This window comes from Mytilus trossulus, chromosome 10 (assembly GCF_036588685.1).
Source record: "Mytilus trossulus isolate FHL-02 chromosome 10, PNRI_Mtr1.1.1.hap1, whole genome shotgun sequence".
In the NCBI taxonomy this organism is placed as follows: domain Eukaryota; kingdom Metazoa; phylum Mollusca; class Bivalvia; order Mytilida; family Mytilidae; genus Mytilus; species Mytilus trossulus.
The window spans coordinates 73,620,333-73,743,222 of NC_086382.1; the positions used below are offsets into that span (position 1 = coordinate 73,620,333).

General features: G+C 31.6%; 9 protein-coding genes and 1 long non-coding RNA gene across 11 annotated transcripts in view; 4 read left to right on the top strand and 6 right to left on the bottom strand.

The window, feature by feature from the left end:
• LOC134688530 (uncharacterized) overlaps positions 1 to 6,866 on the bottom strand; it is an 8,780-nt gene extending 1,914 nt beyond the window's left edge. Inside the window, exons 1-2 of the mRNA XM_063549315.1 lie at positions 6,166 to 6,866; positions 258 to 419 (exon numbers count right to left, since the gene is read on the bottom strand). Of these exons, the coding sequence (XP_063405385.1) occupies positions 258 to 419; positions 6,166 to 6,346 (343 nt within the window). The 5' untranslated portion in view covers positions 6,347 to 6,866. The remainder of the gene's footprint in view (positions 1 to 257; positions 420 to 6,165) is intronic.
• A 15,009-nt stretch (positions 6,867 to 21,875) lies between these two features.
• LOC134688150 (zinc finger protein 26-like) lies at positions 21,876 to 23,216 on the bottom strand. The gene has a single exon (XM_063548623.1). It carries the CDS (start codon positions 23,214 to 23,216, stop codon positions 21,876 to 21,878), a length of 1,341 nt encoding a protein of 446 aa, XP_063404693.1.
• Positions 23,217 to 23,230: 14 nt separating this feature from the next.
• On the bottom strand, positions 23,231 to 54,439 carry LOC134688533 (zinc finger protein 23-like). Of its 2 annotated transcripts, none has more exons than XM_063549317.1 (3): positions 54,298 to 54,439; positions 26,233 to 26,292; positions 23,231 to 25,503 (listed from the first exon to the last, which is right to left on the bottom strand). In XM_063549317.1, the coding sequence occupies exon 3, from the start codon at positions 25,472 to 25,474 to the stop codon at positions 23,231 to 23,233; it is 2,244 nt and encodes a 747-aa protein (XP_063405387.1). In that variant the 5' UTR covers positions 25,475 to 25,503; positions 26,233 to 26,292; positions 54,298 to 54,439. The 2 variants fall into 2 exon arrangements, with proteins under 2 accessions (XP_063405387.1, XP_063405388.1); XM_063549318.1 differs by lacking the exon at positions 54,298 to 54,439 and adding an exon at positions 52,029 to 52,141.
• Positions 29,264 to 34,554, bottom strand: LOC134688532 (uncharacterized). Its single transcript, XR_010101824.1, has 3 exons — positions 34,437 to 34,554; positions 32,905 to 32,996; positions 29,264 to 29,649 (listed from the first exon to the last, which is right to left on the bottom strand). It is a non-coding gene; the product is annotated as an uncharacterized LOC134688532 (long non-coding RNA).
• LOC134688531 (uncharacterized) lies at positions 34,594 to 47,763 on the top strand. The gene is made up of 9 exons (XM_063549316.1): positions 34,594 to 34,776; positions 39,554 to 39,860; positions 40,349 to 40,506; positions 40,683 to 40,807; positions 41,254 to 41,356; positions 42,627 to 42,719; positions 43,532 to 43,663; positions 44,438 to 44,654; positions 46,269 to 47,763. The coding sequence occupies exons 1-9, from the start codon at positions 34,594 to 34,596 to the stop codon at positions 46,739 to 46,741; spliced, it is 1,791 nt and encodes a 596-aa protein (XP_063405386.1). The 3' UTR covers positions 46,742 to 47,763.
• Positions 54,440 to 58,561: 4,122 nt separating the features above from the next.
• On the bottom strand, positions 58,562 to 63,664 carry LOC134688151 (serine protease inhibitor dipetalogastin-like). Its single transcript, XM_063548624.1, has 6 exons — positions 63,651 to 63,664; positions 62,727 to 62,858; positions 62,032 to 62,163; positions 60,415 to 60,540; positions 58,992 to 59,123; positions 58,562 to 58,634 (listed from the first exon to the last, which is right to left on the bottom strand). Exons 1-6 carry the CDS (start codon positions 63,662 to 63,664, stop codon positions 58,580 to 58,582), a joined length of 591 nt encoding a protein of 196 aa, XP_063404694.1. The 3' UTR covers positions 58,562 to 58,579.
• Positions 63,665 to 63,832: 168 nt separating this feature from the next.
• Positions 63,833 to 80,082, bottom strand: LOC134688152 (serine protease inhibitor dipetalogastin-like). The gene is made up of 11 exons (XM_063548625.1): positions 80,011 to 80,082; positions 78,294 to 78,399; positions 77,326 to 77,448; positions 76,338 to 76,463; positions 75,805 to 75,930; positions 73,726 to 73,851; positions 73,017 to 73,142; positions 69,217 to 69,342; positions 67,549 to 67,674; positions 66,301 to 66,426; positions 63,833 to 63,962 (listed from the first exon to the last, which is right to left on the bottom strand). The coding sequence occupies exons 1-11, from the start codon at positions 80,066 to 80,068 to the stop codon at positions 63,833 to 63,835; spliced, it is 1,299 nt and encodes a 432-aa protein (XP_063404695.1). The 5' UTR covers positions 80,069 to 80,082.
• A 13,077-nt stretch (positions 80,083 to 93,159) lies between these two features.
• LOC134688153 (toll-like receptor 4) lies at positions 93,160 to 94,467 on the top strand. Its single transcript, XM_063548626.1, has one exon. It carries the CDS (start codon positions 93,160 to 93,162, stop codon positions 94,465 to 94,467), a length of 1,308 nt encoding a protein of 435 aa, XP_063404696.1.
• Positions 94,468 to 107,740: 13,273 nt separating this feature from the next.
• LOC134688154 (toll-like receptor 3) lies at positions 107,741 to 115,004 on the top strand. Its single transcript, XM_063548627.1, has 2 exons — positions 107,741 to 107,860; positions 113,779 to 115,004. Exons 1-2 carry the CDS (start codon positions 107,818 to 107,820, stop codon positions 115,002 to 115,004), a joined length of 1,269 nt encoding a protein of 422 aa, XP_063404697.1. The 5' UTR covers positions 107,741 to 107,817.
• LOC134688534 (toll-like receptor 4) lies at positions 114,995 to 117,719 on the top strand. Its single transcript, XM_063549319.1, has one exon. It carries the CDS (start codon positions 115,078 to 115,080, stop codon positions 116,686 to 116,688), a length of 1,611 nt encoding a protein of 536 aa, XP_063405389.1. The 5' UTR covers positions 114,995 to 115,077; the 3' UTR covers positions 116,689 to 117,719.
• The last annotated feature ends 5,171 nt before the right edge of the window (positions 117,720 to 122,890 follow it).

The window sequence follows — 122,890 nt, forward strand, 5'->3', positions numbered from 1 at the left end:
TGGGTAAGAAAATGAATCCTTGGTTGTAGTAAACTTAAAGTAACAAACGGAAATTAATTCAATTAACCATACATATGCCTTATTAATCAACTATTTAAAACCAGAATATCAAGAAATAAGAATCTACCAATTTGAAGTAGGGACATTTTTTATATTAAAGAAATTTTAAACACTTCATTATAGTACTAGTAATTCGATGCATTAATACAATTACAGGGTTTAAAGAAAAACTGACATGGGGAGGTAACTCTGCATACCTTCTTCCATGAGTCTTCGTGGTTCGATATCTGCAGAATACTGATGATTTTGGATTCTAAGTATGTTATTAATGCTATGCTTCTGTAAGGGTTCCCACGAGATTTGTCGAAGGTCTCTCATTCCACCATAAAACACGGAATAATCTACATACAGAAGGGTTCCTGTAAAGCAAAGTCAATAAATACAATATTCAATTTAGTTCCAGTAATAATGGTTTGGGGAATTCTAGGTATATACTGTTAATGGGAATCTTTTACATAAAGCGTGATAATAATAGTAAGACAAATCTATGGAGAACTATCAAGTAAAAATTCAAAAGTCAATTTACCAGTGATATTTTTGTTTATTATTGTATTTATTTGAGTGTTTTGTATTTTTTATAGTTGCATTTAGTGTGCCAAAAAATATGCAAACTTGATGTTCGTGACGTCACATACAATATGAAAACTTGACGTTCGTGACGGAAAGGGTCGGGTAACATACAATATGAAAACTTGAAAAGGTGATACAGACTGGAAAAACAACCTTTATTAGATATACAAAATACAAATGTAGCTGTATTTTGTACTAAATATATGATAAATACATGTAACTTTCCACATATGGTCAATATAAGTAATATGTCTACACGATGTTCCTACGATTGATTCTATGCAGAGGAAGTTATTGATATTTTAATACTACAATTTTTATGACAATAAAACGCAATCCTATATGTACACAACTTGGTCATTATTTTCAATATCATTTGATTATTTTTCCAATTTTACAAACTGTACCTTTGAGTTATTTGAACTTCAATATTTAAAATCGAATCATACTGTAATTTGGAATATTGACAACTTAAACCGGATCAATCATTTTATAATGAATCTATAAATTTCTTTCGAGGAAAAATTAAGACTGTTTCAATATGACTGCTTCTGGGGTTTTAAAATGACATTTGAAATTCGATTTTAAATAGTTAGTGTCAATTTCACCGCGTGTTTGTTTCGCATGAAAGTTATTAAAAATCAGAAAAGTGATAAACTCAAAATATTATTCAACGTTATTGGCTTCGGTTGAAGGCGTCAAATGCTAACTTTATATGTTTTAAATCGAAAGAAAATTTTAACCAATGCACATTTTATTTTATCTGATTGATAATTATATTTCAATTGATTTGATATATAATATAACAGAATTTGGGTTTCGGAAAATAATGGCCTTCTTATACAAAAATTTTGGTTTACACAATACAAAATCTATCAAAGTTCAATTTTGAGCTATTTCCAGGTATTAGTAATAATGGGTAATGATTATGATAAGAAATTAGCAAAACAGATAATAGACCATCGTATTACATACATGCAGCTGTTGTACTTAACAGATTTAGTATATTTCAAAATTATTTGAACATGTTCCTGGGCTTAAAGTAATTCTTGATCCATATAATATCCGAGGACAGTTAAGGACCTATTTTATATGCTTTTGTTTCATTAGGCAAATTTTGTTGTAATAATCTTATTACAAAAAAAGTAATTCTTGATTGCAAATGGTAAATATCGAACCATGATGTCCAACAAGTATTTCTGAATCAATATAACATAACTAAATACTTCGGTATACAACATTAGTTTATCATCCATCTATACATCAAATGTTCCTGACTATCTGAATAAAACAAAATGGAGATAAATGTCCATCATATATCGAAGGTCAATGACGGATACATCGATAGGGCACTACACGGCCTTCAATCATGGGAAACCCGATTGTGTTAAGAAGGCTGAACAGGGTCGTCCCATTATCAGGACTTTATCAAAACATGCCATGCTGAATAGAACAGAATAGAACAGAGCTGCTAAACACAAAAAAACAAAAAATTATATGGATGGCAGCAACCAACAACAAGAGTGCACACACTGAAATGTCTCGCCTTCTTGACAAATCATTGATATTATGTTGATAGTCCTAAGTATAAAGCTTTATTACAACTGTCACTTAAACTTAACATTAACCAAGATAGCTTAACAAAGACCATTAGACCATCAAATGAGGTCAAGGTCAGATGAACCATGCCAGGCAGACATGTACAGCTAACAATGCTTCCATACAACAAATATAGTTGACATATTACTTAAAGTTTAAGAAAAATAGACCAAAACACAAAAAATTAACACTGTTCAATGAACCGTGAAATTGAGGTCATATATCAAACAAAACCTGCGGGACTGATATTTAGATCATAACATATTTCAGTACACCAAATATAGTTGACCTTTGGCATATAATATTAGATAAAAAGACCAAAACTTAAAAAAATAACTTTGACCACTGAACCATGAAAATGAGGTCAAGGTCAGATGATATCTGACCGCTAGAAATGTACACCTAACAATCATTCCATACAACAAATATAGTAGACCTATTGCATAAAATATGAGAAAAACAGACCAAAACACAAAAAATTAACTATAGCCACTCAACCATGAAAATGAGGTCAAGGTCAGGTGATATCTGCCAGTTGGACATGTACACCTTACAGTCCTTCCATACACCAAATCTGCCAGTTGGACATGTACACCTTACAGTCCTTCCATACACCAAATATACTAGCCCTATTGCTTATAGTATCTGAGATATGGACTTGACCACCAAAACTTAACCTTGTTCACTGATCCATGAAATGAGGTCGAGGTCAAGTGAAAACTGTCTGACGGTCATGAGGACCTTGCAAGGTACGCACATACCAAATATAGTTATCCTATTACTTATAATAAGAGAGAATTCAACATTACAAAATTTCTGAACTTGTTTTTCAAGTGGTCACTGAACCATGAAAATGAGGTCAAGGACATTGGACATGTGACTGACAGAAACTTCGTAACATGAGGCATCTATATACAAAGTATGAAGCATCCAGGTCTTTCACCTTCTAATATATTAACCTTTTAAGAAGTGAGCTAACATCGCCGCCGCCACCGTATCACTATCCTTATGTCGAGCTTTCTGCAACAAAAGCATTATATGCTCCATACCGTGACAGGCACATCAATAATACGGTCACTACGTTTAAATATAGTTTATAAGCACTCAAGCCACCATTAAATATGCACAGCGGCCAGTGTACTACCTTATTATAAGTTTAGAAAGTTCATATGTTATAGAGATTCTGTGTGCAAAACTAGAAGCTCAATTGGATCAAATTTTGTATAAAGGATTATATTTGCCCAGAACCAGCATTGACCAGAAGAGAGGCGAAATATACCCACAGAAGGTTAAATGTCGTGTGCTTGGTGAATGGCAGTAATATCAATTTTTATTAAAAAAAAAAAGTGGTTATTAATACGCAATGATTGCACCATTGTGCAATTTTTTTTTTTTTATACCATCACAATTTCAATTAAGAAATAATTCATGGGGGCTTGAATATATCGTGATTTTACCACGGGTTGGCCCTTTATGACAAATATTTTACCCTGAGCGATAGCGATAGCTGACAGAGAAATATTTTTTTAGATGGACTGCCAACAACAAAGGGGGGAAATTCGATGATCCGTTAAAAGTGGATGGAAACTGAAGATCAAATAGCAAATAACAGATACTACACGGATTCCATGTATCTTAATATGCATAGGATGCATAGGATGTTATTGTATCGTAATTAAAAAATAATGCGAAATTTACGTTCACTTTTATTATCAATAAACTGAGTAATAAACACTCTGCCTCTCCTTCGTTCTCCGTTGTTGGTATGAATAATTCAGATTATATTCTCTGTTCGATAGAATACAATTGATATAGTACACTATTGATATTCTGTCCAAAATTATTAAGCTCGTGCATCTGTTGTCTGATTTATGATGTCATTATTGAAGGTCGTATATATTACAGTATTACAGTGCCTTACCAGTTGTTTACATGTTCGGCATTTTGTCTCTGATGGATTGGACAGTTGTCTTAATTGCAACCATACAACATCTCCTTAGTTTTATATAAGTAGTATACAACATAAGAATTTCTTCCACGGGTTCAATAAATATTCTCTCCATTTTTATTTTGTTTTTCATGTTTTTTTCTATACCATGTATACTATTCACTGTTTTTTTTTTTTTGGGGGGGGGGCATTATTTTCTATTCTGTAAACCCCATTCAGCCATCGTATATTGACCTACATATATCTAGAATTACTTATCTACTCTTCATGTTCTTGTTAGCGTTGTTATTTGTAGATATTATATTTTTTTGTTGAAAACATAAGCAGTATTTGATTATTAGCTCTGTGATATCTATTAGGTTAACTATAATTGTTTATCAGATTGTATATTAAATATAGACTGCACGTGCTGACACGTGCATCAAGGCAGCATAATACGAGTTAATGTCGTACGCTTATCATTTATTCGTATTTTTGTAAAGTAATTTGGCAGGTTAAGTTTGATGAGATTGTGATAAATCATTTACGTTTGGTCAAACCTCTTTAAGGTGACTTGGGAATAGAAATATGGTCACTAAGATCTTATTTCGACCTGCAATAAAACCCTTGTCAAAGTGGAGCATCATTTGGCTGTTAGGCAAGATAACAACCCCTTTACATTGAGAAAGAGGACGTTGAATCCGATGTCTCGTGTAAAGAGAGAACCACCTCTTTGCATGCTAAGTCCTAGGCAAAAAATCTTTGGAATCCGTGTGTAGACTGTTTAGAGGCAAGATTTTTTTTTTGTCCCTCAGTATCCAAAATACCCTCATGTATCATGTATATTGTTGTTAATGTGTTCTCGTCATGAGCATGTAAAGTAATCAACAATCAATCTTTTAATCTTTTGGTCAATAGAAATCTCTAATAGCAAAGAGTCCCAGATAAAGTGTGTATATGATATTCTGTAATTTTTTTTATTTCGTAACTAATACAAGGTCACACATCGTGTTATAACATCATATGAGTAGTGTGTCGACGTTTTCTTATCAGAACCATTTTAAAAATAATAAACATAATTGAGATTCCAAAACAACAGACTTTTTATAACGGTATACATAAAACCTTACGTAACCTGTTTTTGTGTACTTCTAATTCTAAGAAATCGAGCATAAATCTTTAATAAGACAATGACTCGTGAAATATGGTTATCTGACCCTGCAGCGGAGAAATATAACTGTTTTTAGATTAAGGTGAATTTCAATAGTTGCATTCTATTACCATTCTGATTGAATATGTGGATTGTGACTTGAGTTGAGGTGAACCACAAATGCATCAATGAGTGATGCCAAACACGATTTGTCCATTCAAAAAGTATTCCAAAAAGCTCAATGTGTGCTAAAAAAAATTTGAAGGGTTTTGGAACCGCTGAAGGCCCAAGAAGCTATAGACCTGCTGAGTTATTTATTTTCAATACATTGCAAGTCAGGTAATTTTTTTTCAAACTACCAAAGAACAATCCATATATTTTTGTGATTATCAAGGCTGAGTTATTTATTTTCAAAATCCTCCTGCACCCCCCCTACCCCCACCCCCCCACCCCCCAGAATATCAAATGGTCGTCCCCTTATGAGAGAAGATGATTTTGTAGACCTTGATTTTTTTGTGTCGTTTGTCTGCTGTTTCTAAAGCATACCAAACATCTCCTTACCGGCCTATTATATCACTCGTCCTGTCAAGTTCCAAAAAATAAAGTCATCAAAACTAGTATAGAAACAGAGAAAAGTTCTTTTGGTTGCATTTTAGAGAATAAAACTGTTTGTTTTCTAAGCAAAAACTCTGATACATACATACACTATTAAGAGGAATACATATGTATGCGAATAATAAGTTTGTTGTCGTTGATTAAGAATAATTATAAGACGTGTATACACACATAAATATACACACATAAATATACACACATAAATATATAACACATAAATATATGACAGATGTAAGTAACTAACCTCCAGGGTCGACATTCTTAAGTAACATTCCTTCTAAGAACGTGGCTTGTGAGGCGTTATATTTGGCTGCTTGTTTCCAATCTTTTACCATACTTTCTTCGTCTCTATAAAACTTAAACTTAGCTTGAACATTGAAACTCAAAGGCAGTGACATTGTGTGCATTTTGGTTAAAACACACATTCAATCTAACACTTTTCGCATCACAACTGTCGCATTAAAACCACTGATATCCACAGATTGGATTACTATTCGTGACGAATATATCATTCCTATAATTTCCAACTACGAAAGATGTTTCTCTCCAGGGACGTCGTCAGTAATGACACAGAATTTTGATTACATGATCCCTAGGACAGCTCGTGTTTATTTCATCGTTAGTATTCTACCAGATCAATCGAAAAATTGCCAGAAATACACTGTAATCAAAAATCAATGGTCGGACATAAACCTCGACATAAACCTTTCCATTTTCATCTAGTAAATGGTCTTTGTTAGTATGCCTTTGTTCATTTTCAATGCACTTTAATGTAGAGTAGAGAAAGCCTTCTTCTAAACACAAGATAACGATTACCTATACACAGCCAACAAAATCAGTATCTACTGCAACTAGTATATGATTAATCCTAATAGCTACCAGTACTTACTTTTTCCCTTAGTACATGTAGTAGTTTGTTTAATTGAATATTGATTCGTATAAAGTAATCTATGGACCATTATAGAACAATTAAACAAATATTACCCTATGAATACAAATACGATCAGAAAGATCGACTAAACATTTTCATATATTCGATATTTATCTTCACTGTGATTTTATTAATTAATTAATAACTCATATTACGTTGATATCGCTGCGAGGAAGTTTTTTTTTGAAGTATTTGTTTATAAACCGCGACTGGTTAGTTTTACAGCGTGTTTACCAATAGCGTCCTATAAAGTTAATGATTGAATTCTAAACAAGAAATAACAGCAGGAACGAAAACAAATCCACTTTTCTATTGAAAGGATATACAATAATTGCCATCTCAGAGAAACACTACATTAAAGATTTTGTGTCTGGTGTTTGCATGTAATGGGTCGGGTTGGGGGTAGTTTGTAATAATAAAAAAAAGTTAAATCTTGAGTTTTAGAATATTGTTTAATTTACTTTTAGCATATACACAGATATCAAGATTGTACAGTTTGTTTTCATTTTGACGTTAATCTCAATCGCCTAACTACTTTTATTACTCCTAACAAGAAGGATGTTTGTATCTTAAAATTTAAATTGGTTTAGATATCTGGTGTTTTCCAATGATTCAAATTGGACATTCAAGTAAAAGGGGACCATGGCGAAATTGAAACAGCCGTTATTTATCAGCTATATGTTTTCGTTTATATATAGGTTATAGTACTCGTTTAACGCAAGGTGAAATCATATGAGGTACTACATGTATGTTAAATGAAATTTTAAGTCACCCGTGATACTCGGTTAAATCTTAGGTTAAGTCACGTGTGGCATTCGTTTAAACACAATATTGAATTATCTGTGATACTCGGTTAAATATATGGTTAAGTTACTTGGAGCAAGCGCTATCACATGAGCGACACTCCAATCACTGACAAATGTATAAAAAATATAACTGAGAATGGAAATGGGGAATGTGTCAAAAGACAACAACCCGACAAAAAGAGCAGAAGACAGCCGAAGACAACCAATGGGTCTTCAATGCAGCAAGAAAATCCCACACCAGAAGGCGTACTTCAGCTTGCACCAAAACAAAAATGAGCACTGGTTCAGTGATAATGGACGTCATACTGAACTCCGAAATACACAAATGTAGTAAAATTTAAAATCATACAAGAATAAGTTGAAAGACAAGGGACTCCTGACTTGGGACAGGCACAAAATGCATTCGGTGGGATTAAAAGAAGTCCAAGTCCAATGTCAGAATAGGTAACAAAAGAAACTTAACGAAACGACAATGATACATAAACAAAGGACTTCTAGCAGATACTGACCAGCCCCAGACCTGAATTAAATTGAAATAGACACAACTGCAGACTGCTACAAAATTCAACTTTTTTGCACTTATTTTTGTGTTCATAAAAATACTGTGTTAACTAGATTATATTTTGAATACAGTTGGTCCTCTCATAGATGTAATACCCTGGGTATTACACAGGGTATTACATCTATGGTCCTCTCTTGGAAGCACAGTGGTTTTTTTTTTACACTATAAATGAATACCGATCGCGCAATAAGTTATGAAAAGTTCATCAGTGGCTTTGCGATTTTATCTTTCAAAATTTTGAGATGATATCAACAATGACTTTTTGGAAGATTTTATACCGAGATTTACCGTCAACGAGCGCAATTCTTGTATAAAGCTTGGCTTCATAACAATTGCAAAGCACTAAATGCACCGAGTTATGTAATGCTTTAACCATCATTAACATGATTAATAGAATGGTCAATGGTAGCACATCTGGTTTTTATAAGTGACTGGGTAAAACAATGGATACGTGTTTTAGCATTCCAATTTAAAACAGTACAAAGAAATATATATAAACTGCAATAGATTCCAATATACGATTTACACTTTATACATGTAGTTTTAAATCAAATACTCAAATTATGAAAATGTTAAATCTTGTTTCATGAATATAGATTCGAATCATAACTATTATATGGAAACATACACGCACCGCATAGCGACTTTCGTGAAACAGTTTGAATAGACAATGCTGTTGTATTAAAGTACTTTGAGAAGATAAAATCTTTCAAACTTTTCTTTAATCTATAATCTGATTTTGCATTATAAACATATAAATGATTGCATTTATTTACAGAAGATACTTTTTAAATCTTTTTTTAAACTGAGAGTGAAGGCAGAAATGCTACCTGTTTCTTGACATAGATGTAGCTGTTATTAACTGAGTTTAATACCTTGATAATCATCTGTAACAATATAGATATCATAACATATACACAGTATGTATAAATATCGTGAGAAAACGTCAATTTGTTGGCAAAGAATACAGCAAAACATGCAAATATAACGAGCTCATGTTATATTTTATAATGTGCAGCATAATACTGCAACACATGCAAACATAACGAGCTTATGTTTTTTTTTGTAATAAGGTGCATCAGAAAACAGCAAAATATGCAAACATAAGGAGCTCATGTTTTTTCAATCTAATTAAAATATTGATCTCCGATTACGTTATACTGCATATGAGCAGTATAACGTAATCGGAGATCAATATTTTAATTAGATTGATGTTTTTTTTTAAATGCGAGTTATTTCTCAGTCTGAATCTCTCGCACAAAACAACTCTCTAATAATTGAATATTCAAGAATAACAAGATCAATTTAAAAGTATCACTTTCTATCAATTTAGTTCCATTTACCCGTTAACCAGTTATTCTTCATGATTTTATTTCGCACTAATTTAATGTTAGCTTTAAAAAAAAACATATTTGGCTGAACTAAAACAAACATGAATTTAGTTCCACTCTTTAGTGATTAATTTTAATTTCGACTCTTATGATGTCGAAAAACGGCTCTTGTTTTTACACCCCCGTATTATGTCTGACTATACAACGACTTATCTACGCATAGTGAAGGAGTGAAAAATGCAAAGTTCATCAATTACGTTATTTTATTTATTACATAAAATCCATTGACAATTTAACCAACAGCAAAGAAACGGCTTCTATTTTCGATTAGTTAATCAAATTGAATGCGTTTCATCTCGTAAGTTTATTATTTATTTAACAGATATTCCACATTTGGTTCTGTTATGTCACAAAACTGACTGAATACATATAAATATCACTGGAGAGGGATGCTAACGCTGGTAAGAACTTAAGACATCTTGATTCGTGTTTTGGATTACTACGCATGAGTCACATTCAGTGCGAATATTGAATGAACTAGGGGGTACTTAAAAAAAAAGATTTAAAAAGAACGATTGCTAACACATAATGACGACTATAAATGTCCGTTCGTCAATGGATTGTGTTATATAAATAAAATCACGCAATTGATAAACAATGCATTTTTTACTCCTACACTATGCGTAGATAATTTGTAATATATATGTAGCATGCTTCAACCAGATGCTCCGCAGGGCGCAGCTTTATACGACCGCAGAGGTTGAACCCTGAACGGTTGGGGCAAGTATGGACACAACATTCAAGCTGGATACAGCTCTAAATTTGGATTGTGATTAAATAGTTGACACAGCATAGGTTTCTTACACAGAATGAATGTGGTCTAATGAACTTAAGATTTTTGTTTTGCCTTTGAGCAATTCACTATGCTGTTGAATATTAATCCTCTCAAAAAAATGGTTGAAGAAATTCCTTTTTGTTTATGAAATTTCAAATGAGAAAAATTGAATTCCCCCCCCCCCCCCCCCCCCCCCCCCCATTTCTTTTTCACATCCACCTATCATTTATTCCAAAACTAATTACAATTCAAATTTCTAATAGAGTTTGCAACAATAATTACTCATTTAAATACATCATAAAATATTAAAATGTAAAAATGTGCTTGTTATCACTGAATGGTAAAGATTGTCTTAATTTATCAGTTGGTAGTAAAAGTGAATATACATTGTATATTGTATAAAACAATGATTTTAGTTGATTCAACTACCTATTCTTAACAAAGAAAGATAACTCCAATTGAAATTCTTGCTATTGCACAATATTGTGCAATTAGATATTTCTTGCTATTGCGCAATACTGTGCAATTGAAAATACTTGCTATTGCATAATACTACATGCAATTGAAGATTATTTGCTATTGCGCAATACTGTGCAATTGGAAATTTCTTGTTATTGCTGAGTACTGTGCAATTGAAAATTTCTTGCTATTGCACAATACTTAATATAATAATTTTAGATCCTGATTTGGACCAACTTGAAAACTGGGCCCATAATCAAAAATCTAAGTACATGTTTGGATTCAGCATATCAAAGAACCCCAAGAATTCAATTTTTGTTAAAATCAAACTAAGTTTAATTTTGGACCCTTTGGACTTTAATGTAGACCAATTTGAAAACAGGACCAAAAATCAAGAATCTACATACACAGTTAGATTTGGCATGTCAAAGAACCCCATGTATTCAATTTTTGATAAAATCAAACAAAGTTTGATTTTGGACACTTATTTGGACCAACTTGAAAACTGGGCCAATAATCAAAAATCTCAGTTCATTTTTAGATTCAGGATATCAAAAAACCCCAAGGATTCAATTTTTGTCAAAATCAAACTAACTTTAATTTTGGGCCCTTTGGACCTTAATGTAGACCAATTTGAAAACAAGACCAAAAAATCTACATACACAGTTAGATTCAGCATATCAAAGAACTCCAATTATTAAATTTTTGATGAAATCAAACAAAGTTTAATTTTGGACCTTTTGGGCCTCTTATTCCTAAACTGTTAGGACCAAAACTCTAAAAATCAATACCAACCTTCCTTTTATGGTCATAAACCTTGTGTTTAAATTTCATAGATTTCTATTTACTTATACTAAAGTTATGGTACGAAAACCAAAAAAAATGCTTATTTGGACCCCTTTGTGGCCCCTAATTCCTAAACTGTAAGGACCAAAACCCCCAAAAATCAATACCAATCTTCCTTTTGTTGTCATACACCTTCTGATTAAATTTCATAGATTTCCATTCACTAATACTAAAGTTATGGTGCAAAAAAGTTGATTCAACTACTATTCCATACAAAGAAAGATAACTCCAATTGATTTCTATTTACTTAAAAACCAAGAAAAATGCTTATTTGGACCCCTTTTTAGCCTCTAATTTCTAAACTGTTAGAACCAAAACTCCCAAAATCTATCCCAACCTTCCTTTTGTGGTTATAAACCTTGTGTCAGAATTTTATAGATTTCTTTTTACTTAAACTAAAGTTACTGTGTGAAAAAAAGGAATATGCTTATTTGGGCCCTTTTTGGCCCCTAATTCCTAAAATATTGGGATCAAAACTCCCAAAATCAATCCCAACCTTCCTTTTGAGGTCATAAACCTTGTGTTAAAATTTCATAGATTTCTATTCCCTTTTACTAAAGTTAGATTGCGAAAACTATAAGTGTTCGGACGACGACGACGACGACGACGACGCAGACGACGACGCCAACGTGATAGCAATATACGACGAAAATTTTTCAAATTTTGCGGTCGTATAAAAACTTTTATATGGGCATGCTTCGAAAACTAAAAGCGCATGCGAAGGAGATACATTTTCTTTGCAATACTGTATGTATACGGCAACACACAATGTGACATCTATCCATAACAGAAAAATGTATAAAGGGAAAATACATCTTAACACCAGTGGTGGATCTAGAAATTTTCATAAGTGGGGCCAAGTTGGATAGAAAAATAAACAGTTTTAGAACACTTGACTGGGAGGATATTCTTAATCATACAAAGTTGATGACAATATGACAACGCCATGGCGATATTCAAAAAACGATAAAAAAAAAAAAAAGAAAAAGAAAAGACAACAGTATACAAAACACAACACAATTGTTGGTTTATGATTATCATGAAATAACTTCGTAAATTGGTTTGTCATGAGATAGGCCGTTTGTTGTCTCGTTTGAATATATTTACATTTTTATGTCACGCGAGGCCTCTTTGGCTTACTATCTGGTATGGGTTTATCTCATTGTTGAAGGCCGTACATTGACCTATAATTACTTAAAATTTATAACGTTTTTTAACCCTGGTTAATAGCGTTCATTACACATCTACTTATTTGAATATAGAAAACTAAAGACTGCGGAACACGAAGACATCACCATGATAACACTGGCACTGAAAGATATATATACAGGAATATCGACCGTACATCTTTGTAGAACTAAATGAGTAGTTCATTCTGAATTCAGCGTAAAAAAACATATTGAGTGAAAATATTGATATTTGAACCTGATGAATTAAGTTGACTTCATCATCGGAGCAAATATAGTTAACCCATTACTCATAGTAACGTGAGAAACTGACCTGAACATCCATAATTAACTTAAACCATGAAAGAGGCAAGGTTATGTGGTCACTACAAGCTAAATACCTTATGGGGCCCGCAAATATATAATAATAAATGACCAATTAAACATACATGTAGTACTTGAGAAAATGATCTGATTCTTGACAAAATATGATGGTATGGTGGCGAACATTGTGACTTTATATATATCTTCCAATATTTTCTTCTCCAATTAACTAGATACTGGTACAGACAAATCATGATACGAAATGAAATTGCTAAGTGTCGGTTGGTTTGAAATATATATGTAAATATACTGGCTAAGGCTCCGTTTTGAAGGCAGTCCTTTGACCAATAATGGTTTACCTTTTACACATTGTGGTTTGGATGGAGAGTTGTCTCATTGGCACTCATACCACATCTTCTTACTTATACATAGTACACTCTTAAAATTGCATTTGAATACTTTTGTAAAAACAGCGATTTGGTACTTTTAAAATCCATACCTAGAAAGAGTGCTATGTTTTAATAATATTTATTTACTTTTTTTATTCCAAATATTAATTCTAGATGTGGTTTTGAGATTGGAGTCGTTGAGCTGCTTAAGCCCTTAACTACTTCTTTTTTTAATATCTGAAATGAAAGTCAATGTCAATGACACCAACTGTCAGATGCACATGCACTACTTCACAAAAGTTCAATCGGAAAGTTCCTAATCACATGGCAAAATCAAATGACAAAACACATAATCAAAGAGCAGAATGCTCTGAGGGATACGATTGCCATAGTTTTCATTGACACATGTTACTTTCACCCAATACCTCTTAAGTCTGTAAAATGTATATAATTTGAAAGTACAATGACCAATTTGTAGCTTATGTTCCTTGTATATTGTATATTGGATAGAAAATACTGTGGCAGATGTAGATAATTAAGGTATATACAGTTTCACCCGAAAAAAAAAATTCATGAATAATTAAATCTAATTAGCAGTTAGTCAAAATGATTGCCAAAATTATTTTTACTGTCTATAAATAAATGTAACAATGAAATTTAACTGATTCCTGTTAAGGGGGTCCGCATTTTCCCCGCAAAAAAAGCACATGGCTTTCAACAATTGTAAACATAGCATTCAATTTGTGATCATGGATTACAGCTTTAATTAACTTAAATTGGATATATACATATTCAAAATGTTCAATTTTAATAAGGTACAGTTAAAGCAATGTTTTAACTTTCCTCTGGATTAAGTTCTATAGTGGCGGATCCAGAACTTTTCCTAAGGGGGAGCCCGCTGACTGACCTAAGAGGGGGCCCGCTCCAGTCATGCTTCAATGATTCCCTTTATTATCAACCAATTTTTTTCCACAAAAAAAAGGGGGGGGGCTGGATCCGCCTATGTTCTAGTTTGAAAGATCAGTTAAAACATTTATTTCTATTAAGTTTACAAACAGAAACCCATAAAACATCATATTTTTTATATATTTTTCTGAATGTTACGACTTCCCAGTAGTACAAGTTAACTTTTTTGGTTCCAATGCCGTGGTACGAGCTAACTTGCTTCCGTATCTTATCACCGTAATTCTAGGAGGAACCCTAAACTGGACCCCTATTGTGTTCACTTATCGCTACACTGACCTTCGGTGCGAAGCTATATATAGAACGGCGGACCAGTTTAGGAGGAACTCCATTTCTTACTCTTTAATTATTGAAGTTCCTTTGGGTCAGAGGGCATGACTCCTTTCCGTACACACTCCTCTGTTTACATTGAGATCGTTCTTAATATAATACGACGTTTACCGGCATTATAAACTGGTCCGCCATTCCATCTATAGCCTTGCACCGTCAGTGTAGCGATAAGTGAACACAACAGGAGTCCAGTTTACCGGCATTAACGAGTTAATTCTTCTTGACGAATACTTCGAAAAGGGAGACAACTCGAAACGATAACATGGAAGATTCCATTTCTGCTGAAGGGGTGTTATAGGTAATTTTTACGATGAAACATTTATTTTAATTTAAATTATGCATGTGATTTAAAATTATGCAACAACAATAGCCCTCCATGTGCAGACAGACATAGAAAGAATCCCATGAGTTTCAAATTAATCAATGAAGCGGGGAATCACTCAATCTGATACCCCTTGAAATCAGGAAAACTACACGCATGTGGGGTCTCACTAATTAGCGACAAGAAAAAAAATAATAAGTGACAATTTTTCCTGATAGGACCAACATTAGCTGTGGCTTCACTCTAAGGTAATACACAATTAAGAGCAACAAATGAGATTAACTAGGTGCATGTCCTTTGTTTTATTGCAACAATAACATCCATTAACACCTTCATCAATTACACGCACCAGAATATAAAATTATTGTACCGAATAGTGAACACCTGTTGAAAACTCAAGATTGTCATCAGTTTCCTTTAATCTTCAATCTATATGCATAAACATGATAAATATAGTTAAATGAGACAATACACTAAATAAAATGATGAAAAAATATTCACATTTTAATTATGTTTTCCTCTTGTTTGATTTCAGACAGTTCTTAATTTGTATTTCATAATTTGTGTATGTATTTTCTGGACAATTATGCACAAATAATGCATTTTGCAAGTTAATTATATATTGTACAAAAATGGTTTTAAAAACAAATAAAAAGACAAAATATACTTCCTGTGATACCTTATAAAATATCATGTAAATAAATGTAGCAACTGATTTAGATTTACAAGTTTCATTTCCCCCCTATCAAAATTAACTTTCATGTCGTTGAAATTGTTTTCTTTTGCATATTTTTTTAATATTTATTTCGAATAAGTAATATAAATAAAAAAATGTTTTCTTGTCGCTAAATAGTTTCTTGTTGCTAATATTATTCTTCTTGTCGCTTCTTGACGCTTTTTGTCTCTACAATTCTTTTTGTCTCTAATTAGTGAGACCACGCATGGACATTAATACATAAACAAACCGCGACTTGCGATTTGGAACAAGAACGTTTATTAAATGATATGATGAATGGTTCTCCATTTCTTTATGAGAGTACAGTATCAAATATCAGTTTCATAACGGTAAAATATAGAAATACTCCACTTCAGTTCTTGTGACAGAAATAGAATTATCGATCGGCTTTCAGAGAACTCTCGCAAGTTATCAAAATTTGGGAATTCCCTCTGACGTGTTTCTAAATTTATAAAAACACTAAATATAAATACTGTTTAATTTTCCGTATTGTTAAAAACACGCATATAAGTCAAGGAAAATATCACACATAAAAATTATGAGTAAAACATTACAGGAAAGTTGTTTATGTTCAATTGTTTTGCTTGTTTTTACCTTTTAAAGCAAGACAATCATAAGAATCTGAGATGTTGCCGAATGTTTAGAATAAAACGAATGACGTGAGGGAGTGTGTCATAGGGTCAATGGTAAAAGTCTACAGATTGCTTGACAGCAATCGTATCCCAAAAAACCAATGGACAACAACTGTCATATTCCTGACTTGGTACAGGCATTTTCAAATTTTTAAATGTGGAAAATGGTGGATTGAACCTGGTTTTATAGCGCTAAACCTCTCACTTGTATGACAGTCTCATCAAGTTCCGTTATATTTACAATGATGCTTTAAAACAAAATACACAATTCACATACTGGAGATCTACTGTTTATTTTCTGAAATATATATAGACCTTATCTCAAACTTAACAAAGTATAAATTAGATCATGGTCATATCACATATATAATGACATAACCGAGTTTTTATAATATATTAACACACTAATCATTGTTGATATATTATGCATATTTACTGAAGAAAATGCTAAATTATAGAACATAAGTTTAAGGCCATAACAACTAAGCTCATTACAAGTATCCACATACCAATTATCATAGATGTCATACATAGGCCCTAGAAATCTATACTAATCTCACCCAAAAAAACTTCTGAATTACAGAAACAAATGTATGCAGATATTTTATCTTTGAATGCAAGTAGTATAGATTGTTCCTGTGATATATATTCACCCAAAAGAGAAGATTACAAACCACTGTATACTGGTAACAAATCAAACCTGTCAATTCTGACAACAGAAGACATGGAGATTGATAATGGATGATTTGTATTGCATTCAAAAGATTGTAAATTGGTCTAAAGTCTGTGACCTTAACTGTAACACTATAAAGTAATCTGTTACAACTGATCAATACCACTTCTATACAGTACAATGGTGGATAATTAGCTAGGTATATAACATCAATGTGAACCCATTAACAATGCTTTCTTGAAGTAATGCACAGCTGGGTCCCATGGAAAACCTATGATCACTAGCTTTATAGGATGACAAATTAAAGCTCCCATTTCAATATATTTACTTTTGTTCATTCTAAATTTTTTGAATATGTTTGTATTCTCACAACCTTCTTTCTTGATATTAAAATTAATAAGTATAGAATTTTCCAAAAATCTAATGGTTTTTGGGACTATTAAATGTCATCTGGATATTAAGCTTTTAGTAAAATCTTAAAGTCTTCTGGGATACATTGTAATAAATAAATTTGGTGTATTAACTGTCTTCTGATTGGTTAAAATAATTGGCTTTATTTTCAATGTTATCAATTTTTATGGCGACACGCCCACTCTAACGTTGTGTATTCATACGCAAACATCTGTGTACGTTGTTATTCGTATTAATATATATCTTTGAGCCCTTATTTTTGATAGAAATTTATTTATAATGAATGGCAATAATTTATTTTGAATTTATTGAACCATAAAATTAATTTTTGACTCTTCACATTAAACATAATCCGCTTCGCGGATTATTCAATGTGAAGAATCAAAAATTAATTTTATGGTTCAATAAATTCAAAATAAATAACAGCCATTCATTAAATAATAAATATAAAACCATGCAATTCAGACAGTACACAACATTGTATTGAAATAAATATACCATATATTAATTATCACTATCTTAATAAGTAAAGTCATGTTATAATTTATCCAATTAACAACCAGATGCTCCGCAGGGCGTAGCTTTATACGACCGCAGAGGTTGAACCCTGAACGGTTGGGGCAAGTATGGACACAACATTCAAGCTGGATTCCGCTCTAAATTTGGATTGTGATTAAATAGTTGACACAGCATAGGTTTCTGACACAAAATGAATGTATTCAAATGAACTTAAAATTTTTGTTTTCTCTTAGAGCAATTCACTATGCTGTTGAATATTAATCCTCTCAAAAAAATGTTTGAAGAAATTTTCTTTTTATTTATGAAATTTCAAATGAGAAAAATTGAACCCAATTTTTTAATCACATCCCCCTTTCCCTTATTCCAAAACTAATTTCAATTAAAATATTCTAATGGAGTTTGCAACAATTACTACTCATTTAAATACATCATAAAATATTAAGATGTAAAAAAACTGCTTGTTATCACTGAATGGTAAAGATTATTTAAATTTATCAGTTGGTAGTAAAAAGTGAATATACATTGTATATTGTATATAACAAAGATTTAAGTTGATTCTGGACAAAGAAAGATAACTCCAATTAAAAAAAATTCTTGCAGATATTTCTTGCTTACTATACTGGACAAAGAAAGATAACTCTTAATTAAAAAAAAAATTGCAATTTCACAATATTGTGAAATTAGATATTTCTTACCATTGCACAATACTGTGCAATTGAAAAGACTTGCTATTGCACAATACTTAATATAATAATTTTAGATCCTGATTTGGACCAACTTGAAAACTGGGCCCATAATCAAAAATCTAAGTACATGTTTAGATTCAGCATATCAAAGAGGCCCAAGAATATAATTTTTGTTAAAATCAAACTTAGTTTAATTTTGGACCCTTTGCACTTTAATTTAGACCAATTTTAAAACTGGACCAAAAATTAAGAATCTACATACACAGTTAGATTTGGCATATCAAAGAACCCCAATTATTCAATTTTTGATGAAATCAAACAATGTTTAATTTTGGACCTCGATTTGGGCCAACTTGAAAACTGGGCCAATAATCAAAAATCTAAGTACATTTTTAGATTCAGCATATCAAAGAACCCCAAGGTTTCAATTTTTGTTAAAATCAAACTAAGTTTAATTTTGGACCCTTTGGACCTTAATGTAGACCAATTTGAAAACGGGACCAAAAATTAAGAACCTACATACACAGTTAGATTCGGCATATTAAAGAACCCCAATTATTAAATTTTGATGAAATCAAACAAAGTTTAATTTTGGACCCTTTGGGCCTCTTTTTCCTTAACTGTTGGGACCAAAACTCCCAAAATCAATACCAACCTTCCTTTTGTGGTCATAAACATTGTGTTTAAATTTCATTGATTTCTATTTACTTTAACTAAAGTTATTGTGCAAAAACCAAGAATAATGCTTATTTGGGCCCTTTTTTGGCCCCTAATTCCTAAACTGTTGAAACCAAAACTCCCAAAATCAATCCCAACCTTTCTTTTGTGGTCATAAACCTTGTGTCAAAATTTCATAGATTTCTATTAACTTAAACTAAAGTTATAGTGCGAAAACCAAGAAAATGCTTATTTGGGCCCTTTTTGGCCCCTAATTCCTAAAATGTTGGGACCAAAACTCCCAAAATCAATACCAGCCTTCCTTTTATGGTCATAAACCTTGTGTTAAAATTTCATAGATTTCTATTCACTTTTACTAAAGTTAGAGTGCGAAAACTAAAAGTATTCGGACGACGACGACGACGACGACGACGACGACGCCAACGTGATAGCAATATACGACGAAATTTTTTTCAAAATTTGCGGTCGTATAAAAATAAACATATCTACAAACTGAGAATCAAAAGCTAAGTTCAATTTAAGGGAGTAAATCATGAATAAAAACATTAATAACAGCACGTTCACTTGACACAATTTTGTCTATGAGCTGATATACAGAAACTTTCAGCCAATCAGAAGCCTTGTAACATCAAAAATTAAATTATAAAGCAATAGATATGTCATCAGATGTTTGATTAGCCTACACAGTTAGGTACTACATGTATATATAATATATATATACAGAAATCATAAAGAATATAAATACACATGAAATGTAGAACTTTTGATACTAATAATAAATATTATAAATATAACAAAATCTATATTTTTGAACAGAAATTAAAACAAACATATATACAAGGTCTTAGGTACAACCTGGAGTGAACATAAAGGATTTCCATGACTTAATGCAATCAGAAGAAAATCCAAATTTGATATTTACTTAAGTAACAATACACTGTAATGACACAGAGATAGGGAATCACTGATGCATGACTTGAGTGGGCCCCCTCTTACAGCAGTCATTTGACCATCATTTGAATATCATTGACCTACCACTATTTGTTTTTCTTACACTGACCTTAAATTAATTACAAACTAAGAAGTGTAAAAAGAAAAAAAAATAACAAAAATTTTGCAAATGGATATCAACTGGCATATTCCTGACTTAATATGTATTAATTAAAGCAAAAGTTTCAAAGTCAATAGACCATGACTAAGGGGGCAAGGCCAAACATTTTCCATGGAAGTGAGATGTGCCAATGCTAGTAGATCCTCATAAATCAGCAATCAGTAAATATTCCCCAAAAAAGACAAGTACTATTCTGGTATACTGGTTGTATCTACTTTCTTAATGACACAAATATGCATAATATTGTGTTCTTGTCACTTAATAACCCTTCTTGTGACACTTAATTCAAATAAATAATGATTCTATGGCAAGCCCTTTTACTATTAATTTGAATTTCAAAATATCTAATATTTATATGAGATATATCTTATTTAATATAAAAAAAAATATCTTAATATAATTTTATTTTTTTAAGATAACTCAGCTAATATATAGTAGATACATGTATCTCATTTAATGCATAAGATATCTTAATATAATTTCATTCTTATAAGATATCTTTTATATTATATAAGATATCTCATATAGTTTGTAAGATATCTTATAAATATTTCATATAATATATCTCATAAATATTATATATAAGATATCTTACAAATTAAACGAGATATCTTATAAACTATATAAGATATGGAATATAATCTGTTTTATATAGTAAGATATCTTATACAAAATAGAAGATATCTTATATAATTTATAAGATATATATTATGAGATACCACTTGTCATATGATTCATCTACATGATTTTATCATTGGCTATACATCAGCACAAATTTTATAACAAGGTATTGTTAAAATATATATACAATCAAATACAATTCATTCATACATTCAATTTCCATAAAGCTATTATGAATTGTGGGTATTTTATCTGACACAAGTAACCGTTGAAACTGACCAAACATGCATGCATGTAATTTAATGCTTGTGCTTTGGTTCCGGCAGTAAAACAAAATTTTCAATGATTACAATACTGTAAATTCAGAAATTATTGCGTGCATTTATTATTGCGATTTTGTCATTTTACACTTGAATGCGATTTTAATTTTTACGATTTTGAGAAAAGTCATGCTTAATTCAGTTAAAATATTAGAAAATGCGAGTTTTAATTATTGCGTTTACAACTCAGTCGCACTTTTCGCAATGATAAAAACCTCGCAATAATTTCTGCATTTACAGTATATATTTTTGATTCTTACAATTATATTTCACACAATGCACTTGCACATCATCCAATTATTTTTAATGCATAGATTTTTTATGTCTGGCAAGAGAAGCATATTGACCAAATCTTTTTTCACATATCTGACATTTAAATGGCCTCTCTTTAGTATGTACAACAATATGGACTTTCAATCTATCTTTTGTGTAAAACTTTTTACTACAATATTCACATTCAAACTTTTTAACACCAGTATGAGTGAGCTCATGACGCCTCAAAGTGTTCGGCATAGCCATAATTTTATTGCAATATCTACACTGCAACTTCCTATCAGAGTGTTTGTACACAATGTGTACATTAAGACCACTTTTATGTGTATAGGTTTTACCACATATATCACATTTAAATAAATTCTTCCTAATACCAGGAACGAGGTCATGTGTTGCTGCATGAATGAGTAGATTTTGTAAAAGGGAGAATTGTTTTCCACATGCATGACATAAAAATTGTTTTCCTTGTTCATGATCACGTATATGATAAGAATATGTATCTTTCCTCTTAAAAGTAGCTTTACAAATTTTACATTCAAATGGTCCTATACCAAATTTAGAATGCAAGCTTATATGTCGTTTAAGATTTATTTCATACAAAAATTTCTTTTGACAAAGATGGCATTGTAAGTCTTTGTGATTGCGATGCCCATTATGATGTGTACGGAAAAGTACAACTTTACAAAACCTTTCTGGACACAGTTTACACTGGTATTGGTTATCGATATGATTCTGTAACTGTTTATCGTAGTAAAACTTTCTATCACAACCCTCACATTTGAAGTTTTTGTTGTGGGTCTTCATGTGGACATCAATAGTTTTCTTAGTTACATACTTTTTCTTACATATTGGGCATGAGAAAGATTTTGCACCGTTCTCAACATATATAGTTTGTAATGGTTCAGGTAAGATATTGTCACCAGGATTTCTAACTATATTCTGTGTTAGTGCTGATGAGGATGCTGCAGAATTTGAAGTTTCTTCAGATAAACTATTTAGGTTTGTTTCTTTCATAACAATATCTGAAGAATTCAATGACGATGATGATGATGACGGAAATCTACCATCCATCGAGCTAGCCTCAAAAGGACATTCAATATTATCAGCCTTTGACTTTCTACTTGATTTCTTATGTTTTCTTGTGATATGAACTTTAAGACTAGTTTTTGTACGGAACTGTCTTAAACAAATTCCACATTTCACTGCTTCATTAGAATATAAAAAGCTGTTGTTTCTTGTATGCAGTCCGTCACCAGAGGATTCTACAAAATGAACTTTTAGTTCTCTTTGACTATTACATTCAAATTTGCAAACTTGGCACTTGAATGTTTCAAATATGTTTTTCTGATTTTTCTGATTTTTATGATGCATACAAATATGTTTTCTCAGTTTATATAATAATCAAATTCTTTATAACAGTCTTTGCATGAAAATATACCTATTTTTTCATGAATACTTTTATGACCTACTAAATCGTCCTTGCTCTCAAATATTGCTTTACAAACAGTACACGGGAAACACACTGATGTTAATTCTGGTCTGGAATGAACATTATCGTTACCGCTGTCCAGTATATGACACTGTAAAGCTTGTTTGGTCAGAAATTGTGTAGGACACTTCTTACATACATATTTAATTCCATTGTCATTGCCAATTGATGATACGTCAGTGTGTTCAGTTATATCAATCTTCAGATGGAAACACATGTGACCTCTATACTTTTCTATTGTTCTAAACTCTGAATCACAAATACCACAAAAATATGGCCTTCCATCAGTATGAGTGAGCTGATGAGTATACCAATCGTAATTTGACCTTGGACTATTCACACATATTTCACATGCAGTATCTTTTGGTTTAGAATGAACTAAATCATAAGCTGTTTCTTTCAAATGATCTATAAATTCTTGTTGTGTTTTAAATTCACTACGACATTTTTCACAGGTTATAATTTTCGGTACGAGGATTTCGGTTGTTTTTCTCCTTTCTTCTTCCCGATCATGTATTCCCATGTGACCTTTTAGATGGGATCCCTGTTTGAATTTCTGTCCACAAACTTTACATTCATAGTTTCTCTCATCAGTATGGGAAATCGTGTGTCGCTTTAAATTTTTCCTTGATAGAAAATTCTTACCACAGATTTGACATTCATAGCATTCTATGATTTGAGTATGAATCTCATCTCCAAATTTTTCTATCATATGATGTTTAAGCTGACCTCTAGATTTAAAACCTTCACCACAGAATTGACACTCGTTTGAATTTTCATTAACATGTTGTTTTAGGTGATCTGCTAAAGTATGGAAATACTTGTACTCTTTACCACACTGTTTACACGCAAAGTTTCTGGCATCGCTATGGGAAACTTGATGCATGTCATACTTCCATTTTGACGGGAACGATAAAGAACATATTGCACAGGTATGTTTTGCAGTATCACAATGTTTGATTTTCATGTGATCCTTTAAATTGCTTTTAGATTTGTATGTTATATTACATATTTCACATTCGTGTAATCTGTCATCTGTATGGGTGTCATGGTGTCTTTCCAAATCACTTTTGTATTTAAAACCTTTCTTGCATATATCACAAAACAAGGTGAACTTTTCATTTGTTTTATCAAAGTCTGGACTTACATCAATATTATGGACCTTAAACATATGCTGTATAAAGGGATAAGATAATTTATAAAGTTTTCCACAGATTTTACATAGAAGGTGTTTATCCACATCTGATGACACCTGACCTTCTACAATTTTATTGACTGCATTACTAACAACAGCAAATGTTTTTGATTGCTGAGAATTTTTTGACTGGTTAACTTTTGCATTTTTGTTTTTCCATTTAGAATCAGTAGTGGGAGTTAATACCACAGAGTTTTCAAGTTGCTGAGTATTTTGCAACTGGTTTTCTATTACATTTGTGTTCACCTCCTGGGACTCCTGGGAACCAGTGGTTGGACTTATCATAGAGGAACTTTGAGATTGCTGTGAATTTTGTAACTGATTTTCAATAATATTTGTATCCATCTGCTGCGGATAAGAAATGGGAGGTAACAATACAGAATTTGCCATTGGATGGATTGGGAATGATGAACCTCTTGAAATATACAGTCCAGGATAGTTTGTAATAGGACTTATGATTGGTGGGTAGTTTGAATCTTGTGGAGCCTCTTTGTGTTGATCCTGCATAATCTGTATATCATCTGCCTGTTCCTTCTTAGAAAATACATTGACAGTCTCTGGTGATATGTTAGCCTCACTACTTTCAAGAGTGCTAAGAACAATTGACAAATTTTCAGATTGCTGGTGATTATTTTGACTATTTTTACCACTGTCAATGTCATTCTCTGTATTGTCTTCCTCTTGCATGTAAACTGTACAAATACTACCAACCTCATCCTTTACTTTACATACAACCGTCTCCCCAAGGGGCTGGTGTGAGACAGGCTGGTGCTGTACATTGCAGTTATAGTCACTTTCCTCTGGATTGTGTGAGACAGGCTGGTGCTGTACATTGCAGTTGTAGTCACTTTCCTCTGGATTGTGTGAGAGAGGCTGGTGCTGTACATTGCAGTTATAGTCACTTTCTACCATTTCCTGTTTTATTTTCTCAACTTGCATGTCCATTGTGCTTTTCTTTGATTGGTGCCTTTGTACTGAAATATATCACAATGCAATTACAACATATTGATATCATTTGTTTATTTCATATAAATGTTATATTTAAAACTGTTTTTTTAAATGATATCTGATTACTTTTTAAATACATGTATTCCATGAATGTATAACCAATGTAAAAACAAAATGCCCTAACACTAGGCTAGTCCTCAACCTCAAGTTTATTAAAGTCATCAAATCAATAAAGCTCATGGCAGCTCAATCTTAGTTTATTATCTAATAGGTTTGTAAGGGTCAAACATTATTGAAATTTGGTTTGTAAAATTCTTATGTTTTTGAGTAACTTTAATTGATTGAATGTTGAATGTTCACTAAACATGATCATGATTATACCTTGTAAAATGTCTTCAAATCTTTCACAAATAAAAGGAAAAACAAATATAATAATTGTGTAATTAACATACGTGTGTGTTTTTATATAATGTTTCAATTATTTTTTTAATATCCCATTAAACATTGCTATACAGAAATAATTTTTTATGTAGAAGATTAGTATTGGTGATATACACTGTCACATGACTGTACAATTCAGTATAAAATATTTTCAATATTTAAAGAGGGGCAAAAGAGACAATCAGACTCATAAATTGAAGGCCATAGCTAAAACCAAAAAAGACAAACAGACAAATAATACATGTAGTACACAGTTGCACGAAACAACATATTTAAAAGGTGCAAACTTTAACATGTTTAAAGTACTAGAATACCTGTTGATAACAGAATTTACTACGAAGGATGGCTTTTCCAACTGATGTTAACTCATCTCTCTGTAAAATAAAGATTATAAATCTGTTACAAATCTTGGTCATGTTGGTTTTATGCTTGTTTAACTCTATTTACATAAATCTTGTCATCAATACATTTTGTACATCTTCATGTTAATACATAAATGATGCATAAACATCATGAACATGTACATTGTATTTAGTCTCATACAACTTAGATCATCATCCAGCTAATAATAATATATAGAGTCTCAGTGAGTTATAAAAATAAAAAAAAAAACACCAAAAAACAAGGAGTATCATGTTAAAGTTCAAATTCCTAAATTGTGCTTGAGCCTGTAATTCAGCAGTTGCCCCTTTCATCTTAGATATTTTTCTTATTGTCTCACACACTTAATATTATAGTTTGAATTTTGAATTGTTTTACATATAGTCATGTCTGAATCTTTTATTTTTTCTATGTGTTGTGAATTTTGCTCATTGTTGAAGGTGGTGCCACAACATATAGATGCTTATTAAATATATACATTTCTTTTTGTACCATCTTCATCATTTGTGGAAGTAGTCTCATTTGGAAAACATTCAACAACTTCTTATTGTAATGTAAGAAATAAAGTGTGCATTTACCTTAATCATATTTATACACATGATACAGGTGAACATCTAAGGAGCCAAACTAGTTTACATCGTGACAGTTCCAACAAATGTTTAAATTTTTGTGGCAAATATCAATTTTAATAATGTTTAATGCAACTACAATGGTATTAAGCATTGAACTTGTACATACATTATTTTACATGTCATGCATGTCCAGCTGTAATTACTGGTCTATATTATCATCATGGTCATCATGGTCATATGTATTTTTCTGTGACACCTGTCCAAATGATTTTTGAGCTTAGTTCTTAGATCATGTAGATGGCACATTTTTTATTTAATGTTTCAATATTCAATTTTTTTATCTGATTTTTATTAAAATTATATATGATCATGATGATTGCCTCTTAATTTCAAGTGGGGGTAAGCACCAAGGAACACATTGTGAGTGCACCATCATGACCATTGAAAGTTTCTGTTGTTGCTTTTTCTGTAATATCAGACATGTCAGCTTGTTTCAATCTTTAATGGTTTGACAAAAGAATGAAAATTTGCAGCTGCATGAATTGCAGTATATTTTTTAAGATATATATATGTTCTATTATCATGATTATTCTTTCTGGGATTATATTGTTGTAGACTGACTATGATCTGAATGATGTAGTCAAGTTTGTGATGCAATGGTAATATTTTCATTTAACATGTTTAACAGTTTGTAAATCACTTATAATCTTCTTCTTCTTCCAAACATGCATATATGCAAAATACTGCCCACATTCAACATGATGAATATTCTGGCAAGTTGTGCATGATTTAAAAAGGGGGGGGGGGGTGTTGACTACACATATGAATTTTATTTTTACAGGACATTCGGTCTGGTAGGCATCCTAGCTCTATCAGACCGAATGAAATTTTACCAGAAACAGAGAATTATATAGATTAAGAGTTTATTAAGAATTCTAGAAAATGGAAACTTTATACCATGGAATGTTACTCCAGTGTTGTCATTAGTTTTCTTCTGAAAAAAGGCATTCCGTTGGACATACATTATTTATTGTGACCATGATGTATACAAATGAGAACGGAAATGGGAAATGTGAGAGACAACAATGGGACCATAGAACAGACAACATTACACCCCTGCATGTATGGTCATACCACTGTGATCATGTATGTATGGTCATACCACTGTGATCATGTATGTATGGTCACACCACTGTGATCATGTATGTATGGTCACACAACTGTGATCATGTATGTATGGTCACACCACTGTGATCATGTATGTATGGTCACACAACTGTGATCATGTATGTATGGTCACACCACTGTGATTATGTATGTATGGTCACACCTTTGTGATCATGCATGTATGGTCACACCACTGTATGATTACAACACTCCGGCTCTGTGGATTTATAATACTATGATCATGCGCATATACTATTATCTTTATAATACATTTTGTAACCCATCAGCTATGATTTACTTTTACATCAGTTCTGCTCTTGATATGAGATATTTATATTCCATTTCATTACAAGGTAAGTATCAGTAATGCCTGTTACACATGTTACAGGTCACCAGTTGCATATAAAGAACTAAAAGTACTTTTTGAGGTGTGTGTCACTTGTTGATGAACCCATTGAAAACATGAAAGGTTCAGATATTTACAGATATGTGATCTTTGTCTCAGGATTAGAGATAATCTATTCAAGAAATTCACCACCGTCTTGTTTCGTTGTTCACTTTGGAATTGATTTGGATATGTTTATTTGTGAGTTATCCTGATATGTACTACACTAACAGTCCAGAGTTACGGCTAAACCTTCTTATATAATCATTACAGGTTCAAGAACAATAAGCAGGAAGTTCTGCATCTCAATATTAACCATTAGTCTGTCACTGGTATATATATTAGAACCAAGAGACAACACCTTAATCAAAATGGTTTGACAAGGTCGGGGATAAAACCGTTTTGTTCTTTTTTTAAATAATGCATTTCTGACAAGAAAATGTCTATATGAAACCAAGTATAGTACTATACAAATCCTTGATGAAACAAAGTTTGAGAATTTTCCTGTCCAAAATCTTGTACTGAAAACTAATTTGTAGTGTTTTCTGTGTACATTTTTTCCTTTCAGCTGTGCAATAATTGCAAAATTAGGTGTAACAAATCTGACAGTATACTGTGATCTCATCTATGCATGTCCACAATTATTCATAAAATAATTAAAAATGTTGAACAGTAAAGATTCAGTATGTGTATAACGGAAATTTGTTATCCAATGTTGTTGATCATGTTGATAATATTGTTATTTTTGGTTTAAAAAAAAAAAGAAGTATGTAAAATTGTTAAAAAAAAATATGGATGACAATATGACTGGAGAGCTGTAGGCTAATAAAGTTTGCAATGTATCTGTAATAAAATTTTATTTACTATTCATCAGTTTAATGTTGATGTTCTTCCTGTTTGCACATTTTAATTTCTAATATTTTTTTTTAATCTTAATTTCATAAAAGAATCACTCCAAATGTCTCTTTATAAGACAGTTCTCACAAAGGCTGGTTGTCTTTTCCTGTTTGTCCTGCAAGTTGAATGGTACAAATAGGAATCATGATGATATCTTGCTGCTTTTTGTAGACTTTGTACGATTGAGGTTCGTTCACATAACCACAAATATATTTTTTTTTTAAATTTTGTGCAACCATAATACTGTTTCATTCCATAAAAAGCAGGTCTCAAAATCTGATTGATTTGATGTGTTCATGCCTCCGGGATGATTTTTTCCAACGTACCACCTGTAAGATTATAAGTATTCAATGAAAGTACATGGTTAATACATAAAACAAATCTTTCTTTTTCAATGTTCAATGAAATCCTATAAAACAAGGACAATAGTTTGTGCAACACACACCTACATTTATATGTGTAATATTTTAATCTTAATAGTAAAAAAAATAATATTTGACATTTGAACTCCTGTGTATTGTTATCTCATTGGTAATCATACCACAACTCCTTTTATATGGTAGTAGGCTACTGAAAAGAGGGAAGGTTATATAAAATAAAATAAAATTGCCCACACTGAAATATCTGTCTTGCTTAACGGGTAATCTAAAGGGCTAAGAAGTTTAACATGTTCAACATTAGTCTGTTTATATATACATGTAATATACTTCATTAAAAAAAAATATGTACGTAAACACTGATACTACTATATAATAGAACTATACTTTTCAACCATCAAGTTTTTTAATAATAAATCTTCACCCTAGCCACACAAACACATACAGACATAGCAGATGCCTAACAAAATTCAAGAAATTCGTTTTTCTTTATTTCTTCTTCTGTAATATCCCTATTGCCTGCTTAGGAATTTTGAATAATTTGCCATTAAACACAAATTTGAGAGTACTCAAAATTACTGGAAGCCAGTTGATTGATAATGAATGAATTTTTTACATCCAGTGTCAAATATTTATTCAAGTTCAGGACAGTTGATTTTTTTTACAATAAATACAACTTGGAGCTATGTCCTGTAATAGGTGTCATTCAGGACGAAGGTTCTGGAAATTTAATTTGAAATGCCATGCATTGGAACATAAATGAGGAATTATTGGATAGGAGCAGAAAGTTTGCCTTTCAGTAGACCAACTACGAACTTCTCAAAGAGTTGCATTCTCTCTACTACTAGGCATCGGATTAAAAGTCCCCATTCTGAGCAGACATGACTGGGTATTTATACATCCTGTACAGTCAAACGGATGACCAACATAGGCAAGTGGGGTGAAGACAAAGATTTAAATGGAAAGCTAGTTGAAAATTAACAACAACTTATTAAAAAAACTCATGTGTCTAAGTTGAGGTTTGTTCCAGTTTTTGTTGATAGAAGTGAAATGATCTGAACCAAAGTTCTAGTTTATAGTTTCTATATAAGGTAAAAACATTCAATTCTATCCAATATTCCATTCACTAAGGACGAGAGAGTCAGACTACTGTACACATGACATTCGATAATTAAAGAGTTTTGACAACTTCACCGGCTTTCATCTACAGATAATGTTGTTTATTAATATTTTTTAATGAAAAAAATATTTGTTAAAAAATTATGTGTAGGCACGTGACTGAAGTGCCTAACGACCGCTACGCCCCTGGACAGTATTGGAGAAATTTACCTAATCGCAAAAACTTAGTGCTGATAAATTAACCATGAAATGGAGGTCTATGGTATATTTTTTTCGTTTCAAGCTTTGCACATCAGCAAAAGAAAGTCTAAAACACCAGATACATTAAAATTTTACTTATATTGTTATAGAAACTGACCTAATCACATAACTTATTGTAAAGCCATCACTTTTGGAATGAGGGGATTATATAAAACGTGTTTTGAATTTTAATTACCACAAGAAAGTTTGTGAGGGGTTCTATTGAACCCTGTGTTTTGCATGTGATTGCTGCTGTCAGTGTTTTTAAAGTGAAGTATTTTGAACCATTTACCAGTAAATGACAGAATATTTTAAGAGAAATTCAAACTTTTTCTGTTAATGCTATTAAATGGTCTAAAGATAAGATAACGTCCAAGTTTCAAAGCAATCCATGAAGGTTTACGAAATTATTTTGTAAGATGGGACGTACGCGCAAGCGCAGACGGCACATGACAAATTTTAAATACATGTTTTAACGTTGTTTTCTGTCAGTTTCATTAGAATGGAGATATTAATAATTGTATTTTAAGCTCTAATGGCATCAATTTGGGATTTGATGATCGCAAATATCCGTTTACTGTCTTCGCTAACGCGTCGCCAGTAAACTTAATTTGCGACCATCAATTCCCCAATTGATGCCGTCGGAGCTTAAAATACAATACAGTTATCGCCTAAATAACTGAAAATGAAAAAAATATATATAGTTTTAAAAAATTGCTTCAGACATTATGATCCGTTAATCAAAAGAATCACAGACATTATATGTTCAGGTCTCAGACAGGGTATATACTGTGACATTCCCGGCTTAGAGTTTGTATCGTTTTTTTTTCTGTAAATGCAAGTTAATTGATATTTGTTAACTTCGCATCCCAAAATACTTTGCCACATCTTTAGAAAGTTTAGCATTTTTTATACTGCAATCAGCTATTTTACTATACAGATAAAGCTATACGTATAAACGTAAGCTTTATACGTCAATGACCCCAACTAACCTATAGGCCCCGCCTCCTTATTGTATTTCATCAACAACGTCACGTCACGACCATGACAACGTAAAGTAACAATGGTCAAACTTTTATAAATTTAAACTTTTATGTCTTCAAATTGGTTATTTATATACCATGATTATCAAATGTTATTAATTAAGTTCATTTTCCCTTTCTAATTCCTCAATATGTCAATGTCTTATCGCCTGGACTACGCTCATAGTGAAATACCCCAAAATGGTACCCCAAGAGGGAAATTCCAAACACTTTTTTTAACAATTTTTGTTATATGTTTTTTTCATTTTTAAATATTTTTTTTCGATTTCAGTATAAAGACAATATACGTATAGTGTTTTGAAATATGAAATTTATTTGTATTCGGCACGAAACGGGAAAATGCTGGGTAGAACCTCGCATTTACCCGTTTCTAAGCCTCATACAAATAAATTTCATATTTCAAGACACTATACGTATATTGTCTAAAGATCGATTCTTTTAAAAACTCGTAAATACTTAATCAAAATAACTTAAATTTGGAAAATCTTCAACACACGTGGTACCATTTGCTATTGTTACTAAGAATGAATCAAGTATAGCAATCGAATACGACGCCGTGCGAGCATGCAAAGCATACGGGAAGTGAAAATAGAATTAGATCGAAAACGTAAGATGGTAAAAAAAAAACAATACGAGACGATATATTATATACATAACTTTTGAAATATGTTCAAAGTAAAGTTGTTACAAGTTTAATTGATACTCTACACAATTGATTGTTTAAACCCGTTTTGATATTAAAAAGAACCAATTTATATTGGTATGCGAAAAATTATGTAGCACAATAATTCAAATATGCATGTACCTGTTTTATGATATCAAAGTCTGAGATATCGTCTTTTCTTCCGAAATGTCCGATGCCTTCTTCATTTTCTTCTAACTGCACGAGAAGGAACTCTGGAACAGTGATGATATATTATTAATGATTCATCTTCAATATGATAGCCACAAATAATCAAGAAGAAATAAAATTAATGAAGAGTGTTTAAAACAATCTGCTAGAAGAAATGCCGGTTCATTTGATAATACTAACTAAATAGAGAATTCGTATCGGAGGTGTTCAACATTTTTGAAATTGAACATTTTGTTCCCGTTCGCTGAGGATGATCGAGGATAGTTAGACATTGCTTTTGCAGCAGTCACATAGAAAGTCACAATAAAACTTAGGCGATCTTAGGCAGTCAGCCTTCAGAACAATTTCTGTCGGTACACTTCTTCTTCTTCTTGTCTCCGTTATAAGGAACACCTGAGTTATAAATGGCGTGTATAGGATGACATTTGGAGCCTGTATCGGTACAGATTTATGTAAACCCACTATTTATTTCTAGTTTGAGGATAAAATCCAATTTGATCAAGTGTTCTATTTAACGATGTGCTAGACATATATGTTTTTTTGGTGAAAACTTTATATATTTTATATACGTCTTCATGTTCCATTCTACATCATAACTTTATCTTCCTCCTCTAAAAGGAGCTCCGCTTTGAAAGCGTAGTCTATTAATATTTTGTTTGTGCCCTTAAACCGTACACAAGGAGCACTGTAATAATAATAAAAAAATGGTACACAGTATATTTTCATAAACGTGTATACATGTATTTCTATAAAAGTAAAATCAATAATTCACCACTGATGCACACAGCAATTATAATATTTCATAAGCCACTGATACACGAATGTAAAGTCGATTACATATGTTACTCGTTTGAAGATATAAAATATACAATATAATTTTGTTTATGCTTTTAGATTATCTAGAAATTATGAAAACCTGGCAAAAATATATACCCAATTTCCGATTGCTAGATGTGCATCCTGGTAACCGATGCAATTCAGTAGATAAATTTTAACCTCGTTTACCGGTCATGCATGATTCACTTGTTTAGAACTGTAGACCCTGTCTTACGCCATTATATTGCCGTAATTAAAATAATTTATTTTTTATTTACAATTTTTTCAATGAATATAAAATTTTCACCTATAAATGTTCGTGAAATCTACTGAAAGCGTTTTGAGGTACTGTCCGAAAACTGGAAATTCCACTTTATTCAATGAGTCCGAACATTTCAAATAAATGTAAAATTAAAACTATGTCTTTAAATCGAAATGGGAGTTGTGTGTGTTTGTGTTGAGAGGGGTGCACAACATCAACAATACATTTGCTTAGTCCCGATTCGGGTTCCGGTTCCGTCAGCAGTGTTTCGAAGCAACTTGTACTTTACCTATTCAGATAGATCTATATCTGTACTTCAAATAGTATGTACACAGTGTGGTGAATATTTAAATAACATGTTTATAAAAGCTACAGAACAGTAAAAGAAAATGAAACAACGTCTTACCCGTAAGTGTTACAGTTACTCGTCCATTCTTCTAAACCAAGGCTACACAATCTCAGATCAAATTTAAATCTCTCCAACGTCAACATTTTTCGCGGAACGTTTGAATCGACGAATCAACGTTGATATCTATTGTTGACGTTTCAAACTGATTCGCCCCATGAAACGTCATACGGATACTTTCAAAATGGAGAGCACATCGCAAAATTCACCAACTTGGAATCTAACTGTGGAAAACAGCAAACTCTATCTTTGTATTAAGGAAAAGAAAGCTGTTGATGACAACGGAGAAGCCCTAGTTGTGGAACAAATAGGCCATGGTAGATCTTCTAAGGAAATATGGGTAAGATATATCTAGAAGCTTGATATTTTATATCCTACAATTGTTATATATATATATATATATCAGTGAAATGATGACATTATTCCATGCTGATTTGAGATATTGTAAGCAATTGATTCTTGAATTTTTTTTGTTATGGATCATGGACTTGCTGTTTCCGTAAATTTTTACCTCTTTTTTTTTACTTCACCTTTTCATTTTGAAAAAAAATATTTGTGTATCTTGAAGTATGACAAGTATAAGTTTGGATAAACTCAGTTGAAAAACCGTAGCTTACTTCCATTTACATAACAATAAAAAATTAAGAAACAATGTTTACATAAAACTTTTTTAAATTATGATGCTTTTGTGCTACGGAAATTTATGTTATTGTGAAATAAAACTGAGAGGTCACTACGACAAGTTTTTAGTGAGCGACACTATTTAAAATCGTACTTCTTCGTGTCTTTTATACATCACTTTAGCAAATGCAAATGAATAAATGGAAAACTATATTGTTGTTTTACTTGCAATTTGATAAAAAAAAGGCCTTGAAAAGCAGTTTTGGTCGGAGGTAAAAATTATTGAAATATTTTACAATCTTATCAAAATAATTTATCATGACTTGCTCCTCGATTTTTCAGTATATGTCGCCGTGTGAGCAAGTGATGAGAACTTAGCATTTTATATTAAAATCGTTTTTGTTAGCAAATCCTTAAGAAAACCTCTAATATGATAAGTGTTACTATCCCTGGATTTCAATAACAGCTTTTTACGTTTATACTGTATTTGAAAAGAAAAGTGACCGGTCCAAATGAGATTTTGTAACGTGACATTGTTTTCTAATTGGCAACCACACGACTTCTCCTTGGTTTAAATGTATGCAAATTTCAAAAATCAGATGATGAGGGGGGAATTGGACCTTTATCGGGACACCGGGACCGAGGAATTCTTTTTTGGAATTTCAATGTCGAATTTTAAATTTATTTAAATTCGGGACCTCGGGATGTCATGTTTTTACATACGGAATTTCCCACGACCCCTCCTACCTCTCCACAGATGTTTTTAAATACGAAGGAAAACATCAGAATTCTTGTTTGAAAAAAACGTGCAGTCCTTCTTATTGAGCAAATTGAATATTCGTAACACCCGCGGTTACAAATGAATTAATCTTGTGTGATTTTTAAAAAAAACTTTATAATATATTTTATAATAAACATAAGAGGGTTGGGATGCCACTAACATGTTTAGCCCCGCCACACTATTTATGTTTGTGCCTGTCCCAAGTCAGGAGCCTGTAATTCAGTGGTTGTCGTTTGTTTATGTGTTACATATTTGTTTTTCGTTAATTTTTTTACATAAATAAGGCCATTAGTTTGCTCGCTTGAATTGTTTTACATTGTCTTATCGTTGCCTTTTATAGCTGACTATATGCGGTATGGGCTTTGCTCATTGTTGTAGGCCGTACGGTGACCTATAATTGTTAATATTTGTGTCATTTGGTCTTATGTGAATAGTTGTCTCATTGGCAATCATACCACATCTTCTTTCTTTTATAAAAAGTTAGAAGTTGTTAATTTCGTGAAATTTGAAGTCAATATTTTTTTATACTCCTCATACAAATGCGGCACGGGACATTTTTATTTGGACACTTGCGCTACAAATCATAAACCATTTGCGCTTTTTAAAAAACAAATGCATAGTGTTGTAAGTGTGAAATCTCATTAATTTTCGCTACCCGCATAAACCATATATATTATAGTCATGAAAGCAAATGAAAACATCCGATGTCGAGATCGGAAAAATAGAAACAAAAACTTTCCGACATTTTAGTAAGCGACATTATTCTAGAGTGAATGAAAAACAATACTTTAGTAGTAAAATATGTTAACACTTTAATTCAGTTTCTGATTTTGCAATGTTCGTTTTGTCAGTATAAATAGTTATAAATAGTTCGTGAAAAAAATCTATAAGGTTGCATCTTTCCTATTTCCCATGACATATATTTGTATCACGTTGTCGTCGTCGTCAGCATCGTCCAAAGACATCTATACTGATTGACTTTAGAAACGCAACACTTGATTATTTTGGTGTTATTTTTGAATGAATGTGTCACCGTCAAAAGCGATGACTGCCAGCTGTTACAAACGCCAAAATGATTGTCAGAAAGGTCAACAAATTCTGTCTAACATGTATTTGGTTCTGTTTTACACCTTCTGATTTTGCATTTGTTTAACCCATTACTGATTGGTTTTGGCAATTATAAGGTTGGCACTTGAGAGCTTAAAAGTTTTCCTTCATTCGATTCTTTTGGCAATTCAGTTGATGGGAAACATTTATGGCATGAATCTATACTCTATGGTACTCGACAATTCGCAGTTGACGTTGCGGCCGTTAACATGTCTGGTCAAATTCTGTTGACGTTTCATTGTCACTACACCTTGATCTGTTCATTGATGGCCACCAACAAATCTTGTCTACTTGTATTGTTGTCGGAAGGACAGTAAGACAAGTTTCTGAAGTCATATAGTATGGTTTTTGCTTTCATGTTTGCAGTATTCTTAAGGGTTAATTCAGATTTTGATTTCTCAGTTTTAGCAAAATGGAGTTAGTTTTAGTTACCCACGGCCGTTTAAGCACAGTGAATAGGGGCAAAAATTAAACTTTGTTTGATTTCATAAAAAATCCGAATATGCCGAATCTATTTTACTGTTTGTTTATATTTTTATACGACCTTGCTATTGGTTTCACATTGGCGTCGTCGTCGTCCGAAGACATTTGTTATCGCACTATCACTGTGCTTAAACGGCGTTTAAGTTACCCACAGCTAAAGATGGAGCCGCCTGGCTTCGATAAGGAAGTTTACTTCTATATAATTACAATACCATGAATACAAAAGAAATGTTCAGTAATTAAACAGTTATATCAATCTTTTAGGGAAGCTCTGCAATGTAAAACGTGGTTACATACTAGAACACAAACGATTACAGCACGATTTTCCAAAACAATTATGATGTCCGTAACTTGAAAACAACTTGTCCGTAACTTTTTTCCTTCTACCGATAGTGATGTCCGTAACTTTACCATAATGTCCGTAACTTTCAAAGAGTCTTTAAAACCATTCACTTAAAGTGAACATATGAAAATCAAATTCAAATGGCAATCCTTAGCAGAAATACATAGATGAATCCTCCAAACCTCTAAAGAAGATATGTATGATTTGATACCCGAGCTTATTGAATTCCTGAGGTCAATGAAACTTTTAGAAGATTTTAAATCTACCTTTATTGCTATAATAAACTGACATCTGTTCAACAATAAAGCCTTCCATCTACTCTTTAGATATTGGCATTTTCACAGTCAACAACACATTACACTAGATATAGTGAAGAGACCAAACTTGTTTGGCTAACAATTCAGAAATTATTTAAAGCAAAGGATATCAATGTTTTTCCTCGGCTACAAAGACAAAATTATTATGGAGTCATCAGTGAACAATCTAAAAAGCTAAAAGAATGAAAGAATAATTTCGCCGTACCGTCAGATCCCGTTTACGGTAATAATTTAAAAAAAAATTAACGGAAAATCCGTGACACTCTGGTTTGCTTTTTTATAGCTGTGGTCTTTTTTCTCTAGTTTATTTTGAAGCATATCGTTATTGTACAAATCTATGTAATAATTAAGAGGTATGATAGTGTTTATTGTCCTTAAACTGTTGAAATTATTAATCTTACAATTTTTAAATAAAAGTTACCCACATCCGAAAATAAAGTTACGGACAGTCTGATTATTTTTGACTTCTTATGGATTTTTTAAAAGATGGCCTTGCGATTAAGTGAAATCAAAATTAACACATTTGTTGTGATGGTAAGTGATTTCTTTATTCAATAGTCCTATCAATATAAACATAAATCATGAAAAACGTTCCAAAAAGTAGATTTCGTATCAACTATCATCTCAATGAGTTTAGAGTCCGCCATCTTGGGCTGTGGGTAACTTACGTTACCCACGGACGTTTAAGCACAGTGACTATAACTTAAGTATAATTAAATAGAAATCTATGAAATTTTGACACAAGGTTACCGACCACAAAAGGAAGGTTGGGATTGATTTTGGGAGTTTTGGTCTCAACAGGTTAGGAAAAATGGACCCAAAAAGGGCCCAAATAAGCATTATTCTTGGTTTTCGCACAACAACTTTAGTATAAGTAAATAGAAATCAATGAAATTCAAACACAAGGTTTATGACCACAAAGGAAGGTTGGGATTGATTTTGGGAGTTGAGGTTCAACAGTTTAGGAATAAGGGGCCAAAATAAGCATTTTTCTTGGTTTTCGTACCATAACTTTAGTATAGGTAAATAGAAATCTATCAAATTTAAACACAAGGTTTATGACCATAGAAAGAAGGTTTGTATTGCTTTTGGGGGTTTTGGTCCCAACAGTTTAGGAATAAGGGGCCCGATTTCTTAAATAAAAAGAAAATTTCCTCAAACATCGTTTTGAGAGGATTAACCATAAACAGCATAGTGAATTGCTCAAAGGCCAAAAAAAATTAAGTTCATTAGACCACATTCATTCTGTGTCAGAAACCTATGTTGTGTCACAATCACAATCCAAATTTAGAGCTGAATCCAGCTTGAATGTAGTCTCTATACTTGCCCAACCGTTCAGGGTTTAACCTCTGTGGTTGTATAAAGCTGCGTCCTGCTGGGCATCTGGTTTCTTTTTGGTCTCATTTTCAAACTTCATTACAACAAAAGTATTAATTGTATTTATTTATTTTTCTTTTTCCTTCAGATAAAATTTGAAAATGCCAAAGTAGGGAGAAACCTACCAGTTATCACTTTTAAAACAACTAGCCCTTTCAATAGTGAAAAAACCTTGGATGGAACTTATATTTGTGTGGCAGATTTAATAACAAATGTCATGCAAATATGTCCTTGGGTGACCCTATATAAGAGAAAAAGATCAAATGGCAGTTCGGATAAGGACAACAGCAACAAGAAGAAGAAGAGAGAACAAATACCAGTGGACCTGGATATTAGCAATGTTGAATATGACATGGGAAATTTAAATCCTGTCATGTTTAAAGAACATTTCATAGGTATAGAATAATTTTAATTATATTTTGTATACTGTCAGTGGACAAAAGTGAGTTCCCACTCCATAAAATTCCTATCACAATTTAACCAAATAACTACACAACTGATTTATATGAAATAAATACCATTAGATTAACACAATAAAAGTTTGAAGTTTTATTGCTAATTTGGCCCTGATATTATTGGGGTCCATTTTAAGTTGCTGACAAGGTTACACACAAAGAATAAATATTTTTGGAAAAGTTTGCTACGTATTGTAACCAAATTGAAATCCTAAAAAATTTGCAAGTTGATTATTTTAACAAACAACCTAAATTTTCTACCATGTTGTTTATCCAATAAACAACTGCTTTTTTTCTGTTCTTGAAATATTCGACTTTGAGCATTCCTGATGAAGGTAAATAACAAAAATTGTATTGGACAAACGAAATTTCTAAAGTGGTCATACTAATTTGTGTTTTGAAAATCACGGATCAATTTATTTATACAGGTCAGTTTGAAGTCAATGTGCTTACACTGACAGAACCACCCAAGGAGTACATGGCAAGGAGAGTCAATAACGAATGGGTACAGATAATAAAAGACAAAATTCTACAGCAACCACATCTGATTTCAACTATTTTGCCTGTTTTGGTTGATCCATGTCAGGTAAAGTTTATACTTAATAAATTTTAAATGCTCTTTCAAATAAGATAAACAAAGGATTGTGACAATAATAACCAGTAATAAGTGGTTTTTTTTGTGTTTTTTAAAGAATTTCCATATCAAAGTATGTCAATTTGTGAAATTTGTTTATGCTATTTAAAAATTTAATCTCAATTCAGGTGAAAGAAGTACAGGAATTCAAGTGTGAAAGTATATCAAGCTATACCTTGTGGACCATTGGGGGAAACCATCTCAGAAGTGCTTTACAAGAAATAGCTAAAGAAGCTACATTAAATGATTTAAGGTAACAATTTAAAAAAAATGATATTGTATGACCATTAATACATGCACATTGAGTAGTCTCTTATGATTCATTTGCCAAAAGAATGTTATTGAATTGACTTCTAATAAATGCATGCACATCTATTCATTTTTTTGCACGAAAATCAGCACATATTCATAGCTTAAGTAATCAAAATAAACAAAAGAGTAAATTAAGATAGAAGCCTTACTCAATTAAGGGCATACAATACAGTTTTGAACCAGTATTTACAAGATGATGAAAATTTGTATATATTATAGGCTATTTTTAGCCAATTAATATAAGCTAGGTTGCAATGCTGTATGCATACTTCTTTTCTTGAGACAATTTTTTTTATAACAATTGTATATTTGTTTCTCTTATTGCAATGTATCATTATCATTTGTATTATATTTAATAAAAAAATGGTGTTGGCACTTTTTTTGAAGGAATGTCCACATACGACTCTATTGTGGACTTAAAGAAGAGCAAGCCTTGCAGTTGGGAAATTTACACAATGGTTCACAGCAAGCTCTAAAACCAACATTCCAGGTATGTCTGACAAAAGAGAAGAATGATTTATGAATTGTTTTCTTTAAAGTAGATCACAAGTATATATTTTTTGAGACAGAATTTTTTTCATAATTTGCCAAAATGAAGATTTTATTATGCTCTTTTCAAAAATTTAATAAAAAGTATTGGTCACCATACTATTTTCAAGCTATGGGTCGTTGAAAATTGCCAAAATTTGGAAAAAACACATTAGTGTGCATAAAAAAAATTCTATGAGAGAATTTTGAAATTAATTTTGAGAAGAAAGGTTTTATAATATGCTTTAAGAAAATAAAAAGAAAACATGGTGTCACCGAACTTGGTTTCTTGCTACAAGTAAAAATAAAAAATTTCCCAATTAGCCCAGTATAAATTTTGTTTTTTCTCCAAATTCGCGGCACCCCAAATTATTTTTGTTTCTACTTTTGGTCATTATATAAATTTTTCATGTCATTAAGCGGCAAGTCAAATCTAAAACTTTAAAAATGGTACTTCGCAAGATCTGGTTTGCGCCAATCCAGTTTTAATTAGCGTGGGGCACTGTCTTCCTGCGGATAAGTGTTCCAGTGTACTAGCACTCTAAAGTCCTGCAACTACGGTAGGCTAGCACTGTGTGAAAGCAGTCAAAATTTACATACACCCTTTGGTTTTTTATTTATTTTATTTTATTTCACTTTTCTTTTTTCTAGTACATACAAAACATCCCACTAAATATTTTTGCAAAACTCACATACACAAATTTAGGCTTATTGTGGTTTATATATATAATATTTGGCATATAAATTCACATAAAAACAGTCATGGTCTTTCGACTTTGAAACTTTTGCTTAGTTTACATGTATAATTTGTGATTATATCAGTTTATCATGAACTGGCTATGTCATAAAAGTCAATGATATTTGGTATTTAATACTTATTGGCATTTGCAAGTATAGCTTCCATGGATATTATGTAGCCCACCCTCTCTTCATGGTTCAATGATTTTGAAACTTTTACAAAGTTTACAAGTTAATGGTTGTGGTTTTTTTTTAAGGGAACTACTTATTATAAGTCAATGATATTTGGTATGCAGTTGTTTTGACATTGACACATCCCTTTTACATGGATATTGTTTAGCCATGTACCTCAGTTATGTTTCATTGACTTTGAATTTTTACCCAATGTAAAAGTATTGCTGTTTTAATTTCAACATTTGCATAATCCAAATTACAAAAAAAAACAAGAAATATCTCTGTGATAACAATTTTTAATCTTTTTATAAATATTTTAGGACTGTGTAAATCAAGCTCTTAAATTTAAACTAAGGAGTCCGGAGAGTGTGTCAACACAGGTTACACAGATGCTGAGAGATGTTGAGATGAGGGTTTGTATACTTTACTGATTATTATAGATGTTCAATTTTAATTTAAGAGAGAGCCGTGGTGTAGTGGTTAGTGCATCGGACTACTAACACAAAGGTTCCTGGTTCGATTCCCGTTAGGGATGAAAATTTCATGAACTCAATTTTCGGCTCTCCCTCGACACCATTTGCGAGTATGTTCTTGAGAAAACAATGATAACCCGTCAGAAGGGGACGATAAATGGCTGACCCGTGTTAAGAGAGAGCCATATCTCTTGCACGTTAAAGACACCCTTGTTGATTTCGAAAAAGAGAAGGCTAATGCCGCTACAAGGCAGAACTCGCACCAACAAAGTGGAAAGGGATTAATATAAGTTGCAAAACTTGTTTCCAAATCCACTATCAATAAATATGTTTAAACTAATTTTAATTCTCCATATTGATGTATTTTTAAGAATTCTAAATGCCTCTAAAGTATAATTTGATTTAAAATTATTTGTAAACTATTGTTGATGCATCTGAATTTGAAACTTTAAAAATCAAGCTTATACCAGTCGTCTTACATCAACAAATTATTGTTTAGGTACTACATTTTAATTATTGGTATTTTATTCCAATCTGTTTTTTTTTTAGATTACCATTTTACATCTAACAAAAAAGAGAGAATTATATATGAAATCACCTAAAACAGCATAAACAGACAGTACAATTCCAAACCATATTCAACCTATTGTTTACATGAATATACAACTTGTAAGAACATATTTTACATCAACCTGAAATTTAATTCTTAAGTTGCAAGTACATGTACAATATCCTTTTAAAATTAATTTCAGGATGTGCCCAAGGAAAGTGTTGGCACAATATGCAGTATTTTGAAATATTCTGAAGAAAACTTGAAAATGGTCCAAAAAATATTCACCCAATTTGCACAGAAGTCAGGTTCAATGAAGAGCATACCACAGACTGTAAGTAAAACTTTCTTGCAATATTTTCTTTTTATACTATATCTTAATAAACAGCTGTGCTGTGGGTGCATGATACGCCTGTCACATTTTCAAGGAATAAAATTCAATCACTTGTCAATGTTATATTAGAAATTTATGAAAATCAAAAGGGAGCTGTAGAAAATTCAATAAAAAAAAATCGGGAAAAATTTCCCTAATTTTTCTTTGTACTAATGAACTCAAAATCGTTCAATTTTTTTTATGTCATGTTTGAAATCCTGGACCTGCGCAGAAATCTAAACTGTACTTCCTTTTTCCGGTCTTGTATTGTATGAACCTTTAAGGAAAATATATATTTATCAGTCTACCGGTAGTATAAAATTGGAAGGAATGCAATACCAATTTCATTTTTAATAATTCTTTGATATGAAAAAAACGTTACATAAAGATAGCGTTTCTTTGTTTACATTGCATATGACGTCATAGTTAAATAACGTCACAACTAAAATCCCTAACAACAGAATTAAAATCGGAAACATTACGGGATTTCCGTTTCTTTGTTTTAACAAATATTTAAGTTACAAAAAAATAATTCATACAGACTTCGTCCCCATATTCAGGTAATGCCTGCCTCATATTAGATAAAAACAATTCACCAAAGTTTCAAAAGAATTGCTGAAAGCATTTCTGAGTCAATACTTTTACACCCAAATAAAATTACAAAAAGAAGAATTCATTTCTTAAAATTTTAGATCCATTCATCTATTTATAAATATGTTTTAAATTTTCTTTCAGTTGTTTAGAGAGCTGCAAGGCATTACTGATGCAAACAGGACTTCATTTCTAACCCACAGTTATAACCATGGATTACAAAAAGGGGCAGTGGAGGTTAAAAATGCCAAAAAAAGAAACAAACTGCAACAGTGCTTTATGATGATAGCTGGTATCAATGACCTTGATATATGCAAAAGGCTGTACCCAGATGGTATAAGCGGAATAGAAAAGTATTTAGGTATGGACACCATGTAATTCTAGAAATCTTTTGTCCAAAAAACTATATTTAATTGTTCCACCCTTTTAAAAAAACAAAACAAGTGACTATAAATTAATGTATGAAAAACAACCATCAATGACAAACTCTTAAATATATGCTCCTGAATTAATATAAACACATTAATAATGAGCAATGTTTAATGCTCAACCCTTCCCACTGTCATTATGTCAGAAATAGTGAAATAGATAGTCCAGAAGATGGGAAGTATAAAATGACAAAATCTGTTAAAAGGGACTGCTACTGAAAACTAGTTTAAAGCCAATTTCAAGGACTGATACTTAAAACTAGTTTAATAGTCCAGTCAATCTAGCATAAATTTGACCCCAACCCGAAAGTAATTACAACAGAAGATTTTTAAGTTTTAGTCTTTAGCATTATACCCCAAATATACACAGAAAAAAGTCCCATAAAATGTAACTGGAGAAAAACTAAAAAAAATCACTATTTAAAATTCCTATGGAGATTTGCATTGAAAAGGGAGATAACTCTTGCAAAAAAGGCAGAAATTTCAATAAAAATTGATACAAAATTATAACTTTACCGCTTCTATTCATCAGAATGTATTGATTCTTGATTTTTTAGCGGTCTTTAGAGTATAGCAAACAACTCTAAAGGTGTTTTCATATATTTATCAAGCTATAATCTAGATTTCATAATTCATGTAATTCATTAGTTGACCATTTTTTGAATTTTTCAACATGTCAAGGTAAAGAATCTCAAATTTAATAAAAGTTATTAAGCATGTATTCCTCTTTTTGTGGTTTAAAGTTTCTTTAGATAAGTAAGTTGCTGAAAAAATATAATATACAGATGTAAATAATACCAAATTTTCACATTATTTTTTCGAAATCGTTACAAAGCTTCAAATTTACAATTTCTTAAATGAAAAATGCAAGAAAAAATAAAACTACCCATAACACATTTCGGTTTAGTACATTTCATGAGCAGATGATTATATAATTTAGTCAAATACAAACTTATAACCCCATCAAAGTATCATACTTTACATAAATTTCAAGAAAAACATAAAATAACTGACAAAAAAAAAGAATCATTTTTGCAAGAGTTATCTCTCCTTCCAATGTTTAAATTAAAAATGTTGATTTTGTGTTTTCCTCAAGTTAGATTTTATGGGACTTTTTTCTGTGTATATAAAGGGCATAATGCTATAGATTAGAACTAAAACATTTTCTGCTTCAATTAGTTTGAGGTTAAATCTTAGTTTGACTGGATTATAAGGGCATATGATAAAACAAAATTTTGAAATAATTTAATAAAAAAAATATTGTTTTTTTCTTTTATTTAAACAAAAAAGTTATCTATTTCTGTCGGATGGAAAAGGTATATATCCACAATTCAGAATTTTGAGCAAATATATAAAATTTCTACCTCATATTTCTCAAAAAGTAACACATGAAGATCTATTTTTTATTGCATATTTGATTTAGTCATGCATAAAATAGCCTATATGTCAAATTATATACTCTTTCTATAAGTTTATATATTAATATATTTAGCTACAAACAAAGAAATTAATGTAATAATAATTTGGATTTTTTTTAATCTTTTCAGAACTTGAAATGCCTGGTGCACATATACCGCACATATTCATCGAGTATTGCAAGAAAGCAGTGGACAGCGGGGACATAGAAGTAGGCCCAAAGGATTTCCAACCAGTTATCAAGTTCAACATAAAAATTGGAAATATAGATATTTCGAATCTGGAGTCGGTGAAAGCTGTAACAAACAAATTAAATCAAAAATGTTTACAAGAATTGATTAAAAATGAAATGAAAATAAAAATAGACTTAAAGAATTTAAGTGAAAATGAGCACACTGCAGAGGATATTTGCTATGAAATTGAAAATGATAATGATAATTTAAATTGTAGTACATGTAATGATAGTTTCAGAGTAGATGATTCTGGTCTTCCTGAATCTCTTGACATTTCAGAACTTCAGGATACTGACACTTCTATAAGTTCTATCACTGAGAGTAATTTGGAAACGCAGCCACCATGTAACCAATCCCAAGACTTGTTTTGAATATAAAAGTATATAGTGAATTTTGCTTTTTTGAGAGATATTCAGAATCCTCTGGTTTTGTTCATGTAGTGTCACTAACAGATTTTCCCACTGACCCCTACTTTTCTTTCATGGTATCAGTACATATATTTTGACAAGCCATATCTGAAAATGCTATAAAATCCTTTTTATTTTTTCATTACTTTTGAAAGAAAAAGGATTCCAATGTAAAATGTTTGAAAAGTCGAGAGGAATTATTTCCTGCCCAAATTTCAATGGCTTACATCTAGAAAACAAACACATGGACCTTCATTTTTTTTTACTGTTAGGTTACTTTATATATCATGTATATAAATAGTATCAATGTAAAACAGTCTTTAAAAAAGAGAGTAAGGAACATCCTTCAGAGTATTATACATGTATTTCCTTTCAAAAAAAATAAAATTTGCCTCATATATATGCACAAACTGCTACATTTGAAGACGAAGGTATGGAACATTTTTTGTTGATGTTAAATATAAAAATTAGATGGTTTTTAAATGATACCTCTACCACTGCACCAACAGAAATTTTATATCCTGATATTGGTCAATTGTTAGAGGATTTGTATCTGTCACTAGACCGTCAGTCAGTCCTACAGTTCATTTGTGTCTATTTTTTTCTTAATATATTTAAATATTTAAAGTAGTTTTGATTTGGAAGAAAACAAAATGAGGTGGGATGAAATAAACTAGGGTTCTAGGTCCCAAGGTTATGTTTAAATATTGCTTCAGGTTGGCAGATCACTTTTTTTCAAATTTTACAAATTTATTTTTAATAAAAGAATCAAGGTCTTTTTAGATGGGATTTTATGTAACTCGATCATTAAACCAAAAAAGCTGTCAGTTCAATAAGACCACATTGGAGCCATCTTCAAATTTCTAATGTTCTTAATTGCATTATGGTTATCCAGGAACTTTGTGTTTTGCAGAAAAAAATGTATCTTTATTGTTATGCTTTGTATATCATGTATATGTGTAAAATTAAAATATATTTGTTTCTTATCAGTGTCAGTTACTGATTTAGAATCATAGCAATAAATTACTATATTAATAACGTTTAACTCTTTGTGTTTGTTTTATTGCAATTAAAGTTGCTAGCAGTTACAAGTAGTTTGACAATTGAAATGATGATGTAAATACTGTGTAACCTGCCTTATCCTGAATATTCCAACATTCTGCTGAAACCAACACATTGATCATATGCCTATCCTTGTAGAAAAAAACCCTGAGTTTTCAAACACCCAGTTTAATCCCACAATTTTATGTGGCCCCCCCCATTGTGTATACCCAGGTTTCACTGTACTAGTTGGCTACTATAACAGATACCTTTATCAATTAAAGTGAGTGTAGATCTAGCACAGAAACCATATGCAATTTTTGCTCTGTCCAGTAATTTTAACCATGATTCGAGTGTTAGTTGAGACAATAACAACAATTAGTACTAGCAATTATTATCTATTTATTTCATCAGAAAAAATAATCAATATATAGAATTCAATCATTACTCCTGGTATAAGCTATACCTGTATATATATATATAGCTAGTTGAAACAACATCAACATAAAAAGTCCCATTTCATGTTTGATAAAAAATGGACATACCACTCAACCTTATCAGTTATTGTTTCCTTCACTCTCAAAGATTCCATTCTGCATACACCAACAAACAAGTAAAAAACATATGGTATAAACTGAAAGACAGGGGTGTGACCATACATACATGATCACAGTGGTGAGACCATACATACATGATCACAGTGATGTGACCATACATACATGATCACAGTGGTGTGACCATACATACATGATCACAGTGGTGTGACCATACATACATAATCACAAAGGTGTGACCATACATGCATGATCACAGTGGTGTGACCATACATACATGATCACAGTGGTGTGACCATACATACATGATCACAGTGGTGTGACCATACATGCATGATCACAGTGGTATGACCATACATTCATGATCACAGTGGTGTGACCATACATACATGATCACCGGGTGTAATCATACATATAACCATGTTTTCTGTTCTATGGTCCTGTTGTTGTCTCCTTGACACATTCACCATTTCCATCCTCAATTTCATACAAGGTCTTTTTTCAGAAGAAAACTAATGACAACACTAGAGTAACATCCCATGGTCTAAAACTTTCCATTTTCTAGAATTCTTAATAAACTCTTAATCTAAATAATTCTCTGTTCAGACCATTTTTTTTTTAACATCTAATTGTATATTATCCATGTTATCCGACAAAAAACAACAAACATATGACTTTGTTGTGCCCTACTCCTCCCCAAAATGCACAAACACAAAATGATGTAACAAGAGGGTATGTTGTTATGAAAGTTATGCACAATTGCTTGAATGCATTTCAGTGAAGAGTTATTATGTCCCATTTTATTGGATTTTGACAATGTTTGTGAACTAAACATAATTTAGAGTTTCTGTATAAAATATTATTTCCTGTATCTTCTTTTTTTTTCATATATCTTTTGGTTTTCAATTCTAGTGTTTATATTTCATAGCTGAATTTTGTGATCTGCTTGGATTTTTATTCATTTATTGTATTTAATCGGCAAACCCGGAATTATCCTTATCCGTTCCCAGAATCTGATCCGGTTTTATTTACATTTCCGGTTGTGCCAATGAAGGCAGCCATTGTTGTTTTTGATAGTCAGATATGTTTTTACCTGGATTTACACATTACTGGTTGGCCATTTTCGGCATAAAGCTAGCGGTTGAACAAAATAAAAATCGCTGTGATGAATAATACAGATGAAAATAATTTGAGATCGTTTGGCAATTTTGCTAGAATGTTAGAAAAATCCATGAAAGAAAAACACCGGACATTCGGACCGGAATTCAACAAAATTTTACCAGACCGATCCATTATTAACCGGATTTGTCCGACGTATTTCATGTAGTCTGGTTCAACCCCAGAACCCTCCCCCCTGGATATCTGCCACTGTTTAGTCACTTGAGATTTGAATATCTTAAGCCACTTTGCTGTGGTGGTACATGTATCTGGTGGCAGTTTACTGTCTTCTTCTTAGGCAGAGTTCTTGGTGTTGTTTTCGGAGAAATTGATAATTCAGTATCATCTTAGAAAGACTTATGGTGTTGTGATGTATGTTGTATGTGTTAGATTTATAGTCAGTCGAAAGGCGTTTAGCTAAAGAAGTGTTCTCTAGCTCAGTTTGTTTAAATGCTGCCTTGTAGCACATGAATTAAGATCCAGTGTAGACAAAGATGATTTTGAAAGATTCGGGTTACATTTAGTGCCCAACTAAAAAATCCACAGTGGTAAGAGAGGAATTCTAGCTAGGGTATCACTATGATGGCTCTTGAGGAGGGGGAAGGGTGACACATACCTGCCAACTTTTCAAAATGCCCATGGGGGTTTTACATAAAAGATGTTTCTTAAAGTCATACAAAACCTTCAAGGGACCTTTACATATATTATAATGTGGTTTTATGGCTTCTTCATGCTTTAACAAGCTCATAGACAATGTTTAATTAATTGTTTTCTTTAAAATAGTTGATAAAATTGCTCTTACAAAATTTCCATTTGGGAGCCTCCATGGGGGAAATCCCCCGCAAATAGTGACAGTTGGTGGGTATGGTGGAATCCGGGTCCGTCCGCCCTGATTCAGGTTCGCCCTAGTTTCTGTTCGCCCTAATACCGGTTCGCCCGGGGTCCGTTCGCGCTGATTTTATTTTTTAGTACATGTATAAAGTGTTGCGTTGTGTGCATATAATTAAATGTGTTGAAGTCAGTCTTCAATTTGGCTGAATATTAACGATGTATCATATGATCATGTTGTTTATAGCTAGCTGCTACTAGGACTAGGCTATAAGTTTCTGTACATTCACTATTATTTGAATTACGATTAGTAAAACAAATACCAAAACCACATTCACACTGCTTTACAATTAGTGTTTTTCCCATCCAAGCTGACTATTTTATTTGAGAAAAATGTTATTTTCCTTATTAATCCATCAAAGACAATTTATATAACAATTTATCAGTGATATCAAAGATTTCAAATGATACCTTATCAGCAATCAAAATCCTATCAACAGTAATTAAAGTCATTAAAAGTAATTTCAAAAAATAAAGTGTAACAATGCAGCCAAGAATTTTATTTAATTAATATAAATTTGGCAAATATTCTGTATTTAACTTTTAATAGATATACATGTACATGAATTTCAATATATATAAAAATATATTTCGTTTATTAATGTAACATATACATATCATAAACGAATATAGGGCGAACGAACTATCAGGGCGAACAAACTCAGTGCGAACGAACCTAGGGCAGTCAGGGGTACTACTCATACAAGTGTATTTTATTTACTTGAACAAGTAAAAAAAAATATACACATATAAGTAAATTTGTAGGATACTTATACAAGTGATTTTTTTTTACTTGTATAGGTAAAAAAAAATTGGCTGAGTTATGTCCCTTCGGCATTCAGATTTTTTTACTTGTATAGGTAAAAAAATCAACCTTTCTTCTTTTCTTAAATTTTGAATATTTCTTTGCTCTAATAGAATTTTAGATTGTGTACCCCTTGCAGATGTCTTTACTAATCATTTAAGTGTAATTTCATGGACAATGAAAGTCCCATTTGTCAGTTATCTTCTAAACACTGCTCATTTACAAGCCCCAAAGGAGCAATTTTTTAAGGCCTTGCGCAAATATACAAGATCTTTGCTCAATCAGTTTCTTTGATGAATTAATGAGATGAAACATTGAACTTTAATGAAAAAATTTGAGCAAACCTGGGAAAAATCATTAAAGGCATGATTTTACACCTCAAAACTTGAGGATTTTTGTTGGATTGTAAGAAAAATTTACTTATACAAGTAAATTTTTCAGAAAATTAAGGGGAGATTATTCAAACATTATTTATTTACTTATATATGTATATTTTTTTTCACTTCTTCAAGTAAATAAAATACACTTGTACAAGTAGTACCCCTGACTGTAGGGCGAACATGTAATCAGGGCGAACGATCCCGATACCGGTATGGTGACAGGATTTTTTCCTTTACTTTATGTGGTACATGAAGATACTATGTCAACCGTAAGCAATCAAGCTGAGGAAGTACTTTTGTTATCTCAGATAGTTCATTTGCTGTTTTTTTTGTGTTTTCTTGTTACGAAACATAATGATTTATTATCTCCAACACGATTTTTGAGTTTGTGTCGTACAGGTAAGGGACTGCAGATAAATATGTACCTTTCTGAAATGTTGTCATTCTGTTTATAGGTTGCATGTGTCTATTTTTCATGAAACATGGACCGATGGAAGGAAAAAATCGGAATATAAAATTTGTAGGAAGTTGATAAAATATAACAGTTTTAAAGTCAAAATCGGTAAATCCGGGTTTCAGTTACCAGTTTCCTGTATGTTCCTCCATTAATTTTGGAGCACTACCCATACATGTAGGAAGCAACTTTATAAACTGACTGAATATTGTGTTTGGACTCAGTGTGCACGTAAAGTGAGAGGTTTAACAACACCCTTTGATTCTGTCTCTTTTAAAAATACTGGCAAATACTTGAACAAACTGGGAAAATAAACAATCTATCACTCCTTCATTATGTCAAATTTTACTGAACTTATGCACATTGTCCTGGCATTTCCGCAGCGAGACAACCACTCCAAATTTGTAACTTTTAACTTAAAAAAGAAAAAAAAAAGTAGTTCTGTAAATGTCAAATGTCCTCTTCTGGGGGTTGACGATTCATGATCACCTGCCGCTACGGCGTGCCTCGTCAGTTGTGCACTATGCCCATGTTTGTTACTATTTTATATCATAGTTTTCATGTTTAACGAATTGAAATTTTGCTATGTTTATTAAAAACATAGCAATTATTTTGGAAAGTATGATTCCACCTGCAGAGATAAAAAATAGACTGAGTTTTCCATCTGCATCAGGCCAGTATTACGTATTATTTATAAAGCTTACACACTAAGAACAGTTCCTAAAAATGTCTTTTTGCTCCAATATATCTATATATAACGGTTATACTTATACTGATGCTGTTCATTCACTGAGTTTTATAATTTTTTTAGGAAACCGAAGCTGTCTATCGCTTTTTTTATATTATGAACGAAAAATTAAACTGATGTCAAGCTGGGAACAGTATATATATATGTTCCTTTGTCAAGTTTTATTAATTGAAACAGTTTTTATGATATTTTTCTTAACAGAGCAAATTGCCATGTCTTCTTGTACTGTTTTTAACGTTGGAATCTTCTTTCAAGTACAGCCACAAATATCAGAAGATAGGTAGAGTCATGATATTAAATCAGTAGGTATTTGCATCAATTTCAGACAATTCTTTGCCAGTAGAACCTGACAATGCATTATTGTAAAGAAAACACATGTAAAGACCGTAAGCTAATATTTTACAAAGAACATTTCTTTTGAGAGGATGTCTTTTGACAAATCTAACTTCAAGTATTATGATAACTTATATCGGATGCTTACACATCATTGCTGTTGAAGATTTTTTTTGCATGCAATGCATGCTTAAAAAAAAGCAGCTTTAATTGGACTCGAAAGGTAAGAGAACTTCAAGCCTTGAATAGGAAAACTATGCGAACTATTTTTCTACAAAATTTATTAGTGACAATCGAATAAATTATAAGTTATTATTAACTCCATAATCGACACATTGTTGTTATTAAGCTACTGCATGAAACTTAGACATGTTAAATGCGGATACTGCCTCTTGAAAAACGATTTTTTGGGGGGAAGGGGGAGAGGGTAGCGGCCATCAAAACTAGGCAACATGCTAAATCTGCATCTGAAACAGGTTCAACCACACGACAGTGTGTGCGTTTACCTAATTAGAAAATTTTGACCATGTGTAGTAAGATCTCTACAGATAGTTTTCTTCAATAGCTTCCTATTTTATTCATATGATCGAAAGTGAACATTAGGTAAAAGATGATAAATCATTATTAAAGACTTGCACAATGGGAATAATTGCATAGTTCTGGGACATATGATCAGGAATAAATTATTAATCCGCGATCGGAAGTTCTATCAAGAAAACAGAGAACCAATAACAAGGCCAGAACATGCTTTGCATAGGGATAATATTACAATTATACCTTTATAGATAACTTTTTTAATAACCAAAGTAAACATTATCCAATTACATTATAAACATTGGCTCCTGGACTATGGAAACCCAAGATAACTTTAAGCGGGTTGAAAACATACCCCAAATGAGGGATATCTCTTAAATGAGGGACTGTCCATTTCGAACATTTGTTCCCAACTTGCATTGTTCAGTGCATCAACAGTGCATCAATACAATGCTAAAATTAGTTCATATCAAGCCTCCAATTGATAGTTATACAAAAGTAACAAAAGTGTTTTTAATTCGCATTAACAATTGCAAAATTGTACTCGGTTTAAAGAGCTTTACTAAGCGGATGTTTATTGTTCATATGTGTCGAAGCTATATATAATGATCTATAATGTACTTACTTAAATGCAGAATCATGTGTATCAGGTTAAACGTCCATCACCAGCTTCTTGATAGTAAGTTTTACTTTTACGACAATGAAGTAGGATTTCAAATTTTCAAAGTACATTGTAGATACAATGGATGAGCCTTGATTCGCTACAAAGACACCACGAACCCTTGAGGTGAGAGGTATATTTTAACGATCCAACACGTATCCATTGTGTCTATTATTTAAATTATTGTTGAGAGGTTTTTAAAAAAATACGGTTCTTTGATAATTAGGCCTTATTGTCAGTGAGTTCAAATAACCATATTATTATTTTGAATGATTCCGTAATAAAAAAAACAACCACACACCATGTATTATATAGTAGTATACCGTTGGTGGATTTGAATATTTTGAAATAATATTTTCATGTACTTCATTATAGTTTATACTGTACCGAAGTTTCATATCAATGTTTATGAATCTCAAATACAAATAAGCAGTGGCTATTCGTCCGGCTAGCCGGACAGATAAGTCAAAAATGTCTATTCATCCGGCAAGTCGGACAAATAGCATTTTTACCGTTTTTCGCTATTTGTCCGGCCAGAAATATAATGATGAAGATATAACGTTTTGAAGGTTTTATCATCGTTTTATGAAAAAAAAACTCATTCTTAAAAAAACAATAAAAAAACAAAGCAAACTATATCGGGTCCTTTTATAGCTGACTATGCGGTATGGGCTTTGCTCATTGTTGAAGGCCGTACGGTGACCTATAGTTATTAATGTTTGTGTCATTTTGGTCTTTTGTGGATAGTTGTCTCATTGGCAATCATACCACATCTTCTTTTTTATGTCATTTGATTCAGATTTATTTTATTCTAACATTCTAAAGGAATTTGGGTATTGGGGGAAGGGCAATACTAATTTTCTCTTTTGTTGTTATGCCTATGAATTTCCTGTAAGGTAAATAGTAGGGCCAATCATTATTGGCTTCATCTATGGATCCAGATTATCCCGAATTTATTGTTTCTGTGAGGTTTAATTAAAGTAAGGTCCTCCTATGATTATGCACGATTCTTCATTTAAATTGTTCGGCGATTTCTAATTCATAGGAGCACGTGTGAGCTGTACCCAAAAGTAAGATTGTGTTTTCGATAAGATTTTTTTTAGAAATATATGTATATTAGAACAGAAAAAAGGTGGGATATCCCAACCCTGGTGTCTTATTCCCAGTCCAGGAATATCAGTATGTTCAAAGATCTCCGTTGTAGTATAACTTGAAAATAATGCATTTAAGCAAGTTTGATAAAGTATTGTTTCCGAATGCGTTTTGCCTCCATAAGGTTAATACCAGTGGGGGTAAATCATCAATTTCACTTTGAATTCAAGCTTATTCCTCTGACAGCTAACATGTATACTCTATTGCTCTGGAATCACTCCTATAGACATTACTTTTGTATAAAGAAATCACATTCTCTTTGGGTTTCTCTATGACATCCTTAAATATAACATAAGATGACGGCAAGTTTTTAGATTAATTGCGTTAGAGAAATGAAGTCAGTAAGTTAGAAAGTTCAAACAAAATCAAATAAAGTACCCAAAAAGAAAAGAGTAGTGTATATATAACCCCGTGAACTTGCGGCATGAGTCCGTGAAGTTCGGCACGGGTTACATTAAAGTCTGTAGGTCTATAATCGACACTATGGCTGCTTTAAACGCAAGTCCGTATAAAATATATACAAATTTATTAACACAAGTTTACAGTTCGAAAGCTAGGGGAAGACTGCCCCAGCAACAGTTTACAAAACCTAAATTAATTCTTTAATCCCAGGTTAAGGATCTTAAAACATTATAAAAGGTTCTTATAAAATATAGATATAGTTGTCCAATGTTATGCAATAATAATAGGATTATTGTCCTCCGGCTGAACTTAGTAAAATAGCGATAATTGCTTCTTTTGAAGTTGAGTGTAAGTTTAGCACTTTTGACAGCCATTGGACTAAGTTGTAAAATAGTAAATCTATAATCTCTTTGGGTATTTGAAATAAGAAACATTATATTTAAGAATAAAGAAACATTTAAAACAAGAAATATTCAACTAGAAACTAAAACGAGAAATATTCAATTTAAAACGAAAGTTCATATAAATAATTAAAACGAGAGTTCATATATAGATATTCAAAACGAGAGTTCATATAAGTATTCAATTCAAAACGAGAGTTCATATAAATATTCAATACAAAACGAGAGTTGAAGCACTTTGCAAATTATAGTAAAAGTTCCTGAAGTCACTTTTCTTCCGGTTATATATACTTTGGCGAGTCCGATTCAATGGCAGATTTAGGAAACGTTGATTATAGAAAAAGAAGCCTGTTATAAAGTTTAAAGTATCCCGTTTTTGTATTTAGTATGTTGTACTTTAAAGTATCCCGTTTTTGTATTTAGTATGTTGTACTTTAAAGTATCCCGTTTTTGTATTTAGTATGTTGTACTTTAAAGTATCCCGTTTTTGTATTTAGTATGTTGTACTTTAAAGTATCCCATTTTTGTATTTAGTATGTTGTACTTTAAAGTATCCCGTTTTTGTATTTAGTATGTTGTACTTTAAAGTATCCCGTTTTTGTATTTAGTATGTTGTACTTTAAAGTATCCCATTTTTGTATTTAGTATGTTGTACTTTAAAGTATCCCATTTTTGTATTTAGTATGTTGTACTTTAAAGTATCCCGTTTTTGTATTTAGTATGTTGTACTTTAAAGTATCCCATTTTTGTATTTAGTATGTTGTACTTTAAAGTATCCCATTTTTGTATTTAGTATGTTGTACTTTAAAGTATCCCGTTTTTGTATTTAGTATGTTGTACTTTAAAGTATCCCATTTTTGTATTTAGTATGTTGTACTTTAAAGTATCCCGTTTTTGTATTTAGTATGTTGTACTTTAAAGTATCCCGGTTTTTTTTTATTTGGTACAACGTATTTGGTATGTTGTACTTTAAAGTATCCCGTGTTTGTATTTGGTATGTTGTACTTTAAAGTATCTCTTTTTTATATTTGGTATATTGTACAATAAAGTATCCCGTTTTTTTTGTATTTGGTATGTTGTACTTTTGAGCTTGAAGCAAAATCAAACGACACATTAGGAACAAAATTGTTATTTAATAGATAAGAATGTACTGGTCAACCATATCTTCTATCATTCTGCGATTTCCTTTCAGAGATTAAAGTAACAGGTATCCAGTATGCTATGTTCTTTTCTAAATTTTATTTAAGGGCATACGATACAGTTTTGATCCCGTATTTACATTTTGATAGAAATTTCCACAAGAACTTTTTTTTTTACCTAATTAAATTAAATATACAATAAAAAATATGCCTTCATGTTCTACTTTTGAGTAAAATGATGTCGAAATTTGTATATTTGCTCAAAATTCGGATTTTTGTGGTCGTCTTTTCTTTTTCAAAAGAAAGACATAACTTTTTTGTTTTAAAAGATAAACACAAAATGTTTTTTGTTGAACAATTTGTAATTTCTGTATTTTAAAAGTACCCTAAAAAAGTATAAATTTTTCATTCAGAAATTACTCATATTTATCAAATGTTCATGAATGTAGAAAAAACATCACTTATTGCTGTATATTAATATCAAATTAAAAAAAATGCACTAGTTACGTTTTCATGAAAATTGGCATACAAAATCTTCTCGCGTAATCAAACTCGTTTCAAATTAAATCAGTTTGAATGATAAAAACCATTCGAAAACTGAATCTTTTCCGGATAAGTCATAATTTGACGTCGCGAAAATAACAATTTAAGTCAGCAACGTCATTACATCCCCTGTAACTGTATCGTATACCCTTATCAACACGAATTGATCTTATCAGAAACGACTGAGTATCAAAAGGTACATATGAATTTGAAAGAGAAGACATAGAAACTTTTTCAAACTTAAAAAGGGCAAACATCAAAATAGGTATATAGGAACAACCATTTTTTTTGTTCAAGATTCGAACATTTTCATTCTTCTTTGAAACGCTCAAACAGTCTTTCAAGTGTGGCTTTAAGGGCATACGATACGAATTTGTCTCCGATATTGCAAAGCTTATTTTTTTGGTCCAGGATTTACTATACTTCAGATTCTTTTGGTTTTATAAGCTCTTCAACATTTGTAGCCATTAGATTTTTAAATATTTTGGCTTCGAGCATCATGCACTAACGGGACACTAATTGTCAAATTATGAATCTGTTGTCGCGAATTTGGCACCCATAAGGTTATTCTAAAAAAAAGACAACACAACATTGTTATGTTTGTTTAATTTACAGCTTGCACGGACATGGTCCTTCACACTGGATTGTTGCTTGTCCATGTTGTCTGTAATTATAAAATTAAATAATTTGAACTGCAAATTGATAAATACAGCTCCATACATATATATGATTAATTGCTATATTCCTCCTAAATCATTTTGTGTAATATTAAGAACTATTTTCAATGCGTTACCATTTTAAAAGATTATAATTTAAGAAACTGCAGAAACTTCTTTACATTTGAATACCAAGTGGTTTTTCTTCGAAGGACTCAATACACAAACAACTTGATGTCACTCAGGGTAACATCTTGACAAATAAGAGGCAACATTAACGTACCGATATCCATATCTCGTCACAAAACCATCTGAAGAATGCAAATTAAGGTATCAAATGAAAATAAGTCTTAAAAAAATCTTACCCACACGCAGCAAAACATTTGTTGATGAAAGTTTCTCCATGTGAGGCACATACAGGGTGCATTCCTGCCGACGAACACTTGTGACAGTCGTATCCACAAGGACATTTATGGTTGCAGCTTATTCCAACGTTCCTAGAATAAACAAAAATGACAATTAATTTCCAATGCCAAACCGATATGTAACTAAACAAAAACAAGTGTCACTGATTTAATGCAATGAATGCAGTTTATTATGGCAACAAAGTGAGAGGTTAAGCGCTATAAAACCAAGTTTAATCCACCATTTTCTAAATTTGAAAATGCCGGTACCTAGTCAGGAATATGACAGTTCTTGTCCATTCGTTTGATGTGTTTTGTCGTTTGATTTTGCCATGAGATAATGGACTTTCCGATTGGATTTTCCTCTGAGTTCAGTAATTTTTGTGATTTTACTTATTACTTTTTAATCTTTAATTACGATTTAAAGTGTTGTTTTATGCATTGACGAAAAACGCACACCTTCGTCATTATAAAACAGACGTACTGTACATTCTTAAACAAGAATATCACTGTCATACCATGAAACAACACACAATTGAAAATTGTTTTATATCACAAAGCGTTTCAGAAACTTAAAGTTTGTCGCGTGGCATTATTTTTACTTTCCTCATGTCCTGTGTATAGGAAAAACATTACTGCGTGTACTGTATACTATAGTGAAACCGTATGACAGTATACATATGCATGTAGAGGAAGCGAGGCTTTCCTTGTCAACTTATATTTAATGAATAATATGAAGAAGCTTAGCGTTTTTACTAATTACCACAGTGACTGTTTTATATTTTAAAAAAATAATTCATTCTTACTGCTGTTTTGACCTATGAGCAAGGTATCGTTGAGATGATATGACTTTACGCAAAAGATGTCTAAAACGTGTAAAATATGTGTATATTGTGTAAAAATGCCTTTCCCTGATCACAAATTACTGCCTACGACATTTCCCCAATACATACATGCTTTTAATATTAACATCTAAGTCGTCCTAAAATGAGACTATCTAACATGTCTAACATCAAAATTAAGCTAAAGATAGGCGCATGACTTTGATGCATTTGGCACAATTTATTAGGAATTTTTGGTGCCCAATGCTCTTCAACTTTATACTTATTTGGCTTTTTTTACTATTTTGATCTGAGCGTCACTGCTGAGTCTTATCTAGAAGAAACGCGCGTCTCGTGTATCAAATTATAAACCTGGTACCTTTGATAACTATCAGAAAAATTAATACAAATGTTTCTGAATCCGATGTTTCATGAGTTACTTTATTGTTCTTGTCCATAATTAGAAATAACCCAAAGTTATTGGTTGAATTAAATTATTTAGTAGTTATCTTTATATCTACACTTTTACTATTCAAAACAAACTTTTAAAAAGGCATACGTACGCACAACCTGCAAGGCAGCTATTCAAATAGGATTTTCCATTTTCCCCACAGACAGGTTTATAATCCTTGGTACAGGTACACGACTTTGGACATGGGCACTTACTTTTACACTGGACTTTCTTTCCCCTTAAATATAAAACAAAAGTTTGTTGTTGTTGCATTGCTGAATTCCTATAACTCCATAGCTACCATATTGAACCAATAAGCGCTTGTTGTTAAAAGAGCAATGAAGTCTTCACCTTCCTTTTTTTCTTGATCATTTATCACTATGCATGTTTTTCAGAAGAACAAAAACTTTAGGATACACAAACATTATACTATATTAACAGATGAAAGAAGTAAATTTATAAAAAAATTAAAGAAAAACCCATATAAAAACGAACAATTAATATATAAAAGCATGCAACCAGTTCCCACAAAATAAATAATAAACATAAATTATTGTCAAACTGTTAAAAAGGTCTCGACAAATAAAACGTAAATTCGATGTTTTACGAGTATGAAGTTCAGCGTGTGTACAACTTTGCAATAGGTATTCTGTAATCGATTTGGGTCGGTTGAAATCTTTTTTATATGATTCAATCTGGATTCACAACAGAATTTGTTGAACTTTATAGTAAAAAAAAAAGAAACATCCACATAAATTAACCTCAGTACTATCTGTTTCTTAAATAAACGAATGAGAAAAACTGTCACATTTGTAGACATTAAATACCTCGAGGTCTATTTTCAAACATATTAATATGGGGAAGAACCATGAGGAATTACTTTTTCTGAATTTATTTTCTGTAATCGTTTATTTTTACTCTGACAAACAGTTTATATAGCATAGCTATAATTCCTTATGAATCCATGCGAGTCAAACGATTTAAGCTTTCAAATGTATTCCAAATGTTACCGAGATGTTAAGATTAGATCCGATATAAAATGAATTACAATCCCTTTTTTAATAAATTGTCATGGAATCATAGTGATCAACTGTTATTCTATTTTTATTTCCCTTATGCAATGCTGATCTATGTAAAAACAGACAATGCAAAAGCAGGAACAGAAAAACGTCAAATAACAAAAATACCAGAATCTTCAGAAAATTCAAAACAGAAAGTCTTTGATCAAATGCCAAAATCAATAGCTCCATCACATCGAACAATTACTCGACATATGGGTCAATAATGCCACAAGGCTTAAGGTATAGACTAACCCTAATGAGAGTTTACTTTGAAAAAGAGTATAGTGTTAATGTTCTTCAGGAAACAACTATATTATAACTGTTGCCCTTAGTCAGTTTGGCAAATACTTCATACATGTTCAGGTGCAGGGGCGCATCCAGCAATTTTAAAAATGTGGGCTCCCAACCCAAGATAAAAGAGGGTTCCAAATATACATGTGTATGTCCCTATTCAAATGCATTGATCGTACAAACAAAACTCCCCTGGATTCCCCACTGAGGTGATACAAATTAGGATACCATGGGGTTATGACGTCTACTATATGACGGTATAAAACCATTGTAGATATGACCTCTACCATGTGTATGGTATTTAAAATATTTAAACTCATTATTACATGTATTTCTATATGTGTGTTAGTGAAATCAAGATAATGGAATATACTTACTGACATTCTGCAAAACATGAATTTATATAAGTAAAGTGGTCTGTTCCACAAACTTGTTGCATTCCTTCAGAAAGGCAGTCGTGACATGTATGATGACACGGGCATGTGCCATGGCATGCTACTAATACATGTCTAAAATAAAATGAATTAGATATTCTATAAATTACAAGTTGAATATGTTGAAGTGAACATACAATTTATAACATTAAAGTCAAACAATCCTTATTCAAGGCATTTGGTTGATATAAATATTCTAAAACATCGTTACTAGAATTCACTCTTCCTCTGGACAAACACTACTTAACGACAAGTTGTGATGAATTTCTAGTAACCCGGACCGAACCTGATCCGAATTACTCGGGTTATTTGATTCGTGATTTATTTGTGGTCAGAAAAAAATATGAAGTATTGTCAATTTTCCACTGAAAGAGATAGTTTATCTCAGATTATTTACTACAAGTCAGGATTATGTAAATAGTTTGTTCAATGACAATGGTAAGTACAATCAAGCTCAATCATGTATTATTGTTACACATGTGAACCCAACATTTAGAGATTTTTGAAATATATTATATGAATTCAGAAAAAAAGCAAGTAGTAGCAACAATTTTTACTTCTTATTTAATCTCATTTGAATTCTGACATTGCATATTCTATGTTTTTACTTGCAGTCAGTTTATGATAAATGAACTAACTTGCAGTCGGCTTGACATTTGTTGCCATAGGTGTTGCCATCAATTCCACACACAGGTTTATGTTCTTTCGTACAGATGCAGTTAGAGTAACTCTTACACGGACAGCTCCCTTGACATGCGACAGACACCTTCCTACAAAACAAAGTACAATACTAAATACAGAACTACAAAATAAAAAAAACCACAATAGAAACACATTTGCACTAGTAATATTCTAGGAAGTGAACTCGGAAGTCAATAGTGAAAATATCCCAAAAGAAACCAACAAATTCGTAATATATTAAAAATAATAAAACGTGTCATAAAATATAATATCTGAATGCTATTCGAAAATAACAGATTGAACGACGATACGTTGTGTAACGATACTTTCTCAACTCTCAACAGTTAAATCTAAAATATCGAAATTCATTCTGAACCTACATACTACGTCTAGTTAAGCAATATCGTGTCCTGCTTGGTGCAAATGAGATATACATGACGGAGATGAGGAATCCATTGCAATGTTTAGATAATCATAGAGAAATTAAACTGACAGAATCTAACCCATTGAATCGGTATGAAACAAGTATGAAACTAACATTAAGCAAAATATATATTTCGGTACGATATATGACTCGTGATTGATTTACTTTGATTTGGTATGTATATCAATGAGACAACTGTCCATCGTACAACCATTCAAACAAATGCCAAGGATGGACATGCTTTAGAAATGCGCAAAAATGGTCCCGGTAAAAATGCTACAGTGATAAATTTTGAAGAAAAAAGTCAACGTTAGACTTAACTGAATAAATTAAGTTATCGACATTAAACCAAAGATACTTATAACAGACAGATGCCAACAGCATATCTGGATTATTGTGTGAAATTATTTCATCTACTAAGCCAAAATCCTGGTGAAACAGCTTAAGGTTGATGTACCCATCTGTAGTCATTTTTGTACGAATTTTGCAAACTTCAATTGTATCAAAACTACAGATATAATGAATAATAGAGATAGGCCATTTTGTACATATTCCAAGGGGAAACTTGATGCAAAGCATTAGTTTTTATCAAAACACTGATATTATACTATTGCAATACTGCTTATGCATGTCTAAAACTCACTGACAGCCCGCTTGGCATTTATTTCCATAAGTCTTCCCGTCTTTTCCACAAACGGGAGCATACTCTAAAGTACAGACACATGGTGGTTTACATGGACATTTCCCCTTACAAGCCACTCCCACTTTACTGAAAGAAAAAATTACAATGTATTTGAAATCTTGCATTCTTATTATATTTGATTAACATTAAAAATCTACTGTGACAACAGTTTTTATCAGTATTATCAAAACTTTTACATTTATAATTTAGTTTAACTATCTGACAACTAGCCACACATTAAATACTGTATTTACATTAGTTTAACTATCTGACAACCAGCCACACATTAAATACTGTATTTACATTAGTTTAACTATCTGACAACTAGCCACACATTAAATACTGTATTTACATTAGTTATACTTACTGACAACTAGCCACACATTAAATACTGTATTTACATTAGTTATACTTACTGACAACTAGCCACACATTAAATACTGTATTTACATTAGTTATACTTACTGACAACCAGCCACACATTAAATACTGTATTTACATTAGTTATACTTACTGACAACTAGCCACACATTAAATACTGTATTTACATTAGTTATACTTACTGACAACCAGCCACACATTAAATACTGTATTTACATTAGTTATACTTACTGACAACTAGCCACACATTAAATACTGTATTTACATTAGTTATACTTACTGACAACCAGCCACACATTAAATACTGTATTTACATTAGTTATACTTACTGACAACCAGCCACACATTAAATACTGTATTTACATTAGTTTAACTATCTGACAACTAGCCACACATTAAATACTGTATTTACATTAGTTATACTTACTGACAACTAGCCACACATTAAATACTGTATTTACATTAGTTATACTTACTGACAACCAGCCACACATTAAATACTGTATTTACATTAGTTATACTTACTGACAACCAGCCACACATTAAATACTGTATTTACATTAGTTATACTTACTGACAACCAGCCACACATTAAATACTGTATTTACATTAGTTATACTTACTGACAACCAGCCACACATTAAATACTGTATTTACATTAGTTATACTTACTGACAACTAGCCACACATTAAATACTGTATTTACATTAGTTATACTTACTGACAACCAGCCACACATTAAATACTGTATTTACATTAGTTATACTTACTGACAACCAGCCACACATTAAATACTGTATTTACATTAGTTATACTTACTGACAACCAGCCACACATTAAATACTGTATTTACATTAGTTATACTTACTGACAACTAGCCACACATTAAATACTGTATTTACATTAGTTATACTTACTGACAACTAGCCACACATTAAATACTGTATTTACATTAGTTATACTTACTGACAACTAGCCACACATTAAATACTGTATTTACATTAGTTATACTTACTGACAACTAGCCACACATTAAATACTGTATTTACATTAGTTATACTTACTGACAACTAGCCACACATTAAATACTGTATTTACATTAGTTATACTTACTGACAACCAGCCACACATTAAATACTGTATTTACATTAGTTATACTTACTGACAACTAGCCACACATTAAATACTGTATTTACATTAGTTATACTTACTGACAACCAGCCACACATTAAATACTGTATTTACATTAGTTATACTTACTGACAACCAGCCACACATTAAATACTGTATTTACATTAGTTATACTTACTGACAACCAGCCACACATTAAATACTGTATTTACATTAGTTATACTTACTGACAACCAGCCACACATTAAATACTGTATTTACATTAGTTATACTTACTGACAACCAGCCACACATTAAATACTGTATTTACATTAGTTATACTTACTGACAACCAGCCACACATTAAATACTGTATTTACATTAGTTATACTTACTGACAACCAGCCACACATTAAATACTGTATTTACATTAGTTATACTTACTGACAACCAGCCACACATTAAATACTGTATTTACATTAGTTATACTTACTGACAACTAGCCACACATTAAATACTGTATTTACATTAGTTATACTTACTGACAACTAGCCACACATTAAATACTGTATTTACATTAGTTATACTTACTGACAACTAGCCACACATTAAATACTGTATTTACATTAGTTATACTTACTGACAACTAGCCACACATTAAATACTGTATTTACATTAGTTATACTTACTGACAACCAGCCACACATTAAATACTGTATTTACATTAGTTATACTTACTGACAACTAGCCACACATTAAATACTGTATTTACATTAGTTATACTTACTGACAACCAGCCACACATTAAATACTGTATTTACATTAGTTATACTTACTGACAACCAGCCACACATTAAATACTGTATTTACATTAGTTATACTTACTGACAACCAGCCACACATTAAATACTGTATTTACATTAGTTATACTTACTGACAACCAGCCACACATTTATTACTGTATTCTTTACCATCTTTTCCACAAACAGGATCAATTTCCTTTGTACAAATGCATGGTGGTTTACAAGGACATTCACCTTTACATGCAACTTTGATATTACTGAAATGTAAAGGGCACAACGAAAGTTAACGTAATTAACAGCTTTTAAATATACCCAGGCCAAACGGTCACCAATTTTTCCTCATGAACCTAGAGACAACCATCAATTTGTACACATGTATTATCATTAATCATAATATGGTAATAAGATGCACATTCAGATATTATCTTCATGAATTTTTGATTACAGACATTGTTTGCTTATTTCTTTTCTGACTGAGGCTTTTCTTTAGGTATTGTTTTGGTTAAATCATTTCTTCAACGTTAAAAAATGTAAAAAGTTATCTTCACGAGCATTACTTTTAAAAGATATTTCATTTGTTGAAATTCTTCTCTTGTGCGAAAACAATTGTCTTTAATTAACTATACATTAGATTTGAATAACTTCTACCTGAAGGGGTTTCCTTTTTTTCCAGCTCAAAATGTTTAATACGTTTGCGCATGAAAACAAGTATGATGTAAATACAAATCTTTCACCATCCCTTTAAATCTTTTATGGTATTAAGAATATGAAAACTTTAGTATAGAACTAGTAATGTAACTTTTATTTACACTCTGATATTTGTATTTATGTACTGTCATTCAATTGTTGCTTACTTTAATCATTGTTTCAATGAGAGGTTAGGTTAGCTATAAAACCATGTTGACTCTATCATTTTTCTTAAACATCAAATGTCCTGTACCAAGTTAGGAATATGGCTGTTGTTTTAAAATAGACCGATCTGATTGCGTTTGATTTTGAAGCAGTTCAGTGATTCTGTTTTTTTCTTGTATAGTTGGTGTGCTTCCCTCAGTTTTAGTTTGTGACCCTCATTTATTTGATTCATGACTATTGAGCAGTGGTATAATACTATTGGATTATTTATGATGACCACAAACCTAAATAACTGTAAAGTGGTATTATTCATTTAAATTTTGGTAAAGGCGATTGGATGACTGTAATATCTTTTATGTAAATTAGTATTTCATCCTCATATACAAAAATGATCAGTATAACATGTACATTCCAATTAAACAAACTGTTAAACGCAATTGTCGTTTTTGCCATGTTGTTTTCAATTTATGAGCATGAAGGTCCCTTTGGTATCAATAGCCTCACTTTAAATGAAGTTATTGACTTACTGACAGCCAGCGGCACATGTGTTTGGATAATTTCTACCATCTTGTCCACATACTGGATCATGCTCTAGTGTACACATACATGGTGGTTTACACGGACACTTTCCATTACACGCTACGTCAACCTTACTGAAATATATAGGATGTAGAGATTACATATAGAGATCGAAATGTTAAACACTCCTTTATGAATAAATATCTGAACTGTTGATATTTGTCTTTTATTATTAGTTTTAAAACTTGTAAACCGTTCCCTTAAGTCAATTTGCCTCATATTGCTTGTCATATTTACCTACAAAAACAAATTAACTGTAACAGCTTTGTATTACTTCACATCCAATATTAACATTTTATTGATAAGTTTGTTTTCATTTTCATTTCAAATATACTATTTTGTGTAATTAAGCGTAAATGATTATCCCTTCGACAGAGTTAAAAGAGGGACGAAAGATACCAAACGGACAGTCAAACTCATAAATCAAAAACAAACTGACAACGCTATGGCTAAAAATGAAAAAGACATACAGACAAACAATAGTAAACATGACACAACATAGAAAACTAAAGAATAAACAACACGAACCCCATCAAAAACTAGGGGTGATCTCAGGTGCTTCGGAAGGGTAAGCAGATCCTGCTCCACATGTGGCACCGACGTGTTGCTTATGTGATTACAAATCCGGTAAATAGTCTAATTCGGTAGGTCACATTCATGAAAGGGAAGGGGATTGTGGTTACGACGTAAGAAATATATCCGATATCATTTGTGAAACGGTTATTCCATAACGGTCAACCAACTCGTGATGGCGTCCGTAAAATTTACGAAGGGATGATTTCAACTTCACCATTTGGAACTCTTGGTGTAATAGCTTCCTTGTGAGCAGTAACCCTCTATCAAGAAAACCATGAGAGGAAATGCAAGCACGGGAATATCGTATCAAATGGGAGATATATGTATACAGGTTAAGATATTCATTTATTGATAGTTTAAGACTAACAGATATACAACTATAGGTTCTATAGCCAGGTAGAGCCTGTGTCGTTGACCGACGGCTATGAACATCTTTTACTAGGGACGCTCTCAAACATGAAATATAATACATGACAGTAATCAGTTTTATGATATGTTTTGCCGTTAATTCTCTTGTTTACAGTTTTTCGCTAATTTAAATCAGATCGTAATTTTGGTATTTAAAGTTCTATTTATCTGTTAAAGTTTTCATAAAAAGAGACTTAAGAATTAAAAGTCAAATACGAGACACATTTTATTGTTTGATTGATTGATTGGATAACGCCACTTTAAAACTTTGGCTAGTTTGCGAAGGACGCAGAACTACGTAGAGGCAGGATTGGAATCGAAAGCCCATGTTAAAAGGTCATGTGTATGTTACATTAGTGTAGTCTTATAACTCAAATTAGTGGCATCTGAATGCTTTTAAAATCATTGAATGATATGAACCTCAAAATGGTAATGAAACACATATATAATAATAACTCTCATGATGTTTACTATTCGATTAATAGTTCCTTAAACAGGCAATTAAATTTACCTATAGGCGTTTCTGGTTTAATAGTCTTTGAATATGTATACATAATTACAAAAACTTGGAAACTGTTCTATATTGTTGCTGTAATGAAAATGCTCTCCAAACATATTAGACTTAAACTTACTGACAACCAGCTACACATGCATTGCCATAAGTCTTCTTATCTTTACCACAAACAGGATCATAGTGAGCCGTACATACACAGTCTTCTTTACATGGACATTTTCCTTTGCATTTTATATCTATCTTCCTACAAGTAAATCCAATAAAGTGTAAATAGATTTTTGTCCACAAATTAGGTTTCAGTTTGTTTCATCACAAATCTATTTTCCTTTGATTTTCACGGTTGAAAAATTATCTGCTATTGGACATAAGCAAAACTTATTTTAAGCAAATGTGAAATTTTTTATATTTTTACAAAGTATGTAAATTTTATTGCGAAATAAACAGGTTGATGTAATGAAGACACTTTAATACAGAAACATCAATTGCTATATTTGATGTCAGATACATCCTTGAATCGACATTTCGACATACAATGACTATTTAATAACACACACACAATTTGGTCTAAAATAATAAGAGCAAAAGCTTAACCCAATACTATAAGATATTTAAAAACCATAAAAGTATCTTTGTAAAAATCATCGACTAGCAAAAATCCCTTGAGGGTAAAGCCTTCAATCATATATAAACATAAATGACAAGATTTGGAAACGAAGCGAGCTTGTACTAAAACGAATCGAAGGAGTTTGAAAACCTAATGCAAAAATAAAAAAAAACACCAAACAATGCATTGTTGACTTCTGATAATTTGATGGGTGTCGTAGGAAGATATATATGATTGTATTTGTAAGATATATATTCCGTTGTGATTTTCCAAAACAGTTGCAAAAAAAGAGACCGGTGGTCCTTCATCTAGTCTTAAATAAACAAAAAATGTATAGTTTACCCTAAATTCTAGAAGTACTGTTTCTTATCCGACATTTTAAGTACGATTTATGTCTCTCGTACACAGCTTCAAACTTACGCACATCCAGCCATACACTTATTGCCATATGTTTTTTTGTCTATCCCACATACAGGGGCGTATTCTTTTGTACAAACACAAGGGGGTGGACATGGACATTTTCCATTGCAAGCTATTCCTACTTTTCTGTAATACATTATAAAGGTATTTTATATACAGATTTGACATTTGTAAATATCGAATATAAGCTTTAGAGAGTAGTTTTTTTACTCTTTACACTGAACATTTTTTTAACCAAATTGAATGCCATAGAGTTATTAACCACTCATTGGACACTTTTAATTAAAAGTTATTCCAACTTTTCTTTAATAATTATACTTTTGAAAATAAAACATAATTTTGTGAGAATTTAAAGACTTTTCTGGTACATTTCATGAAATCATCGACTCTCACACCGGTTTATTGCTGTGTATACAAAGGAGGAAAGCAAATCCTGATAAGATATTTCTTACACATTCAATAAAATAATAAAAAAATAAATCAGCGGCAAACTTACGCACATCCAGCTGAACATTTATTGCCGTATGTCTTTTTGTCTGTTCCACAAACAGGGACGTATTCTAATGTACACACACAAGGAGGTGGGCATGGACATTTTCCATTGCAAGCTATTCCAACTTTGCTGTAATAAGATAATAGGTTTTCATCTACATATAACAATATTGTTAAACATAGACAATAAGCTTGTGAGATCATTTTAGTTATTAATGTAATGCATCGTTGTTAAAATCATATAATCCAATCGTATGTAGAATATTCACAAATATCTTTGCAATATTAGCAAAAGAGTAACAAACATTTTAACTAAAAATTAGGTGAAACTGACTACGGCTGATAACTTACGCACATCCAGCTGAACATTTATTGCCGTATGTCTTTTTGTCTGTTCCACAAACAGGGACGTATTCTAATGTACACACACAAGGAGGTGGGCATGGACATTTTCCATTGCAAGCTATTCCAACTTTGCTGTAATAAGATAATAGGTTTTCATCTACATATAACAATATTGTTAAACATAGACAATAAGCTTGTGAGATCATTTTAGTTATTAATGTAATGCATCGTTGTTAAAATCATATAATCCAATCGTATGTAGAATATTCACAAATATCTTTGCAATATTAGCAGAAGAGTTACAAACATTTTAACTAAAAATTAGGTGAAACTGACTACGGCTGATAACTTACGCACATCCAGCTGAACATTTATTGCCGTATGTCTTTTTGTCGGTTCCACATACAGGGGCGTATTCAAGTGTACACAAACAAGGTGGTCGGCATGGACATTTTCCATTGCATGCTATTCCAACTTTTCTGTAATATGATAATGGACTTTCATATAAAGATATCAATAGTGTTATGCATCGACAATAAGCTTGCGATAATTGCTTTAAGTCTTCCAAGAACAAATAGTTAAATTAAATTGAATGCAAAATAGTTATTGCCCAGCTATCGAACATTGCTGACAATTTTAACTAAAAAATAGATCTACCCAGTTGTATTAGGCAAGTTCAAATACTTCAACTGATGATATAAAATAACGGCAAATTTCTCTTTTATATCTACCTCAAAATAGATTTCACACCTTAACGTCATGAACTTATATTGTTGTTCACCTGATTTATCAAACACATGATATACAATAGTTCTTCTCTAATATGGTTAGGAATATGCATCTCCTTGTATTCAAATGTATATGTTAGCGGCAATAAGTGAAATTAAGCATTAAGCTTAAATTCTAGGCAATAAGCTGAAATCCTGAAAAATGTCCGCAGGTATTAAGCTTAATGCCTAAAATATAAATGAGAGTTAATAAAAGGCATTTATTCATTGAAATAAACATATAATTGTAACAAACATGTAATAACATTTTGAGAACTGGGACCTGTTTATCGAAACTATTCACAGATCGGTCCTATAAGATATTCTTAGGAAAAAAAATATGATAAACTCATGACCGACTTAAATTTCATCTGGATTTTTTAGTGCTACTTGTGTAGCTTTATTGTAATCCAACTATGTTGTGCTGTACGTATATGTTGCATTTCATATATAAAAACAATCCTAGAACGGCATTGTCTTACTCTTTGAGAAAAGGTTTGTCGTAATGCCAAACCATTAAGTGAAATAATATCACATATTTGTGCGTTGTGTTATAGCATTATTCATTTATTAAAAAATATGACAAACATTGTAAGTAAACATCAAAATTAATAACAGAAGCAAACTTACGCACATCCAGCCATACATTTATTCCCATATGTCTTTTTGTCTGTTCCACATACAGGGGCGTATTCTTTTGTACAAACACAAGGAGGTGGACATGGACACTTTCCATTGCAAGCTATTCCTACTTTTCTGTTGATATAAAGATATATCTTGTATAACATAAAAATAAAGTACATAACAATAATTGTTTTTTTAACTAAAAATTAGGTGAAACTGACTACGGCTGATAACTTACGCACATCCAGCTGAACATTTATTGCCGTATGTCTTTTTGTCGGTTCCACATACAGGGGCGTATTCAAGTGTACACAAACAAGGTGGTGGGCATGGACATTTTCCATTGCAAGCTATTCCAACTTTCCTGTAATATGATAATGATAGGCTATATAAGATTTCAGTATTGTTTAACATTTGAAATGAGCTGTTGTAAGCTGTTTAAGTCTTTTTCCACCATTTCATAATTTCATTGAATGTCATACCATTATATTGTAGTATGTGAGAATTAGAAACCCGTTAAAAAGATAATATTTTTGGTCATGGGTTCTTACAACGTATTAAAAAAAAATCATAATTATAATTTTTAAACAAAATAAAACAACATTACATGAGGTACAACTGTTTACAACCTCAAACTTAAAAAAATAAAATCAGCAGCAAACTTACGCACATCCTGCCATACATTTATTGCCATATGTCTTTTTGTCTATTCCACATACAGGGGCGTATTCTTCAGTACAAACACAAGGTGGAGGACATGGACACTTTCCATTACAAGCTATTCCTACTTTTCTGTTGATATAAAGATATATCTTGTATAACATAAAAATAAAGTACATAACAAGAATTGTTTTTAATCTGCACCCTTTCATAATCACAATGATGTTATACCGTTATACTGTGGTGTGTAAGAATGAGATACACACATTGATTATATGACATATTTAGTCATGGTTTCTTGTAAATTGATTAATTGAATACCATTATTATTAGTGATGAATGAATTTAAACAAATGTAAGTAATTATGAAGTACAATTATCTACAACTGGTAACTTACGCACATCCTGCCATGCATTTATTGCCGTATGTCATTTTGTCTTTTCCACATACAGGGGCATACTCCTTAGTACAAATACAAGGGGGTGGACATGGACATTGACCAGTGCAAGCTATTCCAATTTTTCTGTAATATGGTAATGGTATATTATAAAAAGATATTAGTATTGGTTAACGTTCAAAATGAATTTGTAAAATTGTTTAAGTGTCTTCTGCACTATTTTGATTCAAAAATAAATACAAGTTTTATAAGTTTTAAATGAATTTAAACAAATGTAAGAAAACATGAAGTACAATTATCTACAACACCTAACTTACGCACATCCTGCCATACATTTATTGCCGTATGTCTTTTTGTCGGTTCCACACACAGGGGCGTATTCCTTAGTACAAACACAAGGGGGTGCACACGGACATTGCCCTGTGCATGCTACTTCAACTTTTCTATAGGATACAAAATCAAAAAAATGAAAAGTAAATGATTGCTTTACCTCTTGCAACATACGCCGAAAAATCTTGTAATTTTAAGTTTCAGAATTCAACAGTCTTGTATTTTAAAACTACTTTTATTTGGACGTTGTGTAAGAAAAAAAATACAGTGTGTATGTCTTAAAGAACAGAGCAACGTACAAATGTATGTTAAACACGATTTCTGGAAATAGCAACTCAAAATGTGTATAACTGATTAATATGATCTGATCGATGAGCCACAGTGACTGTGACAATAGTTATATATCAATATACAGCTGTCTACTCACACACATGTTGCCATACATCTATTGATGTAGGTTCTATTATCAGAACCACACACAGGTTTATAGTCTTTAGTACAATAACAGTGAGATGAACAAGGACATTTCCCCATACAATCGACTGGAACTTTCCTGTAAAACACAAGCCAAACAACACACGGGGATTTAGTATGCCAGTTGATATACACATTGTAAGTCTAACTGGTTATAGAATCGGCTTTAATAAATTAACTTTTGAAGATTCACCTGGTTTTGTATCTGTATTTTCAAATATAAAAGTAGAAATTATGACAATCTTTTTTTAACTAATGAAAAAAACAATGATATATTCTAAATATGCTAATGTATACTGAATTTTCATATTTATAAATTTGTAAAAGAAATCATCTGTATTAACTAAATAAATTCACGTGACTAAAACTAAAAGAGTTGGATAAATTATAATACCCTTTTAAGAAAACATAAACATTAGTTCATATTTTCGTTTATTGGAAAGTAAGAAAAATTCAAACAAGCGAATTGTGCCTTTATCTTAATCAGAGACTTACGCACATATTGCCATACATTTATTGCCATATGTTTTTCCGTCCCTGACACAAACTGGGAAGTATATTTTTGGACAAACACAACTTGGTTTACAAGGGCATCTGCCAGAACACGCTACTTCAGTTTTCCTATAAATCATATTTTAGATATTAAACTTCATTTGTTAAAACCGCCAAAAACTTAAAGTGAAGGCTCATTGAAACTGAATTTATTTGTTATGACTGTTATATACATATATAACTATGACATTCAGAATAATGTAAGGACGTACTGCGTGCTCTACATGTTCTGTGCATGAAAATTATAGACACGTGCTAATGAAGTAAAGTGTAGTAAACAAAAATGTAAACACTTGTACAGTAAAAAGATATTAACTCATGTCTTCTGCGGTAAAAGTTACAACTAGAAACACTAGTGTATTGTTTATATAGGAAATGGTTGGTAGCCTTAAAATGTGGACCCTTGGTTTTTTTAGAAACTTCAATCAGTGTAGACAGTTTGGAAATCCATTTTTCAAATAAGGGCATATCGAGTAACGAGTGACATATATTTTAAAACAATATATAAGTATGTGATCTACGCGTCGTATTTTTAGTCAAGTAGTATCTGTTGTAAGAACCGGTTAGAATTTCACGAATGTTATATAAGAATATGATCGAGGTAAGGCGGTGACCACGTATATTAATACAGTATAGACAGTGTAGACACAATGACATCGACATGGTGTCCGTGCTGAACAAAATCAGAAATATATATTTCTTAGTTGATATCAAGAATGATAGAGTATAAAGTTTGGGTTTGAAGAAGGTTTCATAAATTAAGTACCGATGCGCACATAAATACTTTACGTTCGTTGGAACAATTGAATCAGAACATACATGCGATTGCCTCCCGTTTATCAGATTAATCATGTACATGTATAACTGAAATATAGTATTTTCCACATAAAACATTAAGGAAGTAATTTTGTAAGTTCGATTTAAAACTGAGTGCAGCTTGAATTGTTTTGCTTGGCCGGACGTCTGTAAAAATATAACCACCAACCAAATATCTTTAATCAAAACATTTAAATTTATATCTGATGTATATGACTACTTACGCACAGCTTGCACGACATTTGTTTCCATAACTTTTCCCATTCGTTCCACAAACAGGTGCGTGCTCATGTTTACATTTACAACGCTTTCTGCACGGGCATTTACCGCGACAAGCTATCTTTAATCCCCTGTTAGTTAAAAGTCGATATATAATCAAAGTATTGAAGTATCCCAAAAAGATTTAATGTTATACAATTCTAGTTTTACTGCATTATTCTTCAAAAGCATACAACATTTTTTATCGCAGCGATTATATATTTGCAAGTATTAGGGGAACAAAGATGATAGACAAAAATAAAGGCTGTGTAAGAAGACTACTATTGACTAGAACAATTGATAAACATATATTTAATAAGTTATATTATACTCATTGGAAAGTTAAACCAGTAACTAGTTATAAAACGTGCTCCCTTTTCTTCAATCATTATCATTAGTAGTTGTATTGCTTACATATACTTTTATCAGAGACCTTATCGAAATTCCCCACCATCTTAGTTGCAATGGCTAAACATAATAAATAAATCAATAATCATACTTGCAGCGTGCATGGCAGTAGTTGTGATATGGAAGACCATCGCTCGCACACACAGGACGGGAACGTGTTGGACACCTTGGACACCGATCACACGGACACTGACCATTACATTTTATCTTCACTTTGCTTCAAAATAGAAATAACATGCTGACTAAACCTATTATTTGTTATGCGCCTTGGTTAACGCTTTAATTAGTTATAAAAGATACCAGAATTATAATTTTGTACGCCAGACGCGCGTTTTGTTTACATAAGACTCATCAGTGACGCTCATATAAAAATATTTATAAAGCCAAACAAGTACAAAGTTGAAGAGCATTGAGGATCCAAAATTCCGAAAAGTTGTGCCATATACGTAGGTAATCTATGCCTGGGATTAGAAAATCCTTTGTTTTTCGTAAAATTCAATGTTTTGTTAACAGGAAATTTATAAAAATGACCACCTTATTGATATTCATGTCAACACCGAAATGTTGACTACTGGGCTTGTGATACCCTCGCTGACGAAACGTCAACCAGTAGTGGCATCGACCCAGTGGTGTAAATAGTTATCAAAGGTACCAGGATTATAATTTAGTACGCCAGACGCGTATATATATAAAGAGTCAGACAAGTAGAGAAGGACTGTCACCATTGGTATGTTTAATTTTTATTAACTATCTCACATATTTGTACTATATTGCTATTAATCGGTTAATTACAATTTGTTTATGAATTGTCTGATTCAAAAACTTTAACTCTGCATATACTAAGTAAATGACTTTAACATTCGAGGGCAGTTTCTGATGTCACAATGTGTATGCTATTTCTTCACAGATCTTATTAAATAACATAATCCGGTCAGCCTGCATCAATAAAAAAAGATGATGTATAGTGACAACATAACCTAGTGACAATGATCATGAATTTAATTCATAGATAGATGTTACACATTTTCAAGGAATGTGTGCATAAATACAGCATCATTCACATGTATAGTAAAACTTACTAGCACCCTGCAATACAAGCATTAAGATATCTTTTGCCATCTTCGCCACAAACCCATTTCCTCTTCCGGTCGCACGTGCATCCACATGGGCAAAATCCCTTGCAAGCTACTGTTGTTTTTCCTCTATCATTTTAAAATAAAAAGAGTTTAATTGCACAGGACCAGCAATTTAAAAGCGTAACACGCATGACTATTAAAGTGGGGATAGTCAATTTGTTTTCTTTCTGTAACACGATTGCTTTTTATGTTTTTTAAATACAGATATCTTGCTACGATGTTAATCATATTAACGTGAATTCAATTGTAAATTGCGCAACAATGACACTGTTGTCTTTCGATTTTCTGTTATATTTTGTAAAACATTTATTTCATTGCTGTATATGAGCTTGAAATATGAGCTCAGCGGCGTAGGAAAAGACCGAAGACAAGTGTATGTGTGTCTGTGGTTATGTGGAGTTGGTGTTGGAGAATAAGGATGACAAACTTCTGAATGTAAAAAAAAACAATTATAAAAAAACATCTGTAGTCTAAGTTAGTCTATATCCTATTTCATTGTTGGGGAAAGTAAGGTTAAAAATCCAGTCGTCCCAGATGATTATTTTTTATTTTAGAATATACAAAATTTGTTGAATCTGTAGCAGCTATAGATATTTTTCATAATGATTTCATGTTAAACTATTGTTTAATATCAATAATTTCTAATTTTTTTCTTTTTAAATAATGATAACACAGCCAAAATCGCATAGTTATCCGACAAAAAGATCTTTAAATTGACAATAATACATTTTGAATTCAACTTTTTATTTTCTAGAACTGAACTAGTTCTGCTGTGAAAACTTTCAAAAGTTACATTGAAATGTGTTATAGAACTTATATTTATAGTGTTTTATGATCATGTATCTGTCACTTATTTAATGTATTTCGACAAAACTGTGTATTGGAAACATAATAATGTAATAAATACTAACCTTCGTTTTGCTCTGCATTCAGAGAAGTAACTGTGGCCATTCGCTCCACACACTCTACCACCTCCTCTATGGCACTGAATTGGATTGTGGTAATGTGATGATGATGCTAAAATAGACATTTGGTAAGCTTATTAAAAAAAAGTTATTTAAAAGCGGGAGAGAGAAGGTAGTATTGGAGCAATAGGGAAGCCACTTGTTCAATTAAAAGGCGTCAAAATGAAGGGGAAAAACCCTTACGAAACAATAACATTCATAATACACTACACAGAACGCTAACTATTGAGCAACCGACCGGACTAATACCTTGAGTTTTACCCACTCAAAATAGAAATCAAATGAATATTAAAATGTTGGAAGGTAAACTGTATATCTTTTTGACAAATTCTATTTTGATTTATGGTTTCAATTGTTAAAAGAACAAAGAAAGATGTTGGATTACGATATCTCTTTCCATCTTCGATCACAAAACCCATTTCCTCCTCTGGTCGCACTTGCATCAACAGTGTCAGAATCCTTTGCAAGCTCCTGTTTAGTTTTCCTCTATCAATTTCGACTAGGAAGAGCATAGTTGGCATATGACGAATAATTTGAAAGTGTTAATCGTGACAATTCAATAGTGTTTAGGTAAATTACTCGGCTGATAACAATAAATTTATTGTTTTATTTTTTTTAGTTTCCATCCGTTTGTCCGTTATTTGTTTCAAATACCAAAACGTGGAATACGAAATATCTATAAAATGACAGTGCAAGGTTATTCTCAGATATCTGATCAATTATCCCGCAAATAACCAAAATATAAAAAAACTATATGTCATCTGTATGACAATCTAGGATCATACCATAAACCGTCAAGTATGGATAGCAAGTACTTTGATTTTAGATTGTTTTACGTAATTTCGATGGTGTTTTTTTTTTTAAATCAATGGCATATTAATATTAATAATATTCTATAAAATAACTCTTTGATGTTTAATGTATAAATAATATGAATTCATCCTATCTAATTTCATACTTCTTTGAAGAATTAATTATGAACCTAAACCAATTCTACGCGACACATGGCAGTACTTTAACTTAAAATGCGAAAGTCATAATAATCTTTCGACGTATATGAGTATAGTACTTATTAGTAGTACGTTAACTTTTATCTACGATGTAAATAATTGTATCAAAATCTAGTATTTGAATTAACTATTCAGTGTTTACTTGTACTGTTCTGGATTTTTTAGATCATTGTATTAACTTTGACAGGATGAACATTTGTTCACGATAATCCCGTTCACTGAAGTTGTAAAAGGATAAATGAACATAGACATATTCGTGTACATTTTTTCTATCGTAAACCAATTTAAGCACCAGGGTTGACATATGAAATCTTTAAACTGGGTGACATTGTGATCGTTCTATATTCAGACTATTGTGTAAAATATGTTTTAAATGGCAAAACTTGAATTTTGCTATATTTTCAACAAAATATTTCCAATAAACATTAAGTATTTGCAGCCACTCCTAAACCTAATAAACTCTTTCGAAGACTTATACCTAAACGTTCGTTTCTAACTATAATGTATGTCTCTTAAATTATTTTTCGTGTGTAATATATACCGAGTTTTTCAAAAAATGGAACTTTCATTATCTTTTACAATTAGGAGAACAGGTAAGCACTAATGATATGTGTAAGTTATTTTAGTCATAACTTTTCACCATAGATACTAACCTTCTGAATAAATGTAACAGAACGAAACGAAGACGAGAGCTGTGTTGTAAATGTTCATGTTAATGATAGCTGCCTGTAAAACCAAGGAAATCATTTATTAAACAATTTCAATTGGATTATATTCGATGAAAAACGTGTTTTTGATCAAGTTAGTATTTTCCAATAAGGAGAAATGGTTTCAAAAAATAAAATCTTTATATGATTCAATCTCTGTCAAAAGTAACGTACCAGTAATAATAAAAACAAAAATATAATACACTAACAACAATTACAAAATATGAGTTAGTGTTTGTTTCATAAACAAATATTGAGATATGGTATTTTATCTGAGACAGCGTTGACATTATTGAAAATGAATGTATGTTTAAGTTTACTTTTTGTTGTTAAATGGCTGTTTCTATGACACACATTTAACTCGTGTCTCCATTTATTATCAGAACATATATAAGCACTCATATTCCATAAAATATGATTAATTCTTTTTCCATTACAATGTGAAGGAATGTGAAAAATACTCCTCCATATGAAATGGAAAGAAATTTATTCATAAATCCTATAATATAAGAACTCATATAATTTCTATTGAACATGGGAATAAAAATATGTGGTTTGTGACAACTCTCAATTCAAGTTCACAATGTATAAAAACTTTTAAAATTAACAATTATAGGATAAAAAAACGGCCTTCAATACACAGCATTAGCTCACGCCGATTGACACCTCTGGTCTAAACTTTATAAAAATCGAGAATCGAAAAACAATTATGAACGACATCAACAATAGACAACCATTGAAAAGGTTTTTGACGTATCACAATATCATACAAATGCAGAAGATTTAAACATTTAAACACCATAACATAAAACGGTAGTGTACCATTATAAAATGACACACACAAAAATATCAATGCATGTGTTTTTATTACACTCAACCACGATACAGATTCTCTTCGTCTTCTTGGTTTTTTATTTAATGTTCTTCTTAATTTACTTTTACTACACGTATTCAACAATGAAGATATCCCATACCACATGGCAAGCTATGTTATGCTATTTACATTTATTACAAATAACCGATCAGGGACTTAATCAAACGCATTAGACTATTATAGTAAGAGGCTTGGCGTTTGATGATAGTTTAGTTAAAAAACACAAACGACCCACATGTAAACACTTACTTAGGGAAAAAAGCAACCAAAAAAACCAAACCAAAACAAACATTTTTTTATATAGATTAGATCGTTGGGTTTCCCGTATGAATAGTTTTACACTAGTAATTTGTTTAGTCCTTTATATCTTGTTGTTCAGTGTGAGCCAAGGCTCTGCGTTGAAGGTCGTACATTGACCTATAATGGTTTCCCTTTTTTTGAATTGTTATTTGGATGGAGAGTTGTCTCATTAGTACTCACACCACGTCTTCCTATATCTATACACACAAACACAAAAAGGGAGTTTTGCATTTTAGTCGAAACAGGGCACGTTTTGACCTATATAAAGATCTATTTTGTTTTATTTAAATATTTTACTACCATAGTTTAGTATGTCGAAGAATAATCATTTTTGACATCTTGAAGTACAAATAATAAGACGGAAAAGGAATCCTTTTGCAATGTGTATCTTACAATAAAAATAGATTTGGGTGAACTCCTGTCAGATAGGAACCCAACGACACAATATGACTTACACACATATGTAGGGAGTTTATATTCTTTAACAAAAAGTAAAATAACAAAAATACTGAACTCCGAGAAAAAATCATAACAATAGACAGATATCTACAAATATCATGGGTATATCGAAATCTTTCCTAGTTCATAACTGCCCTTTAAAGTCATGTGTCCTATTACGTGATTCGTTTAATACTTGACCTGGGCATTTAAATACAATGTATGTGAACAGTTTTATTTTTTCACTCATCACTTCTTCCTACTTCAATCAATACAAATAAAACAAACTGAAAATGCAAATTGTCTTTTTTAAACGTCAAAACATTTATTATATCAATTATTTACTGAAACCTCAATAATCAAAAATAAAATGTTAAGTTTTAAAATGAAATTGTATGTGGTTAAGGGAAAGTTTTCTAGTCGTATGCTATTTTTGCAACTAAAATTAGAAACCATATTTATAAAAAAGTATATTATTTGATTTTAGAAAAGTTTTGTTATTCTGTTTAATAAAATTTCTGTTCCTAATATCAAGGGGAATGATGAGCAAAAACTTTATCAAACCTATTGGAATAAAAATAAAATCTTCATTACCTTAAACGTAATTGTCAGTCCTCCAAAGACTGTATTTTATATATGATAATGATATTTTGTCCATATCTGCAAAAACAATTATCCAAACTATGTTCGAAAAAGTACATTTTACTTACAGTGTTAACACAACAAGGTAATTCAAATAAGCCTAAAAGAAAAAAGATACACAAAATCGCATATGTTCAGAACTAACCTCTTATAATATTTATCATAAATGTGTAAAATATTCAAAAATTATTGACACATTATATATTCTTAATAGTTAATCCTACTTTATCTGCCTGATTTGTTAGCCCGTTAGTTTATACCACAAAAGACTTGCTACAGATGTTTGAAATGAGAAAGTCAAGATTTAACTTGTGAATGAATGCTTCACACTGTAGAAAATAGATAAATGATCAAACGGTGGAAATAAAGGAAAATTGAACTGCAAATAAAAAAGAAATAATATAAAAGGAAATAACCTGTATGCCAGTATTATCGAACATCATCCGATTTCCACAAAGATAGTTATAAATTGTCTTGGAAATAATCTTTTTAATACAATGATCAGTCAACCATACTATTACATCATCCCGACTAAAACAGTATGTTTTATCGAAGGTCACTTTTGACACTATATCTAAAATATATAGTAGATAACTGTGTACCGGACCAGCTAGCTACACATTTTTCCGAAATGTTATATGATTTGAGTTGGAACGATGCCGTGAAATGATTCAAAGTTATTCTTCCTAACACTTGTATAAAATTTACCCTGAATTTGCAGAAGATGCACAGGCAGATATTTTGTTCGAGAGATACATATGTATTCATCATTTGTCATTGGCGTTTAAGTAGCTTTTAGTTACGGTTCAGGTATATCGGTACTCTATGGCTTTGTCTTTTTGTTACTAATAAAAGTTATCTTTGCGCTTCGTGTCGATTTGAAGAGGAAGCAATTTTTAAAGGATTTTAAAATTGTTATAATGTTGATCTGTTATACAATTGTCCAATGTTAGAGGGAGATTTTCACATGTTTAACCACGCTACACTCAGTGAGTACCTGCATGTCCGGGATCTGCAGTTCAGTGATTTTATATGTTGTTCATTTTTTGTTGTGTTATTAATGATTAATGGGGCCGTTATTTTTTTACGTCGTTTATATTGTGCTACATCTTGTTATGTCGGAGTCTGTTATAGCTGTCATCACGGTATTGTTTCTTGTATACTAATGAAGACAGTACGATGACCTATAACTGCTTAATTTAATATAGAATAGTCTCTGTTAGAAAGTTGTATTAACACAGCAATACATTTCTTGTGCAATACGTATACTTCTTATATTTTTCTACTCACACACTTTTGCATGTTTCAAACTAGTTAAAAAACGCCACAATCTGTAAGTTTAACACAATTACTATTATCATACCTTTAGGAGATCAGAGGGATTACAAGTTAAGCTCTTGTGATTGATAACATCTATTCAGACGGACTTATAGTACTGACCATATATTAGGAGGATTGGTCAGGCAGACAATACCTACCACACATTATCTATCTATGTTGAAAGCTGACACAAGAGCAGTATATTGTATTAAGATAACGATATAATGCAACACAACATGTCGCTTATGTCAACAGAGGGTTTAAGGATATAATTTCTAAGACTCTCTGACGATAGGACGGTAACTCCGAGGCGGAGAATGAAGTATGTATTGAACTGAACAACTATACAACACTTGTTGTTAATATGTACTAGTAATAAATCATTATGTTTTAAAGCTCTTACAATGATTTAGTTTTGTAATAGTGCTACAAATGTGGCTGTCCCAATTCAGGAGCCTGTAAATCAGTAGTTTTCGTTATTCTATACATCATCAGGCAGTTAGTTTTCTCTTTAATTGATTTAAATTTGTTATCGGGGCCTTTTGTTTATAGCTGAAAATATATAAATATATATATTCGTGTTATTCTCGTTGTTTGTACGATTGCCTATTGTTGTTAATTTTTAGTGAAAATTGGTATAATGTTGTTGCACAGGAAAGTATATCACATCTCCTGATTTTTATATTATGACAACGCTGCATGACATGTATTTCTTTTATATATTTTTGCATTTTTGTGGGAAGAAAATCTTTGATTTAACGCCTCTTTCCGTTACAATTAAAATTGATATTGAAATTTAGAAGTTTTCAATTTAGGTTTTAGATAAATCTTGACCATGAAACTGTCTATTAGTTTGTGTTATGTACGTAATACATTCTACTTATAAACATAGATATTCAAAGGAAAAAAACTTGTAAAAATCAAAACCGAACAGAACATTAGGAAGATGATATTATATAACACATCTGTTGTTGAATAAAACAATGACGTAAGTATATAAATTCAAACGGAAATTGTCTCACATAATTAGCATAGAAGGTAGACACATTAAGAAAAATGAACATCATAAAATTCTTCTGACTTTATCATCATTACAACATACAACGTATAACAAGGTGAGCTTTTATATTTTCCCGATTGAAATGTTTAATCAAAATTAATCTTTTGACAGAATGAAGTCAAATCAAAATGTAGTTATTGGTAGTTTCGGTACTGTGTTTACTTTTCAGTATACATTGACATTGATATATTGTGTTAGTTGCTGACAGTTGACTCTCTTTGTGCATTCGACTCATTCAGGATAAGCTGTTATGATTACATACTTACTGTTCGTGGCGATGACATGGTATAAAGAACAATGGATCAATGTATAAGAAGGTGATATTGTTTTCGAGTGCGGACTTTTACTTTTCCTTTGGTAACATTCAACTCTCTTTTACATCACCAGATGCGCATTTAGATAATAAATTCTCGAATATATTTGAAAATTGAAAACAAACTGCAAACGTTGAAAAAAAGTTACTGAATTCCATCGTAACCATTGGCTAGCAAAGATGCCCCAAAAAAGACCAAGATGAAAGCCGAATGTGTACAAAGATGATTAAAACATTACTCTTACTCTTACTATTTACCGGATTTATAATTACATAAGCAACACGACGGGTGCCGCATGTGGAGCAGGATCTGCTCACCCTTCCGGAGCACCTGAGATCACCCCTAGTTTTTGGTGGGGTTCGTGTTGTTTATTCTTTAGTTTTTCATGTTGTGTCATGTGTACTATTGTTTTTCTGTTTGTCTTTTTCATTTTTAGCTATGGCGTTGTCAGTTTGTTTTAGATTAATGAGTTTGACTGTCCCTTCGGTATCTTTCGTCCCTCTTTTACATCCATATCTTAAATGAAGACTGAAAATACAGTATTCATGTATTTGAATATTGAGATGTAATGGCATATTTTAAAAAATCAAAATATCCTTATTATAACAGTATATTCACATTAATCGAAACGGTCAATACAATGGCAAAAAAAAACCCAACTAAAGATGAAGATTTGAAAAACAACATCAAACTTAAAGCTTAACAAAAAGAATCCTTCCAAACTGGAGATGTAACGAAAAGTTACAAAATTATGTTTTACGTGTGGAACACCTTGTTGTTGTTGATCAATACACATGCATTCATTGATGTTATAATTAAGGAAGAAACGACGGGTTTGTGGATACGAAGTTGAAACTGGAACATATATGTTATCATCTGTGACACAGATATTGTATAAGGAATAACCAATTCATGCTGGCTGACGTAAACTGTCGAAGAGATGATGTCAATATTAAATACCTGAAATTCTTGGAACAGTAGTTTCCTTGTAATCAGTAACCTTTTACTAATATTAGGAAATTATAATAATGATATCAAATGTCTCCTTTGCTACTGATAGAAACACTGTCAATGAGGTGTTTCATATTTCGTAATATATCTCAAATCAAACAAATTTAAAGTCATATGAAACCTCAAATTAAAAAAAATATGCATATGTTTTTTTATAACTGAATGGATAGTTTTCATTATACAACTTAAGTACATATACTTTTTTCTGAGGAAAATTCTTTAATTTTTCCACATCTAGAAGAAGTTTAAGTATTTTTAGTTGCTTGCTTACAGCAAGCAATTCGCCGACATATTTTCCGTATGCATAGTGACCCGAGCGTAACCCTCCTCGTAAAAATCCGGTGACCACAATACGCATGGATCTGTCATTGAAATAAACAAATATCTGATTATACATGTTAAACACGTGCTCAAGACCCATGCTTTTTGTAATTGGTTTACTATAAGGTGACAATCGGTAAAACTCGGCTTCAAAACACGGCATTTAATGAGCAGCAATATTTGTCAAATCATAACAAACAGAGAGAAAAAAAATTGACGATTATTTTATATATTTGCGAAAATAATGATAAAATCACGCACAGAGGACTAAGTGTATGATGTATTCATGCATTGGTTCAAGAATTGGACAAACATTATTTTTCACCACTCGCTCGTTTCATATGACTTTGAAAGCAACACTTTTTTTGAAATTAGATAAATTGATTCAATTTCGACTTGATTATATAAATGATTGTTTGAAGATTAGTTATACTGTGGACAAGTTCATTTATATACATATTATCTATTTGATATTATTTCCAACTTTGTACTTAGTTTATATCTATTTTACCCTACACTATAATGATCTTACTATATTGAACATATTTTGTATTATATGGTTCAATGAATCCAAAATACTCTATTTGTGCTCTTTGATATTTACTCAACACTGGCTATTGGACAAACTACCTTACTTACTAGTCGTTTTATTTGGTTCTATCTAGTTTAACAGTTCACCCTTTGACTATATATATTGTACTTTTTAATTATATTGTCAATGCAGAATAAGAAACACCAGAAACAACATTAAGAGCCGTAGCCAGCATTATAAGGTATTTACATTTAAGGGTTTTTCAAATTAGTTTATGGTTAAATGTTTTTGACTTAAATATTTTATTTAGTTTCATTTACTATGCTAATTGTTTTTCAAACTTTATATATTCTTTTTACCTGTAATTAACTTTCAATGTTATACAGTATTTTATATAGTAGTATGGTCAAATTACTTTAGTGAACAGTTGTCATTTGCATTGATTAACAAATTGTTCACATTCAGAGTGGTCATTTAACTGTATTTTGCATTATTATTTATTTGCAATTGTGTAATTAAACATAATATACATTATTTGCTACACAATGATCTATTCATATGCATTTATATGTAAAGTTGTATTTATTTGTTATTATCTGTATATTTCAGATCCGTCGTTGCCTTCTATTCTATATTATATTAAAATATATGAACGTTCTGCATTCAATTTATCTGAGCCTTATTCCATCTGGTCACAATGCAGTTACTTGAATAGCATTGAAATGAATACGTTTTTTCTGTTTTGTATCAATTTGATGAGTTGAGCTGATCTGAACAGTTTTATAGATTGTTTGTACGTTTTTATAATAAATTGAATATGCAATTATTGAAATGAATACTGCGGATGCTATCTTTCATTGGATACTATTTCAACTTTTTCATTGGATACTAATTTCAACGTTTTTCATTGGTACAAAATTCAACGAATTATAAATTTTTCTAGCAGGTTGTATTCAGACTTTGGTAAAACAACGAAATTACTTCACCACGAAACGGCAAATTTCCAAAATCCACGAAAGAAGATATTCACGAAAACAAATGTATTGAGAGTATAGCAGGTCAAATGTTACTTATTTGTCACTATGCTACAATTTATAATAACCTAGTAACTGTTGAAAAATTTTGAAATATTAAAATAGTGTATGATTTTGTATTATTCATGCATATAAGCCACACAATAAATATTATATCACATAACGTCCGCGTTGTTAAATTGTGTCAAATTTTTGTAAATTGAAATTGAGAAGATAAAAATCGGTAATGTTGTGCACAAGGACATTTACCTATTGTGTATAGACATAATTTATGCATTGAATGTAGATTCTTTTCAATTAAACGAAATTAAATAGAAAATGTATGTACATCTACATTTAGTTGAACAAGTTTATAATAGCTATATATGTCATAATCGAAACAACTATTTGTATCCAAATATTTGAAAAAAGAGTTGTTTGGTAATTATATGATTGTACAGAAATTATAATTTTTATAACACATGTTCTCTAAATAGACATAATTTGGGGCATGGAACACGTTTGAGCTAATCCGAAGTGAAGTTGCTTAAGGATGTTCGCTCCTTTTGGTTCCTATTTTTTTTCTAAATTTGAAACCTCTAGTCTTATCCATGTAGTGTCATTATAAAATACTGCCCACTAACTCTTCTTTTTTCTTATCATTAATTAAGTACATATAGTTATGTACATATAGTCATGAATGCAACCTACTGAATTAAACTATTTACCGGATTTTATATCACATAAGCAACAAAAGATGGTACTCAAGGAAATAAATGAATTGATAGTAACGGATTTTATAACACATAAGCAACACGACGGGTGCCACATGTGGAGCAGGATCTGCTTACCCTTCCGGAGCACCTGAAATCACCCCTAGTTTTCGGTGGGTTCGTGTTGTTTATCCTTTAGTTTTCGATGTTGTGTCATGTGTACTATTGATTTTTTGTTTGTCTTTTTTCATTTTTAGCCATGGCGTTGTCAGTTTGTTTAAGATTTATGAGTTTAACTGTCCCTTTGGTATCTTTCGTCCCTCTTTTATTAATTAAGTTGAGACAAAGTGTGCATTTTTTTATTTGTATTTTGTTTTTGGGAATTAATTGTAGAAGTGTTCACCAATATTTTTTACCTGATTTTTAAATAAATAACACATTCTAAATCTTCATTTATTGATTTCTTCCTTTTTAAAATTTGCACATTAATTGTTTTTTTATAGTTGTTGTTTAATTCTAAATTTATGTTATAGATTTCATCTGTATCTTATTAGTCTCAAATTTGTTTACAACAGTCTTATGCAGTCTACATAAATTAAAAAAAATATTACCTATCAATTCTTCTAACGGGAATTATGTTTCTTTGAAGTATAATTTACATTAAAAATTGCATTGTTAGAATTGTCACGCCAACATACTTATTAAGCAATACATTTAGATAAAAAAACCCTCGTATCCTTTGTGTATTGAATAGTTTTTACATCTGCCAGGTTCATCTGCAAAATTAGAAGATTGTTTTGCTTCTTTTCCTAAACAAGGCTCTTGTATAGGTAGCAATACACAGTTAGGAAAACAACTTAAAATTGACACTCATAATTTCTAAACACCCTCTTTCCCCTCCTAAATAGGCTTTATATGTGTGTTATGCATGTATATACTTGTAGAAAGAAAATCTTCCATAGATTTGATTTCTAATGGTCCTAAGGGTGAAATATAATTTCTTTTGGATGTAACCATGGCAACAATCTGCATTTCTTAGATACAAAATAAAGCAAAAAAGGGGGTTGAACATGACACAAAAGTCTACAAAATTTGGTCTAAAGGAAAATTTCAAGGAATTACAGTGATACCTTTCCTGAATCCATAGGTTTATATCTATCAAGTGGTCCAAAACAGTCATATGCCTTCCTGCTCGTTTTTCCATAAAATTGAATTGAAAAGATCGAGCGCAAAATCTTTGTTGATAAACACTACAATAGTTTATGGACCTACGGAACGGTACGGAAATGAAAATTCGGACTGTCAATCATAAAAATGGCCTATAAAACATGTTAAAATCAATCTAAATGTTCATATAAACCCACTAAGAAGGCTATGTTATTCTTCAATTATCTAAAAATCAAGAAGGCTATATTATTCTTCAATTATCTAAAAATCAATTTTATTGTACAAATACTTTCCTTTTTAAAAAATTCACAGGGGCCATAATGCGAAACTAAACTTCTAACTGTGTATTGCTACCATAGCTGTCTTGTTCAAATCTGCCAATAATAACCCATTCAATATTTCAATTTGTTTCCTCATCAACCATTTTCAACCTTAATTTTGTCATATTTAATATTCCTTACTTCGTAACTACATTCCCGTTCCCTTTCATGAATGTGACCTACCGAATTAGATAATTTACCGGATTTGTTATCACATAAGCAACACGACGGGAGCCACATGAGGAGCAAGATCTGCTTACCCTTACCCTTCCGGTGCACATGATATCATCATAATTCTTGATGGGGTTCGTGTTCTTTTGTGGTCTTTAGAATCTATGTTGTGTCATGTGTACCATGGTTTGTCTCTGTTTGTCTTTTTCATTTTAAGTCATTGTGTTGTCAGTTTGTTTTTCGGTTTATGAGTGTGACAGTCCCTCTAGTATCGTTCGTCTCTCTTTTAAACAGACCCTTTACTGTTTATGTTTTGGTGGCTGACAAAGAACATAATTGTTCTGTTTAACAGTTTTTTTTGGTTGAAACAAATACCATCTGTTGAGGGTTTCTGACTTTGTGAAATACAATGCATCCTATTAAGTTTATAAGCTGAACGAAGATATGAGAAAAAAAACCTTCAAAGCAACAGCAACTAAAACCCAAACAGTTCTGTTGAAGGTTTGACACACGAAGAAATGGTAACTAGAACGATCAAAGAAAGGATAAAATCTCATCAGGTAGGGAACATAGCTATAACGCTTGGTGGATGATTTTGCAGGACTGATAGAAATCATTTGTACAGTCTTTATTGTATACTAGAATTATCTAAAAAGGATTATGTAAAGGTCCTCACGCATATTTATTACTAAATTTGCAATGTTAGGGAGAGGTTAAGATTATTTGTATAGTATAAAATATGTTAGGTCAACCATTTTTAAACTTCAAACTTTAAGTTTGAATCTTAATAGAAAACCAGGAAGCTAGAGTTTATATAACATGCTGTGACTGCACACATAAGCGATTTTCTCATTAAAATTGGGCTCGCAAAAAAACAAAACAATAATCATGAATATTATAAAAGTGGGACTCTTTTGGATTTTAATCTCCTTGATAGAAGGTCAGTTATATATGCGTTGATAATACATTCAAATTGACAACCATGTAAAAAGAATACTGTTTTAATCGAAACTTATGCCTTCCAAGTGGTACTCAGTAGGACAGTTATTGTCGTTTTACTTAAGTAAGTAAATTGTCAATGTCTAAAAAGATATGTGCAACAGATAACAAGTTATATAGATAAGGTAAGTTGTATGTTTTTTTATATTAAAACATTTTGATTTTGAACATAAACATCATACTTAATTATGATGAACAAAAAAATGTCCTACTAAGTAAGATATGTGAGGTATAAGTTTTGCTTTGATCAGTACTCATTTTACAAGGTTTTCAAATTAAATTTGAAACCTAAATCTATAAACTTGATTGCAAAACATATGTGCCAAACAGCTAACAAACTCTGAAAAAAATAAAGATATGTCACCATCGATATAGCAGAACATAAAGATACTAAATTATGCTAGCTGTTTTCATTATCTCGTAGAAACTCCAGTATGAACAAGGATATGTGGTATGATTGACAATGTGACATCAATCACAAGACATAAAAATGGTATAGAGTGTATGCAATCGATTTATATATACGATAGAACAAGTTGGCCAGATGAGGACTACAGTATGTTCCCATGATTATTCCAACTTGATTGAAATACACGTCCTCTATACGAAAACAATATGCTCTTAGTGACGAAATCATACATTCTCCATGGAACTACTAGGAATATACTTTGAAGATGATTACATCTACAAATAGCTCTTCTTTAGACCCATGGCTCTCAATGTTCAACGATTAACAGTTATCTAACATATCTTATTTATCATAAAATATATAAAATGCATGTTAAGACTAATATTTCTCACTCTTTCAGTTCAAAGTAATAGTAATAAGACGAAATGCATCTCGCAAAATACAAATGTTGATTGCAGACATTTGGGCCTGACTATGATACCTAGTCACTTACCAACATACTCAACAGCTTTGGATTTAAGTAAAAACAGCATTGAAATAGTCAGCCCGTTTACTTTTCAGTATTGCAAAAATATCACCGATCTGAATCTTGGACATAATGTCATAAAATCAATCGATGCTAAAGCATTCTATGGGTTGCATCGCCTACAAAGCCTACATCTGGAACACAATGTTTTGCAGGTTTTACCCATTGGTATGTTCGATACACTTGAGTGTTTGCAGCATCTTTCGATCGAATACAATAAACTACAAGATCATCAGAATGACCAAATATTGGAAATGTCGAAGATTCTATCACTGACGACCCTTTCTTATGACATACATGAAGATTACAAGTTTCCCAGCCAATGGTCTACATTAAGTAAATTGATCCATTTGTCGATTTTCCCCAGATCATCAAAAGTGCAATTCAACGCGGACATGTTTGAAAATATTAAAATGCTGTCAATATTGTCTTTGCATTTAGACAGGGTGCCGTCCATATCAAAGGATTTTTTTGAAAACTTTCCTAAATTAGATTCAATATCATTACATCTAGGTGACGATATACCTAAAAATCCAATTGATCAAGTATTCAGATCTTTTGAGGTATTTAAAAGTAGGAACATTACAAATATTGAAATTGCATACAGTAGATTTGATAATGGGTTTATTTTAAACTGGAAAAAACTACAATATTTATGGTCAATTTGCCTGAAACGACTAACATTGCATCAATTATTTATCAAAGACATATCCTTATATGCGCTGCAAAAATTTTCTGTCCAAAGCACTTGCATTGAGTACCTAGAGATTTCTAAGAATGTTTTGTTGGATCGAGGAGTTTCTTTTGTTTTTATTTTGTCGAACTTTAGAAATTTAAAAGTTTTTAAAATAACAAGCAATTGGCACCATTCGAGAAGTAAACGCTCTCAACAATCAAGATTATATAGAATCGTGTTACCACATACCCTTGAAGAGTTGTATATAGGAGATAACTTAGCCTGGGATATGGCCAACATTAATTTTATAAACGGTCATAATCTTCGTGTGTTGAGCTTAAAGAATTCTGACATCTGGTCATGCAAAGGTAGTTTCGTAGGAGTTATAAATGTAGAGTATTTTGATATGTCTGGATGGACATGCGAAAATTTGTCAGTAGACTTGTTATATGGTTTTCCAAATTTGCAGACATTGAAAGCAAGTGGGTCACGTCTAGGAAAAGGATTTGTAAACATTGCTGGAGCCGGATCTTTCTTGAGTAAGAATCTGAGATTGCAAGATATAAATCTTTCGTCTAATAAAATGAACAGTTTACCAAATGGATTCTTTTTGCACCCATTTGAGCAGTTATCAACAGTTAACATGTCGCATAACAATCTCACAGTATTTCCCAAATTTCATGAAAGTATAAAAGCTTTAAAAGTAATTGATTTGACCTTTAATAGTTTAACATACTTCAATGCCGAGCAAATTGAACGAATACAAAGGCTTGGTGAAGTTGATTTATTCTTGAGAGGAAATCCCTTTCAATGTTCCTGTAAAACATTACAGTTTTTAGAGTGGTTAGGTCAAACAAACCGATTACCGGATATTTCAGATTTAACCTGTGTAACTGAAACGGCTTCACGTAGATTTATGTCTGACATTATCTCCAATCTAAAGACATTTGAGATTTCCTGCAAAACGAAATTCTGGTTGCCGTTTGCCGTGTCTATAACCTCCATTATCATATTTGCCATAATATTAACCGTCGTATTCTTTCGTTATAAATATGCTGTTGAGTACTTTTTATTACGACTTAAAATGAAAATGCAAAATTACAAAGAATTGAAGCAGGAATATACGTATGATGCTTTTATATCACATAGTCATACTGATTCGGAATGGGTTAAACAGTTCCATGACAGAGTAAACAGTATGGGATTCGAATTATGCTTAGACGCTAAGGACTTTATTGTTGGTAACGGTATTGCAGAAAATGTTATGAATGCCATCGATTCCAGTAGAAAGGTGATATTTATTATAACTCATGATTTCTTAAAGAGTACTTGGGGTTCGTATGAAATGGAAATGACCCGCATGCATGCTTTCCAGAAAGGAAGAGAAGACATGGTAATTGTTGTTGTAAAGGATGATATAAAGGTAACAGATATGCCAGATATATTAAAGAGAATGTGGTTTAAAATTACATGTATTCAATGGCCAAATGATGTCAACCTGCCATACAATACGAAAGAAATATTTTATGAAAAAATGAAAATGGCTCTCACAAAAAAGGAAGAAACTTTCATATATTCTAGAAATTCAGTTATATAGCGGGTTTGCCATAATTTCAGAATTCTACTAGTGTTCGAATTGCGAAACAAATCTCTGATGATTATATAGATGTTACAAGAACAATAGCACAAAAAAGAGCATGAAAGTGGACAAACGCAGGCTAAAACTTGTATATACATGTATTCGTATTCAAAATACTACTTTTAAGTTTATCAAACGGTCTACATGTTGTTTTATCGTATGCTTGTATGCTCAAAATCTTCTATCAAATGAATTGTTTTATTCTTATTGATTGTGCTATACAATAAAATTATTAAGTCAATAACAGGAAAATATTAGTGCGAGACTGAGAAACTGGGTATGGCGATGTTCTACTGTGGTTTGCGCCGAGTCCAACAAATTTACATTTTTCTGACATTGAACTAATATTGATTTTATACTGCAACTTAAATTAATGACTTGATATCTTTTTAAATCGTCACACCAATGTCAAACTTATTTTCATCCTCTAATCGACCCCTGATGGAGGAGGAAATATTCCATTGTCAAACTGATATTATACAAAATATAGCTGTGTTACTATATTTAGGAAACAAACACAACTAGTTTCAATATCAATCGTTTTTGTTTTTTGTTTAGCATAAACCTATATTAGTATCAGATAATATGTTAATATAATAAACTGAACATAAAGAAATTATAAGTTGTATTTTCAAAGGCAGACTTAAGTTTGCGTTTGCTATTCCTGAACGATATAAGTGATATTTAGCACATTTGTTTACATTTAAAAAAAGAAGATAATAGAACAAAAGTACCCTTTGAAATATAAAACTGACTTTGTTATTGTAATTTCCAGTACAAGTATGTCATTATTAGTGTTTTATCTTCCTGTTATAAATATAAATTGTATTCGAATGTGCAGATTAAAATACTATTTACTTTATACTTTTTATTTGAGCCCGAATTTCGTTATTACAAAATTTTCAGTTTAATATCGCTTATAGGATTTTACCAAGAAATTCATTTTTTCTCATTGCTGATTCTAACAGCTAGAAACTAGGGAAAATATGTTCATAATTTTGGGAATGTAATTTTGAATAAAATTGTTTGCTATACATCGTATATAGAAGGATTAAATATAATGACAGTTTCCTACATCTCAATACGCATACAAGTCAGATTTGTTTTGTGTGTTGGAGGATGTTATCAAGAATAATACAGTTAAGATCATGTTTTGACTATTCAACTAATATATATATATATATATACACATGTAAAATATATTGCCAACAAAATAAAGCATTGTGAGTAAGACTTCTAAAATATCTGTGTGTAGATGGGAACTAGTTAAACTAGTGCAGCCTACAGCTGTACTTACTATTTAATGTTAGGTTCGTGAGGCATTATAAACGTTTTCACGGTGTCTACAGGTTGGATTTTATAATACTTTATAGAGTTTTGCATAAAATGTATTAGTATTGAAAGTGTTTGCAGTCATCACGTCGAAAGTTTGTCACATTAGTTTAAATGTTCCAGACCATTTGAGTATTTGGACCATATAGGTATTTTTCAAATATAAATGCCGAACGTTTATATTATTCAAAACAACAGTGATGGTAAAATAAAAATGTATCGTTATATTATTTAAAGATAAATCTGCTTCATATTTAGACCTTTTTCTCGAAATGACTACTGATGGTAGGTTGAATACCAAAATTTATGACAAACGCGATGATTTTAATTTTCCTTTAGTCAAGTTACCATTTCTGTTTAGCAACACCCCAGCGGCACCAGCATATGGAGTATATGTTTCTCAATTGATACGTTACTCTAGAACTAGATCAAAGTACGCTGAATTTGCTGAATACTGCTTTCTCAAAATTTGCAAAGACAGGGCTATGAATCAATCAAATTAAGGTCAAATAGATTAGTAATATAACCTAGTGTAAAAGAAATTTTAGGGTCACCATCATGAGCTGATTGGCCGTAATGACAAAAGTGCGTCAGAAATCATATTTGATATTCTTCCTCAGTCATAATAACCTTCCATCATTATCGAATAGAACAAAGAAATAACACGACGGAGGCCGTTTACGGTGCAGGACATGCTTACTCTTCTGGAGCACCTGATTTCACTCCCGGTTTTTAGTAGAGATCGTGTTGTTTCTTTTTTATTATTTATAACTGCTGATGTAAATGTCCTTTGATTTTTTGAGTCTTTGTTTACTCCTTGGTTTTGAGTGTTATTGACTTATCAACGTTAGATATTGATGCCATAGTAATTTTTCATCAGCAATTTTATACTATGAAATGAATATAATTTGATAGTCTCCCTTTGAAAGTTCTAGATAAGTTTTTACTCAATTAACAAGATACAATACTTTTGTATCTAGACAGACTATAACACAAAGTAGCTTAATTTATCTTTATCAATATACAGCTATAGTAATATATGCCTGGAATAAGAAAATCCTTAGTAATTTGAGATCTTTTGTATACTGCAAATTTATTTAAATGACAATATAATTGATATTCATGTCAGCACCTCAGTGCTGACAACTGGACTAGTGATACACTCGGGGACGAAGCGTCTACTAGCAGTAGCATCGACCCAGTGGTGTAAATGGTTACCAAAGACTGGCAGTGAAATAATGCCATCCTTCTCTAATTCATAGCTTACAGGAATTCTCTAATTCCAGTCAGTTGTTGTTTAACAGCTCTTGGGCTTTAATTTGGTACGATTTACTACTATAGTGTTTGTATTACTAGATATAGGAAGATGTGGTGTGAGTGCCAATGAGACAACTCTCCATCCAAATAACAATTTAAAAAGTAAACCATTATAGGTTAAAGTACGGCCTTCAACACGGAGCCTTGGCTCACACCGAACAACAAGCTATAAAGGGCCCCAAAATTACTAGTGTAAAACCATTCAAACGGGAAAACCAACGGTCTAATCTATATAAACAAAACGAGAAACGAGAAACACGTATATATTACATAAACAAACAACAACTACTGTACATCAGATTCCTGACTTAGGACAGGTGCAAACATTTGCAGCGGGATTAAACGTTTACTAACCTATTTGAACTAATTTGATAGGAAATATTAACTTTTTAATTTGATTTGACAATGTTTTATCTGAGATTGTTTTAATATTATGGTTTAGTATGTAACCCGAATTTGTTTTCCCTCAACCGATTTTATGACTTTTGAACAGCGTTATACATCTGATGCTTTTATTGTATATTTATAAATATTAAATTTGTTAGTTTATTTCTTTTATGTTTCTGTTCAACCAAAATCTGATATTAGAATCCTGAAACAACGATATGCTATAATACTAGCCACTACACGTATAAGAAGATGTCGACAACGACCCTCTCCTGTTACACTTGCATGTCGAAATCTCCTCATTCAAATTTTGGTGACAATTACGCCGACACGGTACCATAGCTTTTCTGCATTTCCACGTCTTGGTTGTTCGTGATCCTTTACAGTTACATCTTTAGTTTGGATAGAAAATCGGTTATGAACATATGTATGAACTATGTTTACTATACTTTTCACCAGTGAGTAAAATTATCTGGGTGAAACTGCGTTTCTTTTTTTAATTTATCTTCTAATGATTATAATATAATCAAATGTCATTTGATAGCGTAATTTTAATGACGTGACAACTATAATTAAATGGTATTATGGTATGAAGAGTAAACTATTAGGAGAAAACGTGTTAATTACAACGATCATGACATAGGCCAAAAAATATGCACAATAAAGTAAAAAATAAATTGTATCGCAAGAGATAGGAATATGTAACTGCGATCAATGCATCATATTATTGTGCTTATTTCGTTAATATCCAATTGAATTTAGAGTAGAAATAAGTAAAAATCGGAGATAGATTAATAATTATTAAACAAATACTTTATAAAGACGGGAGATGTGGTATGATTGCCAACTAGAAAACTATTCGCTAAAATTTAAATAAAGTTGGACATGAAAAATATGAAACAATTCAATAAAGAAAAAAAATAGCAACCTAGTTTCAAACATAATAATAAACGAAAAATATGACATACATGACCCAATGAAAACCACTTAGCTACAGCTGTGTTTGTTACGTTGCTCCAGAAAAAGACAATGAATGGAAATTGCTGTAAGCAGCATTTGGTTAACTAAATAAATTGTAATACAATTTCTTATATCCGTATATTATGATCAGTCGGTAAATGCTACCTTATTTTCATAGTTGTGTTTAAGGTCATGTTATTATATTTCACATGTTTGTTCATGAAAAATAAAACAAGTTTACAAAACATATCGTTTGAAGATAATGCCTACACTCAAAGATAAATACCAATGACCAGATCTCAAAATGAGTTTTTTGTTGATTTATTGTGTGTGATTGATTCGTTCGCACATTGGTGTCAATATAATGGATTTATATGTAAGTGGCATACAAGTGAGACGTTTAGCTACTTTATATAAAACCTGGTTGATATTTCCATTTACAACATACTAAAATGTATGTACTAAGCCAGGATTATGCCTGTTGTTTTCCATTCGTTTGTGAGCTTGTACTTTTGATATTTCCAATGGATAAGAAATTTTCGTATTTGAATTTTCCATGGAGTTTGCGGTTTTTTTGTTATTTTATTTTTCATTTTAGATGATGATGACTGAATTGGTGTAATCAACCGACCCTCGAAAAGCTCTTCCGATCTTTTAAATTTTGACCTTTAGCGATCTTGATGAAGCTTAACCCTGAGTGATTAACACCTAGTATGATTAGAATTTATAAAGCGGCATTTTCAGTCTTTTAATCAAGTTTTTTTGTAATTTATTTTTATTTCATCTGAAAATACACCAAGTATATATTGTGATATATAGTTATATAGTTATTTCATAATACATATATTGATATTAAATTTTCCAATAGCAGTCTAAAATTAAAAAGTTAGTTATGCTATGCTAATTAGTCTAAATTTTCTACCAGATCATACACATCTTTTATCACTCTGGATTAGAATACCGGAATATGTTGATAAGGTAAATGATGGCATCAGCCTTCTCCTCTAGCCACATGCATCACTCCCTATACAATGATGTTGAACATGAGAGGTACCAGGAGAGGCCACCAGAGATCATTAACAAATAACATATTGGACAACATGTTGGACAGAGTCACATAAATAAATGTCAACCTAAGTCAAGGGGAGATAATTCAAATACAATCAAACAAAAATTAGTATATCAATATATATAATCAAGTTATTTGAAGTAAATTAAATCCAGCTCATCTCAAATGCTCAGATTACAATTCAGTCGTACAATATCATTTAGGTGTAATTAGAGTATGAATGCGGAAGTTTGAAATAGAGAAACCCGTTAAAAGGTTCCTCAATAAAATGCAAGTTGGGTATACATTTTATACACAAGGAAGAATACAATTACCTTGAACAATAAAACAAGGTATGCCCATTGGTAGTATTTTACAAAGAAATTTACATAATAAATAATACACAGTGTTTTTTTTTATGTTTGTTGTTGTTTGTTTTTGAAGCAAGGCAGTATTTCTGTTGCTCCATTGATTTCCTTTTATCGTTCTTTCGGATTTGGTTTCTGACCCAGATTTCTTTCATTAAAATTAATTTATGACTTTTGAACATCGACACACTATTACTGTAAACCAACTTATTTTCGCGAGCGATTTATTTTCGCGATTTTCGCGAGTAGGAAAATAACGCGAATATGAATCGTCGCGAATATGTAATCCTTTGATCTTTTCTTATTAAAATTCATCAAGTAAATCAGAAAATCGCGAAATTAAGTAGCCGCGAAGAAAGGGTAAAAATGAAATAAAGTATTCGCGAAATAAGTTGGTTTACAGTTTTTATTTATGACAAATTTGAGAGTTATTCCAATGGCCATTTCTATATATTATCTTTCTTATCATGCTTGTCACTTCTAATCTTTGACAAATATGTTAAAACATTTGCTATCCTCCAAGATCTGTTAAGTACCATGTGGGAACAAAAGGTCTTGAGAAATGCCATCTTGTTTACATTGGTTACGGAAAGAAGTTCGGTCAACGTCGTCTATCGAAAAATAACCAACGTTTAGATCAACGACCAATTATATCAACCTTTTCTCTAATATGCAAATCATATAAGAATTATCAAAATATAATATTTTATTTTTATTCATTCAGCGTATGTTCGCTTGTTAATATGTCTTTGGTATGAGTAAAGCCATTTCGATTGAAATGTTTAAGTTATTCTTATAATATTACACTATTGTTTCAGGTTAGGGTGAATGTTAACGCTTATTCAAACGTTTAAACCCTTTACATTTGTTTTCACCTGTCCAAAGTCAGGAACCTGATGTTCAGTGGTTGTCGCTTGTTCATGTGGTTCATAATTTTTCTAGTTTCTCGATTGTTGTAAAGATGAGACCGTAGGTTTTCCTGTTTAAATAGTTTACCACTTATCTTTTTTGGGCTCGTTTATAATAGCTTGCTGCATGATGTGAGCCAAGGTTCCTCGTTGAAAAGAGTATAACCTTTAATGGTTTACTTTTAAAAATTATAGAGTGTTACGGTAATACCTTGGAGCTATGATAATACACGTGTGGTCATGTATCTTTGGCTTACATTCTCCTTCATTCTGCAGAGAAGGACTAGAGACCATAGAACATTTATTTTGGAGCTGTCCGATGGTTGCAATCTCTGGCATGCACTAACCATCTAGATTTTTGAAATGACAAAAATTGAGCTGCCTTTGAATATTATGATTATTCTATTTGGTATCTACGAAAATGTTAATTGAATTTTGTTAAAAATAAGATTATTCTGCTTTCCCAATACTAAAAGTACCCGGCCACGTCCACTTGTATTTTTGTCCATCTGATGAGTTAAGCCTTTTTCAACTGATTTTTATAGTTCGTTCTTATGTTGTACTGTTATACCACTGTCCCAGGTTAGGGGAGCGTTGGGATCTCGCTTACATGTTTAACCCCGCCACATTATTTTTGTATGTGCCTGTCCCAAGTCTAGAGCCTGTAAATTCAGTGGTTGTCGTTTGTGTATGTGTTACATATTTGTTTTTCGTTCATTTTTTTGACATAAATAAGGCCGTTAGTTTTCTCGTTTGAATTGTTTAACATTGTCTTATCGGGGCCTTTCATAGCTGACTATGCGGTATGGGCTTTGCTCTTTGTTGAAGGCCGTACGGTGACCTATAGTTGTTAATGTCTGTGTTATTTAAGTCGTTTGTGGATAGTCGTCTCATTGGCAATCATACCACATCTTCTTTTTTATAATATATTTTCCGAACAAAATTACAAGTAGTTTTGTCAAATTCAAATGCTTTAAAAAAACTATTAAAAGGAACATCTCTGTAGAGGAATATAACAAATACTGGAGTCCCTGGACCATTATAGTATAGAATAAATAATAAATGTCGATTTTTGATTGAAGCACCACTAACAAATATTACAAGAACAAATAAGATTCCAATGTTAAAAGATTATTTACTTTAAACCTAGTGTTGCACCATGATATATTCAATGGTTGTATTATTATTTAATACTACCTTTGTATATATATGCTATTATGTGTACCTTTGTTCATACATGTTGTGCTAGTTTATTTGTTACAATAAAGAAAATCCATTATAAAACAAAAAACTCATACCACATCTTTCATATCCATACAGTGCTACATTGATACCTTGGAGCTATAATAATACACGTGAATTTATGTATCTTTGGCATTGACATGTTCAGTTTTAATCTAATTAATAAAGGTGGTTCCGGAAATGTGATTTGGACGCGTAAAACGTTTAGATAGTTAATTTCGTTCTTCCAAGTCTGAGACGAATTATCACAGATCGGTCAGACATGATAAAAAGAGTTCCATCTGATTGGCTGAAAATTATTAAAATCTCTGCTACGCAAGTCCTTGTATTGATGCATTGCTTTAACTGGTGATTGTATTTGTCTTTGATATCAATCTTTGTCATTTTACTTTTTTCTAAATCTCAGGTGTATATCTTCCTGTATAATGAAAGCAATCGGATTCATGTAACTAAATTATCTTTCGTCTTTTGATACCACGATACACGCAACGTAATTAGATTTGACAAATCATAATTTTCAGTATTTTCAAGCCTTCAGAATAAAATCCAAACTGTAATACAAATATATATATATATATATGCCATTAAGTAGAAAAATCAATTATAAATAAAGATAATTTATGAACAGTGTTTATTCGCCGGACTGCATATTATAGTGTAGAAATGATTTATTATGAAATCCACGACAATTGGTAACAATTTGATAATGAATACATAATAATGGGTACAAATATCGTTACTAGTAACGTGGCCGAGTTCTTATACATTCAACAACAAAAAACATAAAGTACAGATCTCAGAGTACTTGCAATTAGTGAGAGATAGTTCACAGCCAGTAACAACTAATAAGAAAACATGCATCCAAGACTAAATTACCAATTAGTACACATACACCATCCAATGGATTTAGTGTAAAGACAGAGAAAAACATGACCTTATACAATGCCAAAATACAGGTATAGACAGATTGTAGATCCATGAATGTGTATATGTAAATAACATTTTTCTGAGCGCGTTTCCCTCACCTCAAACAAAAGTGTTACAGCATAACATACTGCAAAGTCAGTTACAAATGGCTTAAAGTAGTTTATCAGTACAAAACATAAATAAACTAATTGATGAACAAACAATCGACTCAAAGCACCAATATAGGTTTACTCGCAATTACTGACAGTTATAATAAAGCCAATGACATTTTAGTTTAGTTTAAACAATATTGTATTTCAAGAAGTGCACAAAATATATTTATCCAATATGAAATACAGGGATTCGGAAACAAGAAAAACTTATATAAATCTGTCTCCCTTTAAAAAAAAAATGACAAAATTAGAAACATAGTATTAGAAACTTTTATATGTATATTATATTTTCTAAAGTATCAATAAATACATACCCAATGAATTTATTGTAGGACGCGAAACATTCTGATCACCTGGCCAACACATACGTAACCAGTATCGACAGAATGTGGGACCTCGAGTGCTTATACATGTACAATATAACAATTTGTTATAAAAAATATAACTAGTTTGTGTTAATCCATCTGAAACAGAATTAATGTTAGTACAGTTGACTAACTGACATCACAATATATATAAGTTTTTATTTATGTCATAGGTTATATGCTCCTCAACTTTGTATTTGTTTTGGCTTTTTAACTATTTTGATCTGAGCGTAACTGATGAGTCTTATGTAGACGAAACGCGCGTCTGTCGTATAAAATTATAATCCTGATACTTTTGATAACTAATTATAGCAGTAGGGCTTCAAATGATTGATAGAAATAACTACTTATAACAGCACACTAGCATCAGATTTTGATTTATTCTAAAAACCGATTTATCATATAATTGCCTGAATAGACAACACAAAATCATAACTTGGTAACACGCTCAATAGATTTTAGTGTTTGTATGATATATAATACACATAATATCAACTTCCTGGCGTGTTATGTCTACCCAATGAAAAATTATGATCTAAGGCGTTACACTCTCAAACATTTAATGTTTATCAAAAAGAAAACGTTTAACTATAACTAAGTTGAAAGCGTACCACAGATTAAAAGAAAACATTAAAATTTAAAAATTCCTTTAGTTTCAATAGTATTCTACTGCTAAAGGTGATAAGATCATTCTGGTTTAAAATTTGTCAAAAGTCTGATCTAGATCCTGCTTTTTGAGGCAAGGAACTGAAATTAATCGTAAAATCATTTATTTGATATTTAAAGGCAACAGTAGTATACCGCTGTTCAAAACTCCTAAATCCATGGACAAAAAACAAAATCGGGTTAACAAACTAAAACAGTTCTGATTAGGCCGTTTCTTGTCAAATTTGTCTCAATTGTCACATCCGCAATCCTGCAAATTTCTCCAGATCATGCCAATTTCTCTAAGACACCGTTAATATAGCGTTCACACACTTAGGGAAGAAAAAGACATTCTGTTTATGAATTATTATTTCAACCGAAGGGCTCTGCGATCAGGAAGGAATAGAATATACTTGAATATATATTAGGGAGCAGCTTGGCAAGTATGACACATTGATGGGAGATCTGAGAAAAGAATGCCCAGAAGCTTTCATTAACTACAATAGGCTGCACAAATCACTGTACAATGAGTCCTGTCTATATAGTCAAGCTCCGCATCACCAAATGAAAACTTGTTGGAGGCCAGATTCTTATCCAGAACTGAAATTTGCCTGAACCATGAGATATCTGGCATCCGACGACAGTTTCATTGCATAAAGTTGGACAACTGGGTTCCCCGAGGTCTGACCGTCAATCATTAATGAGTATGCTGCAGAGTACTTCCATGCCCTGCCAGAGGAGTAGGAGAAAATCGTAAATGATATTTGTCCACAGATGTATCTTCACACATGTGTGCGGTAGATTGGATTGAGTTCATGTTGTGTATAAGTAACCATCAAATATCAGATCATTTTTATCATAAAAATTTGGGCTTTTTCTCCATATTTCAGATGACCCTCGTATATGCAAACTACGTGTAGTATTAATCTGGCTTGTATTTTGGCCAGATGGAGAAGGTTCATACGCATAAATGTACAACGGAGTTTAAGCTGAAAGAACTACAGCAGTGTCTTTTCTGATTCTTAATCACTTCACGGAGTTGACCGAAATATGTCATATTTATCTTTCCTGACAATGACTTTCAACTGGGAACTGAGAAACGTAACATGGCAGAAGAAGAAAGAATCTCCAATGCATGATGTTAAGAGCACGCAGGGTTAGGGAAAATGCCTTCGACATATAGGCTTAAATATTTCAAATACTGCTATCTAGCATGGATCAGACTGTGAGTATGTGAAATCATTGCAAGGACTTATTTCTGCCTCCACAACTTCAAGGGAATACGATACCCAATATATAACAACAACTAAGTTGATCGTAAAAATGTCGAGAACGCAAGGATCATACCCAGAAGATCGAGAGCAAACGAAATTGTTTCAATGGGTTAATAACGGTACCAACGATTCTGAACAAATAAATTTTCATTTCGAAAAATTATTTAGTGACGCTTTAAAACATTTGAACAGACAAATACTAATACAAACATAAATCGCAAAATCTTAGTTTCTTACTGCTATATACGTCTCTAAATTATAAAGATCTTTTAATATTTTCTTCACAGCATGAATTGATAAAACTTTCTGGAAATATCTTGTATTATAAATATATTATTTCAGACACAGAAAAATCAGATAATTTCACCCTTGTATATCTCTACTGTAAGTTTTACTTCCAATCTATACTACTTGAGTTTTGGGAAGGTTAATCCTTATACCATAAAGTTTTGCATACAAATCTAGATCTAATGAAGCTTCTTCCATAGATTCTTCACTTCCATCCAAAATCAGTGAAGTTATATCTGTAAACTGAGATAGTTTATGTTCAACTTGAGAGATTTCTATACCCTGTATTTTCGATTTACCTATAACCTTTAGTGCCAAAATCTCTGAACAAAATTGTGATAGTGTGTCCCCCTTCTGCCTCGTCCAATACCAAAGAACTCTGATAAAGTTCCATCCTTAATGACTGCAGAGCTAGTATTATCGTAAAGTACTTTTATCCAATTGATTATGGAATTCCCAAAATTGAAAAAAATCAGAACTGCTAAAAGAAAATCCCAGGATACTGTATCAAAAGATTTTTCAAAGTCTATCACCAGTAATTATAAACCAGGTATATATTTTCTTCAGTTAACTGCAAGATATCATATATAAGTCGGGAAATATTTCCCATAAAACGCCCACTTATGATGCCAGTTCGATCTAAAATAATCAGTTTATCTTATCAAAAAATTAAATCTATTTGCGATCATCCCTGATCAAATTCTATAAACTGTATTTAATAATGAAATGGAGCTCCAGTTCTTCAGCAAATGGCGTGGCTTGTTATCCTTTGGTAAACATGTGATAAAGCATTATTTTTGAGTGACTAATAATGATCCAATGAGACCATAATTTAGAGATTCTACAATGAAATATTTTAAATCGTTCCCAAACAATTTGAAAAACTCAGTCGAAAAACCGTCAGATCCAGGAGATTTATAATTTTTCATTTTTTGTAATGTTAAACCTGCCTCAGCTATAGTTATATCCCCTTCTTAACTATATTTGTCATCCTCTGTCATTTTTTTAAATTTAAACTTTCTAAAACATTTTCTAACTGTTCAATTTTACAGCCATTTAAACTACAACCCCTATTTTTATTACTTTTTTTTCTTTTAAAATATCATATTGCTTTGTTATAATCCTTCCATCCTCTGTTTCAACTTTTGGTATAATTTTACTCGTAAAATGTTTTGACTGGAGACCACAAAAATATTTAGTCGGCTTTTCTCCTCCTTCAATCCATTTGACCTAAAACGTATTAATTTACCCTTCATCTTTTCTTTGCATATATCCTCCAGTTCTTGTTTCTTTATCTTTTAAAATATTATATGTAAAAAGAAAACAATCCAACCTAGAGTGTTTAAAGGGCTTCTTTTTTCTCCATGTATAGTCTGGAAAAAGTTCCCTGGAAGGATCTATAAGGCTTCATTTATCTATGATTTCGAAAATATTATCTCTAGCAGTAGGGTTATTAATATGTAGATAGTTACAATAGTCTATATAGGAATACAATACAAGATTATAATCACCACATATTATGAAGTTTTCAATTTCCATATCTTCTATAATACACATAATAAGATGGAAAAAATAGGATTATCTGCATTAGGACCATACAATGATAAAAGTTTTACTCTCTCCTTCCTTGTCTATAACAGTATCTAATGATAGATAATTACAATTTACATCTTTCTTGTCTTTTAATACTCTAAATTAAAAATTATTAGAAAACATTACAGCAACTCCTCTAGAGTTTAAGAAGAACGATGAAAAATGACACTCATAGCCCCTCATGGTCTTGATATTCATTTCACTTTCATTTGTGATATGTGTATCTTGAATACAATAGATGTTACATTGTGTAGACTTAATGAAATTAAATACTGATAATATCTTGTGTCTCCGATAACTTAACATTTTAACATTTGATATTATGTTCATATTAATACAGACAGCACGCATTTACATTGAGTAACAATAAGTTTTATAATACACCAGGAAGCGGAGTCTCATATTACATGTCTTGAGATGTATAACAATAAACGATTAAATATCTAGTCTTTGTGACATTCTTACGAAAGTATTAGAAAGTGTTAACAGAAAAACGAACATTATGAAATTTCTGATTCTTTATCTATTGATGACCGTACACGAGGGTAAGTCAGACTTCTCTTTTTTTATATTTATTTTTGTATCGATGTATATATTATTACGCGTTAATTTCGTCATCTCTACTATCAAATACTTCATATATGGTATTTTGTGTTTACTGGAGAACAGCAAATTGGTTTGTAACACTGAGCGTGAATCGAGCTTGTTAGAAAGACCATTTTAAAAATTTGTCGTAAATCTACGACTTGGCGTAGATCAAGCATAAGAAAACATAAAGATTATATAAACTAATATTAAGGTATATACCTTTGCATATTAACATCCTTTCAAAAAGATTGTTTCTGTTTGTTTTGAATGAGATTGAACATAAAATTAAAACACTAGACGACTTGTTCCTAGAAAACTTATATAAGTGATAAATCAAAAAACTTAGCTTGATACAAAACGTGTTCTGTTTTCTGCTGCAAATGCATAAATTGTCAAGATATAAAACACTAATCGTGACTTTTCCACAGTCTAATTATAATGAAATATACGTATCAAAATATACAAGTCATTATAGTGTGAAAATGATCCAATGTAAAGGTTTTATTTGAGATATATAAACATTAAACGATTGAAAAAAAGGTAAGGTAATGTTATCAAAAGGTAAGTATATAATTGCTAAGTTCAAATCATGAATTTAGTCACAGGTTCCAGTCATTCATATGTTGCCACATTCAGGAAACTACCAAAATGTACCAGAGACATTATTGTATGTATATGGCAGCAACCTGGATCTCTGAGTCTTTAGATAAAAGAGATATAACTTTGAAATGAAAAGGTTTTGTCTTATTTTTATAGAAAAAGTCAAGCCGGCAGGTGGTGTGGCACACAAAGAATATTCCTCCGAAAACTGCTTATCAGTTCCAATATCAATCCACTTGCTCCCGATCAAAAGTTCAACCAATTTGAATGATATCAACTCGGTGTATTTGTTATTGGAATTAGTTTTTTCTTGACGAAAAGTGATATAAGTTGCTACAATTGCCATGTTTTAAAGAAGAAAAAAACCCTAGCAATATTGTCGTTATTAAAATACATGGGTTATAGAAATGTATAGCTTGGATAAATTAACAAAAAATGATATAACTGCTTAACGTAAAACATTATCTCCCTACTTGATTTACACTGCTGAATAAATATGTTGGTCATCTGAGATTGAGATTGAGATTTAAATACACAAAGAGAGAAAACTCAAGGATATATTTGTATCATATGAAATAATGTGGCGGTGTAAGCTAGATTTTTACTCTCGCTTTGGATTTCTGGTGCCTTCGTTATACATTGTAAATTAATATGTGTTCTCTTATAAGTATATCATGCTATGTCTTATAGGGCAACAACATGTTTTTGTGACACTTATTTTTCATATGAAATGATTTTCCTGTACTTGCTTGGTACGATTTCTTTATAAAAAGATAAAGGGGGTACATTTGAAACAGGTTTAGAATCGTGTATTACCTGGGTTAAAACAATGTAACAGTATGTACACAACTGGTGAGTATCAGAAAATTGTAAAAAGTCATTTGACATAATTATGTTTTAGCTCTGCTATTTTATTTGTTTTGGCTGTTGTTATTATGACCGAGAGATCAAGGAACAATAGAAAGGAATAAATATAAAAGTAGATGGAAAAAGTCATTGAAATAAGATTTCGATCACAATAAGCGTACGACATAACACTATTTTGGATATAAACGATGTGGTAAATACATGCAATGAACGAGATAGAATGTTTTGGTTCTAATCATTTCTTCTTTTAGAAAGCAGGATGATTGATTGGGAAATTGTAATCATGTAAAGTTAACATTGTCGGGATTAAGTGGACAGATAAACCTTTTAAAGCTTAAAGGGTGTTTTTAGAACATGATAATCAGGAATGGTAAAATAAAAAAAAAAACATGAATAAATTATTTGTGATATGGAAAAATAAAGAAATCTTTCAATTGTAGGAATAATCCTAATATTACGGACTTAAATATTGCCTGTTTTAGGTAGCATGTGTTTAACTTTACAAAATTATCTATAACAAATATGAAACAGTAGATATAAATTTATAGTGGGAACCCTGACAATGTTTAAAAGAAACATGACGGTACATGTAGCTCCATATAAAAAGGAGGTAAAAAAATTGTTTTGTTTTATTGCTTTAAATGCATCATTGTTATATTCATTCTAGTAATTGGTAAACTTGCATTTTCTTATCTTAGCTTTTATCACTATATAATACTGAAATGTTTCAAAAAGAAAAATATGTGGTATGAGTTTTACTAATATAAAACCTCTAAAATGTTTTAGAGATATTCCTGATTTAAAATAAACAAACAAATCTTGAAATTTGACGGGGGAATGGAGATTATTTCAACTAATTGTTCCAACGAAAGAAACTATTATTCCAGTGGAAGATGCTTAGATCAATAAGTGCATTTTTGTAACGAATAAGAAGAAGATTATGCCCACTATATTCTGAAATGCACACATTTAAAAGAAGTAAAATATATTTTGTTATTAAATTGCAACATCTTATATTTTGATATAAAATCACAGATAGTAAGTATAACTTTTTAAATTATCTTAAACTTAGATTTTCTATTTATAAGTCATATTATGTGTCCGAGCAAAGAACAAAAATTGTTGATGTCCTTAGCATTTTGAAAATGAATTAAATAAAAGAGTAAACACCTACGTATACAGATGTCCAATGTTATTGTCAATTAAAAAGAATTATAAGATGCACTTTGTAAATACAACTGTTTCTCAAACCACGCCTCCTCTTTTGGGGAGTTTTAGAATATTCATAGAAAATTAATTTTGGTTACATACTGGTTCCGATTTATGATATCTGTGAACCATCTCATAGAGACCTAACTTGGGAATGTTACCAGTAAATATACACGAGCAATTTGTTTCTATTGAAATCCATGGTAACCTTTTATTCGAGGTAGGGTTAGTTAAGAAAAGAAGAGAGGTTCAGAGCATAAACGTTGAAAATATGCCGCACCGCCCTATATTTTGAGTTGTAGTGCATATGAACTTTCAATTCTAGGATAAGATTTTATTCAAAACTTCATAGTAAAAGTGGTAAAGTTTAAGCCTTAAAGGGAAAATTGCATCGTCAATATTTACAGAAATGCAACCTTTAGCATAACATCTGACGAAGCTGAACTTCTAAATTTTATAAATCGTACTTTCCGGAAATTTTATCAGGTGTCCAACACAATGCAAAGTTACCAATTGGACAACAAACATATCATTTCATTGATACACACCCTATTAATAAGTATGATTACGTATGTTGTAACACTATAAGAAATCAGGGTAGTAGAATTAAGAATTACTGTAAAGTCTGCTTTTGATTGTTGAAATTACACCTTAACAAACTGTGCCCCTCTACTTGCCGACTTGTGTCTTTATTATTATGAGGCTGATCTCATGCAGGAACTTCTTAGGAAGAAAGATAAGAACCAATATCCTTTAACTCTACTTTCCGCTATATAGATGACGTTCTTTCACTAAACAATTCAAAATTTGGTGATTATGTGGACGGCATATATTCCATCGAATTGGAGATAAAGGATACTACAGATACAGTTAAGTCGGCTTCATATCTTCACTTACATCTAGAAATTAACAATGAGGGTCGGTTGAAAACAAAACTTTACGACAAAAGAGATGATTTCAGCTTTCCAATTGTGAACTTTCCATTTCTAAGTAGCAACATTCCAGCAGCACCTGCATACGGAGTATTTATCTCCCAATTGATGCGATATCCTCATGCTTGCATTTCCTATCATGATTTTCTTGATAAAGGGTTACTGCTCACAAATCAGCTATTAAACCAAGAGTTCCAAACGGTGAAGTTGAAATCATCCCTTCGTAAATTTTACGGACGACATCACAAGTTGGTTGACCGTTATGGAATAACCGTTTCACAAATGATATCGTATATGTTCCTTACGTCGTAACTACAATCCCCTTCCCTTTCATGAATGTGACCTACCGAATTAGACTATTTACCGGTTTTGTAATCACATAAGCAACACGACGGGTGCCACATGTAGAGCAGAATCTGCTTACCCTTCCGGAGCACCCGAGATCACCCCTAGTTTTTGGTGGGGTCCGTGTTGTTTATTCTTTAGTTTTCTATGTTGTGTCATGTGTACTATTGTTTTTTGTCTTTTTTCTTTTTCATTTTTAGCCTTGGCGTTGTCAGATTGATTTATATTTATGAGTTTGATTGTCCCTTTGGTATCTTTCGTCTCTCTTTTGATAACATTGTTTTGTGAATTCTTTTGCACAAACAACAGTTTAACTTTGTTTACTAGTTAATTATTTGTAGGTAAGAATTAGATATTGTTTGTTATCAACTAGAAATAATAAGTTTTAATCTATTGATATCAAATACCATTCAGATTAAAAATAAAAGTTGTTATCAAGTTATATCGATATCTCATGAGATGTTTAAACTATTTCTCTAATGACCAGCCGTTGAACTGATCTTTTGCACAATCAACATAATTGTGCGATTCAGAATGTAAATAGAATTTGAAAACAAGTGATAAGTATAATTTTGTAAAATATTGAAGACATCGCAAATACGCGTTGCAATAAGAATGTGGCCTTCTTTAGTCTTGTATTATTCTAATTTTAGTTTCTTGTGTGCAATTTGGAAATTAGTGTGGCGTTCATTATCACTTAACTAATATATATTTGTTAAGGGGTCAGCTGAAGGTCGCCTACGGGTGCGGGAATTTCTCGCTACATTGAAGACCTGTTGGTGACCTTATGCTGTTGTTTTTTTCTATGGTTGTTATCTCTTTGACACATTTCCTATTTAGATTCTCAATTTAACCTTTAACAATCATCAATGACTTAATGAATAGATCATGCAAATATTGTAATATAGAGTGGTCAGTGTTTTGTTATATATCTGCCTGTAAGAAATAACCAACAAGTCACAACTATAAGAGAATATAATAAATGTATCACAAAGAGTGAAGGATGTTGTTAATTGTTCGTTCAAAAATCCAAGAAATATAACACAAGCCTTTGATGGTTGACTTGAGTCAATTTATATTTGTACATATACAAGTGGTTTTTATATGTATCTTAAACATACTAATATATCTCACCATTTAGTTTGGGTTATTCTTATTGTTGAAGGCCGTACGATAGTAGAGGGGCATTGAGTTTTCTGGTCTGTGCGTCCGATCGTCCGTTCGTTCGTCCGTCCGGCTGTTCCGCTTCAGGTTAAAGTTTTTAAAGCACTTCGGTGTTGACATAATTATAATTACATGATCATTTTTTATAAATTTTCTTTTACAAAACTTGGAAAAACTAAAGATGATCTTATTCCAGGAATAGATTACCTAAGCCTTATTTGGTACAATATTTTGGAATTTTGGTTCCTCAATGCTCTTCAACTTTGTACTTGTTTGGCTTTATAACTTTTTTTATTAGAGCGTCACTGATGAGTCTTATGAAGACGAAACGCGCGTCCGGCGTATTAAATTATAATCCTGGTACAATTGATAACTATTTTGTCAACTTGAAGGTGGTTTTTGATGAAGATGAATACGAATCAACTCAAAACCTAGGACGCAATCATGTTCCTTTTGATATGATCTATCTAATTTTATAGCAAAATTAGACTATTGACCCCAATTTCACGATCCAGTGCACATAGAAAATGAAAGTGCGAGCTTCAGGTTAAAGTTTTTGTTCAAGGTAGTTTTTGGTGGAGTTGAAGTCCAATTTCCTTGAAGCTTCGTTCATATGTTCCCTATGGTATGATCTGTCTTATTTGAATGCCAAATTAGATTGGTTTGTTTAAAGGATTTTGATTAACTGTGGTTTGTGTAGATCTTTTATTCGACTAGTATTTACATTTAGAATTATATTCATATGTATTTTCTTGCAGCTACAAGTTATACAGAAGAAACGAAATGCAGCGTTCAAAATGATAATATTGATTGCAGCCATTTAGATTTGACAACAATACCCAGGCATCTTCCAGTAAACGCGACCAGTCTGAACTTAATTTGGAACAGTATCAAAATAGTCAAAAGCTTTTCTTTTAAGTCTTTGCGATACATTACATACCTTGATTTGGGAAGAAATGTTATAGAGTTAATCGAGATAAATGCTTTCCATGGCCTACATCGTCTACGAACTCTACATCTTCACGACAATGTTATCAATGTTTTTCCTGACGGCATGTTCGAAAGACTAAATGGTTTACAAGTTTTGTCAATTGATGGCAATAAACTAAAATATTTCCAAGATGATAAAATAACAAAAGTATCAAAGATCGTGTCACTGACCACACTTTCGTTTGACGTTTATCCAGATTTCAAATTTCCCAGGCAATGGGGTACGTTAAGTAAGTTGACAGATTTGAGGATATTTGCTATGTCAGCAAAAGTAAAATTCAACAAGGCAATGTTCGTTCATGTTAATATGATGCAAACTACTGCTCTCTCCATAAACGTTGTGCCGTTCATTTCGGAAGATTTTTTCGAACATTTTCCTAAATTAGAGTCAATAACACTATCGATAGGTAGTGATTTACCGAACAATCCAATAGACCAAGTATTCAAATCTTTTGGAATTTTTAGGGGAAAGAACATTTCAAACCTTGAAATAAGGTCTGGCAGATTTGATAATTGGTTTATTTTAAATTACAAGAGAATGAGGTATTTATGGTCAATTTGTTTGAAACGACTGACATTGAATAATCTTTACATTAAAGATATACCTATATATGCGATGCAAGTATTTTGTATCAAAAGCACATGTCTCGAGTACCTGGAATTTTCTGACAATATCATGTTTGACCGAGGAGCTGCTGTAGTTGCAGTTATGAATAATTTAAAAAATTTGAAAGTTTTGAAAATTACAAGAAATTGGCGTAATTCGAGAAGAAAACGCTCACAACCATCAAAATTATATAATTTTGTACTTCCAAAAACTCTTGAAGAATTGTATATAGAACATAACATGGATGGTGATATGGCCGATGTTGAAGTTGTAAACGGTTTCAATCTACGTGTGCTAAGCTTGAAGGACAATGAAATGTGGTCATGCATTGGAACTTTTACAGGAATTATAAATGTGGAGTATACCTCAATCTCTTGGAATTTTTAGGGGAAAGAACATTTCAAACCTTGAAATAAGGTCTGGCAGATTTGATAATGGGTTTATTTTAAATTACAAGAGAATGAGGTATTTATGGTCAATTTGTTTGAAACGACTGACATTGAATAATCTCTACATTAAAGACATACTTATGTATGCGATGCAAGTATTTTCTATCAAAAGTACATGTCTCGAGTACTTGGAAATTTCTGAAAATACCCTCTTCGACAAAGGAAGTTCCGCTGTATTTTTTGAAGTGAAGAACTTAGAAAATTTGAAAGTTTTAAAAATTATTAGAAATTGGCGTACTTCGAGATGTAAACGCTCGCAACCATCAAACTTATATAGTTTTGTGTTTCCAAAAACTCTTGAAGAATTGCACATAGAACATAACATGGCTGGTGATATGGCCAATGCCAAATTTAAACACAATGAAAATCTTCGTGTGTTGAGCTTAAAAGACAATGAAATGTGGTCATGCATTGGTAGTTTTACAGGAATTATAAATGTAGAGTATTTTGATATGTCTGGATGGAGATGCGAAAAGCTTTCTATTAACTTGCTTTATGGTTTCCCAAATTTGAAAACATTGAAAGCAAGTGGGTCACATTTAGGAAAAGGATTTGTAAACCTTACGGGAGCTGGGTCTTTCTTGAGTAAGAATCTGAAATTGCAAGATATTAATCTTTCGTCTAATAGGATAAGCAGTATACCAGATGGATTATTTTTGCGCCCGTTTGAGAAGTTATCATCAGTTAACATGTCGTATAACAATCTCACAATATTTCCTAAGTTTCATGCAAGTATCAAAACATTGAAAATAATTGATTTAACCTTTAACAGTATTACACACTTCAATAATGAAAATATTAAACGAATAAAAAAGCTTGGAGAAGTTAATTTACTGTTGAGAGGTAATCCCTTTCAATGTTCCTGTAAAACAATACAGTTTTTAAAATGGCTTAGTGAGACAAACCGAGTGCAAGATATATTAGATCTGACCTGTGAAACTGAAAAGGCTTCCAGAAGGTTTATGTCTGATGTTATTTCTAATCTAAAGACATTTGAGATGTCATGCCAAACTAAATTCTGGTTGCCGTTTGCTGTGTCTTTAACCTCCATTATCATATTTTCTATGATATTAACCGTCGTATTCTTTCGATATAAATATGCTGTTGAGTACTTATTATTGCGATTAAAAATGAAAATGAGAAACTACAAGGAACTGACACAGGACTATTATTATGATGCTTTTATATCATATAGTCATACAGATTTGGAGTGGATTAAACAGTTCCATGACAAGATAAGCAATATGGGCTTCGAATTATGTCTGGACGCTAAGAATTTTATTGGCGGTAAACCTATAGCAGAAAACGTGCTCAATGCCATCGATTCCAGTAGAAAGGTTATATTCGTTGTGACTCACAATTTCTTAAAGAGTGAATGGGGCTCTTATGAAATGGAAATGACCCGTATGCATGCTTTTCAGAAGGGGAGAGAAGATATGGTGATTGTTGTCGTAAAAGATAATATTAAGATAACCGATATGCCGGATGTGATGAAGAATATGTGGTTTAAAATAACATGTATTCAATGGCCAGATGATGACAACCTGCCATACAATACGGAGGAAATATTTTATGAAAAGATGAAAATGTCTCTGAAAATGAAGGAAGAAACTACTATATAATATTCCAGAAGTTCAGCATAAAAAGTTTGCCATCATTTCAGAATAATTATCAAATTTGGGTAAAAAAACGTTGGTTAGTAGACATTTTATGTTTTTATAGATGTGCTATGAACCCTGACACAAGAAAGAGAAGAAGTAGAACGTATCTCCAGTCTATGATTCGTATATAAATGTGGTCATATTCTTAACTTTGTTGCTCTTGTATTCTCGTAAGTGTATCACATACTTGTTTTCATTTTGATTGTGTTATAAATCATTTTTTAAATTTTTTGCACGGTCAAACTTTTGGTTATGATTTTTCTTGTGATTGATATAACAGAAACACGTGTTGTACTCATAGAATATATTTGTTTTATTGTTGTTTGTTAGAAATATATATCAGAATCAGATATGTATCTAATAGGTTATTATGGATAAGAACATTATCAGTAGGAACAACATAATATTTACGCAATACTTGTTTTAGATTGATTGTGTTTAACGTATTGTTTAGCTTATTGCAAATTTAGTGTCAGTCAGTTTCTGTTTGTGAAGGAAACCAAAGTACACAGAGAGAACAATCGAGTTTGTATTCTGTTTTAAGTGTGTTAACTTCTTATGCAAATTAGCTAACCCATCCGCGACGCATATAAGATAAACATTCCTATCGATTATCGAAACCTGGTGTGCTGTTGTTAATTCATTGAATGTGTCCGCTGTAATTCTGCAGTACAGTGTAATAAGTACTGTTATGTTTTTTCAGTTATGTACTTCTCTGTGCTAAGTTCTGTTGTTTGTACCGCATTCCTGTTACGTAGTGTGTCAATTAACCGATATGTTAAACATTGATATATACGCAAGAGTTAACAAAACAACCAGGTGCAACCAACTTTGTATCTGTAAAATGTAAAACATGGCAGTTGTTATCTAAAGTCTGTTTCTACGTATTTTAGCGCTTATTTTGTAGCTCAATGGTTTAGTTGTTCCGTTTTTGTTCCCCCGCTTTTATTTAACGTGTTTCCCTCGGTTTTAGCTTTTGACCCGAAAATGTGTTTGCGTGTAAGACTATGTTATGTGATTTCACATGTTATATCATAAAAAATAAAACTATCTAAAACAATTTTCATTTGGAAATAATGCATCAAGTTACATCTAAATACTTATTTTTAAATCTAAAACAAAAATGCTATTGTTGGCTGTTTTTGCAATTTAGCATTTTAATGCAAGAAGTTTGAATATATTCAGTTAATTTGTTTACACCATTCAGAAGTATTTAACCAAGGAAAAATGGACGAAAGATTACGATATGACATTAAACCTCATAAATCAAAAATGCACTACGCCATAGTTAAAAATTAATAAGACCTATAGACAAACATTAGTAAAGAAAACAAAACGTAGAAAACTAAAGACTCAAAAACACGAGCCCACAAACAACTGGGATTGATCTCATGTGCTTTGAAAGGGTATGCACTGCTAATCTGTAGGAGGAACCATACGTGTTGATCATGGAAACAGGCTTGTAGTGACTACATTAAGAACATATCCGCTAGTATCTGCGGAAAGGATATTCCACAACAGTGTTTCAAATCTTCCCAAAACTTAATGATTTTAACTTTATCCCTTGCAACTGTTTATACATACACAAATACCAGATGTACATGTTAGTCAAGACATGGGGCATATTTAACTGTATCTGCGGTATTCTTTATATCAAGTTTGATGGCATAGATGCGTTCAACGTAGTCAACCATTTAGTAAAGCATAAAGTAAGGTGAATGATTCTTCCTTCCGAACCAGAACCTGAATGAAGACAGTCGCATACAAAGAAAAAGTCAGCAAGAATAGGGGAACAGTTTATGTCTATTCGAATGACAATTGTGTGTTTAAAAAAACTTGCTCCAAACGTAACAAATATGTTGTTACTCAAGAAATGAATCATCTGTTTTATTACAGATTTAGAGAATTTTTTTTTTGAATTAGAGTGATGATTTACAATTTAGAACAAAACACGATAGTTGTTTATATTTAGGCCATTGTTTTTTTATAAAACAAAGCAGAACCAACTCGTTCATGTTTACATAAGTGTTGAATGGGAAATACTTGCAAAGTGTATAAACGTCAAATGTTTTAATACTTTTGCCAGATGAAAGAGCATTCTGAGGATGTATGTACTCTAAAAGATTTTTAAAATATTTGAGTATCCTCATCTGGTGCACATCACCTAATTTAATTAATTACACAATGTATTTTAATACCCGCTTTACTTGCTGATAAATATGACGTTGCTAATTTAGAAAGAGGTTTCGTGAAAAACTCAGCAATATACTGTTGATTGTAAGGACACTTTACAGTTTAGGTATCCACTACAGAGATTGAAGATCTAGTTGAAATTCTAACGAAAGAAAGAACATGATATTTATAAAGGGGTTTTACCGTTCTTTAAATCAAGCATGATGAAAATAAAATCGAATTCATGTTAAATGTTTCGCTTTTAATCCAGTCATACGATACAAAATAAATGTAATTACAACTTCGTATGAATACGGCAGATTAGAGAAAAAACTCATTGTAATGTGCATCAATTAAATGCAAGTGGGGTAAACAGTATATATACAAGGAAGGCCACAATTATACTCCCTAAATTTCGCAATTGAACTTTTTCATGATGTAATATCGGAGTTTATAAAGACAAATCACAAAGCCATTGAACTAAAAAAAAAAGGAAACGTCAAATCGGTGGGTCCCTTATCAAATGACAATGAGTCAAAAGAGCAAACACATCAAACGAATGGACATTAACTGTCATATTCCGGACTTGCATTTTTATTAAATGAATTTTTGCATGTAGAAATGGTTGAATTAACCTGGTTTCATGGCTAGGTTAACATGACATTTGTATGTTACAGCCGACTTTAAGACATGGTTTTTTCTCTAATTGTTGAAGGCTGTACGGATGCCTTAAATTTTTGACTTCCACATTATTTGAATTTTGATGGATAGTTGTTTCATTGAAAATCATACAAAATGTATTTTGATCAACGCTTCAACACCCACATAAAATTATAAAAACCACAATTTAATTTTTATGTAAAGCAAAACGGATTGAACAGACTTAACTGGTAATTGCCTTTTCTTTTCCTTTAAATATAAAACAAATGATAAAAATTGCTCACATTCACTTTATGTGATCTTTGGCTGACAGCTGTGTCATTGGCAATAGTACTACATCTCCTATCTATTTCGTATATATCATTTGTTTGGCAGGGTTTTTGTTTTGATTTTTTTTTTGGGGGGGGAAGGGGTACTTTCATCTTTAAGAACAAAATACATAATTTTGATTTCTACTTATTCCTATTTTTTGTTGTCCGGTTGATATTTTTCTACGGTTTCAGTATTTTACAGACACACATTCGGAGTAAGTGTTTTTGACTTCGTCAAATGTTTCTCATCATCTTAGCTTTCATAAGCAGGACGACAAATACGCAATGTATAAACAGAGTTGTTTGTCTGTTAAAAAGGAAGAGTTTGGTATGAGGAAACGATCGAATTACTGTGCTACAACTTTTTAACATTTAACATGTACAATGAAATATCAAAAAAACCAACATTATTGAACGTAATACTTTGAATGACGATTAAAAATGCATTCATGGTGTGTCCTTTTGACTTTAAAAAATCTAGGTAAGCACTGCCTACTTATATTAAAATAGTACTATACACAGGGAAATTGATAGATATGTGACATGATTTGGTCTGCATACAAAACACTGATATTAGTATAAGTTCACTTAAATTTTCTCTCAATCATTTAGATTAAAGAATCATGAACATTCTTAAGATTATACTTCTTTGGATCTTAACAGCCTTAAAAGAAGGTAAATTAATTCATTTATTTTAATTATTACTATATTTCCAGTGGATATTCAGTTGACCATTGATGACTGTTTAAGGTTACGACCATGAACATTTGATGTATACGATGTCTTGAATAGTTTACAAAACACTTACACTTACACTTTTATCTTCATGCTTGATGATCAAAACAACACAATGTGTCTGTGTTTGGTATTGTCTTTGCATTTTGTACGGTTAAATATATTTGTATTATTTAAGCGGTTTTTATATGTGACTTACACACAGGAGCTAGAAGTTTTTGCTTTACGATATATACTAGTATAGATTAAAAATTTACAAATATGTTATGTTCTACATTGGTCAATATTATAGGTTTTGAATTCTTAAAGGGACACTAGCTACTAGAAATGTAAGAGAAAAATTAAGAATGATTGTATTGGTTCAATCATTTATAAAATACTTCAGATATGAACTTCTTTGGAAGAATGATAAGAAGTTAGCAATATCCTCTTACTCTACATTCCGCTATATAGATGATGTTCTTTCACTAAATAATTTAAAGATAAAGGATACTACAGATACAGTTATATTGGCCTCATATATTGACTTACATCTAGAAATTGACAATGAGAGTCTGTTGAAAATAAAACTTTACGACAAAAGAGATGATTTCAGCTTTCCAATTGTGAACATTCCAGCAGCACTTGCAAACGGGATATATATCTCCCAATTTATACAATATTCCCGTGCTTGCATTTCCTATCATGATCAGGATCTGCCTACCCTTCCGGAGCACATGAGATCACCCCTAGTTTTGATGGGGTTCGTGTTGCTTATTCTTTAGTTTTATATGTTGTGTCATGTGTACTATTGTTTTTCTGTTTTTTTTTTTAATTTAAGCCATGGCGTTTTCAGTTTATTTTAGATTTATGAGTTTGACTGTCCTTTTGGTATCTTTCTCGTCCCTCTTTTGTACCATTTTGTTTCTTTTTTCAAATTAAGCAAAACATTCAGGATGATTTATTTACTTCTGACCGAATAATTCGACCTCATTGAATCCATATTCATGTGAACTAAAATTTATAACCCCTTAGCTAAAGATTGTTAACTCAATCATTAGTCATGCTAGGTTATTTATAGGGAAGGATGTCAACATTGAAATGGGAAACAAAGGTAAGTCATTTTATTGACTGAATCGATCCACAAAAGATCATTCTTATACAGGTAATAGCGATGATTACGACATATTTGTAATCTATAATAAGAAATTAAACAGACCAACGCCGTCGCGATTAAATAACACACAAAGCGAAGCTACGCATTAGCGAGCCTTTGCCCTACAAATTGTTTATTTAAAGGATTTTATAACTTGAATTATCGGATTATGAATCAAATATGAGATTTTGAATCAAATCAATGAGCAAGTATTTGACAGGTAATGCCGCGTTAACCAATACGAAAAGAGTTGTTACAAATTTTCTTTTTGGTTTATCTGAAGGATTTTGATTTACTGTTATTAGAATAAGTTTTGTAAAGATCTTTTATTTGACTAGTATTTACATAAAAAAATATATCAATACTTATATTCTTTCAGCTAAAGGTAATAGCAATGTAACGAAATGCAGCGTTCAAAACACCATTGTTGATTGTTGCAATTTAGCTTTCAACACAATACCCAGGCACCTACCAGTAAACGCGACGAATCTGGACTTAAGTAGAAACAGCATCAAAATAGTCAAAGGCTTTACCTTTCAGTCTTTGCGTTACCTCACCGACCTTAGTTTGGAAAGAAATGGTATACAGTTAATCGAGAAAAATGCTTTCCATGGGTTACATCGTCTACAGAGTCTACATCTCAGATCCAATTTTATAAAATTATTTCCCGACGACCTGTTTGACAGACTGAATGGTTTGCAAGAGTTGTTAATTGACGGCAATAAACTACAATACTTACAAGATAATGAGATAACAAAAATATTAAACATGTTAAAAATCATGTCATTGAGGAAATTTTCGTTTGACATATATCCAAATTTCAAATTTCCCAGTCAATGTGGTACGTTAGGTAAGTTGACAGATTTGCGGATTTACGCTAGGTCCAATTCAAAAAGGCAATGTTCGCTCATGTTAACGGGATGTCAATAATGTCTATCTCCATAGTTATTGTGCCGTGTATATCGGAAGATTTTTTCGAACATTTTCCTAAATTAGAACCATTAAAACTTTCGATAGGTAGTGATTTACCTAAAAATCCAATAGACCAAGTATTCAAATCTTTTGGAGTTTTCCATGGACGAAACATGATAAATATTGAAATAAGGATCGGCAGATTTGATAATGGGTTTAATTTAAATAACCAGAGAGT

Excerpts from the sequence above, each read along its gene's own strand:
- LOC134688153 (XM_063548626.1), top strand. The coding sequence starts at position 93,160 with ATGGCCAACATTAATTTTATAAACGGTCATAATCTTCGTGTGTTGAGC.
- LOC134688151 (XM_063548624.1), bottom strand. Across the intron at positions 62,164-62,726 it reads AAATGTCAAGCCGACTGCAA|ACATGTATTAGTAGCATGCC; the intron begins GTTAGTTCATTT and ends ATTTTATTTTAG. Across the intron at positions 60,541-62,031 it reads TCATGTTTTGCAGAATGTCA|GGGAAAGAAAGTCCAGTGTA; the intron begins GTAAGTATATTC and ends TTTATATTTAAG.
- LOC134688152 (XM_063548625.1), bottom strand. The coding sequence starts at position 80,068 with ATGAACATTTACAACACAGCTCTCGTCTTCGTTTCGTTCTGTTACATT. Across the intron at positions 73,852-75,804 it reads AAATGTCGTGCAAGCTGTGC|AAAAGTTGAAGTAGCATGCA; the intron begins GTAAGTAGTCAT and ends TGTATCCTATAG. Across the intron at positions 66,427-67,548 it reads ACATGTGCCGCTGGCTGTCA|TAATATCAAAGTTGCATGTA; the intron begins GTAAGTCAATAA and ends TTTACATTTCAG.
- LOC134688533 (XM_063549317.1), bottom strand. The coding sequence starts at position 25,474 with ATGGACATGCAAGTTGAGAAAATAAAACAGGAAATGGTAGAAAGTGAC.
- LOC134688150 (XM_063548623.1), bottom strand. The coding sequence starts at position 23,216 with ATGCATCATAAAAATCAGAAAAATCAGAAAAACATATTTGAAACATTC.
- LOC134688531 (XM_063549316.1), top strand. The coding sequence starts at position 34,594 with ATGAAACGTCATACGGATACTTTCAAAATGGAGAGCACATCGCAAAAT. Across the intron at positions 40,808-41,253 it reads GCTACATTAAATGATTTAAG|GAATGTCCACATACGACTCT; the intron begins GTAACAATTTAA and ends CTTTTTTTGAAG. Across the intron at positions 43,664-44,437 it reads TGAAGAGCATACCACAGACT|TTGTTTAGAGAGCTGCAAGG; the intron begins GTAAGTAAAACT and ends ATTTTCTTTCAG.
- LOC134688534 (XM_063549319.1), top strand. The coding sequence starts at position 115,078 with ATGAGGTATTTATGGTCAATTTGTTTGAAACGACTGACATTGAATAAT.
- LOC134688154 (XM_063548627.1), top strand. The coding sequence starts at position 107,818 with ATGAAATTTCTGATTCTTTATCTATTGATGACCGTACACGAGG. Across the intron at positions 107,861-113,778 it reads ATTGATGACCGTACACGAGG|CTACAAGTTATACAGAAGAA; the intron begins GTAAGTCAGACT and ends ATTTTCTTGCAG.